This window comes from Humulus lupulus, chromosome 2 (assembly GCF_963169125.1).
Source record: "Humulus lupulus chromosome 2, drHumLupu1.1, whole genome shotgun sequence".
NCBI lineage: Eukaryota > Viridiplantae > Streptophyta > Magnoliopsida > Rosales > Cannabaceae > Humulus > Humulus lupulus.
In genome coordinates, this window is record NC_084794.1 from 155602446 (window position 1) to 155746624 (window position 144179).

A 144179-nucleotide genomic window follows, 5' to 3' on the forward strand; every position below is an offset into this window, starting at 1 on the left:
ATTATCAATAAAAGAATAGAAATCATTTTTTGACTTGGTCAATCACTTTGCTCACATGTTTTATTTTCATGATTATTTGTTTAATATAAAATTCTATTAAATCCCGAGCATATAGCTAATCTTATTTATAGTGAGGTAATCACAGTGGAATATAAATATGATTATATGTTCAAAATAAGTTAGTCTTATGATTAGTCAGTGCACCAGATTTATGCCGACTTGTCAATCTACGATATGATCTACTTACACATTACAATGTTATGTTCTTTCTAGAATATTAGCAAAGTAGAAAAGATCGGATGTATTTGTTACATCGGACAGGACCGATATTGACAGTTGATAAGATAAGTAAAAATACCGTTATTATCTATTCTAGTCATATCATATAGTTGACCATAGGTCAATTCAATCTCAATTCTAAGTAATTAGTATTCTAACTGATTGTATTATTTGAGTTCTTTGACTTGTTCGTTACCAGCTTACCCTACGGACTAGCCCATACTTACATCTTGAGAGTGTTAATCATAGATATGAACGTCTATAGCTTCTGATGAAGAAGTAAAACGATGGTTTCCTTTTTTTTTGGTTCAAGGTGTTAAATGATAGAGATCTCATTTTAGTAATTAAATTAGTTTACTGAAATATCATTTACAAGGAACTAAGTGTTTTAAGGATAAAATACAATGAGGGGTAAAACGGTATTTTAGTCTTATCTCATTGTAGACCGTCTATAGAGGATTGAGTGACAATTCTGGTTGTAACATAATTAATAGTGTATCTATATTTGTTATAGAGCGTTCTATGAATTCAAGAGTGAAATTCCGAGTGTATAGTGGAGTAACGAGGAATTAATAAGTTAGTAAATTTATTTGTTAGATTTATGATAGCTTATTGGAGCTTGATTTCATAGGCCCATGGTCCCCATTGTACCTTGGATAAAATCATCTAGATAGTCTCAATTAATTGATTTAATCATCAATTAGAATTATCAAAGTTGGCTAGGTCAATTTTGGATAGTTTCACAGAGTTGTGTAATTTTGAGAAGAAAAGAGACATTATGGCAGATTTATTAATTAAGATAAATTGGTATCTAAATTAATAAATAAGTTTAAATCAATGCTCACATTATAAATAATTTATTTGATAAATGATCTAAATAATTATTTAATTAATTAAATCAATAGAAAATAATACAGGCCTTGATTTTAAGTCCAATAGGCTTATAATCAAATGGGAAATTTCACGGGCCTAAAACTCATGATAATTTCGACCTAGGGCTTCAAAATGACTATTATTTTATTGATTTTTTAATTAAATTAAATGGCCTAATTGAGTCTATAAAAGGAGTGCTTAGAGAAAAGTCACAAGTTCAGATTTCTGAGACGACAGATAAGTTTAATCACTAGTTTTCTGATAGTTTTAGATTCTCACTAAACACAAGTCCTTTTCTAAGCCTCTTTGCTATTTTCTCTTCTCTCTATATCTATCTCATGTGTTGAGAATTACCCACACTAGTCTAGGTGGTTCTAAGGATACATTGGAAGATTGTGAAGAAAATAAAAGATCGATTCAGTTTCTTGATAATACTCTGCGACAGAGAGGATACAAGAGTTAGAGAAACTGAAGGAAGGACTCTTTCATTCCGCTGCGTATACTGTAAGTATTATATTCTTTGTTTCTCTTTGAATTAAATTTTAGGAACATGTTTTAGGAAGGAAGGACTCTTTCATTCCGCTACATATACTGTAAGTATTCTATTCTTTGTTTCTCTTTGAATTCAATTTTAGGAACATGTTTTAGGCTATCTCATATTAATTTGTTTAATATTAGATATACATGAAAATAAATAAAGATCCTGTATAAGCTAATCCAAAAACTGGCCTCAGAGCCTTTGGTAATCTTTATTTTCATGAATGAACATGTTTAAAATTAGATTATTTGATATCTTTGAATAATTGGATGCTTTTCATGTTTTTATGAAGAATATTGATTTTATGTGAATTTTAGCAATTTTTAGGTTATTTTGTTTTGTTTTCTATGCTATTAATTTTTATATATGCTTTATTTTGTGTAAAACATGTTAAAAATTAATAAAAAAATGGTTTTGGTTTGAAAAATTGCTCAAAAAATAAAATTCAAAATTTTTTGCCTAGCTGCCATGCGAGTGCGCGGGCGCCCGCGCGCGCTGTCACGGGTCGGCTATTTGGGTACTCCAACTAGACGGAACGTGCGGTACTTGCAGACTCTTCAAGCTAGCAAGTCAGCCTACAACACACACCTACAGGCAAACAAACTCAGTGGTTAGCCACATACACATCTCGGACATGCAACAGGCAATAACGAAGTATGAGCAAGCACAAAGCAAGTCATTCCTAGGAACGTCCACACAACACAAAGCACACAACAAGGCAAGTGGCACGCAATGGCCCAACGAAGATAACAAACAAGTAACACATAGGCAACAAGGAAGCACATAGGGGCAAGTATGGATAAATATTGTTTTATTAATATATAGCCTTGATAGAGCAATGGAGTACACAAATTTGGCCCCTATCTGCTGATGGCCATGGTGCTTCCCTAAGTCACCAGGTCACCTCCCCCTAAGGAGCCTTCTAGGCAAATAAAGTCTTCCCAGGAACATATATGATTTTTGTCTGGGAGACATATGCAAAATTAGAAAACTGCCACTACCCTATCCCATGAGGTTGCTTGGTGCAAGACTTTACTAATGATCAAGCACCAAGGCATGCTCACTTACAAAATGGCCCAGTGTGGGTGTGCCAAAGGGGCAGCACGCCACACTCTCCCCCACTCAATCATTCGGCATCCTCGACGAATTAGCTTATAGATCTTTAATCTTCTACGTGAGCTTCTTCAAGTCTTCCGCCCTCTCCCAGCTGATCTCGTCATCTGGGAGCCCCTTCCATTTTACCATATACTCTTTATGCTTTTTACGGTCAGTGGTGACCGTTATTTCCGCTAGGATTTCTTTAGGTTGACGCTTGCTCCTTGGCTGAACGATGACTCCTCCTCTGGTTGACTGGTTGCGCTCTGGATTTGCTGGATCTTCATGATACGGCTTCAAGTTGCTGACCTGGGGGACCGGGTGTATCTTCATCCAAGCTGGTAGGTCGATTTTGTAGGAAGTTACGCCAACTTTTGAGATGATTGAGACTGGACCCTCATACTTGCGAACGAGTCTGATGTCTTTGTCCACTCAGAATCTCAACTGTTTGGGCCACAACTTGATTAACACTAAGTCACCTGCTTTGAACTCCAGTGGTCTGTGCTTCTGATCTGCCCACTTCTTCATTCTTCTTGATGCTTTTTCTAAATAAGCTCGGGCAATCTCTGTCGTTTTCTTCCAGTCTTTTGTGAAGTGAAAGGCTCGTGGGTTCCGACCGCGATATTCGTCCACTGTGTGGTGCAACAGTGGTTGCTGTCCGTTAACAACTTCAAAAGGGCTCTTATTCGATGAAGAACTCTTTTGAGAGTTGAAGCAAAATTGAGCTACATCGAGTAGTTGCGGCCAATTCTTCTGATTGGCATTGACAAAGTGGCGCAAGTACTCCTCCAACATCCCGTTGAATCTTTCTGTCTGCCCATCTATCTGCGGATGGTAGCTCGAGGAAATGTTCAGTTGTGACCCCAAGAGATTGAATAGTTCGGACCAAAAGGTCCCACTGAATCTTCCATCTCGGTCACTAACAATGTTCTGGGGCACTCCCCAATATTTGAAAATATGCTTGAAAAATTATCTGGCTGTCTCTTCTGCCGAACAGTACTTCGACACTGGGATGAATGTTGTGTACTTCGAGAATCTGTCCACGACCACCAAGATCGCACTTAGATCCCCTGTCTTTGGTAGACTGGTGATAAAGTCAAGCGACACACTCTCCCATGGTCGGCTTGGGACTCGCAAGGGCTCCAACAACCCAGGTGTCTTGTTCCTATCGACCTTGTCTTGCTGGCAGACGAGATAGGTCTTGGTGTACTCCACTACATCATCTCACATTTGTGGCCAGTAGTATCCCTGCTTTAAGAGGGCATGGGTTCTCTGCCACCCTGGATGACCGCCTCACAAGGTGTCATGACATTCGCTTAGTAATGTCCTTCGCAAATCTCCAGCTTTCAGAACATACAAGCGACCCCCTTTAGCCCACAGAAGATCATCCTCCACCCAAAACTGGCGAGTCTTGCCTTATTTTACAATCTTCAGGATGGTCCTGACAACCGGGTCTTTCTCCAGGTTTTCAATTATGTGCTCCTTGAGTGGAGTGTTCACCACGCTAGCCAACAAACTAGCCAAGATCTTTAGAGTCACCAATTCATCTTTGCGACTCAAGGTGTCAGCTTCCTGATTCAAGCGTCCTGCCCTGTGCTCAAAACAGAAGTCGAATTCTGCCATGAACTCCTGCCATTGAGCCTGCTTAGGGGTCAGCTTCGGCTGAGTAAGGAAATGACTAATTGCTGCATTATTCGTTTTCACCACGAACTTTGACCCCAGCAAGTAATGCCTCCACACTCGCAAGAAATGGATAACTGCGAGGAGTTCCTTCTCCTGGGCAGTATACCGCCTCTCAGCTTCAGACAGCTTGCAGCTCTCATATGTGACCAGGTGGTCTTCTTGTGCTAATACCCCTCCCAAGGCATAATCTGAGGCATCAGTCTGTACTTTGAAGGGCTTGCTAATAGTTGGCAAGGGAAGAACATGATCCTTCATCATGGCTTCCTTCAAACTCCTGAATGCTTCAACACACTTGTCAGTCCACGCCCAAATCACACCCTTTTTCAGAAGCTCGGTCAAGGGTGTCGCCCTTCTTGAGTAGCCATCCACAAATCGTCTATAGTAGTTGGCTAGGCCCAATAAGGAGCGAAGTTGTTTTACATTTGTGGGGGCTTTCCATTCTTGGATTTCCCTCACCTTCTCCAGATCAATACAAATTCGGCCATGTTCCAAACGTGGCCTAGGAAGTTGATGCTCTCCTGTGCAAACGAGCATTTCTCGCGCTTCACATATAGCTGGTTCTCTCTCAACTTCTGAAACACTTGATCCAAGTGTTCTTGATGCTCTTCAATCGTGGCGCTATAAACCACGATATCATCCAAGTACACCACCACGAACTTATCTAGATATTCATGGAATACTTGGTTCATTAGTGTACAGAAAGTAGCAGGTGCATTTGTCAACCCAAACGACATTACTCGAAACTCAAATACTTTTGTATCGAGTAACACACGTTGTCTTTGGTTCATCCCCATCTGCAATCCTCACCTGATAGTAGTCTGATCTCAAGTCCAACTTTGTGAAGTATTTGGCTCCACTTAGATGGTCGAACAAATCAGCGATCAGAGGGATGGGGTAGGTGTTGCGAACTGTCACCTTATTGAGAGCCCTATAGTCGATGAATAGTCTCAAGCTCCCATCGTGCTTCTTCTAGAATAGCACCGGTGCGCCAAATGGCGCCTTCGACGATCTGATGAAGCCTGCCTCCAATAACTCTTTTAGTTGTCTCCTCAACTCTTCTAGCTCAGGGGGTGCCATTCTATAAGGCTCTTTAGTTGGAGGTTTTGCTCCCAGCACCAGCTCTATCTGGTGATCAATCCCCCTCTTTGGTGGCAAGGCTTTGGGGAGTTTATCTGGCATCACGTCCCCATACATCTTTAAGACCCTTGTAATTTCTAGTGGAACAATTTCTTCCACTACTTCTTCGAACACGGTGGGTACAGCTACATAAGTGGGCTCCTGCTTCTTCACACCCTTCTTGAACTGTAAAGCTGATAGAAGCTTCACACCAGGGGGTGGTTTCACCTTTGCCGGAACCATTGAAGGAGTCTCTCCCATTATGAGTAAGCTTCCAGTGGCAGGAATTGGAATGGCACTTTTCTCGGTTAGAAAGTCCATTCCCAAAACTACATCGAAGTCGTCCATATGGACGACCACCGAGTCAGTCTGCCCCTTCCACTTGTCGATTCTCACTTTTACCCCTTTAGCCACGCCAGTTGTGGCCAAGGCCTTGGAGTTGACCGCTTTCATACGACCTACATCTTTCTCCAGCTTCAGTCCTAGTCGCTTTGCTTCAAGTTCAGAGATGAAGTTGTGGGTGGCGCTAGTATCAATCATCACGCTTTTGGCAGGCTTTCCATTGATAGTGGCATCCACGAACATTATCCCCTTCCCCAGGGTCTTCTTCCCTTTCTCACCATGTTTCTTGAGAGCATTCAACAGGCGGACAGCGCCGATGTGCGCGTACTCTTTGTCTTCCTCTTCTCCTTCGCTCTGTTGTTCTTGGCCAATGAGGGCATTCAACTTGCCCATGTAAGGGCAAACTGCTGACTTATGTGGGCCTTTGCATAGCCAACAAGCTAGCGGCTTCCTCCCTGCAGCAGCATCTGTCCCACTGAAAGAATTGGACTCAGCCGTTTAGAGGAGCAGCCCTTTTCGGCAAGCTTCTCTCTGGAGAGTAATCTGTTAAGCGTTCAGTAGCAGCTTGAGCGGTGGAAAGATCAGACACACGTTGTCTTTGAAGTTCTTGTTTAGCCCACTGTTTCAATCCCTCGAGGAAGTAGAAGAGCCTGTCTACTTCGGACATGTCCTTTATGTCGAGCATTAGTCCTGAAAATTTCTTCACATATTCCCGGACTGTCCTGACTTGTTTGAGTTCTCTCAACTGGCGTCTAGCTATGTAAGTGACATTCTCTGGCAGAAATTGCGTCTTTAATTCTCTCTTCAGGTCTCTCCAAGATGTGATGGTGCACCTGCCTTTCTCTATGTCATCATATTTGGTCCTCCACCACACCTTGGCATCCCCAAAAAAATACATGGTAGCCATGGCGACCTTTCCGTCTTTCGAATCGGCCCGCACGACTCTAAAATAATGTTCCATGTCGAAGAGGAAATTCTCCAAATCCTTTGCGTCTCTGGCCCCGTTATAGGGCCTCGGCTCGGGTACTTTAGCTCGGCCATACTCCATACCTATCGAGCCTATTACAGGGGCATTCCCAACCGCTCGCATGGTCAGGTTTACCATGGCAGTTAGCTCAGCTATTATTCTAGATAGGAGAACATCATTTTCCTTTTCCAGCGCAGCTATGCGATTGTTTACATCAGACGATCCCGAATTATAACTTGCAGAGGAAAGATCCCTGACCCTTTCGTCCAGGCCATCTAGTTCCCCCAACCGCTTCTCAAGAGCTTCGATCCTCTGAGTGTTGCTCACCATAGTGTGTTTTGCCAAGCTCTTTCTAACTTGGTTTTGATACCAACTGTCACGGGCCAGCTATTTGGGTACTCCAACTAGACGGAACGTGTGGCACTTACAGACTCTTCAAGCTAGCAAGTCAGCCTACAACACACACCTACAGGCAAACAAACTCAGTGGTTAGCCACATACACATCTCGGACATGCAACGGGAAATAACGAAGTATGAGCAAGCACAAGGCAAGTCATTCCTAGGAACGTCCACACAACACAAAGCACACAACAAGGCAAGTGGCACGCAATGGCCCAACGAAGATAACAAACAAGTAACACATAGGCAACAAGGAAGCACACAGGGGCAAGTATGGATAAATATTGTTTTATTAATATATAGCCTTGATAGGGCAAGGGAGTACACAACTTTGGCCCCTATCTGCTGATGGCCATGGTGCTTCCCTATGTCACCAGGTTACCTCCCCCTAAGGAGCCTTATAGGGAAATAAAGTCTTCCTAGGAACATATATGATTTTTTTCTGGGAGACATGCAATATTACAAAACTGCCACTACCCTATCCCATGAGGTTGCTTGGTGCAAGACTTGACTAATGATCAAGCACCAATGCATGCTCACTTACAAAATGGCCCCATGTGGGTGTGCCAAAGGGGCAGCACGCCACACGCACCACCACGCGCACGCGCACTCGCGCGCATGCATGCGATGAATAGTAACTGGTGAACAGTACCGCGAGTACTATTCATCCAAAATATTTTTTTAAATTAAAGAAAATTAAAATTGTTGAAATTTATTATTTATAATCAAAACCAAAAATATCTTTTTTTTTATCATTTAAAATTGTTTTTTTTAAATAAGATATTTTTGTTAGTTGGGATTTAAATAATTAGATATTTTCTACAAAGATTCAAATTCAAATTAAAAATAGACTAACAACTTAGTTTTAAATCTTTTAATATATTAAAATATTAGAATTATGATATCAGATATTTAAGATATTTTTATTTAAATTATTGATTTTTTTATTAAATCTTTATTTGAAAATTATTTGATATTTAAATTATTTGAAATTTGAATACTATTAGTTAGATATTTTTATGGATGTTTGAATTTGTTTAACTATTTTGAGATCTTTTAGGATTGTTATAACTATTTATATTTTATTTTATTTTTTAATTGTTAAAATATTAGCTAATAGTTACAACAACACAAGATATTTTGGAAAATAGTTAAGATATTGATTTTAAATTTTAAAATTGGTTAAATTTTGAAAAATATCATTTTTTCCAGCCAATTAATAAATTTTTTTTTTATAAATGGGATTTCAATTAACTTTGGTTAATTGTTGATAAATCCTATTTAAATTAAATTAACATTTTTTTTTCAAATTAGCCTAAACCATGTTGATTGTTGATAAATGAAATTTAAATTAACTATTGTTAATTGTTGATAAATTTCATTTAAGTTGATTTATTTTTTTGTAAAAATTTAATTAATTTGAATTTTTTGATAAATTCTAGATATTTAATTATGGTATTTTTGCAAATGAAATAAATTGTGGTATTTTTGCATAAATTCATAGAATTGCTCATATAGTAACATGATTAGGCCCATCCAATTATAATATGTCTGTTTGCACTATATGTGGTATTTTTGCAATTGGGCTTAGATGCATATAGTGGCCCATATGTTTGCTAGATATATGGTATTTTGCCAAATAAAATATTCATAAAATGATAGGTTTTATTTGGGCCCATTAGAAAATGTAAAGTTTAAATTCCTCTCTTGTGGGTGATTCCACTTATGAAGGCCCATTTGCTTTGCATGATTATAGTGGACCTAATCAATTAATAACAATTAATAAAACGAATGTTTAAATTCCTATCTTTTGGACGTTGCATGGAAGATAGGGGGCCTTTGTAGTGGGAACGACATACTGGACCCAGCCCTCATCCATACAAACCCAATTGTTAAGGCTCATTTACCTGAGTTGGACTTAATTGTATAGGTTCATTATATTAGTTAAACCTAAATATTGATTAGCAACAAATTAATTTAATTTGTTTCAATGTGATACTATAGAATTAATAGGAAATTATATGACTTTGGTTTTAAAAAATTTAATTTGTTTGTTTTTTTTGGAAAACCATAGTCATTAATTTTCTAAAAATAAATAATAAAAATACTATTTTTTATTTTATAATGAGCTTATTTTAAGGATTTTATTCGATCTCCACCGTTGGTTTAACATAGTCAATAGCTTAATGGGGCCTCGAGGCGCTTTGATTCGTCCCCCTACGGAAGGTGTTTATTAGTTATTTTGACAAGGTTAGATCTCGAAAGATAGATAATTATAGGTCAAATTATACTAGACTCATCCCTACGGTGACTACTAGGACTAAATCTATGATTATTGAAATCGTGGGTCTAGCTCATAAAATAAGATATTTTGATTTCTTATTTTGATCGAATAGTAGGTTGTTAATAGTGGTGTCCATTATTAAATGAGTTTGCAAATCTATTTAACTAGTGGTATTTTTTACTCTCGCCAACCGGGACAAGGATATCATAGATTAGTTAAAAACCTGAAGAAATAGAGATATGATTGTTTTTGGTATTTTTTTTCTCATATCTTACATATTTTTGGTATATGTTGTGCCATTTCTTGAAATTTGTGTGAATAGAAGTTTTATTGAGCAAATATGATTGATTTATATTTTATTGATAATTTTTAGTTTTAAGTTAAGTAGTGTCTGTGTATACTCCTATCCTTTCTCAACTTTCGATGGAGAAACTCACTAGAAAAAACTTCATTAATTGGAAGCAGAATATCAACATGAAGTTGATTGGTGACAACTTCGAGATCGTCATGATTGAGGAATCCCCAGAACGAGCATCGTCTCCGCACATTTTTGATAGCACCGTAAATGTTTGGATAACACCGTCTCCACACGTACGTGATGGCACCGTGAATTCTCAGATGGCACCGTGACTGCACGTTCGTGATCAACTCAACTATGGTGTGACGCAGCTCATGAGTGAGCTTCAGACTTTTGAGCCTATCATGGGTGGACCTAGTAAAGGAGGAGAAAATAAGACTCTGATGTTGCTGTTGATCTAGCTAAGGCTGACGCTAACCCAGCTTCGTCTTCGAAAGCTGGAAAACAGAGGAAAGGTGGACAAATAAACAACCCCAAGCCTGCAAAGGCCGCAAAGACGAGTGCACAGCCAAGTGCACAGACGCCTAAGGGGAAGAACAAGAAAAACAAGAAAGGTAAAGATAAATGCTTTCACTGCAAAGAGAATGGGCATTGGAAATGAGATTTCCCTATGTTTCTTGCAGCGAAAAACAAGGGTAATGATTATAGTTCATTTATCTTGGAAACATGTGTGTTTAGAGAATGATAAATCTGTTTGGATTATTTATTCTAGACCTACTAACCATGTTTATAATTCTTTACAACTTCTTGAATCGTGAGAGGAAGTGGACAAAGGCGGCTTAAAGCTTAGAGTTGGGAATGGAGCGTTCATTGTGCTCCAAGCTAGAGGAATAACTCGTCTGAAGTTCGGAAATAAATACTTAATTTTAAAAGATGCATTTTTTATTCTGAAATTTAGTAGAAATTTAATTTTAGTTTCCATGTTTCAATTAGAACGATTTGTTATGACTTTCACAAGTTTAAAATATCTATTTCCTTCAATGGATCACAATTGTGTATTGCATGTTTGGAAAACGGTCTTTATATTTTGCGACCTAACAAACCCCTCGCTCTTAATAATGATTTTTCAACGTAGCTAAACCTAGGACCAATAAACGTCAAAAGACCGAAAACAATAATATGACGTATTTATGGCACTTGAGACTTGGTCACATTGGCTATGATAGGATTCAAAGACTTACAAATGACAGACCGTTGAGGGAACTCACCTTAGGTGAATTACCTGTTTGTGAATCTTGTCTAGAAGGCAAACTCACCAAGCGTCCATACTCTACAAAGGGTGATAGGACCTGGGAGTTAGAGACAGCGATGCGGGGTCAGTATCCCGAGCTATTCAGGTAAATTTTGAGGACGAAATTCTTAGTAGGAGGGGATAGTTGTAAAGACCCAAAATCACTAATATGGCTTAAGGGTCTTGATTAGTGCTTTGGGAAGGCATAATTGGTTTATGTGTGAGTTTATTGATTTAAATGCATGCTTGTATGATTATATGAATGTAAATGTGGTTAAATGTTATATATGTGAGAACCAGATTATTATGTGGGTAGATTTCCAGAGTGCGACTTGAGGCGATCCTAGGGAGCTAGATAGCGGGAAAAGTCACAACGGGGCTTAATATTTGACTTTGGATAAGTCAGGGGTATTTTAGGCGTTGGGTAGTTATTTAGACTATCGGGTTATGGAAATAAATATATGGAGATATATTTGAGGATAGAAAGCTTAGGTGGGAATATTGGGGAAATTTACCGTTTTGCCTTCGGGGACGTCTCCGGTACCCCGAGCCTCGGGATTGACTTAACTGGCTAGGATTAGATTAAGTTAATGAAAAACAGAGGAATAAAACATAAACCGATCCATGCTCTCTCTCCAAGAAACTACAAAAAACCTAAGGGAATCAGCTGGGAAAACTCTGTGTTTGAGCTGAATTCATAAAGGCTTAGCTTAGTTCAGAGTAAGGGTCACTCAATCAAGATGAAAATAAGAGTTGAATTGTGTTTTTGGGTGTTAGAACTCTAAAATTTTGGCTGAATATTAAGGTGTTTATGATTTTGGATGTTTAAGGGAAGAATTAAAGATAAGTGCTTGGGTTCTTAGCTCAGAGGTTGTCAAGGAAGTGGTTTAGCAAAAGAGGTAAGCTTCAATTCGTAATTTAGAGGTTTAAATTTGAGTATATCATGACTGGTTTTGGTGTTTTGAGTGGCTAGGTTTCAGAAATTGAAATGGAGTTTTAGTAGGTTTTTAAGCTGGATTTCTATTGGATTATGTTGTTAGAGTCATGATAAAAGTTTTATGATTAATGGGTTTTGAGTTAGGGAGCTTTGGGATGGTTTTGGATGGGGTTAGGATGCTAGAAATGGTGGTTTCTCTGGGCACGAAGGGGAGGGCCGCAGCTTTGTTCTAGAGTGTTGCGGCCCTACGAAGCAATAGAGCTAGGGAGGCTCAGCCAAGGGAGAGCGCCGCGGTGCGTGTCTACTTGCTGGGGGCCTTGGGCTCTGTTTTAGGTGCGGGTCGCGGCTAGGTTTCAAAGGCCGCAGCCCTTAGGTGCATTCTTGATCATTTGGGGATTTTACGTGTTGGAATGTAGCCTAGGGTGCTTGGGATCGATGTCACCACCGTGCTTGGTGGAATCTGATGTCCCGAGAGCTAGTATTGTACCCGAAAACCTTTATTTGAGTACTAATGGAATCCAATAACTTGGTTGTGACTAGGTGTTAAAGCTAGAGCTCGAGAAATGGATGGTGCTCGAGGAACGTCGCTCATAATCAGTGAACGTAGAAATTAAAGGTAAGAAAACTACACCCGGTTGTGTACCTGTAATGGGACTAAGGGTTCCCTAATATGAATACTTGAGAGGATGGTATTATGCCATGTAAACAGTGAACCAACGACCTAAGAGTGCCAAGGGTTACACTAGCGCACAGGGCGCGACTTGGCCACTGGTAGCTGAGGACAGCTTATTATGCACTGAGCTCTGTTTAAGCGGGCCGGAGTCAGTGGGGTAAACAGGGGGTGCGACCTAAGTTGTTGGCCCTGACTATTATGTGACCTAATTGTTATTTGTGATTAGTTGCGTCTTTGGTTCTAAATAAGTGTTGAGTGATTAATGTGGTGTATTAAGTGTTTGGTCATGCTTAAAGAATTGATTATCTGTTATTGTTGTTTGTGTTGCATATTATGATTTCTTGTTGGGCCTTGGCTCATGGGTGCTACATGGTGCAGGTAAAGGCAAGGGCAAAATTGACCAGCCCTGACTTGGAGAGCTCTGTGTGCCAAATGTACATGACCAGCTGCTCAGCCGCCACGGTTGGGGAGAAGACAGGAACATGAGAACCAGAAATGTCTATTTTGCCTTAGTATGGTTGATGGTCGTCTGTATTTTGGAGATTCTGTAAACCAACTTTTAAACACTGCTTCATTTTGGTATCCTATGTATAAAACTATTAAATTATATAAAGTGTAACTCTTGAGACCAAAACCTTTTTAACCCTAGCACTTTTATGGTTAGTGACACGTTTTTAACTAAATGACTTGATTAGCAAGTCCTACAACTTATAAGTACATAGTGTAGCAGTCTTGGCTATCCAGGGCATTACAACTTGGTATCTGAGCATCCTAGGTTTAAGGGTTCCTGAAGACTGGTTGGACATGTACATTCGCTGCTAGAGACAAGCTCAATTCAGGGTTTGGTATCGCATGTAGATGCTTATATGCTTGAAATGAGTTATGAATGTTGTTGTTTATTGGAATATTAGGAAGCATGAGATACTGATAGGGCGTGGACCTTGACTGCTGTATGAAAATATTAAGGCATGCTTATCAGCATCGTAGTGCATGTAAATGAATATTTGAATGATTAACTGTATATTGTGTATTGGTGAATGCTGGTGATGTGGTAATGTTGGGGCATGCTTATCAGCAGCCGATGCATGTGGATGAATGCCTATATTTTGAATGTTCGTTATTGGTTTTGCTCCTTTGATGGGTTTTCGAGAAGTTTATACCCTGTCATCATGGTCTGACTGTCGAGTCGTTGATTGCAGATTGACTTGGATAGCCATGCATCCAAGATAATCTACGCGACTAGCAGGCACTAGGTCCGGGACCGGGGGTGATGACCAGGGTCCAGTTCCTCCGCCAGTCCCTGAGAACTGGCAACAACTCATGGCTGATATGCAGGCTCGATTACAGAGCCAGGATGAACAAATTCGTTTACTGTGACAGTAGACTCCATCAGGGAGTGTTGTTCCTATTGTACCACCTATAGTGGTACCAGTTGTTTAGTCTGGGGAAGTTGGGAATAGGTGGGAGTTGTTGTATGAACAGTTCAGGAAGCAGCAACCCCCAATCTTTGAAGGTGGACTAGACCCACTGAAAGCTGAGCAGTGTCTGACTATGATTACGACTATTCTAGATTTCATGAGAGTAGAGGGGCATGATAGAGTGGCTATGCCACTTATATGTTGAGAGAGGATGCCCGCATCTAGTGGGAAGTGGCATCGCAGGCTAGGGATGTGACTACTTTCAGTTGGGAAGGCTTCAGAGACTTGTTCAGCCAGAAATACTATAATGTTGCCGTCAGGGCAGCAAAAGTTAATGAGTTTGTGGGTTTCGTGCAGGGAAATATGGCTGTTACTGAGTATGCCCTAAAATTTGACAGGCTTGCGAAGTTTGCACCAGATTTTGTGCCTACTGATGCTGCTAGGCAAGATAGATTCATCACGGGACTTAATTCCATGATAGCCCAGGATGTCAGGATTACAACGGTACCTAGAGGGACAACATATGCCCAGGCCGTTGAGAAGGCTCTTATCGCTGAGGAAGTGGAGAACAAGATTTGGAGGGAATGTGCGGTAAGGCGCGAGGGCCGCATAGTGGTGCCTCATTATTCAGGGACAGGTAGGGGCGGAGGCCCTAGTGACTTTAAGAGAAAGACTCCTAACACTTCGACCGTTGCTGTTCTTGATAGGAGGGGTCGGGGTGGTCAGAGTGGCCGTCAGGGTGGCGGGGAGGCATGGCGGACCTATGCAGAGTGCACGAGGTGTCATATGGGCGAATGTCGAGCCAAAGCATGTTTTGTGTGCGGAGCAGTGGGGCATCTCAGGAAAGACTGCCCAACAGTGAAGAAAGGTGAAGCAGGGAAATTGGATAGCTTGACTCCAGCTCGAGTATTCACTTTGACGCAGGCAGAGGCCGAGGCTAGTCCCTCGGTAATGACAGGTTAGCTTTCTAGCGCTGGCTCTCCTTTTACTGTATTGATTGATTCTGGCGCTACACATTCCTTTGTTTCTAGTAAAGTGATTGATAGATTGTGTAGACCTAGTGAATATCAGACTGCGGGGTTTGGGACTTTATTGCCTACAGGGGAACTGGTAATTTCTAGGAGATGGATTACGGCACTGCCAGTGATGGTTGATAGCAGGGAACTTTCAGTGGATTTGATTGAGTTAGACATGGAGGATTTTGACATGATTCTGGGGATGGACTGGTTGGTTAGATATGAGGCTACTATTGACTGTAGAAAGAAGATGGTGACTTTTGAGCCTGAGGGCGAAGATCCTTTTGTTTTTGTGGGTGTGGTATGTGGACCCCGCGTACCCATGATTTTAGCGTTGAAAGCCAGAGACTTGTTGCAGGAAGGATGCATAGGTTTTCTGGCCACTGTAGTGGATACCACTAGGGTTCTGCCGGCAGGGCCGGGAGAGACCAGATTGGTGTGTGATTTTTTGGACGTATTTCCTGAGGATCGACCAGGGTTGTCACTGCGTAGGGAGATCTAGTTTGAGATTGAGTTAGCACTGGGGACAGAGCCAGTATCAAGGACACCATACAGAATGGCATCAGTTGAGTTGAAGGAACTAAAGCTACAGTTGCAGGAGCTTCTGGATCTGGGTTTCATCAAACCTAGTTACTCCCCATGGGGCTCTCCAGTATTATTTGTTAAGAAGAAGGACGAGACATTGATGATGTGTATAGACTACCAAGAATTGAACAAGTTGACCATAAAGAATAAGTACCCTTTACCAAGGATTGATGACTTGTTCGATCAGCTGCAGGGAAAGACGGTGTTCTCAAAGATTGATCTACGATCTGGTTATCACCAGCTGAGGGTCGAAGATGAGGATATACCAAAGACGACCTTCCGGACGCAGTATGGGCACTATGAGTTCTTGGTCATGTCTTTTGGTTGGACCAATGCCCTGGCAGTTTTATGGATTTGATGAATAGGGTGTTCAAGGACTTCTTAAATCAGTTCGTCATTCTCTTCATCAATGACATTCTAGTGTACTCCAGTTCAGAGGCAGAGCATGAGCAACATCTTCAACAGGTTTTACAGAGGTTAAGGGAGTACCAGTTGTATGCTAAGTTTAAGAATTGTGAGTTTTGGTTGCCTGAGGTGACTTTCCTTTGGCATATAGTTAGTGTAGAAGGGATTAAGGTGGATCCGTCCAAGGTGGAAAGAGTAAGAGATTGGCCGAGGCCAAGGAACGCCTTGGAGGTGCGGAGTTTCCTTGGGTTGGTAGGTTATTATAGGCGATTTATGGAGGGATTCTCAAAGATTGCTTCACCTATGACAGAGTTGACAAGAAAGAATCAGAAGTTTGCTTGGTCAGAGAGGTGTGGGAACTGTTTTCAAGAGTTGAAGTGACGGCTTATTTCTGCACCTGTGCTGAGTCTTCCTTCAGAGGAAGGAAAATTTGTAGTTTATTGTGATGCATCGAGGATGGGTTTAGGCTGTGTGCTGATGCAGAATGAGAAAGTTATAGCCTATGCATCGCGGCAGCTGAAGGAATATGAACAATGGTATCCTACTCATGATTTGGAACTGGCGGCACTGCTATTCGCACTGAAGGTTTGGCGGCATTATCTGTATGGGGAGAAGTGCGAGATCTACATTGACCACAAGAGTTTGAAATATTTCTTCACTCAGAAGGATTTGAATACGAGACAAAGGCGTTGGTTGAAGTTGGTTAAGGATTATGACTGCAATATCCTTTACCACCCGGGGAAAGCCAACGTGGTGGCGGATGCATTGAGCCGGAGGGGTCTAGGACAGTTGTATAGTTCCACCCAGATCTTAAGGGAGTTACCAGATGAAATGACCAGAGCAAGGATATAATTGGTGGTGGGCCAGTTAGCTAATATTACCTTGCAGTCGACCCTGCTAGAGAGGATTAAGGAGGGACAACTGGTGGATGCGCAGTTGCAGGAAGTTAGGCAGCATGTTTTAGCGGGGACAGCTAAGGATTATTCCGTCTATGATATTGGTATGCTTTGATACCAGGGGAGGATTTGTGTTCTAGCAGATGAGGGGATTAGACGAGAGATACTGGATGAGTCTCAAACTACGCCATACTCGCTTCATCCAGGTATCACGAAGATGTATCAGGATCTACGAGCATTTTACTGGTGGCCCAGGATGAAGAAGGATATGGTAGAGTATGTGTCTAGATGTTTGACATGTTAGCAGGTAAAGGTTGAGCATCAGCGACCAACGGGATTGCTTCAGCCTTTGGGTATCCCATAATGGAAGTGGGAGGACATCACGATGGATTTTGTGGGAGGACTGCCTAGGACGGTGGGACTTTGTGATTCGGTGTGGGTGATAGTAGACAGATACACCAAGTCAGCTCATTTTCTACTAGTAAAGTCGACTTATACAGTGGAATAGTATGTAGAGTTGTATGTGAGGGAGATAGTTCGTCTCCATGGGGTTCCAAAGTCTATTGTATCTGATCGAGACCTTATCTTTACCTCTAAGTTTTGGGGAGCTCTGCAGAGAGCTATGGGGACCTAGCTGAAGTTTAGCACAACTTTTCATCCTCAGACTGATGGACGGTCTGAGAGGACGATTCAGGTGTTATAGGACATGCTTAGGGCATGTGCGATTGATTTCGAGGGGTCTTGGAGTAAGTATCTACCATTGATTGAGTTCTCGTATAACAACAGTTATCAATCCACGATTGGGGTAGTGCCTTATGAAATGCTATATGGGAGAAAGTGTAGATCACCCATTCATTGGGATGAGATGGGTGAGAGCAGGTACTTAGGAGCAAATATGGTTCAGAAAGCTAATGAGGCTATTGAGAAGATTTGAGCAAGAATGCTTGCTTCGCAGAGTAGATAGAAAAGCTACGCTGATCCTAAGCGTAGGAATGTGGAGTTCCAGGTTGGGGACCACGTGTTTCTTCGAGTCTCACCATTGAGAGGGTTAAGAAGATTTGGAGTAAAGGGCAAGCTGAGCCCTCGGTTTGTTGGAACTTTCGAGATCCTAGAGAGGATTGGACGGGTGGCTTACAGGTTGGCCTTACCACTGTCGCTGTCAGGAGTTCATGATGTGTTCCATGTTTCCATGTTGCGGAAGTATGTTTCAGATACAACACATGTGCTGAAGTATGAGGACTTGGAGTTACAGACAGATTTGTCCTATGAAGAGTGACCACTTCAGATCTTGGATCAGAAGGACAAAGTTTTACGGAATAAGACAATTCCGTTAGTTAAAGTGTTGTGGAGAAATAGTAAGGCCGAGGAAGCGACCTAGGAGTTAGAGACAGCGATGCGAGATCAATATCCTGAGCTATTTAGGTAAATTTCGAGGACGAAATTCTCAGTAGGAAGGGATAGTTGTGACGACCCAAAATCTCTAATATGGCTTAAGAGCCTTAATTAGTGCGCCGGGAAGGCATAATTGGTTTATGTGTGAGTTTATTGATTTAAATGCATGCTTGTATGATTATATGAATGTAATTGTGGTTAAATGTTATATATGTTGGAACCACATTATTATGTGGGTAGATTTGCAGAGTGGGACTTGAGGCTATCCTAGGGACCTAGATAGCGGGAAAAGTCACAACTGGGCTTAATATTTGACTTTGGATAAGTTAGAGGTATTTTAGGTATCGGTAGTAATTTAGACTATTGGGTTATGGAAATAAATATATGAAGATATATTTGAGGATAGAAAGCTTAGGCAGGAATATTGGGGAAATTTACCGTTTTGCCTTCGGGGATGTCTCCGGTACCCCGAGCCTCAGGACTGACTTAACTGGCTAGCATTAGATTAAGTTAATGAAAAATAGAGGAATAAAACATAAACCGACCCATGCTCTCTCTCCTCTTCTCTTCTCTTTTCTCTTCTAAGAAACTACAGAAAACCTAAGGGAATCAGCTGGGAAAACTCTGTGTTTGAGCTGAATTCATGAAGGCTTAGCTTAGTTCAGAGTAAGGATCACTCAATCAAGATTAAGGTAAGAGTTGAATTGTGTTATTGGGTGTTAGAACTCTAAGTTTTTGGCTGAATATTAAGGTGAATATGATTTTGATGTTTAAGGGATGAATTGAAGATAAGTGCTTGAGTTTTTAGCTCAGAGGTTCTCAAGGAAGTGGTTCAGCAAAAGAGGTATGCTTCAATTCATAATTTAGAGGTTTAAATTTGAGTATTGCATGACTGGTTTTGGTGTTTTGAGTTGCTGGGTTTCAGAAATTGAAATGGAGTTTTAGTAGGCTTTTAAGTTGGATTTCTGTTGGATTATGTTGTTAGAGTCATGATAAAAGTTTTGTGATTAATGGGTTTTGAGTTAGGGAGCTTTGGGATGGTTTTGGATGGGGTTAGGATGCAAGAAATGGTGGTTTTTCTGGGCACGAAGGGGAGGGCCGCGGCTCTGTTCTAGAGCGCTGCAGCCCTACGAAGGAAGAGAGCCAGGGAGGCTCGGCCAAGGGAGAGCCCCGCGGCGCCCTTGGGCAGGGCCGCGGTGCGTATCTGCTTGCTGGGGGCCTTGGGCTCTGTTTTAGGTGCGGGCCGCGACTAGGTTTCAAGGGCCGCAACCCTTAGGTGCATTCTTGATCATTTGGGGATTTTAAGTGCGGGAATCTAGCCTAGGGTGCTCGGGATCGATGTCACCACCGTGCTTGGTGGAATTCGATGTCCCGGGAGCTAGTATTGTACCCGGAAACATTTATTTGAGTACTAATGGAATCTAATACCTTGGTTGTAACTAGGTGTTAAAGCTAGGGCTCGGGAACGGATCGTTCTCAAGGAACGTCGCTCATAATCAAGTAACGTAGAAATTAAAGGTAAGAAAACTGCACCCGGTTGTGTACCTGTAATGGGACTATGGGTTCCCTAATATGAATACTTGAGAGGATGGTATTATGCCATGTAAAAAGTGAACCAATGGCCTAAGAGTGCCAAGGGTTACACTAGTGCACAGGACGCGGCTTGGCCACTGGTAGCCGAGGACAGCTTATTATGCACTGAGCTCGGTATAAGCGGGCCAGAGTCAGTGGGGAAAACAGAGGGTGCGGCCTAAGTTGTCGGCCCTGACTATTATGTGACCTAATTGTTATTTGTGATTAGTTGTGTCTTTGGTTCTGAATAAGTGCTGAGTGATTAATGTGGTGTATTAAGTGTTTGGTCATTCTTAAAGAATTGACTATCTGTTATTGTTGTTTGTGTTACATATTATGATTTCTTGTTGGGCCTTGGCTCATGGGTGCTACATGGTGCAGGTAATGGCAAGGGCAAACTTGACCAGCTCTGACTTGGAGAGCTCTGTGTGCCAAATGTACATGACCAGCTGCTCAGCCACCACGGTTGGGGAGAAGACAGGAACATGAGAACTAGAAATGTCTATTTTTCCTTAGTATGGCTGATGGTCGTCTGTATTTTGGAGATTCTGAAAACCAACTTTTAAACACTGTTTCTTTTTGGGATCCCATGTATAAAACTGTTAAATTTAATAAAGTGTAACTCTTGAGACCAAAACCTTTTTAACCCTAGCACTTTTATGGTTAGTGACACGTTTTTAACTAAATGACTTGATCAGCAAGTCCTGCACCGTATAAGTACAAAGTGTTGCGGTCTTGGCTATCCAGGGCGTTACAGAAATGGTGTAGCGAAACGCTGAAACAGAACTTTATTGGAAATGGTTAGATGCATGCTTAGTTATTCAACTCTACCAACTTTGTTCTGGGGACATGCAATTGAAACCGCGAATGACATTCTCAATGTCGTGCCGTCAAAATCAATCCCCAAAACACCTTTAGAACGCTGGAATGGTCGTGAACCTAGTTTACGCCATTATAGAATCTGGGTTGTCCCGCCCACATCCTGAGGAAAAAGGAGGGAAAGTTAGAACCGCGAACTGAAGTTTGCATGTTTGTTGGCTATCCTAAAGGTACTCGGGGTGGAATTTTCTATAGTCATTCAGAAAAGAAAGTGTTTACTTCTACAAATGCTACTTTTATGGAAAATGACTATGTCCGGAACTTTAAACCTCACAGCAAAGTAGTTTTAGAGGAGATGTTTAAAGTATTGACTCCAACCAATGTTCCATCGTCATCAATGCAAGTTGATGATGAAATTCCCACTCTTCATGTCCAACCGACGCAAGTCAGTTTAAATGAAGAAAGTGCCACTGTTCCTGAGCAAACAGTCACGGAGCCTCGTCGTAGTGGGAGGTTTTCTAGGAACCCAGTTCGCTATGGTTTGGATGGTGAAACCAATATGGTTGTTGGTGACACTAGTGATGATGATCCGTGGTGTTTCAAACAAGCAATGGCTAGCCATGAAAAGGAACTATGGCTCGAAGCCATGAAACAAGAAATGGAGTACATGTACTCAAATTCCGTCTGGGATCTTGTGGAAGAACCTAGTGACTTTAGGGCCATTGGGTGCAAATGGTTCTACAAGAAGAAATGAGGTGTTGATGGAAATATCGAGACTTATAAAGCTCGATTGGTGGAAAAGGGTTATACCCAAAGAGAAGGCGTGGACTATGAGGAAACTTTTAGTCCGGTAGCCATGCTAAAATCCATTCGCATCCTCCTATCCATAGTAGTTGCTCTCGACTATGAGATTTGGAAAATGGACGTCAAGACAACTTTTCTTAATGGAAAGCTTGATGAAGTCATTTATATGGATCAGCTAGAAGGATTTAAAGTATTTGGACAAGTAGGAAAAGTTTGCAAGTTGAATAGGTCCATCTATGGACTTAAGCAAGCTTCTCGTTCCTGGAATCTTAGGTTTGATGAAATAATCAAAACCTATAGCTTTGAACAAAATATTGATGAGCCCTGTGTTTACCAACTGAAGGCAAATCAAATAGTTGTATTCCTGGTTCTTTATGTAGATGATATCTTACTCATTGGAAAAAATGCTAAGAAATTATCAGATGGGAAGAATTGGCTGAGCACTCAATTCCAGATGAAGGATTTGGGTGAAGAAAGTTATGTTCTAGGTATCCAGATCATCAGGGATAGAAAGAACAAACTCTTAGCTCTATCTCAAGCAGCTTACATAGATAAAGTTATTGAACGTTTCTCAATGAAAAATTCCAAGAAAGGACGTCTACTGTCCCGCCATGGAATTCATCTTTCAAAGAAGCAGTCTCCCCAGACTCCTGAAGAGGAAGATGCAATGAGAAAAGTTCCTTACGCATCTATAGTTGGAAGTCTGATGTATGCCATGTTGTGTACTAGACCAGATATCTGCTATGCAATGGGAGTAGTGAGCAGGTATCAGTCAAACCCAGGACTGGAACATTGGATAGCAGTTAAGCATATCCTGAAGTATTTAAGATGGACTAGGGATTATATATTAGTCTACAAGGGTGGTGTTCTGACCCTATAGGCTACACCGATTCAGATTTTCAAACTGATGTCGATGATAGGAAGTCTACTTCTAGAATGGTGTTTACTCTTGGGGGTGGAGCTGTGATTTGGAGAAGCGTAAAGCTGTCTGCAATCTCAGATTCCACCATGGAGGCTGAGTACATAGCAGCGTCAGAAGCAACTAAGGAAAAAGTCTGGCTAAAGAAGTTCTATTCAAATCTTGATGTTATTCTAGAAATGGATAAACTGCTTGTGTTGTTTTGTGACAATACAGGCGCGATGGCTAACTCGAAAGAACCTCGAAGTCACAAGAGGAGTAAGCATATAAAAAGGAAGTATCACATTATTCGAGAATATGTGGCTAGGGAAGACGTGAAGGTTATGAAGATTGCAACTGAAGACAATCTTGCAGATCTTTTTACAAAGACACTACCAGAAGCTACATTTGATAAGCATATCAAGGAGATGGGATTAGTAGAATTAAGGAATTAGTTTCAATTAGTGCAAGTGGGAGTTTGTTGGGGTTTTATGCCCTAATTAAAACCCAAATTCTTTGTAATCTCATTTTACTATCAATAAAAGAATAGAAATCATGTTTTGACTTGGTCAATCACTTTTCTCACATGTTTTATTTTCATGATTATTCGTTTAATATAAACTTCTATTTAATCCCAAGCATATAGCTAATCTTATTTATAGTGAGGTAATCACAGTGGAATATAAATATAATTATATGTTCAAAATAAGTTAGTCCTATGATTAGTCAGTGCACCGGATTTATGCTGACTTGCCAATCTACGATATGATCTACTTACACATTACAGTGTTATGTTCTTTCCAGAACGTAGAAGATCAGATGTATTTGTTACATCGGACATGACCGATATTGACAGTTGATAAGATTATTAAACATACAGTTATTATCTATTCTAGTCATATCATATAGTTGACCATAGGTCAATTCAATTTTATTCTGAGTGGTTAGTATTCTAACTGATTGTATTATTTGAGTTCTTTGACTTGTTTGTTACTAGCTTACCCTACGGAGTAGCCCATACATACATCTTGGGAACTCGGTAGTATAATTGAGTGGGAGTGTTAATCATAGATATGAACATCTATAGCTTCTGATGAAGAGGTGAAACGATGGTTTCCTTTTTGTTTGGTTCAAGGTGTTAAATGATAGAGATCTCATTTAGTAATTAAATTAGTTTACTGAAATATCATTTACAAGGAACTAAGTGTTTTAAGGATAAAATACAATGAGGGGGTAAAACAGTGTTTTAGTCCTATCTCATTGTAGACCATCTATAGAGGATTGAGTGACAATTATGGTTATAACAATGGATAATTAATAGTGTTGACGCGGGTCTTCGCCAACAGGTAATTAAGAGAAAAAGAGAAAGGGATTAGTGCTGAAAGTAGAACCGTCACAGATGAAATCTTAGAGAATGAACTAGGTGACTCAAGACACGTTTTTAAGTGGTTCAAAGGTTAAAATCCTTCTACTCCACTAGTCAATATCATTGATATATTCTGGATTTGTGGTTACAAATTGTATATCTCTTCTGAGACTATTTTTTCCAACCCTTATCAACTCCCAGGGTCTCCATATTTATAGGAGAAGGCACCTGGAAGTTGGTAAGGAGGTCATCCCGTGACCTTCTTATTTGTCATATCAACTTTGTGACAATCATGATTAATTCCTAAACCTGACACATGAGTATGGTCAAATCGATAGATAAGGAGATAATGGGTCGCACGGCCCAACCCAGCCGTAGGTGTCTGAATACGCACGTTCCTGCTGCGTGTCCGAGAAGTCAGGGAGATATCGGACACGTGATGTCAGATATAGGCACGTTTATCTTGCGTGTGTTGACTTTACAAAGGGTCAGAGATCTACGAGCAGCGGCTCGCACCATGAGCTGCTTCCCTGATCCAACCTTCGGCCTCAAGGATTCCTTCCCCCAGTCTTAGGCAGCCTTGGCGAGCTCTTGAGGATACCCCGAGCTAAGGGGGTACGACCTGGAAAACAGGATCTCCGACCTGGGGAAGTTTACGGACTAACCTTGATTAGTCCGAGGCTCGACCTGCTAATCAGCCCATGGGAAAACCAGGGCGTACAAATAGTGTATCTATATTTGTTATAGAGCGTTCTATGAATTCAACAGTGAAATTCCGAGTGTATAGTGGAGTCACGAGGAATTAAGAAGTTAGTAAATATATTTGTTAGATTTATGATAACTTATTGGAGCTTGATTTCATAGGCCCATGGTCCCCATTGTACCTTGGATAAAATCATTTAGATAGTCTCAATTAATTGATTTAATCATCAATTAGAATTATCAAAGTTGACTAGGTCAATTTTGGATAGTTTCACAGAGTTGTGTAATTTTGAGAAGAAAAGAGAAATTATAGCAGATTTAATAATTAAGATAAATTGGTATCTAAATTAATAAATAAGTTTAAATAAAGGTTCAAATTATAAATAATTAATTTGATAAAGGATTTAAATAATTATTTAATTAATTAAATCAATAGAAAATAATACAGGCCTTGATTTTAAGTCCAATGAGCTTATAATAAAATGGGAAATTTCACGGGCCTAAAACCCATAATAATTTTGACCCAGGGCTTCAAAATTACTATTATTTTATTTATTTTTTAATTAAATTAAATGGCCTAATTGAGTCTATAAAATGAGTGCTTAGAGAGAAGTCACAAGTTCAGATTTCTGAGACGACATATAAGTTTAATCACTAGTTTTTTGATAGTTTTAGATTCTCTCTAAACACAAGTCCTTTTCTAAGCCTCTTTGTTATTTTATCTTTTTCTCTCTATATCTATCTCATGTGTTAAGAATTTCCCACACTAGTCTAGGTGGTTCTAAGGATACATTGGAAGATTGTGAAGAAAATAGAAGATCAGTTCAGTTTCTTGATAATACTCTGCGACAGAGAGGATACAAGAGTTAGAGAAACTGAAGGAAGGACTCTTTCATTCCGCTGCGTATACTGTAAGTATCTCATATTAATTTTTTTAATATTAGATATACATGAAAATAAATAAAGATCCTATATATGCTAATCCAACAACTACCAACCTTGAAACAATCAATACCATGATAATCGTCATAATGATGAACAACCAAGAGGACATTTTGTTTCGCCAAGGACACCTAGGCCTCACAACATTCATGCTCGAGAAAATGTGCAGCCAGAAGTGCTGTTTGTCCCACTAAGGACACATAAGCAATCGAATTATCCTGCCAGACCACCTCCTGTTGCCCCTCGAGCAGATAGACAAACAGATCTCCAAGGAATTCATGATGATGTTCGATGCATGATTTTTCCTGCTACCCTAGTTGAAGCTTCCCAACAATGGTTTTTGTAAGATAGAACATGAAACCATTACTTCTTGGGATGCATTTGTGAGACTCTCTTACTCACAATTCTTTGCTGCGCAGACTTTGCGTGCTGAGCTCAATGACCTTGTTGATATCACACAAGGATCTGATGAGCCTTTCAAAGATTATGTGCATCAATTTATGTAAAAGCCTATTCCTTCCAAAATGGTTATCGATGATGGTAAGTTGATGGCCATTATGGTAGGAATAAAAGTTAAAGGGTCATTGTGGTTCGACCTGAGAAGGAAGACTGTCTACTTGATCAGAGAGTTTCTCGACCGAGCATATGAGTTTATTAAATTAGAGGAAGCCATTGGGAAAGTCGACCAGGCTAACCAAGTAGGAATCATCACTGCACAATAATTCCAATAGTGGAAATAATAGTGACAACAAACGAGCAAAGACCAATGATAAGCCTTGAGAGTAAGTGCCCTGTTCTACAACTTACTCTACACAATTAGAGTCACTGGTAGATGTGTTTCTAGCCAATAAATTCTATAGAAAATCAACTCCTATCTGAAAGGATAAGTAAAATGGACACCAATAAATTATGAAGATTCCATAATGATTATGCACATGACACTAATGAGTTTAATAAACTGAAGGACAAAATTGAATTTATAATTCGTGAAAATTACCCAGCAATGAGAAGATATCTTTGTTGACCACTTGACCAACAACCAGATGCTGTAGGAACAACTGATGCACCAACCCAACCATTATTACCTACCCCGGTAGCAGGGTGACTACACATGATCTACGGAGGACCACACTTAGTTGGTGATAGCATAAAGGCCTTAGAAAGATATGCCCGGACAGTACTTCACGTGTCTGGTGAAGATGTGTTGCCCGACGAGGAGCGTACTCCCAAAATGTCTCGGTATGAATGTAAGCCTATTACATTTACTGAGGAAGACACCAATCATGATAAGTTCCCACACAACGATACCTTTGTCATTGATGCACAAATTACTAATATTATTGTTAATGGTTGATAATGTCTATTTAGTCAATATAATTTTCAAGTCGACTCTTGAAAGAATGAAACTTTTTGTTCAAGATCTCGAACCCTACACTTAGAATTTTTATGGTTTTATTTGGGAAGGAATAGATCCAGCAGGAGTAATCAAGTTGGTAGTCATTGTTGGAATTGCACCAATAAACAACATTGTAATGGCTACTTTTGTTGTGGTCGATTTTCCGTCTGTGTTCAACTCATTGCTTGATAGGCCTATACTCATTGATTTATGGACAGTAACATCCATTTTCCATCTCACAATGAAGTTCCCAACTAATGATGGTATATGATGTGTCAAAGGAAATCAAAGAGAGGCCAAAGAATGTTACAATTCTTTCATCACTACTTCTGAAATAGGCCCAGTCACGACCATCATGATTTTTCTTTGTCTCGCAGTATATAGGCCAGCATTAACAATGGAAGTTAGTAACTTAGGGGAACACAGGCACGTCATAACGATCGAGGAGGAAACCTCCAAGTAGGGCATTGCCCAGAGCGAGGAAGTGGAGTATGACCAATCGAAGACCTCGAGGAAGTCCTGCTTGATGAAGAAGAACCAACCAAGACAATCAGGATTGGAAAAAACTTAGCAGAAGAAGTCAAGAGTGAACTCATAAGTTTTTTAAAACACAAGCAAGATGTGTTTGTTTAGTTGAAAAAAGATATGATAGGCATTAGTCCTACCGTGATTAGTCATACTTTGAATATTGACAAAGACAACTTCAAGATAGTCCAACAAAAAATGAGACTGCTCGACAAAGAAAGATTGAAGGCCTTCAAGGAGGAAGTTGAAACGTTAAAAGACAATGGGTTTATACGATAAGCTTTTTACCCTGAATGGGTTGCAAACCCGGACGTACCAAAGCCCAATGGCAAATGAAGAACCTTGGTTGCTTTAATAGATTTAAACAAAGTCTATCCAAAAGACTATTTTCCTTTGCCCAGGATCGACCAACTTGTTGATGCCACTGCAGGACACAAAATTCTAACTTTCATGGATGCCTACTCCTGGTATAATCAAATCAACATGTACCATCCCAATGAGGAACATATCAGCTTAAGAACAGACATATGCTTATACTATAACAATGTAATGCCTTCTGGATTTGAAAATAATGGTGTGATGTACCAACGATTAGTCAATATGATGTTTAAGAATCAAAATGGCAATAACATGGAAGTATATGGCGATGATATGCTGGTTGATAACTCTACAAAATAGAGTTATTTTACCATATTTTATATGCTAATTGTTGCTTAGTTCTTGAGTTTTTAATTGATTTGTTAAATTTTTAAGTAATTTTGAATTTATTGTGTTTATTTTGATTTTATATATTTTTGTGTGTTTTTATAGTTATTTTGTTGTAAAATTTTGTAGTTAATTATTTAAGTTATTGTGTTTAGGGAAGTAAAAGATGTGTGTTTTATTAAAACTAAATGTTAAATTAAATTAAGTTGTAATTAATATTTTCAAATAATTAATATGGTTTATTTTATAATAGAAAATATTTTATCATGACTTAATTTATATTATTTTGTGTAGGTAATATGTTGTATTTTTGTGCTTGAAAAAGTAAGGAAAATGTGACATTTTCAAGGAAAAGAAAGGAAAAAAATGGGAAATCTATAAAGTAAAGGCCCACAGTCCTTCAGCAGCCCAAAGCCTCCAGCCCAACGCTGCTCCCCGGCCATCGAAGTCTTCCCTGTTGCTCAGCCGTGCACCACCTGCCCAGCCTTCACTCAGCCCACGCCTGGGCCTTCTCCTCTCCATTCGGCCCACTACTTCAGCCGAACCTCTCCCACCTGCCAGGCCCAAGCTCCCCTAGCCCACCAAGGCTCTGCTGCCCAGCTGCCTGAACACCTGGCCCAGCCACCCAACAACTGCCTTTTCCCCATTTTTTGAGCCCAACAAATACATTTTGTCTACTTGTCTCCTTTGCCAAAAATACCAACTTCTTACCCAATTTTTCTACACATTTTACCCTAAAACATCATCATTACACCCTATAATTTGCCCATATTTGCCATATTATTATTAATTTAATCAATTTAATTAATTTAACTTGATTATTTTAATACACTTTTTTTTGGCTATAAATAAGGGATTTTAGTACATATTTTGGAGGAGGTTACCATACCACAAATTCTACACTTTCAAAACCTCTCAATTCTCTTCATCTTTTTCTTCTTTGTGGTCATTTTTTCTATGAGTTTTCAGAGGAAAAATTTGGGGGTTCATCCTCCAAATTTTCCTATTTATGTTTGTAATTTTTAGTTTGTATTTTCTATTCTAGTTATGAGTTTCTAATCTTTTTACGATTATTAAGGTGATGATGAAACAATATGTAACTAGATAGTATTTATTTTGTATGTTGATTTCCCATTTTGTACAACAAAGCTTATGGATTTTTCTTCTTCAAATATCTTCTTTCATCTTAAATATCATGTATTTTTTATTGTTAGCACATATTTACACTTTGTTCTTCATCAGTGGAAAAACATAATATTCTTTGTGTAAGATGTGTCATTAAATTGTACACATCCAATGCTTAGAACAAAAATATTATGTTTGGCCTTATAAATAATGTTCATTGATTTATTTGTTATTTCATTAGATTGATTTACACTAAATGCTTTGAAATTATAATTTTAAAAGTGAAGATAAATCCTATATTTTAATAAAACTTGTGCTTAAATAGAATATCTAATTTGAATAAGTGATGGTGTGATTAATTTCTACTATTACTAAAACTTGGAAATTAATGTACTTATAAATATTATTGAACTTATATTTTGTAGATTCTATTATCTTAATAATCTTTCTTTTACCATCTTGATTTCTACTTTTAATTTATGTTTATATATTGTCTTTAATTTCTTTATTATTGTCTTTTATTTTATTTTTATTGTTACAAATTTTCATCAATCTTTGGAGCTAGGTTAGAATTTATTAATTTTGGTTTAAAATAGTTTTCTTTTCAATTTTAGAAAACTCCTTGGGGTTCGACATCCTTGCTTACACGATCACTATTCTATATGAACTATTCGTGCGCTTGCGATTTATAAATATTTAAAACATACCCGTTTTGGGTCCATCACTGGTAAAACTTGAAGGCTTGGGGGGGGGGGGCATGTGCAAGACCTGGCAGAGTGTTTCAACATTTTGAAGCATTACAATATGAAGCTCAAACCTTTAAAATACTCGTTTGGTGTAGGCTCAGGGAAGTTTTTGGGGTTCATCATTAATTCACGAGGAATAGAAGCAAATTCAGAAAAAATAAAGGCTTTGATTAACATGAAATGGCCAACTAAAATCAAGGATGTGAAAATTCTCACTGGATGGATAACATACATTAGTAGATTTGTATCAAAATCAACAGACAATTGCGTTCTATTTTTCAACTTATTGAAAGGGACCAATAAGTTTGAGAGGATAGAGGAGTGTGAGAAAGCCTTTCAGACTCTCAAGGAGCCTCTTGTATGACCACCTATTTTGTCAAAACCAGTTGATGGCAAAACTCTTCTCATTTATCTAGCAATCACAGAACATGTTGTTAGTGCAATGCTTATACGAAAAGAAGAAAGACCTCAACATATGGTGTACTACATTAGCAAAAGGCTGGTAGGAGCACAAACAAAATATCCTTTAATAAAAAAGTTGAAATATTGCTTACTTCTCACAGCAAGGAAACTTAGACCATATTTTCAAGCTCATCCAATCAAGGTTCTAACCGACCAACCCCTTAGGCAGATCCTACAAAAAACCTGAGGCATCGGGTCGATTGCTTAAATGAGCAATAGAGCTTGGGCAATACAAAATGACCTACCAGCCACGAACAACAATAAAGAGCAAGAACAAACAAATTTCATTGATGAGTATATAGGTGTCCAAAATAATAATGAGCAAGTCATAGCACCGATAATAAACAAGAAGTAGCTATCATGGAAGTTATACGTGGATGGTTCCTTAAACAAAAAAAAAAAACTTTGAAGCAGTGCTAATGTTAACTACACTTGAAGGACATCGTATTCATTGTGCATTGAGTTGTGGATTTAATGACTCAAACAATGAAGCAGAGTAAGAATCCCTACTTGCATTATTAAGACTTGCTAGAGATGTTACAACCTTGTCAGTTGATATATACAACGATTCACAGTTAGTTGTATACCAAATCTTGGGAGAGTACCAAGCTCAAGGAATGAAAACGGCCGCATACTTGAGCAAAGCTAAAGACTTGCTTGCACAGTTCAAATAATACACTATACAATAGGTACCATGCAACCAAAAATTGAATGTTAATGATTTGGCTAAGCTCGCAAGTGCTAAGGATGCAGACACTTTGAATGTGATACCAGTTGAAAACCTTGCCCAACCCAGCATCCACAAAAAAGATACAATATTGTTGTTAGACAATTCTCCATCTTGGATGACACCTATTGCCACTTACCTAGAGCATGGTACTTTACCTCTAAACAGAAATGAAACACAAAAAGTATTGTGGTAATCTAACTCCCTAGATAGCCAAGACCGTTACACTGTGTACTTTAAATAGTGCTAGACTCGCTAATAAAGTCATTTGGTCATAAACGTGTAACTAAAGGTAATGAATAGATTAGGGTTCAAATTTTTTGTCAAAAGAAGTAATCATTTCATTAAAAAGTTTAAGCTTACATACGAGATCCCATAATAAACATTAAAAAGTCATTTGCAATTCAAAAGAATACAACAGGTCGACCTAAGCGACAAAATTAGGGTTCGACCATAGTTCCTCAGTGAATCCTCGGCTGTGGTGGTCGAGCAAGCTGCTTATGTACATGACGCCACCGAAGCTGTCCAATTCATGGCTGGTCCAAATTTTGTTTTCCTTTACCTGCACCACATAGCACCCGTGAGCCAAGGCTAAGCAAGAAAACTTAGACATGCTCATAAGTGATAGGATAGATTTTTAATACTTTTTAGTCATAGTTTTTTTAGTTTTATTATTATTATTTTATATTTTTAGTTCTTTTTATGTGTGGTTGTTGTATTTTTTTAGGTTGTCATTTGCTAAATGGATATTTGAGAAATATTTCAAAATTTATTTAAAATATTATCTTCAATCAAGAGAAAAAAGAATAGAAGATATTTATTTGAATTGATTAGAGAAGCTAAAAGAGAATTCAAACTTAAATTGTTGGAAAAAATCTAAGATATTTTGAATTTGAGACAGTTTCAGTATTTTGACCATATCTCCTTACTCACATATTCAATATACATGTTCTTGGTGGAAATGGAAAACTTATTGGAAGACCTATGAAATCTTGTTTCACAAAAAAAATCAAATTCGGACGTTTACTTAGTGATATTTGATCTACAAGATTATGCATGATAGAGTTACGGGATTTGAAATTCAAATGAAGATATTTTGGAGAATTATGACCTAACAAATGGAAACATATAGAAAATTCTTTTCACAACCTTATCACTATAAAAATAATGTTTTAGATTATTTTTGATCTCTCTCTCTTCTTGACCTCTCTCTATTTCCTCTCTTTCTTCTCTTACTTTTTTTTCTATTATTTTCCATGAACTAATTTTCTTCTCCAGGGTTTTAGTGTAGTCTTTTGATACTCTATAATTATTCAATGCAAGTTTTATGATTTATTCTTCATACTTGTGATCTATTCAATTTGTGTTTAATGCTTGTGAATGCTTGATCACCATTTGCATGATTTATATGATTTTAATTCAAAATATGAAAGGTGAGAGTTAAATATGCTATAGTTGTTTAGACACAAATTTCAATATTGGACGAGAGTACCTGTATGGTTTGTGTAGTTCTTAAGCTTCTATGTCTAATGCATGCTGTATGTTGAAACTTATCACAGAATTGTAGAAAGTTTGCATATAGGTTGAGATTTATATATCCTAATAAGAATATAGATCGCTTTAGTAAACCTGCTATCACAAGGAGAGAAAGAATAATAAAAATTGTACTGATGTTATAATAGAGTGGATAAATGATGAAATTAAATACCCTAGGTTTTTCATCTATTGAGTTATTTGTTTCTTTTAATTTTTAATTGTTAATTAAGTTATTTTGTTCTTTTTCTTTTTATTCTTGATATCCAATTTTTAGTAACCAAATAGAACTAAGAAATTAATTCATTGGTAATTAATATTCAATCCTCGTGGTAACGATACTCTATTTATCACTTTATTATTGGTTTACGATTGCGTGCACTTGCGTAGTACATAATTCTCACAACAAGTTTTGGGCACCGTTGCTGGGGATTGTATTATTAATATCAATATAGTTGATTTTTATTCTAACTTGGTTTTTTTTTATTATTTAACTTATGTTTCTTTACTTTGTTTGATTTGCGAGGTAAAATAAATGTTCCATCAAGATTACATCGTGGGGTTTTCCCAACAACACATGGAGCCATTTTACTTCGATTGGAGGAGATTTAATGAATTGGTGGAGAGATGTCATCACAATTTCTCAAGGGTGTGTCTTACACTTTTCTTTTACAATGGATTAGATGATGCAACAAGATGTTGGGTAAAACATGGAGCAGAGGTAACTGGTGAACCTTTATTAAGAAGATTTCATGATGATATAATGGGGTTGTTGAATGATATGACTGATTTTGATTACCATTGGCATTGGGACCCTTTACTGCAAGGTTGGTGTAACGACCCAAAATCACTAATATGGCTTAAGGGCCTTGATTAGTGTGCCGAGAGGGCATAATTGGTTTATGTGTGAATTTATTAATTTAAATGTGTGATTATATGATAAGCATGCTTGTATTATTATATGAATGTAAATGTGATTATATGCTATATTTGTGAGAACCACATTATTATGTGGGTAAATCTGCAATGTGTGACTCGAGGCGATCCTAGGGAGCTAGTTAGCGGGAAGTCACAACGGGGCTTAATATTTGACTTGGGGCAAGTCAAGGGGTATTTCGGGTATTAGGTGATTATCTAGGTTATCGGGTTATAGAAATAAAAATATGGAGATATATTTGAGGTTATGAAGTCTAGGCGGGAATATTGGGGAATTTTACCATTTTGCCCTCAGGGACATTTTCGATACCCCGAGCCCTAGGATTAACTTAATTACCTAAGGTTAGACTAAGTAAAAACCTCAGAATTTGGTGGAAATAGAGGAACCGATTCTCCTATCTCTCTCTCCTTCTTTCTTCTTCTCTTTCAAGGGAACCACTAGAATATAAGAAACTCAACTGGAAATTCTGTGTTTTGAGCTGAATTTGTGAGGGATTAGCTTAGTTCTAACTAAGGGACTGTCAACCAGGACCAAGGTAAGAACTGAGTTTCATTTTTGAGCACTAGAATTCTGAGTATTGGCTGAGTATTAAAAGTGTTTATGGTTAAATGTTTAAGGACTGAATTGAAGCTGAGAAGCTTGGGTTCTTGCTCAGAAATTGTTAAGGAAGTGGTTCATCAAAGAAGGTAAGCTTCAATTCGTAGTTTAGAGTTTAAATTTTGAGTTTGCATGACTGGTTTGGGAGTTCTTGAGCTATTGGGTTTCAGAAATCAAAATGGGATTCTAATGAGTTTTTAAGCTAGGTTTTTGTTGGATTATCATGCTAGAATCATGTTAGGAGTCTTGTGATCAATGGGTTTTGGAATTAAGGTGTTTTGGGGTGGTTTTCAGCAAGGTTAGGATGCTAGAAATGGTGGTTTTTCTAGGCACGAAGGGTTGGGTCGTGGCTCTGTTCTAGAGTGTCGCGGCCCTGCGAAGCAAAGAAGAGCCAAGGAGGCTCTGCAGTGGGGAAGTGTCGCGGCGCCACAGGGCAGGGCCGCGGCGTGTGTTTGTGGTCAGAGAGGCCTAGCCTCTGTTTCCGGGGCGGGCCGCGACATGGGTTCCAAGGGCCGCAGCCCTTAAGGGTATTTTTGATCTTTTGGAGGTTTTAAGTGCGGGAACCTAACCTAGGGTTCTCGGGATCGATTCCACCACCGTGTTTGGTGGAATTCGATGTCCTGGAAGCTAGAACTTCATCCGGAAATATTAACGCAATTATTAACGGTACTCCCTATCTTGGTTGTGACTAGGTATTAAGTTGGGCTCGGGAAGCAGATCATGCTCGAGGGTCGTAGCTCGTAATCAGTAAACTTGGAAATTAAAGGTAAGAAAAATGTACTCGGTTGTGGATTTATAATGGGACAAAGGGTTCCCTATCTTGTATGCCTTGTAAAGGATGGTATTATGCCATGTAAACAGTAAACCAACGGCCTAAGAGTGCCAAAGTTTGCATTAGTGCCTAGGGCGCGGCTCGACCACTGGTAACTGAGGAAAGCTTGTTATGCACTGAGCTATGTTTAAGCGGGCAGAAGTCAGTGGGGTAAACAGAGGGTACGACCTAAGGTGTTGAACCTGATTATTATGTGATTTGTTTGATATTAATGATTCGTGGATTGTTATGGTGTATAATTGGATGATAGCTAGTTGACCCTTTGGTTGAATCTTCATGCTTTGTGATTATTGTGGTATGTTAAATGTATGGACATGCTTAAAGGGTTATCCAAATGTTATTATTGCTTGTTATATGTTTTCTTACTGGGCCTTGGCTCACGGGTGCTACGTGGTGCAGGTAAGGGCAAGGGCAAACTTGATCAGCCCTGACTTGGAGAGCTTTGAGAGCAGAATGTACATGATCAGCTGCTCAGCCGCCACGGTTGAAGGGAGACAGGGACAAGAAAACCATAAACTTCTGTTTTGCCTTTAGAAAGGCTGGTGGTTGTCTATACACTGGAAATTTTGTAAATAGACTTTTAAACGCTATTTCTTTTGGGATTCCCATATGTAAATATTTAATTATATGGTAAGTATCTTTTGAGACCAAAACCTTTTAACCCTAGCACTTTAATGACTTTAGAATTTCACGCTTTTAACTGTTTGACTTGATTAGAAAGTCCTACACCTTTACAAATACACAGTGTAGCAGTCTTGGCTGTCCAGGGCATTACAGTTGGAGTCACCAATATCCTCCATTATTCCAAGATCCTAATATTACACCCCAACCATTCAAGCATGAAGAGCATAAACCATAAATTGAATAAGTAACGGCTCAATTAAAGAACAATTTAAATTTAATGGTTCAAAATATGGAGTGGTTTAAGAACAATTACTCAAACAATCTAGGTTGTGAAAGTTATTCAAATACTATAAAAGCACCAATGGTTGAGCCATTGGAAGAGATTGAGTGTAAATTTTGATGAACAAGAGACCTTCGAAGTTATATTCACTCAAAATTTGCTAAATTGGATACTTGCTTGGTAGATAATGATTATGGCGTAGTGAATGAAGTAAATTCCATTCATGATCATGAAGTTGTTGAAGATCAAATGACAAACATGTTTATGGATAGTCGAGTGGAGAGTGAAAAACAACCAGAAGGGTTATATGAGGAATTCACAAATGAAGATTAGAAAAATTTGACTTTGGAGGATGAGAAAGCACATGCAATCATTGATTTGAGTTCACCAATGCTTCAATCATATACACTGCCAGTGGATCAATATTTTAAATTGATGTCATCTTCACTATTCTACATCCTTTATGAGCTACCAATGTTTTCTCCCCAAGCTCATCACTCAAGGTCTTGTGTTGTTGATGTGACGAGCAGATTAGATTCATATCTTGCCAAGCTTGAGGGCATTTGCGATGACAACCTTAAAGTTGTCTTGTATGACGCTTATTATGGGCGTCGACCACTCATTGATGTGTTTCGACGTATAAAACACTGAGGAGGACATAGATGAGAGTTAATACAATGGAGCAATGCATTGGATTACAGGGAAGTTTTCTTTTCCTTTTCTTTTATTTATACATCGGGGACAATGTTTAGATTAAGTTTGGGGAGAGGGATTTTATTTTTATTTCTTTGCTCATTGTATATATCTTAGTTTGTTTAAGTTTTGTTAGTTTTGTATTTATTTTATGTTTTGAATAGTTTTTTTTTAGGGTGTTAGTGTAAACCAAGTTGACAATGATTAGCCAATGATAATATGTTGAATGATATGCTGTATAAATTGAATGGGAATGAAGGTATAAAAATCTTTGTGATTGGTTGAATAGTTATTTCCATTTTTATGTTGTCTACTTAAATATTTGAGAGCTTAATCATGATTTTTAATAAATTTTATGTGATTTAATATTATTTATGCTTTCTGAATTTTTAAAATAAAAATAAGATTAAAATATTGTTATCGTAGAGCCTGTTTGCTTGCTATTTGAGACGAAATCCTAAATTATGCATGCTTAGGAAGATGATTTATGCAAGTCCTATTGATTCTTATGCATATCGTGATTTATATTAGTATAGAATAGCAAGTAAGTGAGCTTATGGAATTATTTGGTTTGAATGGATTGATTGAAAATAATTTTATTAGCATAATTAATTTCAAATATGTTTTATTTAATGATCATGACTTGGTAATCCAAAATGTTAGTAGACTAAAGTGTGTTGATGGAGTGTTTTGATTGATATTCTGGATTGCATAAATTGTTTTTGAGGTAATATTGAGTATTCATGTTTGTTTTGTGAAAGATTACACTTGTTTTTGTCTTTGTTGTACATTGGTGCGTTGAATTATGAGCAAAATGTAAGAAGAAGAGGAAATGGTGAAAAAAGGAGCTTTCAGTGGTCACTTGAATCAAAATGGTGCTATGGACGAGTTAAAATAAGTTTTTGATGAAGGAATGATCTTGAAAGGCTTAAATTTGAAAAAAAACGGAATTAGAGTCGCGGCATGGGCCTAAGCGTCGCGACCCTAGTCAAGTCAGAAGCTCAAGGTTGCTGAAGGGAATTAGAGTCGCGATTTGCTTTTATAAGTCACGGTGCTAGTGGAAGTCAAAGGAGAACCTAGGAGGGCATCAAGACATGGGCCGCAACTTGGGTTTAGAGAGTTGCGGTGCCTGAAGATCTGAATCAAACTTTGAATCACTTTAAAAATGACACAGGCCGTGACCTAGAAAAGGCCAAGTCGCGACCCGCCTATGAAAAAGAGGAATTCGTGTTTTTTTCTTAGTATAAATTCATACCTTATGTTTAATTAGGGCTAGTTCAGATTTTAATTACTAGTTTAGAGATTAATTTTGATTCTGAGATTAGTTTTTCTGCACTTTCATACTTTTTGTTCTTATTCAAGTCTTTGAATTTTATGTTTATGAATAATTATTTTGTTGTTTTAGTCATATCTGATATGAACTAAACACTTCTATCTAGGGTTTAACGTAGTCACTTGGATTTCCATTTAATCTTATTATGATGTTTTATTGATTCTTCTTCTTTATTCTAATCTATATAATGTTTGCTTAATGCTATTAAATACCTGCTCAATAAAGTTTGATTCAAAATTCTAAAGATGAGAATTGAATATGCTATCGTTATATAGACATAGGTTACATATTAGACGAAAGTACCTATATGACTTGTGTAATAATTAGGTCTCTATGCTTTATGCCTGCTATATGTTTAAGTTTATCACAAACATGTAGAAAACCTGCATATAGGTTTAGATCTTATATCTTGAAAAAGAATAGGAATCGATTCATGTTAACCTGCTATTAGAATAGGAAGAAAGAAATTTAGAACTGATTAATAAAACTAATAGAATGAAAGGTTGATGAAGTTAACACCCTAGGATTTTAATTATTGAATCAAATTTTTTTTTTTTTGCAAAGTTTATTTTAATTTTAAGTCTTAGTTCAGAAATCACTCTATTTTCGACAGCCAAATAGAAATTTAAAAGCATTTATTGGTAATTAGTTGATAGTCCTTGTGAGAACGATACTTTATTTACTATCTATATTACTTGAATCGATTACATATACTTGCGTATCATATTTTACGAGCAATAAGCAATTAATAACATATTACAAAATCATAATTAGCACGCCTAGCAGTAATAACCCTACCCATGCATGCACTCAATCCAGATAAGTGACTATAGAGTCACACTGGGGCTCGTTGCCCTAGATAAGTGATTGTAGAGTCACCCTAGGGCTCGTTGCCCTAGATAAGTGACTGTAGAGTCACCCTGGGGCCCATTTCCCTAAATAAGTGACTGTAGAATCACCCTGGGGCTCTTTGCCCTATTCTTTGTATAACTAGCCTTAGGACTGGCCAAGCGTACCTGGCACTTTATTTTCCTAGTGACCATGGGATCGGTCAATCGTATACCATGCACCTGGATAGACCTGACCATACCGTCCTGCGCTCAGCGTGATATTGCCACCCTTGACTTATAAGTCAAGCCTTTCGGCCTACGCTCAGCGTGCTATTGCTGCCCTTGACTCATAATTCAAGTCTTTCAATCAGATAATATGGACAAGCATAAATCATTTACCACAGATATGATCCATACAATAATTGTTTTTTAATAAAACATTTCAATCACAGACTAGGTGTTATTTTCTTACCTCTGGTACAAGCATTGGATAAATAGAAATGACCTTTGAGCACGATCTCCTTCCGAGCCCTAGCGGTACCCTAGTCACAACCATAATAGAGGATATCCATCAATATCGAGTAAATAAAGGCTTCCGAACCGAATCCTAGCCTCTGAGACCTCGAATTCTACTAAGCCGAGTAGTAGAATCCTTCCCGAGCCCTAGGTTTGAGTCCCCGCAACTCGAAACCTCACTTGGCTATTCTTCCCCATTAGCATTGCGACGCGCCTCAAGTGAGCCCACAAGGCGCCGCGGGGCAGTTTAGACGAACAGCGCCGCGGTGCAATCCCACGAAACCAGATTTCAAAAATTTTCCTCCGAGCCAAATCCCTCAAAATTCATAGCAAATAAAAATTAAACCCATAATTGAGTTCTAAACTCATAACAACACCTCATTAAAACTCACCCAAACTCTCATTAAAACTCAAAACCCAAATCTTGGGCTTCAAAGCTCAAGAACACCTTAAGAACAAAATAAATCCATAGAAATAAGAAGAGAATTCTTAACTCACCTATGTAATTCGACCCCTAGGCGGCTATGAACTCAATTCTCAACTTCAAGCCTCCAATTTCCAAGCTAATTCTCCTAAAAAATGAAAAGAACTTAACTTCAGCCAATAGAGATAGAGCGAAAATGAGAGAGAGAAAATGGGAGGATCTAGTGTAACTCATTTCTATTGAAGGCTTCTAGGTGATTAAGATAACCCAGGGCTAGGGAAAAGACCAAAATACCCCTTGCCCAAACCTTAGCTCTTTAATGCCCCCAAGGGCAAAATGGTCTTTTGCCACCATTTCCCACTAATCTTCACCTAACACCATATTCCCAAATTAATCCCTATATCCCAAAATAATAACTAAATAAATACCCATTACCCGATAAACCCTAGTAATGTACTAAATTACCAAAATACCCCTAGGCTTACCACGAGCTGGGTATTTAATCCCATAGTGACTTTTCCGTTAACTTGCTTATTAGGCTAGTCTCATGTCGAGTAGCCAAAATATATTCTCATAATAATGTGTTATAAATCATAAAACACATATATTGACAAATATATATTCAACGAGTCAAAATTACGAAAGTACCATTCTAATAAGAAATGGGCCCACATGCATGCTTAATAGTCCTGAACATGATATAATAGTCGTATCATAATACAACTCACATAATGCACATAATCATGCATATAATCATAAAAATGCAAATAATATCCATTAATGCCCTCTCGACACACTAGTCAAGACACTAAGCCCGATTAACAAATTTGGGAAATTACAGTTATACCCTCCTTAGAGGAATTTCATCCTCGAAATTTTACCTGAATATCTCGGAATATTGATCCAGCATATTTGACTCCAATTCCTAGGCCACTCTCTTGACCTTGATGTTCCTCATACGATAGATCTTCCTGCAGCTCTAGATCTTCGTAACTTAATACAAGAGCCTCATTTGATACATACTTCCGAAGCATCGAAATATCAAACACATTGTGCACTCCTGACAATGTCGAAGGTAAGGACAACCAATAGGCCACCTGACCAATCCTCTCCAGGATTTCAAAAGGTCCTACAAATCTAGAGCTCAACTTGCTCTTCTTCCCATACCTCTTCTCCTCGTTCAATGGTGAAAATCTAAGGAAGACATAGTCTCCCACTTGTAACTCCACGTTCTTGCACTTCGGATCTGAATAACTTTTATGTATACATTGTGATGCGAGCATCCAAGCTCTAATATTTTCGATAGCCTCATTGGTCCTCTGAACTACTTCAGGATCAAAGTATTTCCTTTCACCCATCTCATCCCAGTGAATGGGAGATATACACTTCCTACCATACAACATCTCATAAGGGGCCACTCCAATAGTCGACTGATAGTTGTTATTGTAGGAAAACTCTATCAAAGGCAAATACTTACTCCAGGGCCCTTCAAAGTCCAAAATGCATGTCGGAAGCATATCTTCTAGTATCTGAATTGCCCTCTTAGACTGACCATCTGTCTGAGGATGATAAGTTGTACTAAATTTCAACTGTGTACCCATAGCTCTCGGCAAACTTCCCCAAAACATGGAAGTAAATGTGGGGTCCCGATGTGACACAATCGATTTTGGAGCCCTGTGAAGATGCTCTATCTCTCTCACATAGAGATTTGCATATTGGTCAACTGTATAAGTTTTCCTCACCGGTAGAAAGTGAGTTGATTTGGTGTATCTATCCATGACAACCGACATTGAATCATGCTGACCCACTGTCCTATGCAACCTAACCACAAAATCCATAGTGATGTCCTCCCATTTTCCCTCTGGGATATCCAAAGGCTGTAATAGCCTTGCCGGTCTCTGATGCTCAACCTTAACCTGCTGACACATCAGACACTTGGCCACATATTTGGTTACATCCCTCTTCCTCCCAGGCCACCAATATAAAGTTTTCAGATCTTGATACATCTTTGTGGTTCCTGGATGCAAAGAGTAAGGGGTAGTATGAGATTCAACCAGACTCTCCCATTTGATAACAACATCCATCGGAACAAAAATCCAACCCTTGTACCTTAGTAGGCCCATCTCTGACACTATGTAGTCCCTAGCCACTCTAGCTAAGACATCCCCTCTAATCTTCATCAACTATGGTTCATTCAATTGACTTTCCTTTAAACTTTCTAAAAGAGTAGAATATAGTGTGATGTTGGATAATTGGCCCACCATTAATTCTATTCATGATCTGCTCATATCCTCAACCAATTCCCTTGAATTCTGCTTTGCACTAAGCAACTGCCCCGGACCTTTCCAGCTTAAAGCATCTGCCATCACGCTGGCTTTCCCTGTATGATACAGGATTTCACAGTCATAACCATTCACCAACTCTAACCAATGTCTCTATCTCATTTTCAAGTCTTTCTATTTGAAGAAATAATTCAAGATTTGTGATCAGTGTATATCTCGTACTTCTCCCCATAAAGATAGTGTCACCAAACCTTCATTTCAAAAACCATTGCTGTTAACTCTAGATCATGAGTGAGGTATCTCTATTCTTATTCTTTTAACTGACGGGATGCATAAGCAATGACCTTCCCAGCCTTCATAAGAACACAACCCAAACCATGTCTCGAGGCATCACAGTAAACCACAAACTTCTCTTGATCTATTGGAAGACTCAAAACTAGAGCGGTAGTCAAACACTGCTTCAGTTCCTGGAAGTTCTTGTCACACTTATCTGACCATACAAACTTCTTGTTCTTGCGTGTCAACTCTGTTAGTGGTGAAGCAATCCTGGAGACCCTTGGACACCCTGTTCATCAGATCAATAAAATTTGTGGTAACAAAAATTCACATTTCTTGAACTTCGCATACAGTCTGTGTTCCCTCAGCCTCTGTAAAACCAACGTGAGATGTTGCTCATGTTTTGCCTCTGATTGAGAATATACTAGAATATCTTCAATGAAGTCGATCATAAACTGATCTAGATGATCCTTGAACACCCTGTTCATCAGATCTATAAAAGCTGCTAGGGCATTAGTCAAACCAAATGACATAACCAGGAACTCATAATGCCCATATCTGGTGTGAAAAGATGTCTTTGTTATATCTTCCTCCTTGATCCTCAGCTAGTGATAACCAGATTGAAGATCTATTTTTGAGAATACCGTTTTACCCTGCAACTGATCAAACAGGTCATCTATCCTTAGCAGAGGATTCTTGTTCTTAATGGTTAACTTGTTCAGTTCCATGTAATCAATACACATCCTTAGAGAACCATCTTTCTTCTTTTCAAATAAGACTGGCGCACACCTGGAGTGAAACTGGGTCTATTAAAACCGAAGTCTAACAACTTTTGTAACTGTACCTTCTGTTCTTTCAACTCTGTTAGGGCCATTCAGTATGGTGCAATAGACACTGGTTATGTCTGTGGTACCAGTTCAATAACAAACTCTGTCTCTCTGTGTGGTGGAAACCTTGGAAAATCCTCTAAAATCTCATCCAGAAACTCATAGACTAGTCTAGTCTCTTCTAGTCCCACTGACACGACCTGGGTGGTATCCACCACAGTAGCTCGGAATCCTATGCAACCACCTCGCAATAGGCGTCTATCTCCCAATGTTGATATCATAGGTACACAGGGTCCATGTACAATACAACCAAATACAAAGGAATCCTCACCCTCTCGCTCAAATATTACCATCTTGTTCTTGCAGTCTATGGTTGCCCCATATTTAACTAACCAGTCCATACCCAGAATCATGTCAAAATTGTTCATAACCAACTCAATCAAGTCCACTGAAAACTCTCTGCCATCCATTGTCACTGGAAATGATTTGACCCATCTCCTGGAAACTACTAACTCCCCAGTAGGTAAAAAAGTTCCAAACCCCACAATATATTAATCACATGGTCTACACATTATATCAATTATCCTACTAGAAACCAAGGAATGTGTACCACCAGAATCAATCAAAACAGTATAAGAGGTTCTAGAACTAGAATGCTGACCTGTCACTACTGAGGGTTTAACCTCAGCCTTTGCCTGTGTCAACACAACCACTTGAACTGGAGTCATGCTGTCTGTTTCCCTTGGTTCCTCTTTCTTCGCTCTTGGGCAGTCTTTCTTCAAGTTTCCTACTATCCCGCACTAAAAGCATGCCTTTGCCCGACCCTCTCCCACATGGCCCCTTTTACATGTAGTGCACTCAGGGTAATCTCTCCAGACCTCATTGCCACCCTTGTGGCCAATCTGTATACCATGTGGCCTCCTGTCAGGGCCTGAAGCTGAAAAAATTTCTAGAGCCTTCTTTTTTTGGTCACTAGGGCCTTCGCCTATACCAGAACCTATAAATGGATGTCCGATCCTCCTAGTATCTCTCTTGGCCGTGTTATTGCGCCATATTTTATTCTCTGCAGCCTCTACAGTAAGGGCTTACTCTACCACTTGTGCATATGTCAACATCTCAGGGATAGTGGTAATTCGAGCGTCATGGGCTATCATTGGCTATAACCTCTGAAGGAACCTTTCGGGCACCAAGTCCGCGACAAACTTGGCTAGTCTATCAAACTTCAATGCATACTCAGTTGCTGACATATTTCCCTGCAGCAGTTTATTAAACTCCTCTGCCTTTGCAGTCCAAACTTCATCATTCTAGTACTTCTCATGAAACAAGGTCTTGAACTCTTCCCAATCCATGGTTTTCACATTCCTGACCTGGGATACTACTTCCCACCAAATTCAGGCATCCTCCTGAAACATATGTGTGGCACATGACACTCTCTCATTACCAACTATTCTTATAAAGTCCAGAATAGCATTCATCATACTCATCCATAGTTTGGCCGTAACCAGATCTGCACTACCCTAAAAAATTGGATGGTACTGCTTTTTAAACCTTTCATAAAGGGGTTCCCATCCTCTGGTGGTTGTACTACTACTGCTACCGATGCAGGTGGCATCACTGGTGGAACGTTCCATGCTAAAACTTGTTGTTGTCTTAATAGGCGGATCTCTTCTTCGTGCTTTTGTAATCTAGCTTGCATATCAACAGGCACTTGCAGCCAGTTCTTTGAACCTGATTATCATTTAGGGCCTGTATTTCTTGGCCGACTAATGGATCTGACTGTCTTGGAAGCATACTTCAAAGTTTATCTACAGTTATCAACCCAACTTATCAGGTAGTGATAACAATACCTCTTGCCGCCCCATGATCCAAAACGGATCACATAAGTATTCATATGCAATCACAATGCTAATAAGCTTTTCAATAGCTTTCACACTCAACATTCATGCTAATAAGCATGTCGTTTCATATTCATGCTCAAGCATGGTGCTAATAAGCATTTCCTAACATTTATGAGTAGATAACTGTTGATAAGCATTTTTCGGCATTTATAAGCAAATAGCGATGCTAATAAGCATTTTCTAAGATACATATGCATATAACAGTGCAAATAAGCGTTTCCTTAGCATTAACAAGCAATGATAATTGGTATATGATACTGACAGGTATTAACATTTATTAAAATGGGTCCATATATTCCACTGCGTACCTTTGATTTGATCATTTAATACCAACAATTGGCATTAGAGAAGTCTAAATATATACATTAAATATTGTGTAGGTTTCTTGCATTTGTTATATGTATGTTGATATGTATATTGAATGGATGGATATGTTCTTTGATTGTACGATTGAATGATGGATCGTTAATTATATGGTGCTATTGGGTTAGGAATTTTATTGTTTTTTAGATCTTGTGTAAGCCATAAAGAGCATAGAATTTTTTGTAATTTTATTTCTCGAAATTTTAATTGAAAAATATATACACAAAGAAAAACAAGAGGACCTGAGCCATGCACAAAAAAGGCACACGACCCAAGCCTTCTGCAGCCGCACACACCAGCCCTGTGGCTGGCTCACCCGCGCGCACACCCAGGCCCCGAGCCTCCACCTATTGCCGCATGTGCCAGACGCACCCCAGCCCCACGGCTCCCATCGTGCAGCCCCGTGGCTCCCTGCGTGCAGCCCCATGGCTCTCAGCGTGCAGCCCAACGCCCATGCGCGCGCGCACCCGCCTGCCTCCCCATGCGCCAGGCGCTTGGCCGAGCTCTTGCATGCCAGCTGCCACCCACCCAAGCCCTTGGCTCATTGTTCCGCCGGCCCTAGGGCACCAATCTTGGTGCCCAAAATACTAATTCCTAAGTTGTTATATAATATCTTTTATTTAATTAATTTTTAAATTATTTGAAATTAAAAGTTTAATTATCTTATTTTATTTTATTAGAAAATAAAATATCTTTTAGTTGGTTAAGATATTTTAATATCCTAAGTTTAAATAATTATTTGAATTTTATTCATTAATTATTTAAATTCAACTAAATTAAAAAGATGACAAAAATTGTTATTTAATTAAAAGTTAGTTTTAATTAAATAAATTAATTAGAAAATTTGTTTCTAATTAATAAGTTGGGAAAAACAAAGCTCCTAAAGATTAGAATGAAAGCCTAAAGGAGAGGAGAAGCATTCTTGGAAAGTCTTGAAAGCTACATAGACTTAGATTGAAATTTTATTTCTAATTTTAAAGTGTTGTAAATCTTAGAAATTTAGTGCTCGGTTCATCATTTATTGATTATTTATTGTATTTATTTAAATAAATTTTCATTGATGTTTGATTAATAACATGATCATGCAGTAATCGATCACATGCCATTCATGAAACCCCACACAGTTTCTCATTAATCATGCATTTTTTAGAAACATGATTATCTAGGATTGTCCTATTTTTTTTATATGAATTGTTTTTGATGAAATCAATTTCATGTAAACTACTAAGTATTAAATTAGTTAAAACTTGGTAACTCACACTATAATAAAGGCAATAGTATTTTATAGGCCTTTAAGATAACCAACTTTATGTAAAAAAACATTTTAATAAAGTGAGATTAATGTAATGGGTAATAATTTAGATCACATTAATTATAGAAACAAGCTCTTTTATAATTATGTTTTTTTGTAATTAATTAAATTCATAGGGTTATTAATAAACTAGTTATTAATTTGGAATTAATTTATTAGTTTAATAAAACACATTTAATTTAAAATAGTAAGTGAGAGAAGGTGAACTTCTCAATGTGACCTATGGTCTCCATTATTAGTGCAACACCATGAGATATGAATAGGGCCTCGAGGCGGCTTTGTTTCCGTCCCCCTAAGGAAGGTTTCTAGACATATCAATACCAAGGTTGTCTTCTGACGAAGATAGGAGGAAGTGATGTATTTTAGGCTTGATCGACCCTAAGAGCTTTTGCAGTGGATAATGACATCTTAACCAAACTAGCGGTACTTTATATTTAAAAGAGAAAATAAAGGTTTATTTAAAGTTTTAAATTATAAAGATAAGATTGTCTTATAAGCTATTTGAATTTAACTTGACTGACCCTAAGGCGACATTTTATTTGTTGGGTAGTTTTATCGTGGAAAAGTAAATGTTAATTTATGTGTTTCAGTTGTTGCATTTATGCATCATGTTTACTTTATGAAACTTTGATATTTTTTCAAATGATAATATTATTGTTTTTTATTTTATTTTAGTAATTTCGAACGGTGGAAATCCAATAACCGCTTTACTATCACTTGAAAATATTAATGGAGATAATTTTATAAGATGGAAATCAAATCTAAATCTTATGTTAGTCTGTGAGAACCACAAATTCGTCTTGACTGAGGAATGTCCTAAAGAGCCCGCTGCCACAGCCCTAAAGAATGTTCAGGACAAGTATGATGCCTGGATTCAATCCAATAATAAGGCAAAGTGTTACATGCTTGTGAGCATGAATGATGTTTTGAGAACGAAGCATGAAACCATGGAAACACATTTGAGATAATGGATTCTCTGTAGGTCATGTTTGGGCAACAATCTAATCAAAGTAGACATGAGGCTACTAGAACCTACATGACTACTAAGATGAAGAAAGGTGTTTCTGTACATGAACATGTTTTACACATGATTAATGTGATACATGAAGCAGAAATACATGGGGCCATAATTGATGAGCGTACATAAGTAAGCATCATACTGGAATCGCTCACTCCTGCCTTTTCTGCATTCACCACCAACTATATTATGAGTAAGTTGGGATTCAACATGACCCAGCTATTGAATGAACTGCAGGCATTTGATTCTCTTAACAAATCCATTACAAAAGAGACTGAAGCAAATGTGGTAGAAGAGAAATCTTCAAACTCTGAGTAGATATCCCAGAAGGGAAAGAAGAACAATAATAAGGACAAAGGAAAGGGAAAAAAAGTCCAATAAAGGCAAGAAGGCACCATAAGCCAAGGAGAACAAAATTGACAATAACTCCAAGAAGAAAGAACGAAAAGGAAAATGTTTCAGCTGTGGAGTTGAAGGTCACTGGAAGAGAAACTGTACAAAGTATCTCTTTGAGATGAAAAAGAAAGGTAAATGTGGTTTTCTTGTACTTGAAGCTTGTGAAGTGGAAGATGATATGTTATCCTGGGTTTTATATTCAGGAGCCACTAACCATGTTTGTTCTTCCATGTAGATACTTGAGTCATTAAGGGAGCTGGCAGATGGCGAGGTGACCATGCGAGTTGGAAGTGCAGTGCTAGTTTCGGGAAGAGCAAGGGGAACAGTCCATTTAAATTTTGGGAACAATTATTTAGTTTTGAACAATGTTTATTTTATTTCTGGATTTTCTAGAAACTTAGTTTCTTTATCTATATTGCATGAATTTTTTTTTTGATATTTCTTTTAGTAATAATGCGATTGTTATGTCAAAAAATGGTTTCAAAATATTTCAAGCAAAACATAATAATGGACTGTATATGCTCAAACCAAATGAACGAACGCTTAATAATTCATAATCATTTAAAGTAGCAAAACTGCAAGGTAACAAAGACAAAAAGTTTCAAATGAGGTTGACACAGATCTTTGGCATCTTCGACTTGGTCATAAAGGATAAACCGGTTAACAAAAGATGGACCTTTGCGAGAACTGAGAATTGGAACTCTTCCGGTTTGTGAATCTTGTATAGAACGAAAAATGACCAAGCGTCCTTTCTCAGCGAAAGGAAATAGAGCCAAAGAATCTTTGGAGCTTGTACACAGTGATGTCTGTGGTCCAATCAATGTACAAGCAAGAGGTGGGAATGAGTATTTCACCACTTTCATTGATGATTACTCAAGATATGGTCATACTTACCTAATGCTTTAGAAATCTGAAACCTTTGGTAAGTTTCAAGAATTCAAAGCTGAGGCTGAGAAGCAGTTAGGTAAGACTCTAAGGACACTTCGATCTGATCGAGATGGAGAATATTTGGATTTAGATTTCAAAGATTTCTTGCTGGAGCATGGTATTCTATCCCAACTCACAGCACCAGGAATGCCACATCAAAGTGGTGTTTCTAAAAGAAGAAACAAGACCTTGTTGGACATGGTCAGATCTATGTTAAGCTACACTTCACTTCGTTTCTCAGTCTGGGGATATGCACTTCAAACGGCGACATACATTTGGAATTTAGTCCCATCTAAGACTATTATGTTGGCTTTTATAGATCAAATTAGAGATTATATGTAGCGAAACAACTATCAAAATTGTTAATTTAACCCCCCATGATTTCTAGATCTACTTCTTCACATGCATATATATATTGAATCAAAGATATGAGCAGAAAATTACCTCAAGTCCTTCCTCGCTGCTATCTTTTTGTATGGCAAAAATTCTTGAGATCTCACACCAAGATCTTCCAAAATGTTCTCAGCACACAAAGAACGAGTGTGGGCTCCCTATACAAAATAATAGGCAAAATCTATTTATCAGATGTTCTCAACACATGAGATTTGATAAAGTTTGGACCTAACTTTGTGAATAATAGTGACCTATGCTTGTATCACTGTTCTCTTTCTCTCAGAGATATTTCACGATATATTTTCTATCCCTGAAAAGTATCGTTCTAAAAAACTGATATCCTATATTTAATATATCCAATATATTAAAAATAAAATATTAGTTATTTTAAACAATTTGAAAATAACTAATCAGTTATCAGATTTTGATTAAATAATAATATTTTAATCATTTTACAATATCTCATTATTTATTTAATATTTAAATAACTAAAATTGTGGAACCAAGAAACTACCAAGAGCTTCTTATGCGTGTAGCACAGTGACTGAGCACTGTGCTACATGTGTACCACATGCCAAGGAAGGTTGTGATTTTTCCCAATTTTTTTCTTATTATTTAAATACCAAAAATCCCAAAAATAAATTATTTCAAAATTAATTATATTTTTGTTAAATAAAATAATTAATTAATTCTCAATTAATTAATTACACACAATTCTACAATAATTATGTTTAGTGCATAGAAAAATATTTACTTATCAAATAAGTCCTTTTGCCCATTTTTGTATTTACCTTTGTCAATGCTTGTTTGAGCCATTTCAGGGACCATGGACCTATAACATTAAGCTCCAATAAATTGTAACTAAATAATTAAACTCTTTAATTATAATAGTTAATTTATTAATTCTGATATTTCTCCACTATAAATTCAGAATTGCACTCTTTATGTTATAGATATATTTTTACAGAAATCTTATTCTAAGCTGTCCATTGATATAACCATCTTACAATAGTTCAACCCTCTAATTAATTAGTTCATAAATTAGAATGGAACAATTACCATTTTACATTTCTAATTTACTTCTTATTCCTTAAGTACCATTAATTCACTAGTGAATAATTAATCCATAATCTAATTATAGATTTGAGATCAAAATCATTCAGTTCCAGAATTAACCCTTAAGGGAACTAATATACGATCCGTTAGGAAAGATTAGATTTTGTATTGTTGATACATGTTCCCAGCCATCCATGATATTAAATATCCAAAAAAAAAGTCATTAGCCTCATTCTATGAAGAAACCTTAATGAATGAATCAAAAGATTTAATAAACATGAACAGGAGTTCATGAACATTCAGGATTTAGGTTGATCTATAAATGATCATCAGTTATGATATGAATTACAAGTCTTTATTATTAAATGGTTTTTGGATAAATACTTTTATTCATATCGGTCCATGTCATATATAATCATATTATACAAAGCACCTTTACCAAGATGTCTTACCACATCAATAATCTGAATCTAGATTATTTGTATCAACATGATACTCAACAAACCATACTTACAACCCCAATTAAAGAATTCCATAACTTCAATTTTTTGTTGTTGACTATTTTTATTCATTCATGTGATCTTAATTCTCCCGTACTAATACAAGATCACATCCTCAATAATGAATATGAAAATTTTCTGATATTTACAAAATTATTCAAACAATAATTTAATAATCTAAATATAACAATAATAAACTCTTGTATTTATTTCTGCATCGAAATAATAAATGTCTTTTATATGCTTTTAGGATATACTCCTAATATATTAGCTATAATGTCTTTTATATGCTTTTATATCCTCAATAATGAATATGGAATTTTTCTGATATTTACAAAATTATTCAAACAATAATTTAATAACCTAAATATAACAATAATAAACCATTGTATTTATTTCTTCATCGAAATAATAAATTTCTTTTATATGCTTTTAGGATATACTCCTAATATATTAGCAAAATGCCACTGGAACTGTGGAATGGAAACAAACCTAGTTTGCACCATTTCCACATTTGGGGCTGTCCTGCTCATGTTCTTAGACCTAAATCAGGGAAACTTGAATCAAGGTCGGAAGTGTGCATTTTTGTTGGCTACGCTCCTAAAACAAGAGGTGGTTATTTCTATAGTCCCAAGATTAAAAGGTATTTGTTTCCACAAATGCGACCTTCCTTGAACATGACTATATGAATAACTATAAACCTCGAAGCAAGGTAGTATTGAAGGAACTCACAGCTGATAAGATTCCATCACAATCATCTTTATCATTAAATGATAAATGACAAACTAAGGAAACCATGAGTCCTGGAAAAGAAACCTTGGTGCAACGTCGTAGTGGGAGGATTGTGAGACAACCTTTTCGCTACGAACATGAGGCACATCTGCTTGTTTTTGACACAGACAAGGACGATCCACTAACCTTTAAAATGACAATGGATGATCCTGAAAAGAAAAAATGGCAAGAAGCCATGAACCAAGAAATGGAGTCAATGTATTCCAATACTGTCTGGGAACTTGTGGATCCACCACTACAAGAAAAAATACTTTCAATAAGACCGAAAAAGTATTATCAAATATATACCATAATACTTTTTGATGTGTTAAGGAAAGCGGTGTTATAGTAGGTCGGAGCACTTTGATACCATAACACTTTTCCATAGTTATAGACATATGTTATGGTATAGCCTACGATAACACTTTTGTTGTGTTATTTCAATTGTTAGATAAGTATTTCATTATGCTATTTATAAGTAGATTATATAACCCTTTTTTGTACTTATAAAGTAGTGTTATGATACACTTTATAATAACACACTTTCTGCGTTATAGAAAATAGTTTGCATAACATAATTTTATTCTTATAAACCAGTGTTATTGTAAAAGATACATTAACACATTTTTTGTATTATTCTAATATTTGGATAAGCTTGAATTATTATTATATAAACCTGTACATTATAATTATATTTTATTTCTTTAATTCAAACCCGCTTCATTTGATATACTTAAGACACCCTTAACATTGTACAAATATATTTTTGAGTACCAATTATATGGTTCATAACACATATAAGCAAATAATTGTGTCAAAATACATTCAAGATTATCTAAAAAATAATACAAAAGTCTTAAAATATTCAACACTGCCTAATTAACATAATCAAAACATTCTCAGAATAGTAACCAAAATAGTCTTAAACAGTTGCATATTTAAAAGTAAAGGTAGAAATTCATGATCTTCCAAATGTCAACGCACCAATTTCCCTCAGCTAGAAACTTTACTTTTCTTCCATCCTAAGATAAGATAGCTTTTGCAAAATCCTTTTGTATATTGAGTTCAATTTTGGGGAACAACTCAAGAGGGGAAAATGATGCGTAGAAGTGGACATCATATGTGCACCACATGATATATTCCACACCTTCGATACAAAAACCTACCAACATCTTCGTCATAATCGTTGCATGAATATTCTTTACTATTGCTTTCCAAACCAAAATTAGCAGTAGTACTATAACAACTAGTAGTTGCTGCATGCTTATTAACTGCTCTGCAGTCTGCTGCTTCAACGTTTGTTAACTGTTGTTGCTTATTTCTTATGTTAGATGACAAAGAAGAATCTGTACAAGATCAGAAAGTGATAGTTAATGCTACTTGTTAACAGAATAATAAAAACATGTGATAATATAGCATTAAAACAAATAAGAAACCAAAATACTAAAAGTACGAAGTCAGGATTGCATGAGAATACCAATCCAAACTGTTCCACCGGCAACCGAGAAGTAGAGCTCATTAAATAATGTAAACTTATACCTGCAGCCATCAAATGGAATTTTACACATTGATTTTGATAGAAAACAATTTAGAAAAAAAACATCATTGGAGGAAAGATGAGAACAGAGACCCAGAACTCTAGTACAAGCCCCGGATCACTAGATCAGTGAAATAACTTGCTCTAGTGTATAATCAACTTAAAAATAGAAACTGAATTGGTTTTGACTCAGTTGATCCAATAAAATAAAGGGAAGAAATGGCTTATATGGAGTTTAAACATAAAAATGTATGACAATACAAGACTCTAATAGAATGATGTATCTGAACCCCATAAGTTTGCAAGAGCTTAATGCAAAGGACTTCTGAAATTGTAAATCCTGGAAGGACGCATATATATGTGTTGCTTAGTTCTACTTGCAAATAAACAAAAATGTAGTACATGCCTTATAAAAGTGCTCCCATCAAACACGATATGAAAATGGCAACTTAATGCTGAAATCGATGGGCCCTTCAAACTAATTTAATAAAATGCAGTAGAAAATATCAGGGGCCTACAAATTTTTATATATTGGTAAGAATACAAGGATCAACCTCGTCAAGCAAGATTTTCCAGTTTCGATTACGACATAAATGTCTCAGTGCACTTGGAATTGTGAAACACGTACAAATGTAAAAGAGAAACATTGAACTTTTAAGGTTTCTTTAGTAATGTTGCTCTACGCTAATAAGCTAGCTAATTGTTTTCAAGAAAGTTATAATAGGATAATAATAAATCACTATTTACCATTCTGGAAGCCTGTCGTCATTAAGAATGAGACTTTGCCATTTCTCAATATCTTCTTCCCATCACTTATAATCTGTTCAAATTTTAAGATAAAGCCAGCTTAGAATTTAGTTTAAGGAAACTTAAGCACGTAGCTACTGTAAAACCTTTCTTTCTTTTTTTTCCAATTTTTTTAGGATATAATTTATCAGGAAAATCATTCAGTAGTATCAGATGCATTAACAGAGATACATACTTGTTAGGGAATCATGCGCCAACTCTTTAGCTGCTAGTTCAGAGGTACCATAGAACTTTTTGTACCTCCTTCAGAAGATAACAGACACAAAGTCACGTGTAAAAGATAGTTCATGCAACTTTTCATTCTAAATAATGATCCAGTAAAACAATATGCCCATATTTTATTATGCAGTTATACTTTTGTAATTATCATTCGATCATTTGCAAAAGGCAGAAAAATATGACTAAGTACTATACAACTAACAAGCAGTGTGCATCTTTTCTGCATACCTGTCACAAAACAAAACTATGTGATTGAAATGTGAAATACAATAGATTTACCTATGATATGAACTTCCTCTTGAAAACTTAATTTTTAGAGATGACCATGCTAAAGAAAATGCAACAGTACATTTCCCATGAGGCTCCACCCATGCAGAAGCTGAAACTGCGGCACAGAGTGTCCCTCCAGGTGTTTAAGGCATGCATGGCCCGGAATTAAAATTCTCCTCAGGAAATTGTCCTTCCTATAGCAGAAATGCATGAGTTAAACTTAACCCAGCATAGTTGATGATCAAGAACTTTAAAATGGAAGAAATGCAAAATAATGAAAATCGAACTAGGTAGAGTTACATTCAATTAACGTTGATTAGATGACAAATTAGAAATTAGTAGGTGATTCCAACTATGACACAACCTAAGCTAATGCAAATCTAGGAAGGTCTTTCAAAAACCAAGGAAAGTTGCTTTAAGTTTTAAAGAAAATTTAATATTTTATCCATTTTCTATGCTCCAAAGACATTGTAACTCCCCAAAAGCTGCCGATTCCTCCCTTTATGCTTCACTCTATCTTAGGAATTAACTGGAGGGATTCATATTTTCTCTAGATAGAAACCTCAGCCTAAATGAAAGGCTGATTTTGTATGAGAATCAAATAGATTTCCTATTTAATCCTCATTCAAATCAAAGAAAATAATAATTAAATACAGTTAAGCCTTTTTTTTTTTTTTTTTGTGATTTGAAAAACTCTTTTAAAGAATATTATCCAAAAAATAACTAAAACAAGGATTTTACATTTCTTTTTCTACTGTCTAAAGATAAAAGTGAAACCTATTTCAAATGGGCCCTATATAGAAACATATAACTACCTTAACCAGTAAGTCCACATTTCTTTTGCAGTAGTATGACTTCCTTCAGATAATCCAAAACATGGCAAAACTGTCACATTTGCATTTTGAGTTTCGCATGCAGCTATTGCAAAAGTTACAGGAGGGTTCCCTTTTGCAGTCCTGCACCAAATATATAATATGTAGAAAATTATAAATCCAGTCACAGTTTCTCAACTTCAAATATCGAGAGCAATGAAGCATTAAAGAACTTGAAACAAAATCCCAAGAAGAATAATTATTGTTTTAGAATAACCAAACAGACAGATACAAAGGTCACAACATTAATCAATTATGTATGGGTGATGCCTATACTCCCAATAAACATAAATGTAACATCTAGCAGTAAACAACACGAGTCTAACCAAGGAAAACAGAAATCAGAAGTACTTGGCAAAAAAGACATGAATGGCCAAGTAAAGTCATAACTCAACCTTTTTCTAGAGATTTTCTAGTCAGAAGCTATCTCCTTTAACATTTATTTTTTTAAAAAAAAAAAAAAAAACCTCAGAGCCATAGATAGTTTTCCAAACCAAGAAATAGTCTTAGGAATGGCACAATAATCAAATTTAGAGCACCATAACACCAGCTGCGGAAATTATTGTTAACTGGACATTTTTTGCCTTTGAAAAAGAGAGTAATGAAAAAATATTATTTTGTCAGTTAGGGACAAGTGAAGACAGCCATCTAATAGCAACACTGAAATAACAAAAGAACCATATATTGCTCTCAGAACTGCAATATGAGTTTTTCTCAATACACCAGAGCATACATTTAGTTCAAATATTGTTAGATATTAAATGTTTCATGATAGCCATATATGTGATAATCAGGAAAACCCCACTCTGAACTTTGTCACAGTTGTCTCAAACAAAATAAAGAAAAATTTATATAAGTTTCATGCAAGCCAATACCTGAAATCAAGCCTTTCAATATCTAGGAGTAATTATACAAAATTATGTTAGGAAAAGAGATGCTTACCACCCATGTAAAAAGAAGGCTGACTTTTGCCCTTTCCTTTCCTGTGTTCACCAACTGAAAATAGACAAAGTCTACTGAGTAACATTATAACAACAATATCAAATTTGTAAATTTATGACTAGAATGTCATATTGTAGATCATGCTGAAATATTCACATACTTATTTAAGTTACACTTATATAGAATTGAAAAATTAATAACAAAATATATTCACACAGGAGAAAAATACAAGGAATGATATTCAGCATATAATCACACCGAACAACATACATGATTAGGGGAATTAATTTCAATAATAAAGAAGGGCATGAAGAAGCATCGTCTTTTTAAAAACTGTAATCAAAGGACTCATTTAACAATATACCCATGTAGTAACCTGATACTCGCTTCTCTACTCATGCTTGACATAAACAACTCAGCAGAAATTTTAAGAAACTTACCGATTGTTCAATATGGCAAAATAGTTTTCTGAAAGCCTTTATGTCATTTAACTGTGTTTAAGAATATGTTGATTGAACATACTGTATAAACAAAAACAAAAGTAGGAAGACTGATATCTTTAGAGTTGTTCAACTTATTCTTCAATATGAAATTAACTAGCAAATGAGGTGACTAACTAGGCATGGAAGTTATAAAACTTAGTTGGATCTATCCATAGCTTTTGATGGGCACTAACATAAATTTTGTTTTCCATTTAGGAATTTTTTTCTTAATGAAAATAAACCAAACTTGCATAATGGCTATGGTGTAGTCTTTGGTGGCTTTTGGGGTCGATTTATTAGCTATGGTTTTCTTTTTGGTTGGTGGTGGGGTTGATTGAGTGGTGGGTTTTCGCTTTTGATCTCTTGTTTTTGTGGCTGCCATAATGGTGTAAAATGATAGCCAAGAATGGCTATGGAACTTCACAAATAAAATATTATCAAGCAATAAGGCAATCTAGCAATATATGAATGTGCATATCAACTACCAAAGCTTCCCAATAACAACAAGGCACAATTAAATATCCAAAATGACCAGCAGTTAAGCATCACAAACAACTCAAGAACACAATCCAAAGCCACATATTCAACTCAAGCAATATTTTTCATCGATAGCTCAAGAGAAATGACTTTCCAAAAAGCAACATGCCACCCTCACATATCAAACCAAACAACAATAGAACCTTGTGTAATTTCCCCAAAATCACAATGCTACACTCAAAGATCAAGACAGGAGCAATATTTCCACAATACATAATAGAATTAACCAAAGATGGAAACTCAAGAGGAACAATTCACAAACACAACTGAACCAGTCCAAGGTACATAAAAATATTACCGAGAAAGATCTACAAAGGAGTAGCTCGGTAGTGGTGGAACGACATTGGGGCTCGGGCTGTGGTGTTGCTTAACTAGGAGCTCATGAAGCTGGGGTCAGGGTCGATTTTTTTTCTGGGTGCGATGGAGCTTTCAATGCAGGAGTTTTCTTGGAGACACACGTGGCCTCGCATTAAGGGGAGGCGCACCTGGGCTTGTGGAATCTAGGCCTTCGCTTGGTGCACACTCGGGGTTCTACAACGGAACGGGAGTAGAATCGAGCCTGGTGGTGGCCCGCGAATGGAAGTCGCATTGGGTCGAAGGCACGCAGAGGTGGGCTCGCACCTGGGGACACTTGGTTCAGGGGTTGGGTTCACGGGTGCCTGAGATTTGGAACTTGGCTCGAAAAAAATTGGTTGTGAGGATGGTGGTTAGGTGGTCGGAGCTGAGGATGATGGTGGTTACGGGAGTCGGCTAGGGCGAAGGGAAGAGAAAGAGACGAAAAGGAGAATGGGAAAAAAGGTATCACGGTAGGCTGGTTCTTTTTTTATATTTTATTTCTATTACTTTACCACTTTTTACATAGTATACATTATAATACATTTTCAAAAGACTTATAATTATGTGTTGTGGAAAGTAGTTTTTGGTGTAGTGCACCTGAAGATGTCATGCCCATAGGGTGTAAGTGGATATACAAGAAGAAAAGAGGTGTAGATGGGAAAGTAGAGACGTTCAAAGCGAGGCTTATAGACAAAGGTTACACTCAGAGAGAAGTTGTTGATTATGAAGAAACATTTTCTCCTGTGGCCTTGCTCAAATCCATTTGTATCATCTTATCCATAGTGGCTGCCAATGATTATGAGATATGGAAAATGGACGTCAAGATAGCATTTCTGAATGGCTATCTTGATTAAAGTATCTATATGGTACAATCAAAAGGGTTCATAAATAAAGGGGAAGATCAAAAGGTGTGCAAGTTGTTGAAATCCATTTATGGATTAAAGCAAGTATCTAGATCTTGGAATTTCACTTTTGATGAAAAAATTAAAACATATCGCTTCAAACAAAATGTTGACGAAGCATGTGTGTATTAATATATCAAAGGAAAAGTGGTGGTTTTCTTAGTTCTTTACGTTGATGACATTTTTCTCATTGGGAACAATGTGGAGACATTGTCTAACATAAATAAATGGTTAGATGAAAAGTTCCAAATGAAAGATTTGGGCGAGGCAAGCTACGTTAATCCAAATCCTAACGGATAGAAAGAACAAGCTCTTGGCACTTTCTTAAGCTAATTATATAGATAATGTGCTTGAAATATTATCTATGGATAATTCCGTGAAAGGACAATTACTGACCAGACATGGAATTGCTCTCTCCAAGGAACAATGTCCCAAGACACCTCAGGAGGAAGAGGATATGAGAAAGTATTCCTATACTTCAGCAGTTGGGAGTCTGATGTATACTATGTTGTGTACTAGGCCCGACATATGTTATATAGTTGGGATTGAAAGTCATTATCAATCAAATCCTGGTTTGGAATAATGGATTGTTGTAAAGCACATTCTCAAGTATTTTAGGAGAATAAGAGACTATATGCTGGTATATTCAGGGGGTGAGCTAAACACTATTGGATACACTGATTCTGATTTCCAATCAGACAAAGACAGTTGAAAATCGACATTTGGGTCAGTGTTCACTCTTGGTGGAGGAGCTGTAGTCTGGAGAAGAATAAACCAATCTAGTATAGCTGATTCAACCATGGAAGTCGAATACGTAGCTGCTTGTGAGGCAACTAAGGAAGCGGTTTGGTTGAGAAAGTTCTACATTGATTTAGAAGTTATTCCAGATATGAATAAGCCACAAAGCTTGTACTGTGATAACAATGGAGTAGTAGCTAATTCCAAAGAACCTAGAAGCCACAATAGAGGGAAACATATAGAAAGGAAATACCATTCGATAACAATGATTGTACACTGAGGTGATGTGACTATTATGAAGATAGCGTCGGAACAAAACCTGGCTGACCCATTAACCAAAACACCTATTGCAAAGTCATTCATGGGTCACGTGCGCAATATTGGATTAAGAGAATGCCTCACTTGCTTTGAGGGCAAGTGGGAGATTGTTAGGATTAATGCCCTAAAAGCATGTAAATACATTTTATTGGTTTTAAATATTAGTACACTTTTATTATATTTGAATATTATAGTTATTGTTTGAATTAATTATATAATAATATAAAGAAAATTCCCTATTCATTCATGACAATATGATCTTGTATTAGTACGAGAGAATTAAGATCATATATAATGAATAAAATAGTCAATAACATATTAAAATAAGGAATCTTTAATGAATGGTTAGTAGTATGGTTTGCTAAGCGTACGATATACAAGTAATCTAGATTCATATTACTGATGTGGATAAACAACTTAGTAAATGTGTTGTATATAATAGACATTATATATGACAGGACCAATGAGAATTAGTTATCTTTATAAACTTGCCATTTGACGTTAAGATTTAATTCTTTTCATAATAGTTGATCATTTGTAGATCAGTCTAAATCCTAAGTACTCATGAACTTCTGTTTATGTTTATTGGATCTTTTGATTCACTCGTTAAGGTCTCTTAAAATAATGAGGCTAATGAATTTTTTTTGGAGATTCATTATCATGGATGGCTGGGAACATGAATTACAATATTGGATTCCATGCTGTCCTTACGGATCGAATATTGGTTCCCTTAAAGGTTGATTCTGTAACTGAATAGTTATTGAGCTCAAATCGATAATTAGATTATAGATTAATTATTCGCTAGTGAATTGATGGTACTTAAGGATAAAGATGTAATTAGAAGGGTAAAACAATAATTTTGACTAGCTCTAATTAACGAACCAATAATGGAGGACAAAACTACATATATTGATTATTTCAATGGACTACTAGAGAAAACTCTATAAATACAATTCTATAAATACTTAGAGTGTAATTCCATATTTATAGTGGAGTAATCATGGAATTAATAAATAAGATTTTTAGATTAAATAGTTTAATTAATAATCTGGTTTATTGGAAATTCGTATTATAAGTCCATGGTCCCCAGATCACCTATGTCCTACACTGTCAAGGGTAAGGATGTCAAAAGAAAGGTTTGTTAAGAGAAATGACTAAATTGCAAAGGAATCTATTTTTCAGGGCAAGGAAATAATTATGGGTAATTGATTAATTGTGAATTAATTAATTATTTAACTATATAATTTTTATTTTGAAAAACTATAGATTAACATTAAAATTAATCTTGTTTGGATTAATATAAAGAGAGAAAATAATAAATATCTTATTTATAATATGATATTTATTTATATAATTCAAAACTAATATTTTAAGATAAAGTTAATTTTGAATTAACTAATATTTATGTTGGAATAAATATCTTGTCTTCAAAGTTGATTAAATAAACAAATGAGAAAATTAGGGCAACCCTAATAGGACTCGGCGACATACACTGTACATTACAATGTGTGGCGCCTAGCATCAGGGATTTTATCCCTGGGATTTGAATTTTGAATTTCAAATAAATTTGTTTAATCGGTAATTTAATTATTCTTTTTAAATATGATTTAAATAGATAATTAAATGAAAATATCTAATAAGTTTAATTTGAATTATATTTTAATTGAATAAAGATTATTTAACTGGATTAAATATCTTTATAAATCTGATATACATGATATTCAGAAAATGATGGATAATCAGACTCTCTCTCTAAAGCGATAGTTTTCTCTAAACTTGAAAAATATTCTAAACTTTCTCTTTGTCAAAACTCTTTAAATCTCATGTGTTGAGTACATCTAGGGAGTCACATAAATCAACATTTTTAATCCTACCTGCTCACACACGCCCTTGTGTGTTTGAGGATTGGTCTGGAAGATGAGGGTGTGAGATCCCATAACACTGGATATGAAGATCAATTATTTATACAAAAAGACTCAAGGATACTTGATAGGCTACAAGAGGTAATCCCTCATCTATTTCTATGTGATTTAATATTTATATATGTATATAATCCTGGCTGGTATTAATATTTATTAAAATGGGTCCATATATTCTGCTGTGTACCTTTGATTTGATCATTTAATACCATCATCTTCTGCCTCAAAAGTAACCCTTCTCGAGCTCATGGTGGTGATGGGTTTTATTATCTTTTGAGCTACCCAGAGGAGAGAAGTCTGTTCAAGGACATCCCCACCCATCCTCCCAAATTCAAGACCATATTATTATGGACTAACGATCTCTGTCCATCTAGATTTTACTCATTTCAATGAATTCGTAAGTATTTTATCACTATTCACTTTGATCCCCCTTTTATTTTTAATTTTTACCTCATAATGTTCATTTCAATCAATTATTCAGCCAACTATCACCGCCTGCAACCTACCAAAAACATGAAAGACCATTGGGAAGAGGTTTTAAAGCTCTCGTATGGCCAGTGGTCCCTCAATTATCTCTTTCACAAGGACAAGCACCTACGATAAGGCATCCTTGGCGAAGTCGAGTCTACAGACAATGTCGGGATTTGTAAATTTTTGAGGTGGGAAGGCGTCCCATTACAATCGGCCAAGCTCCCTTCAAGTGGGAAACACTCAAGCTCACACTCATGCGACCCTGTTCTCCACTAAGTCGAACCATTGTGCTCGGGAACTGAAGCATAAGACGAGGCCTTGACGAGCTCATCTGATGGAGGTAAATTCATGCTAGACTTATACAAGTGATCTCCCACCATTATTAGATATGAGCCCAATGTTGTAGTTCTGTTTAAGGATCCCAAGAATAATGTTGTGGTCTGGTCGGGGGTAGATCTTAAGGTGAATAGGTTTGATAGTTTGTTGGGGATATACCAAACAATGTATAGTTTAAATGAAGTTTGGGATGGGATAGTAGTCAAATACGGGACTAACAATTATAGGGACCTATCGAGGATATCCTCTACTTTTAGGGACGGAAACTCCTTAGCCACGTCAGAAGATAGGGGGATTTCCTAGTCCCCGAGCTCAAGCTCAAAGGAGTCCTCCAGTTAGGTTCCTTTTACTTAGTTGTTTCAATGTTGGACTTATATATATAGTTTCATTTTTCCAAACATAATCAATCTTTTTTCCTTTTTCAGGCAATATGGACTCAGATCTTGATAACATCCTTGGGATGCCCCCAAGGTCCGAGGCAGCAAGCGACACCCCGTAACTTTGAGGAAGGACGCTCCTCCCTCTAAGGCCGCATAGGTTACCAAGGACCATCTTTTGCCGACCTCAAAGGCTGCCCCAGTGAACCAAATATAAGGACTCCACCTCTTCCTCCTCCACCCCCAGTAAAGTCCTTACGGGGGATAAAGGTAAAAAAATTATGGAACACAAGGCATCAACGACAGTGGGTGCCCTGACTCCAACTGTGGTTCGCTAGTTTTGTTCCATGCCACACATGCTGGAGTACCCTTTGGCAAATGAGGTTGGAGACTTGGGAGCTGACCTATGGTCCAAATTAATTTTGTGGATTGACTAGTCCTACAGCAACCTCGACACCAATGTGTGGAGGTTTCTGAAGGGAGACAACACAATGGCTCTCTACAACCAGTCTCTGTAGCTCACAGTATAATTTTTATTTTTGTATGATCTAATTGTTATTGTTTTGTCCCTCAGGCCCTCCTTAGATTTATGCGCCACTACTCCCTCCTGTCCTCGAAGGTCGCGACTGATGAGAAATTGGTCAACGACACCCATCAAGCTTGAATCCAGGATGAGGACAACCTGAAAGAGGCCAAGGGAGCCTAGTCCAAGGTAAAAAATTCACTTAAAGACCCCAGGGAGGCCCATGCAAGGAACGAGGACGCCGTCACAGCCACTCAGGTTAGGCTCGTCTCCCTTCTCATCCCTGAAGGCAGAGCTTGACACTAAGACGGCCAACTAAGATGGCCAAGGCTAAGATCGAGTGCCTTAAAGAGGAGAAGAGCGCCGCCTATGAAATCCTTTAGGATTAGAAGAAACGTATGCTCAAGGAGTTCATTGCCAAGAAAGAATGGGCCACCGAATGAGCTATGTACCGAATGTGGTCGCTTAATCCCGAAATTGACACATCATTCTTGATGGAGAAGTAGGAGGAATTTCTGACCAAGTGGAAAGCTCGGTTGGCCAAAGAAGCAGTGAGCATGGGCACCACTGTTGAAGTGGATAGCGGGGATGAGAAGGGAGAAGAGGTTGAGTATGCTCCTGGCAGCCAAAAATAACTTCTGTTTTACAAGGGCTGTGCCCCTTATATTTTTTTGGACAATTGTAATTATTTATTTTGATGACATTGGGGCTGAGACAATTTATAGGTCCAGTTTTATCTACTTATCTTATCTTGTGAATGTTTATATAACTTAGTATTAGTTTTATGCTTTCAATTTTTTATCTCAAAAATCTTTTTTCACATTTTCTACTTGTAGCTTTTTCCCTTAATATTATGCATCATATTTTTGTATTGAAATATTTTGAACTTATTACTAAGGGCTTGCTTTTATACTTGTTTACTCACACAAGTACATGCTCGAGCTTAAGTTCGATCTTTCATATAATCATACATAGTTCATTCGATTGCTCATTTTTGACTTAGTTATATTTAGGGTCGAATACTACTTATACCATGTATTTTTTCTTTTAAAAATATTTTTGGCGTGTAGTCTCGTTAGTCTATTTATTTCCCGTTATATTCAGGGTCAAATACTACTTATACCATGTAATCTTGCTTTTAAATATACTTTTGGCGTGTAGTCTCATTAGTCTAGTTATTTCTTGCTTAGTGATAGTAACTTTTCCTCATCCTCGATTATGGTTTCAATATTGTGAGGTCGAAACTATTTTGAAAAAAAATTCATCTCTTTCTCGACTTATGAATTTCGTGGGTTTATCTAGAATTCAAACTTTTAATTTTGTCGATTAGTGTTTGCTGGTTTGTTCCAGACTTGTTTATGTCGTGTTTGGTTGATAATCTATCCAATGTAATATTATATTTATTGATGTTATATTTTCGACCCTATGGTATGATTGTATACAACTTATGCCCACTTAATCTCCTATGATAGTAAAATCATAGGTTATTGAATTTTGGGAGCTTGCAAAACATATAACAATAAATATACAACTGGAATGAAGAAAACATGCTTTATTAATGAAAAGCAAAATTAAATATAAGCTTGGTTACAACTAAATAAATATTATTCATGTATTACTGGTAATAAGGTCGTAGATGTTCACCATTCCAAGCTCATGGACCCAATTCTGCATTCAGCCTCACTAGTTTGTACACACCAGGTTGAGCAATGGATTCAATTTGGTAAGGTCCCTCCAAATTAGGCCCAATCACACCTGCTGAAGGGTCTTGTGTGGAAAAAAATACACGCCTAAGCACTAAATCTCCTAATTTGAAGTGTCTGTCTCGAACCCTCTTATTGTAGTATCTTGCAGTCCTTAGTTGGTAAGAAGAATCTTTAAGTTGGGCTTCTTCTCATTTTTCTTCAATTAGATCTAGGATTTCCTCAAGCTAAGATTGGTTTGAGGTCTGGCTGCATGCTTCCTATCTGAATGTTGGAATTTCAACCTCAATGGGCAACATTGCTTCACAACCGTAGGCAAGGGAGAATGGTGTATGTCCAGTTGTTGTTCTGTAACCCATAGGACTTGCGGTAATTCTTCTGGCAATTTTTCTTTAGCTTATTAGAGCCTTTTCTTAATGGAGCTCATTAGAGTCTTGTTTACGGCTTCGACCTGGCCATTTTCTCATGGATGAGCTACTGAGGAAAAACTTTTGATTATCCCATTCTTTTTGCAAAAATGTGTAAACAGCTCGCTATCGAATTGAGTTCCATTATCTGATAGTATTTTCCTTGGTACCCCATTTCTTTGAATTATAATTTTTACCACAAATTCCAAGACTTCTTCGAGGTGATTGTGGCTAGTGGTTCAGCCTCAATCCATTTAGTGAAGTAATCAACAACAACTATGGCGTATCTAACTCCCCCTTTTCTTGTTGGTAGTGACCCTATGAGTTCGGCCACGGGGAGCTCAGTTGGTGGAACATCCGAGACTGAAGCGAATCAGTGACATTTGTCGCAACATTTGACATACTCGAATGATTATGCTTTTATTGTAGGCTAGAAGTATCATTGCATAATTACCTTCTTTGATAGACTATTCCCCTCGATGTGATCTCCACAAAATCCTTCATGGATTTTTTCTAGAATTTTTCTAGCCTCGGGTGGAGTTACACACCTTAATAACGACATGTAATATCCTCTTCTGTACAACCTCCCTTCCAAGATGGTGTATCTTGGTCTATTGGACAACAATTTTCGGGCCTCATTCCAGTCTGCTGGAAGGCTTTCAGTTTTGAGGTATTCAATTATGGATGTCATCCATGTAGGTTGTGAGCCTATCACATCGACATAACCTTCTTCATGCTCGACTATGCTTGGATGTTGTCGAAATTCAACTGGTACTACATTAAGTGTATCAACTTCCTTGGTTATTGCAAGTCGAGCTAGAGCATCTGCATTTGAATTATGCTCTCGTGGAACTTGTTTAATCACATAGAATTCAAATTGTCCGACTGCTGCTTTGACTTTTTCCAAGTATGCTGCCATCCTTGTTGGCTTTTGCCTTTAACTCGGAAGCTATTTGAAGTCCTACTAAAAGTGCCCCATATTCACTATCGTTATTTGATGCTTCGAAGGAAAACCTTAAGGCTGAGTGAAACATGTTTTTTGATGGGGTAATTAGGATAATTCCTACTCCCGACCAAATCTCCTTTGAAGAACCATCAACGTAAAGTCTCCACAGCTCGCAGGCTGTGGTTATGACTTCCTCATATGAGATTTTAGTACATTCAACTACGAAATATGCCAAGGCCTGTCCTTTTATTGTCGTTCTCGAGTGATACGTGATCTCAAAATGCCTAAGTTTGACCGCCCATTTCAATAGTCTCCTGGACGATTTGGGTTTCGACAATATTTGTCTCAATGGTTGATCAATTATCACATGTACTGGATGAGCCTGGAAGTAGGGTCAGAGTTTTTGGGATGCATGCATCAAGCACAGTGGTAGCTTTTCCATCAATGGATATCTTGACTCTGCCCCAAGTAACCTTTTGTTGACATAATAAACAAGTGTATGTATTTTCTTATCCTCCAGAACAAGTATCGCACTAATTGCATGTTCGGTTGTAGCGAGGTACAAGAACAATATTTCCAATGCAAAAAGTTTGGACAAGAAAGGTGGTTCAGTGAGATGCCTTTTGAGGGCTTGAAAAGCTAACTTGTACTCGTCTGACAATTCAAACTTTTTGCCCCTCTCAAAAGGTTAAAGAATGATATGTATCTGTCTATAGATTTCGATATGAGCCTACTTAAAGCTTCCATTCATCTAGTTAAACTCTGGACATCTTTATGCTTTCAATGTGAAGGCATGTCGATTAAAGCTTTTATCTTATCTGGGTTTGCCTCTATGCCTCAAGCGTTTACTAGAAATCCAAGAAATTTTCCCGAAGAAACTCCAAACGAACACTTTTGCGGGTTGAGTCTCATGTTGTACTTTCAGAGTATGGTAAAACACACTGCGAGATCTTTGATATTGTTACAATTGTGGTTGGAATTTAATAGCATATCATCCACATACACTTCCATGTTGTTCCCTATTTTCTTGGAAAACAATCTATTTACTAGTCTCTGGTATGTGGCTCCGACATTCTTGAGTCCAAAGGCATCAAATTGTAATAGTATAGACCTTTATTAGTCATGAGGCTTGTATGTTAATGATCCGGTGCATCCATGGCTATCTGGTTTATCCAGAATATGCATCCATGAACAACATGATGCCGTGACCCAAGGTAGCTTCCACGAGTTGATCGATTCAAGGTAGGGGAAACAGTCCTTTGGACACGGCTTGTTGAGGCCTAAATAGTCAATGCATGTTCGCCACGTGCCATTTTGCTTCGGGACTAAAACGAGGTTGGCTATCCAATCTAGATCAAAAGTGTCTCGAATAAACCGATTTGATTTTAGCCTTTTGACCTCCTCTCTCCAGGCCTTCTTCCTTTTGTCATCGAGGAGCCTCATTTTCTGCTGCTTTGGGGGAAAGTTTTTGTCTATGTTTAACGCATGGCTTATAATGTTTGGGCAAATCCCAACCTTATCTTAGTGCGACCATGCAAATACATCTTGGTTTTCCCTCAGGAAGTGGATTAATTGCTATCTTGCATCCTTTGGAAGGTCCTTCCCGATCTTTATCACCCTGGTGGTGTCCCCTATCATCGATCTAAATGTCTTCGAGCTATTCAATTGGCCCAAGTCTGGCCCTGGCCTGATATATCCTCGTATGCTACTTCGCTTATTTCTTCAATAACAACCAGGCCTGTGCACTTGTTTGGCTCTTACCACTCATCGAGATGTCATAGGGCACCCAGTTGGTCTCCTTTCAATGTCTCAATGCCACTCGGTGTTGGGAAGTTTATGGATAGGTGCCTAACAGATGTAACTTCCCCTAGCCCAATCAGAGCTGGTCTTCCGAGTAGTGCATTGTAGTTTGAAGGGGCGTCAACCACGATGAACTCCATTAACTTGGTTATCGAGACTAGGTAGTCTCCCGTGGTTACTGGGAGCTCCATAGATCTCGTAGTAGCGATTCCCTCCCATGAAAATCCATATAGCGTTGTTGCACAGACTTTTACGTCTCGAGTGGAAAGTCCCATTTTTTCCAGGGTAGCCTTATAGAGGATGTTGACTAAGCTCCCGTTATCGATCAGGATTCGTTGCACCCTCTTATTGGCGAGTTGAAAGTATATGACCAAAGGGTTATTATGAGGTAATTGGACGTGCGAGGCGTCTTCTTTAGTGAAGGTAATTTGTTGGGAATCAACCCTCTGTTATTTCGTAACTCTATGTTCAGGTTCATAGGGGGATCCATCCTGCATTTTGAGCTTATTGACATAACTCTTTTGGGAATTCCTACCCGGCCCTGCGATATACAGCCCCCTCGCGATGGTTATTACATCTTCTCCATCAATTGGGGGAGGTTAATTATCCTGCCTCGCCTGTGGGCCCACAGATTGCTGGGCATGCTGTATTGGAGCTACCTTCTATCCAAGCGAAGCCTGGGTCAGTTTCGACTTCGCACCTACAACCCGAAGTAGCCTCTTGAGATCAAACTTTTGATCTCATCCTTTAAATATCTACATTCATCAGTGGTATGACCTATATCCCTATGAAATATCCAGAACTTGTTTGCATCCTTTTTGGATTTTTGGTTTCACATCAGATCAGGTCGCCTGAGAGGGAACAGATTTTCATATGCGATAATATATGCTTTCACGAGTATCTGTGAGCTAGGTATAAACCGTATAAATGGTGAAGTACTTTTCTCCTTTCTTTTTCTTTCTTGCATCCACCTCTGAGTTATTCCCTTCATTCTTCTTCCTTTTAGAAGGGTTATCTCTCAAGGGTCGTGATGTGGAGGGTATAGCTGAGGTGGTGGCTGAGTTAACGTTTGTCATTGTAGTTATTACAAGCGGAGTAGTTAGCTTGAGTGTTGACCTCGCCTATTCTACATCGACAAATCTCTAAGCCTGAGTGTTGAACTCAGCTGTCAACCTCACTGGTTTCCTCTGCATGTCGTCCCAAAGGGGACTCCTTGGTAATACTCTAGCTCGTACTGCCATGAGATGACAACTATCTTCGACATTGCGAACTCATGCAACTTCTACGTTGAACCTTGCCAGGTAACTTTTTAGTGACTCACCTTGTTGTTGCTTGAAAATGGTCAATGCGGATGCCTCAAGTTTGATGCTCTTCACAGCTTAGAACTACTTCTTGAATTCCTAGGAAATTTATTCCCATGATGAGATCGAATGTCTTCAGATTTTTTCAAACCAATTCTTCGCTTGCCATGTGAGTGTGGTCGGGAAGAGCATACACATGAGCTCGTACCCAACGTTACTAGTTTGCATTACCGTATTGAACGTACTCATGTGGCTGCATGGGTCGGTAGTCCCATTGTAGGGTGCCACATGGGGTATTTTAAGGGTCTGAGTAAATGGGGGCAAACGGTTCGAGCTCCTCGTTAGAATCGTAGGCCTTGTTTTTATTTTCCCCCTCTTCAATGAGTCTAAATGCCTCTTCCAACTGGTTGATCCTCAGAGGGGATGCGTGCACTACTGGCATCTAGTTATTATTCACAAGAACTCTAGCTCCTTGTTGCAATATAGGGTTATATTGAGTCCCATATAATGGTTGTAGAGGCTCTCTCCCAGTATTTAAGTGTGTCTGGAGGTCCAAGTTTGGTTGATCAGATTTCCCCTGGTAATGATTTAGATGATCTCAAAGGTTAGTATAACAATTATGATAATTCTTGTAATTTCTAGGTTCAGTGTTATACACACACTCACCTACCTTCTATAATCCTGGCGTCCGCCAAGGAAACTGACATTTCTTTCTGGAGGTTGCTGTGTGTGCCTCGATTATTACGGGGTGGGTTTTCCACGTGCACCCTTACTCCGGTCATTCGTAATTTTGACATATGACTTTGAGATGGCTGTGGTTGTCTGTGTTCTGGATGCGCCTCTCGTGGGGCCTCATGCTCAGCCCCGTGCTTGGTTCAAGCCCGATGGCTCCTCTCTCGGCTCCCACTTCAAGAACTTTGAGAAGTCCTTTGCGGTGCCTGATCTCTTCTTGGTTCCCACTAAGTATTGGCTTGGGTGCATTCTATGCTGGAGAGGGATATCTTATTGGAGAGGGAGGATGCCTAATTGTTGAGGGATGTGACCTCCCGTCATTTGGTCTGGAAGGCTTAGGGTTGACCCGGATAGGCTCCGGGTTATTCCTGGCAGGTTCTTGGGTATCACTCCATGCTATCGAGGGAGCTTGGTTGTTCCTAGTTCCTACAGGAAGACTTCCTATGGGATTGTTCCTAACAAGGTTCCGAGTAGATTCTCCAGGCCGATTATTTATGGTGTTTTCCCTAGGTCTCAGTTGAGCCTGTTGGGCCCTTTATTTGGCCATCCTGGCAGCCGTACTCCCTCGAGGTCATTCCCTAACCCTCCGAGGTGCTACCTTAACTTCAGTAGCTTTCCTTGCCCACTCCTCATTTAGCCTAGTAGTCTCGGCTATTTGTTCACATAGTTGATAATTTTCTAGCTCCACTATTGACATGTATATTTCAAGATTATAGTACAAATCCTCATCGACCCTAGGATTCTGATTAGGCCATCTTCTGGAAGATAATGAGGCACTCCCATGATCAGGACTCTGGCCCATAATAGGTTGTTTACCAGGCCTTCACAGAGGATCCTCAGTTTGTGGGGTATGCCCCTCGGGGATTTGAGGTAATGATCGCCCACTGGTTCTAGGGATGTTCAAGGCAGCCATTGTTGTTGCGCATGAGGTTTTACACTAAACAGTAGGAAAGCTTGTTTAATGTTCTCAATGAAAACACCAAATTGCTGACGCCATTTTTCTTCAACTTAATTATGTAGAGCAATAAATAATTAACTAGAAAGAAAAGAAGAAACAAGAGATTTTTAACGTTGTTCAACAATTATAATTTTCCTACGTCAATGAGTCACTGTTATTATAAATAAAGCTTCAAACGAGAGAAATTTGTGTAACATCCCGTGTTTTGAACAAACGCTAGTAGCCGATTGGAGCCGGTGAAGAATTATGTGGAATATTATTTTGATAAATTATATTATATGAATTTGTGATGATTCGTTAATTTTTATTGTTGCTGTGATGATCCGGAAAAGGATCTAGCTTTATGCAAAGAAAGATTGGTCTAGACCATGGAGTAAACCCAATGGGAGAAAAATCTCGGATTAAATAAAATAGGAAATACTATGGCATAAAAATACTAATTGTGTCTGGCAACTGAAACTTTATAGTTGAGCCAATAAATTTAAGAAAAATTGATTGAGGATTGAATTCCAGTCAGCTGGGCTTAAGGATGATAATTTCCTGCTTGGGCCTCTAAGGGCATTTTGGTCAATTTGATAAAATTACCAAAATTATGTGATATGTCACAAATTTTATTTTTGGGTAATATTTAATTTAATTAATTAATGTTAGATATATTTAAAAGCTATAGGGTAAAATTATTATGGAATTTTAGGGAATTTTAGACAAGTAAAATTACCAAAGGGCTCTTGAGTGTCTAAAGAGAGAGGTAAAAATGCGCAAGGGCATAAAGGTCTTTTCCAAGAGGTGGGCGACAAGGCTATTGTAACACCCCAAGTTGTTAATAAGGTTTAAGACCTTGATTAGAGTGGCTGGAGGACAATAAGTGAATTAACATGATAATATATGAATTTGAATGAGTATGTGATTAGAATGCATGTTTAGGTGGTATAAATATGCATGTGGACCCCGTTTGTATGTTAGGGGTAAATTGGTAATTTTAGCCCATTGAGGGCATAAATGTGATAATTGTATTATGTGATTTGTACCATGAGAGTGTGGTGATATTAATGTGATGGACATGCCGAGATGGTCCTAGAGAGCTAGTTAGCTTAAAAGTCACAATGGGATTTTATACATGGCTCGGGAGGAGCCTAGGGGTACTTTGGGAATTTCGTAAGTTGATTTGAGAATTAGTGGATAATGGTTATTGATGATTGAGTAACTTGAGTAACCATTAGTAACTGTTGAGAGTAACAAGTTTAGATGGGAAAATGGTAGACAAAAGTAAAAGGACAAAAGTGCCCTTGAGGTTTAGTTAGGAAGGAATTCTTGTGGAAGGGTAAAGTGGTCATTAGGCAAGGGATAGATAAGGTTCAGCTGAGGGAAAAAGGATGCACGTTCTACACTTAGTTAGAAATTGGTTTATGCTGAAATTGAAGGAAAAGATAGAGGAAAAGAGGAGAAGAAGAGGAAAACTGAATTCTTGAAACCTAGGAGAGAATTAAGGGAGTTCGAGGCAACCAAATTGGAATTTGAGCAAGGATTGATCAAAGATAAGAATTTGAGCTCTGTTTTTGTTGAAATTAAGCTTTAATTTACAGAGGTTAAGTGTGGGAACCTAAAGGAAATATGGCTGGTTTTACTTGGAAATTCAGTTAGGGTAATCAAAAGGAAAGGGGCTTGAAGCTGGAATTGAGAAGAGTTCAAGCTGAGTTTTGATTGAGGTATGAATCCATAGCATGTTTAAATTTCGTACCTAGTGTGGTTTAAGATTTTAGAAGCATGGGTTGTAGTTTTCAAGCTCTGGTTTAGGACTTAGAAGCCATGGTTTGAACTTCTGAAATTTGAAACTCAAGAATGGATTTTGAGTGTGATTGGGTAATTGAGTTTGTTTTTGATGTTTATAGGTTGTTAAAGGGTTCATTTGGGGTTTTAAATTGATTTTGGGGCTTAGGTACTTGTTTGGGTTGAATTGGAGTTGTTTTGGCTTGGGAAAAATGCAGGGGGAAACATAGAAATCTGGGTTCGCGTAGGGGCGCCGCGGCCCTGTTCTTTGGTGCCGCGGCGCAGGCTTGCATCAGGACCAGGGAAAAGCTTCTGGGCGCCACAGACCTTGATGGGAGTGTTGCGGCCCTAGGCTATTTTTGACAGTCAAATATTGCATTTTTAGGGCTTTTTCCCAGGTGCTTGGGGGATGGTTCCAATACATTATTTTAGGGAACTAGAGGTCCCGAGAGTATGGGATTGGTCCCGGGAAGTGGTTTTGGGATTGGTTAGTATTAAAAGTGTTTTATATGTGTTGTGACTAGGATTTTGGAGAGGCTCGTGATAGAGGACCGTGCTTGTGACATTGGTGCATCGGAAAGCTCGGAATACAGGTAAGAAAACTGTAGCACCCGCAGAGCAGGGCATGGGCCCATAGTGATGTTGCAGGGCGTAGCCGTAAGTTGTGTTGTAGTTAGGATGTAGTCTTGATTGAGTTATTATATGTTTTTATGTTGTTTAGGTATGCTATATGTGGTTATAGTAGAATGAACTACAGAGGAGCCGGGAACGGCGAAGGGCCGAGAACGGTGAAGGCTGAGAACGGCAGTGAGGCCGGGAACAACACTTAGCACATGGAGTGCTAATAGTTAGGGTGAGACCCCAATGGATACATGGGATATCCTTACGGTGTGGACCGAAAACCCAGGCTTTGGTAATGCTTCTGGGACGGCATGGCTGTATATGTGTTAAAGTCTTATGGACTGTCTGTTTAATCTGTGGATTGCCTAACATGTTGATTATATGATATGCATATGTTATATGCTGTATGAGTTTTCTTGCTGGGCTTCGGCTCATGGGTGCTCTGTGTACAGGTAAAGGCAAGGGGAAAGTCAACCGGCCATGAGTACGGAGAATGAGGGGGCGGTGCGTACATGTTTGGCCTGCCCGACTACTTTGGTTGGGGGCATTTTGAGAAATGGTTGTATTAAACTATGTTTTTGATAATTAGTCATCTTTTAACCTATTTTGAATTGTAAATATTTTACAAACCATATTTTGGGATCCCAAATGTTAAACTCTTGGAACTTTTAATGAGATAGAGTATTTTTTAAAGATTACAGCCTTAACTTTCTGTTTAATCGCACTTTTGTTCTAAAATCCTCGTTTAGCAAGTTGATTGCACATTTTAAACACACTTAGTAACAACTCTAAGGTAGTAGGGCATTACAGCTATGCCTAGGGCTCTCAAGAGCCAAGGACACCTGCCCTAGGGGAAGAGTAAGAGCCTTACACCATTCACAAGTTAAACCATAATCATTGTTCTCTTACAATTTCAATCATTTTCTCACAAAGTGTTTTCTTTCATGAAAACACTCTCTCTTCCATTCCCCCTCCCAAACCCGAAACCCTAAAGACCTCTACCCCTTCATTGCTACAATCTTTCTCTCCATAAGATAAGTAACCTCATACCCCATTGAAGAAGGGAGAAGCTCAAGAGAACAATTCTGTAGAGTAAGTTTCGAAACCTCCTTCATTTTTTCTTCTCTTTTCCTCTTTAAACCTGAAAACCTAAGGGTTTACTATGCATGCATGTGATCTAATATCCATGCATGGAATTTATCTTGTGTTCTAGGGTTCATGAGAAGCTTGTATTAGTTGGATCTCTAGAATTTCGCACTTTGGTGATCAAGTAAAATCAAGGTAAGAGATCTTGGTAGTTTGCATATTTTGTATCTCTTCTAAGTCTTTCTACCTTAACTCTCTCTCTTAAAAATCTGCATTTGAGACTTTGGGGCTCGGTTTGAGAGTGTAGAGCACAAGGGGGAGTTTGATAAGCTAAGGAAAACATATCTCCATGCTAGAACTATCAAAACGTAGAAATTTATGGTTATTATAGAGTTTTGTGATTTATGTTGGTAGATCTGGTTGTATAGGTTATTTCAATGGTTTTTAGAGATTATTTTATGCTTAAGATTGAGATTGTCTGATTTGATGATTTTCATGCATGCATGTGGCTAGGGTTATGCTAGAAATGCTTATTGTTGTTAAGTTGTGTAAAAATGCATGCTGCCAAAATTTCTTGGTCTGGCATCCAACGAATCATATCGCACTCTACTACTTCTTTTTATGAAACTAATTGGTACAGTTGCATATTTAGTTGTGAGTACTTGATTATAGGCTTTGGGAAATCATAAAAATAAAATTTTAAACCCAAGTTATGCAGCTTTTGGCATTTTGATGCAAGTCTGGAAAATTTTGGGTAGCATACACTGACCAGATTGTTTTAACTTTTGAATAGATTTTCCTATTCTAAAACTATGAAATTTTGTAGGGTGTTAATTTAAACATTTATAAAGGTCACTGTAAAATTTTAGAGTCAAAGATTGCCATAAATTCTGGAAACATAACTTCTGGGCAGCATGCACTACCTAGATTGATTTAAACATTTTGATGGGTTCTGTTTCTCAAAAAAATATGCAATTTTTAAGGAAGATAACTTAGACAAGTATAAATATATCTGTAAAATTTTAGAAATATCTGGGCTACGATGCAAGAGAAATAAATTTCCAAAGTACCTTAAAATCTAGAAAAAAACTTCTGGGCAGCAGACACTGCCCAGATTGCTTTAAATATTTGAATGGGTTTTTCCATCCCAAAAATAATGAAATTTTCAGGAAAATTGTTTAAGTTGTGGATCAAGAGCCCTGTAAAATTTTACAGAAATATGTGTCATGATTTAAGAGAAAAAAGTTTTCTAATATGCGCTAAAAACTGAAGAGTAGCAATTTCGAACCTTAACGAAAAGTGATTTTTGGGAGGTTAGTTCTTTTAACCTAAAACAAGTTTTGATGTGAGGATTTCACCAAGTTCCCGTCCTTATGACACAGAATATGTGAATGATAGTTTAATGGTTTTTTTTAAAAAAACTCAACTTAGGGCAAAAAGTTTAAAGATCAGAGTTTACCACATTAAATTAAAATAGTAGGAGTAAAGTTTTGGAAATGAAAAGAAATAATTATTTGCCAAAAAAACTAAGGATTTGGAGATTTAACCAATCCAAAATTACCTTGAGTTAATTTTAAAGTTGATCTTTACCATTTTATAAGTTAAGGGTCCAATTTCCCTTCTTTTAAAAAATAACATAAAATGAAATCCTAGGTAATGGAAAAAAAATGGTAAAAATAGGAAGTTGAGTTTTGTAGAACGTTTAAGAGAAAGGAGTAAAATTGTCAGATATTATTTATAAAAGGTCAAAAAGGTTATATTTTGGCAAATGATAGAAAACGGTAAACATTCGTAAGATAGAAAAAAGTTGGTATTTTTCTAAAGATAAGAGTTGTTTAAAACTCCTTTTTCTAAAAAACCAAAATACCAGTATCCGATAAGAGAGTTCTTTAGTTAAAGAATTTTAAAATACACAGCACAGAGAGCATGTTGTGGTAAGGCCAATTTTCTTATGGTACCGTAAAGACTGAAATGAAATTCGGCCTTATACACTGTAAGGTGTATAAGAGGCTATAGTATAGTCTGTAGGAGAACTTTATTGCATGTAGCTATCACAGAATAGTAACTATAAGAGTATGTCATAGTTTAATCCAAGTACATTATATTAATTATAGTAACTGCGAAGGGGAAAATGAATAGCGGTGTTAAAGGTCAAGTTGGGGACTAAAGACGCCAAGTAAGTTAGACTTTCTCTTTCTTGGCTACAACATGAATATACTAGTGTGTGCTTGTAGTAGTTGTTTACACTAGTTTTGTTTGGGCCATTAAGACAAGGGTATGCTTAATACCTACTCTTGAAACGCTTTTTCATTCTGCCGCTAAATGGTAAGTAGGTCCGGGTTGGAGCCAAGACAATGGTAATATAGTCTGGGTTGGAGCGAGGACATGGTAAAAATATAGTTGGGGTTGGAGCCAAGACATAAATGCTGGAACCGGGTTGAGGCTCATATTCCTTACTATTAATATATTGATTACTTATGATATGTGTTATATATCTTGAATGTTCTGAGAATTTTTTGAGTGCAAGCTATTTTGATATGTGTGAACTTGGTTGTTAGAAACAACGAGAGTATTTATTTAAGATATGGTTATATATCTTGAATGTTCTGGGAATTTTTTGAGTGCAAGCTATTGAGATATGTGTGAACTTGGTTGTTAGAAACATTCAAAGTATTTTTTTTTCTTTCAGATATGATTATATATCTTGAATTTGTTGGATTTTCTTTATGCAGGTGGTTTCGATATGTATGAAAATTGGTTGTTGGGTGCAACCAATGTGCTTGATTTTCTTTTAGGGCTGTTATTGAGAATTGTATGACAGGATTGGAAATTATCCAATACCCTATTGATCGGTAGTGAAATCTACCTTAGGTTGACCCGCTACTGGGTTTTAGCATACTTGTGTGTAAGGCTATTCTTACTAAGCATTTTCACTTACCTAGTTGTTCATGTTGTAGGTAAGTGCAAAAACAAAGTGGAGAAGTGAGAGCAAGAGTCTGCTTGCGGATATGTACATGTGGCCTGACCTGGGGAGAATTTTGGATGGAACACCATTTTGAAATGAAAAAGCTGGGAGATTGTTATTTCTTTTATGACAATTGTTTAGATATAACATTGTGGAAGTGTACTTGTAATTCCATTTGCTAAACTAAAAGTGTGCGCACACTACCTTTTTAGAAGTTTTTTTTATATGGATTTTCGGTACAATGATTTAAAGTATAAGTTTATATTTCTGCATGTTTTTGGTCTTGTATGCTTAGAGGGTCGTTACAATCTGGCAGAGTTTTTCGCAATACAAAATTGTGCATATGCACTAATGACTAAACCCATGCTATTTATAGACCTGGTTGCAAGAATATCTTCCCCCCCATTTAGGAAAGTTACAATCAAATATTTAAATTCAAATAAATATCCGAATAATAATAACAGCACAACTTAAATGCGTTATTTACATGACGATCCCATTAAAATAGGGATTGAACACACGATTTTAACTAATCCCAAAGAAATAAGGATTTGCTAACTGATTTTCCGTGTGGTAAACGTGTCCTCGAGGTTGAACATTGCTTCAACTTGCTTTCGAGATCACTCATAGCCTCGAGCTCTTCATCCCAGTCATCGCCTCCTACTCACTCACTAAGTCTGTGAAGCCCATCTCTCGAAGAAGGTTAATGTCTTCAAGCCAATAACTCATGCTCGAACGCTGATAGCAGATCTAGAACCATTTGACAATTTGTGCAATTGTACTGCTAGCACTTATTAATCCCAAGCTTATTCTTCAAGAGCCTACACATCTATTCTCAAAATTTGGGCGTAACACTACTGAGTAAGGGTTAACTGTAGGGATTTTTAGTGAGGTTCATTTGACGGCAACAAGATAGTATAAAGGTGGCAAAGATGTTGTAAGAACTTCACCTATGTGTACTTAGAAGTGGTGCCACCTCTCATAGGAGTTGAAGTTTCTGCCCCGGAAAGTCATGAAGAGATGAGCACATGGCCATATGAGTGCTAAGCAAGAAAGTGAGAAAACAAAAGATCTAGTGGAGGTGTGTGAGGTATTACCATTATTATCATAAAGAATACTCTGTTCAAGCTTTTAAGCTACCAATGATTTCGATAAGACTTTGTGGTATTTTCACTAAGGTAAAGTTCAAGTAATAAGACACTTTACTTTATGCAGAAAAACTATTTAAGCTAGAGGTTGACACTTGTATTTAACCAAGTGGAGGAATGTTGTGAATGGTTAAATACAAAGAATAAGTGTTGTTATACAAGCTACGTATAAAATACTTAGTTAATTTCACATACTGCAGATGTAAAATTTGGGTCCAAAGTGATACATGGAGATATCTAATGATACCCAAAAATTTTGGTACTATTTGGAACAATTTAGGCCCATTGGAGGGGTCAAAATTTAAAGGAGGCGTTGGATCGCCTAGATGCAAAGGGGCTCAAAAGCCCCAGGACGCGATGCATCGCCTACAGGCAGGTGACCCGTCGCCTGACGTGTCCTTACAAACACGTGTTTTAAGATCAAAATGACGAGTTCTTTAGACCTAATGACGGTGATACACTATAAAAGGCCCTCACAGATTTTTGAAAGACTTGATCAGTCTCTCTCTCTCTCTCCAGCTTTCAAGAATCTTAAGTTTTCTTCAAGAAACTCATAAAGAAAGTGCTTGAATTTGTGAGTTTATGGCTTGTTGAATCCCAATTCCTATTTCCTCTTAGAAAAATCCTCAAGCATAAACGGTGCGCTAGAATATAGAGAATTAGGACAGTGATACAACAAGGGTTTTCAAGCATCATCAAGGTTGAAGAATTGTGTTCCAACACTAGGGTTTGCATCATCTTTCTCAATATTTTTTTTTGTCTCGGTAAGCATAATTTTGCGTAGATTCTACATATTATGGTGGTGTAATCTCACTCTACCTGAAAGTGACTTCTTCAAGGTTTCCATCTGATTTTGGCCCCAAGGAAGCTTAGGCCGTATTTCCAGTCCCATGCCATACACGTCTTAACTGATCAACCTTTAAGGTTGGTCTTGCAAAAGCATGAAGCATCAGGATGTTTGTTAAAGAGGGCCATTGAGCATAATCAGTTCAAAATTTTATATAAACCACGAACAACCATAAGGGGTCAGGCTCTCGCTGATTTCGTGGTCAAGTGTACAAGTTTCCAAGATGAGCCTTTGAGAGAAACAGTACAAGAATTGTGGAAGCTCTTTGTCGATAGATCATTAAACGAGCACGTTTATGAAGCTGGAGTAATCTTGATCACACTCGAAGGCCATCATTTTCATACAACTCTCAGTTTCAGGTTTGATGCATCAAATAACGAGGCTGAGTATGAAACTTTCCTGGCTGGTATTAGGGTCGCCAAAAAGCTAAAAACAAAGGCTATCTAGTGCTTTAGTGATTCTCAACTCGTGGGGAATCATGTGTTAGGCAAATACCATGCTCGTGGAATCAAGATGGCAGCTGATTTTGCTAAAGTAAAAAGCGAACTGTCAGAATTTGAGTTTTATTCCATTGAAAATGTTCCAGGTCAACAAAATACAAATGCAGTCGCTCTTGCCCAACTTGCTAGCACCAAAGAGGCGGACACATTGAATGTATACCCAGTTGAATTTCTAGACAAGCCTAGTCTATAGGAATAGTAAAGAGAAATCGAGATGATCCAGGAAGGCCCGACCTGGATGATCTCAATCGTAGACCTCCCACTGAAAAACTACAAGAGGATTGCAAGGACGCATGAAAATTGTTGTACCAAGTCCCATGTTATGTTATGTTCGAGGGATTTCTTTACAGAAGAGGTCATTCAATGCATCTCCTTAGATGTGTTCTGATCGAAGAAGCCCAAGCTATCCTCAAAAAAGTTCATGAAGGATTCTTTGGGGACGATGCCGCGGGGCAAAACTTGGCCTTGAAGGTGTAGAGGCAGAGTTATTTTTTACCTACACTAAAGAAGGACTCGATGTCGTATGTTCAAAAATTTGACAAATGCCAATTCTTTTCCACAATTTCTTGAGTCATGCCTATGGAATTGACTAGGATCTCCTCGGTCTGGTTGTTTTCCATCTGGGGGATAGATTTAATTGGTTCATTGCCAACTAGAAAAGGAGGAGTTCTCTATGTAGTGGTCACGATCAACTAATTTACAAAGTTGGCCGAGGCCAAACCATTGGCGAACATAACCTAAAAGAGATTGCTAGACTTCATAATAAAAAGTATAATATGTCGTTTTCGACTCCTGAGGAAGATTGTGTCAAAAGACAGAACTCAATTCGATAGCCATGTGCTCACGAACTTTTGTGAGAAGTACGTCGTAATCAAGAGTTTCTCTTTAGTAGCACATCCTTAAGCTAATGGATAGGTGGAGTGTAACATCCTGGATAGCCAAGACCGCTACACTGTGTACTTTTAAAGGTGCAGGACTTACTAATCAAGTGAACTAGTTAAAAACGTGTTACTGAAACTACTAATGAGCTGGGGTTAAAAGGTTTTGGTCTCAAAAGATACATTTCATATAATTAAACATTTTATACTAGGGATCCCAAAAGAAACAGTGTTTAAAAAGTTAGTTTACAAACTTTCCAGAGTACAAACAACCACTAGCCACTCTAAGGGCAAAATACACATATATGGTTCTCCTGTTCCTGTCTCCACCTCAACCGTGGCGGCTGAGCAGCTAATCATGTACATTCTACTCTCAGAGCTCTCCGAATGAGGGCTGATCAAGTTTGCCCTTGCCTTTACCTGCACCATGAAGCACCTGTGAGCCAAGGCCCAGCAAGAAAACATCATATTATATAACAAACAATGATAACAATTGACTAGCCCATTAAGCATGATCATACACTTAACATATCACATTAGTCACATAGCATGCAGATACAACCAAGATTCAGCCAATCAACACTCAGCTATTCAGCATGACAAATCCACCAATCAATAATAACAATGAAATCACATAATAATCGGGGTCGACACCTTAGGTCGCACCCTCTCTTTACGCCACTAACTCCGACCCGCTTAAACCAGCTCGATGCATAATCAGCTGTCCTTAGGTACCAGTTGCTGAGCCACGCTCTGGTGCTAATGTAAACTTTGACACTCTTAGGCCACTCATTTACTATTTACATGGCATAATACCATCCTCTATAAAGCATACCAATCAGGGAACCCTTAGTCCCATTATGAATTCACAATCGGGTGCATGTTTCTTTCCTTTAATTTTCAAACGCTCTGATTACGAGGAATGCCACTTGAGCACGATCCATCTCTTGTGCCCTAGCTTTTACCTAGTCACAACAAAGATAAGGGATTCTATTAATATTCGAATGAAGGTTTCCAGGTAAAGTTCTAGCTTCTGGGACATCGAATTCCACCAAGCACAGTGGTGGAATCGATCTCGAGCACCCTAGGTTAGGTTCCCGCGCTTAAAACCTCAAAATAGCCAAAAATGCCATTAAGGGCTGCGGCACTAAAAACCTACGCCGCGGCCCGCCCCCTAAAACATAGGTTAGGCCTCTCTGACCACAGACATGCGCTGCGACCCTACCTTGTGGTGCCGCGACACTTCCCTACTATAGAGCCTCCCTGGCTCTTCTTTGCTCCACACGGCCGCTACACTCTAGAACAGAGCAGAGTCATGTAGCCCACTGTCCTGGGTAGACCTCCCACAAAATCCATGGTAATGTCCTCCCACTTCCACTCTGGGACACCCAAAGGCTGAAGCAATCCCGCTGGTCGCTGATGCTCAACCTTCACTTGCTGACATGTCAAACATCTGGCCACATACTCCATCGCATCCTTCTTCATCCCGGGCCACCAATATAATGTTCTAGATCCGGATTGTAACGACCCAAATTTACTAATGAGGCTTAAGGGCCTTGATTAGTGTGCCGGGAGGGCATAATCGGAATATATTTGATTTAATGATTTAAAGCATGTTATATGACTATTTGAATATTTGAGATGCATGACTATGTGTATTAGTATGCATGTAGGCCATGAATAGGTTAGAAGGGCATAATCGTAATTTTGGCCCGTTGCGGGCATAATTGTGTATATATGTGATAATAGTTGAGACCACATTATTATGTGGATATATCTGTGATCTGTGATTCGAGACGGCCCTAGTGAGCATATTAGTGAAAAAGTCACGGCGGGGATTTATACCTGGCTCGGGGCGAGCCTGGGGGTATAAATGGGAATATAGAGAATATATTGGGGTTAATTTTGATAATGAGGAATATAATTGGTGATTAATTAGGTATTGGGAAGTAAGCGGGAAATATTAGAGACACTCGAGGAAATTAGCGAGAATTGGGTAAAATGACCAAAATGCCCCTAAGAGGATTAAAGGATTTAGGATTAAAAGGGAGGGCATTATGGTCATTTGGCTTGCAAGAGATAAGTATGCTGAGGCTTTATACTTAGTGGAAATGGTATTATAATATAGAAGTCCGAGGAAAGAAAGAAAAGAAGGAAAAGAAAGAAAAAGAAAGGGAAGAAAACAGAGTTGTTTTCTCTAAAGGTCGGTTGGCGATCTCCTTCACCATTTCCTTGTGTTTTCTTGGAGAAAAACTCAGAGGGGAGCAAGGTTGGTCTGAGCAACAAGAATTCTGAGCTAAGCTTGAAGGGTTGGCAAGGGATTAGCAGGAACACGCTAATACCTAAGGTAAGACTTTGGAGTTTTTAGTTTCTGGTTTGGCTTGTTTATGGTATGGGGTCTAAGGTGAGCAGATGGGAACTTTAGGGGAATTCAAGCCAAGGAATTGAGGAAGAACAAGCTAAGGAGGGCTAGAGGCTAACTTGAAATTGAATTTCCATCAAAGGTATAAAATTCTAAGCTTTAAACTTTGAAGTTTTGATTGTGTTTTGCTGAGTTCTGAAGTCCAGGAGTAGCTATGGTGAATTTTGGGATTAGGGGTGCATGTGGTTAGATTTTGTATGGTTATGATGCTTGGGTTGAGTTAGACATGTTAGTGAGCTTGATTTTGAGTTTGGTGAAAGTTTGGGGAAGTTTTGGTTAAGTTTGGCTCGGGGGAAATCGCAGGAAGAAATTGAGCAGTTTGGCAGTCTGTGACTAGTGCTACAACGCTAGCCTTTGGGCGCTGTAGCGCTAGGCCAAGTTTACTGAGGGCATTTTGGTTCTGTTTGTAGCGCTGTAGCGCCCTCCAATGACCGCTGTAGTGCTACCCTGTGTTCAGAAAGGGATTTTAGGGTTAGTTTCAAGGGCTTTTGACCAAGTGTTCGAGGTTCGATTCCACCACCTTGTTTGGTGGAACTAGGACTTCTCGAGGGCTCGGGATAGGTTCCGAGGTTCGGTTATGGACTTGAGGGTTGGTTATGACTTTGGTCTATGATTGTGGCTAGGTTCGCGCTAGGGCTCAGTAAGGATCGTGCTTGAGGATCACAGTGAACAAGGCTAGCAAATCCAAAGGTAAGAAAATTGTACCCGGTTATATGTTTGTGATGGGACTAAGAGCTCCCGATATCTGTATAATGTCAATGATGGTATTATGCCATGGGACATGTGATAGTGGCCTAAGGGTGCTGTACATAATATTTGCGCATAGGGCGCGGCTTGGCCACTGGTAGCCAAGGATAGCTTTATATTCATTGAGCTCAGTTTAAGCGGGCCAGAGTCAGTCGGATAACGGAGGGTGCGGCCTGAGGGCGCTAGCCCTAGTTATCATTTGTGATTTGGTGCACGATATGAGTTGATATGTTTAGTATGCTGAATACTTGGTTATTCTGAATATTTATATGGTTGAGAACATGTTTATGAAATATTGGATTGCCTGTTGATTGCTTATGCTCTGTTATTATGTTTTCTTTCTAGGCCTTGGCTCACGGGTGCTACGTGGTGCAGGTATAGGCAAAGGCAAGTTAGACCAGTCCTGAGATGGAGAGCTACGAGGCTGAATGTACATAGCCAGCTGTTCGGTCGCCTTGGCCGAGGAGTGGATCTAGACAGGGATCGCTGAACTGTCTATTTTTTCTTAGTGTGGCTAATATTGTATTTAAATCGTGAATCTTTTATAAATGGTTTTAATTCTATTGTTTTTGGGATCCAGTGTAAATAGGAAATGATATTTAAAAAGAAATGCGACTTTTAAGACCAAAATCTTTTAACCCTAGTTCCATTATAGTTTTAGTAACACGTTTTTAATTAAATGACTTGATTAGTAAGTCTAGCACCTTTATAATCACACAGTGTAATGGTCTTGGCTATCCAGGGCGCGACACTGATACAACTTCGTGGTACACGGATGAAGCGAGTATGGCATAGTGTGAGACTCATCCAGTATCTCTCCTCTGATCCCTTCATTTGCCGGAACACAAATCCGCCCCTGATATCGAAGCATACCAGCCTCAGAAACAGAATAATCCTTTGCTATCCCCGCTAAGACATTTTGTCGAACTTCTTGTAGCTGTCCATTTACCAATTAACCTTCCTTGATCCGCTCTAGCAGGGTCGACTGCAAAGTAATATTGGCCAACCTGCCCACCACCAACTCTATCTTTTCCCTGGCCATCTCATCTGCTAACTCTCTGGAGATCTGAACTGAATTAAATAACTGCCTCGAGACCCTCCGGCTCAATGCATCTGCCACAACATTGGCTTTCCCTGGGTGGTAAAGAAAATCACAATCATAATCCTTAACCAACTCCAACCAACGCCTCTGTCTCATGTTCAGATCTTTTTGGGTGAAGAAATACTTCAAACTATTATGATCAGTGTATATCTCGCACTTCTCCCCATACAGATAATGTCGCCACACCTTCAATGCGAATACTACTGCTGCTAGTTCCAGATCATGGGTAGGATGTCGCAGCTCATACTCCTTTAGTTGCCACGATGCATAAGTTATAACTTTTTCATTCTGCATCAGCACGCAACCTAGACCCATCCTTGACGCATCACAGTATACCACAAACTTTCCTTCTTCTGAAGGAAGACTCAGTACAGGTGCAGTAACAAGTTGTTGCTTCAATGCCTGGAAATTGTGCTCGCACTTCTCTGACCAAACAAACTTCTAATTCTTCCGTGTCAACTCTATCATTGGTGAAGCAATCTTTGAGAATCTTTCTTCAAATCACCTGTAGTAACCTGCTAACCCAAGGAAACTCCGCACCTCTGAGGCGTTCCTTGGCCTCGGCCAATCTCTCACCGCTTCCACCTTGGATGGATCCACCTTAATCCCTTCTGCGCCAACTATATGCCAAAGAAAAGTCACCTCTACCAACCAAAACTCACACTTCTTAAACTTAGCATATAACGGATGCTCCCTTAACCTCTGTAAGACCTGTTGAAGATGTCGCTCTTGCTCTGCATTTGAATGGGAGTACACTAAGATGTCGTCGATAAAAAAAATGAAGAACTGATCCAAGAAGTCCTTGAATACCGTGTTCATTAGATCCATGAAAGCTTCTAGAGCGTTGGTCAAACCAAAAGACATTACCAAGAACTCATAGTGCCCATACCGTGTTCGAAAGGCTGTCTTCGGTATGTCCTCGTCCTTGATCCTCAGCTAGTGATAACCAGATCGAAGATCAATCTTTAAGAACACCGTCTTTCCCTACAACTAATCGAACAAGTCATCGATCCTTTGGAGAGGGTACTTATTCTTTATGGTCAACTTATTCAATTCCCTGTAGTCTATGCACATCCTCAGAGTCCCGTCCGTCTTCTTAACAAACAAAACTGGAGCACCCCATGGAGAGTAACTAGGCCTGATGAATCCCAAATCCAGAAGTTCCTGTAGCTGTATCTTCAACTCTGCTGGTGCCATCCTATATGGTGCCCTTGATATTGGTTCTGTCCCCAGTGCTAACTCGATAACAAACTGAATCTCCCTGCGTGGTGGCAAGCCTGGTAGCTCCTCAAGAAATACATCCAAAATCTCACAAACCACCCTGGTCTCTCTCGACCCCAATGGAAAAACCTTGGTAGTGTCCACCACACTAGCCAGAAAACCATACATCCACCCTTTAACAAGTCTCTGGCTCTCAAAGCTGAAATTATGGGTACGCGGGGTCCACATACCGCACCCACGAAGACATAAGGATCCTCACCCTCAGGCTCAAAAGTCACCATCTTCTTCCTACAATCAATAGTAGCCCCATGCCTAACCAACCAATCCATCCCTAAGATCATGTCAAAATCCTCCATATCTGGCTCAGTCAAGTCAACTGAAAGCTCCCTACTATCAACCATCACTGGCAGTGCTCTAATCCACCTCCTAGAAACTACCAGTTTCCCAGTAGACAATAAAGTCCCAAACCCCGCAGTCCGATACTCCCTAGGTCTACACAATCTATTAATCACTTTACTAGAAACAAAGGAATGTGTAGCACCAGAGTCAATCAATACAGTAAAAGGAGAGCCACCGCTAGAAAGCTGACTTGTCACTACTGAGGGACTAGCCTCGGCCTCTGCCTGTGTCAAGGTGAACACTTGAGCTGGAGTTAAGCTCTCCACCTTTCCTGCTTCCCCTTTCATCACTGTTGGACAATCCTTCTTGAGGTGCCCCCCCATTCCACACACATAGCAAGCCTTGGCTCGACATTCGCCCTGATGGCATCTTCTACACCTCGGGCACTCTAGGTAACTCCTCCATGGGTCATTGCCACCCTGATGGCCGCCCTGACCACCTCGACCCCTCCTATCAGGACTAGCAGCAGTTGAAGTGTCAAGAGTCTTTCTCTTGAAATCACTGGGGCCTCTGCCCCTACCTGACCCAGAATAAGGAGGCACCGCTCTGCGACCCTTGCGCCTCTCTGCATTTTCCTTCCAGATCTTATTCTCCGCTTCCTCAACAGTAAGAGCCTTCTCAATGGCCTAGGCATAAGTTGTTCCTCTAGGTACCATTGTGATCCTAACATCCTGGGCTATCATAGCATTAAGCCCCCTAATGAATCTGTCTTTCTTGGCTACATCTGTAGGCACAAGATCTGGTGAAAATTTCGCAAGTCTATCAAATTTAAAGCATACTCAGTAACGATCATGTTGCCCTGTACCAAGCACACAAACTCATTAACCTTTGTCGCTCGGATGGCAACATTGTAGTATTTCTAACTGAACATATCTTTAAATCCTTCCCAACTCAAAGCAGTGACGTCCCTGGTCTGTGATGCCACTTCCAACCAGATGCGGGCATCCTCTCTACACATATATGTGGCACAGGCCACTCTATCCTCATAAAGTCCAAGATAGTAGTAATCATAGTCATCCATTGTTCGCCCTTCAGTGGATCAGGCCCTCCCTCAAAAGTTGGGGGATGCTGCTTCCGGAACCACTCATAACCGGTGACTGAATAATCGGTGCCACTACAGGTGGCACAATAGGGGCAACACTCCTTAATGGAGCCTGTGGTCGCAGAATACGAATCTGCTCATCCTGGCTCTGTAGCCGTGCTTGCATATCTGCCATGAGTTGCTGCCAGTTATCAGGGACTGGCGGAGAAATCTGGCCCTGATCATCACCCCCGGTCCTAGTCCTAGTGCCAGCTAGTCGCATAGATTTTCTTGGATGCATTGCTATCCAAGTCAATCTGCAATCAATGACTCGGCAGTCAGACCATGATGACAGGGTAAAAGCTTCTCCAAAATCCACCAAAGGAACATACCAATCACAAACAATCAGGATATAGGCATTTATCCACATGCACCGACATTGCTAATAAGCATGCCCCAACATCGCCACACAACATTTAAGATATAGACATCCATTCATACACGATATGCAGCTAATCGTTCAGATATTCATTCACATGCACAGCAATGCCAATAAGCAGGCCTCAATATAATCACACAGTAGTCAAGGGCCAGGCCCGATCAGTATCTCATGCTTCCTATGAATCCAATAGATAACAACAATCATAACTCATTCCAAGCATAGAAGCATATAAGCATATATACACATTACCAACCCATGAATTGAGCTTGTCTCTAGCAGTGAATGTATATGTCCAGCCGGTCTTCAGAAACCCTTAAACCTAGGACGCTCTGATACCAAGTTGTAACGTCCTGGATAGCCAAGACCGCTACACTGTGTACTTATAAAGGTTCAGGACTTGCTAATCAAGTCAACTAGTTAAAAACGTGTTACTGAAACTACTAATGAGCTAGGTTAAAAGGTTTTGGTCTCAAAAGATACATTTCATATAATTAAACATTTTATACCAGGGATCCCAAAAGAAACAACTTTTAAAAAGTTAGTTTATAAAATTTCCAGAGTACAAACAACCACTAGCCACTCTAAGGGAAAAACAGACATATACGATTCTCCTGTTCCTGTCTCCCCCTCAACCGTGGCGGCTGAGCAGCTAATCATGTACATTCTACTCTCAAAGCTCTCCGAATGAGGGCTGATCAAGTTTGCCCTTGCCTTTACCTGCACCACGAAGCACCCGTGAGCCAAGGCTCAGCAAGAAAACATCACATTATATAACAAACAATGATAACAATTGAATAACCCATTAAGCATGATCATACACTTAACATATCACATTAATCACATAGCATGTAGATACAACCAAGATTCAGCCAATCAACACTCAACTATTCAACATGAAAAATCCACCAATCAATAATAACAATTAAATCACATGATAATCGGGGTCGACACCTTAGGTAACACACTCTGTTTACCCCACTGATTTTAGCCCACTTAAACTGAGCTCAGTGCATAATAAGCTGTCCTCAGCAACCAGTGGCCGAGCCGCGCCTGTACGCTAATGTAAACTTCGGCACTCTTAGGCTGCTCGTTTACTATTTAAATGGCATAATACCATCCTCTATAAAGCATACGAAGTAGGGATCCCTTAGTCGCATTATGAATTCACAACCGGGTGCAGTTTTCTTACCTTTAATTTCCAAACGCTCCGATTACAAGGAATGCCCCTTGAGCACGATCTGTCTCCCAGGCCCTTGCTTTTACCTAGTCACAACCAAGACAATGGATTCCATTAATATTCGAATAAATGTTTCTGGGTAAAGTTCTAGCTTTCGAGACATCGAATTCCACCAAGCACGGTGGTGGAATCGATCCCGAGAACCCTAGGTTAGGTTTCCGTGCTTAAAACCTCCAAATAGCCAAAAATGCCCTTAAGGGCCGCGGCTCCAAAAACCTGCGCTGCGGCCATGCCCTGTGGCGCCGCGGCACTTCCCTGCCGCAGAACCTCCCTAGCTCTTCTTTGCTCCGCAAGGCCGCAACACTCTAGAACAAAGCCGCGGCCCAACCCCTTATGCCTAGAAAATCCACCATTTTTAACATCCCAACCTTGCTCAAAACCACCCGAAACCATACTAATTCCAAAACCCATTGATCACAAAACTTCTAACATGATTCCAGCAACACAATTCAACAAAAACATAGCTTAGAAACTCATCAAAATTCCATTTCGATTTCTGAAACCCAAAAGCTCAAGAACCCAAAAAGCAGCCATGAAAACACCAGAATTCAAACATTAGATCATAAATTCAAGCTTCCCTTTATTGCAGAACCACTTCTCTAGGAAAATTCTGAGCTAACTCCCAAGCTTTCTACCTTAATTCAACTTTAAAATTAAGAACCTAAGAACTCTTAGAATTCAGCCCCAAAATCTAATAATCAACTGATCCAAATGTAATTCAATGCTTACCTTAGTTTCTAGTTTGATTCCCTAGCTTCCACTAAGTTAATCCTCCAAATCCTTAGCTCAAACCTCTGAATTCCCAGCGAAATCCCCTTAGTTTTCAGTGATTTTCCTTGAGAGAGAAGAGGAAAGAAGGAAAGAAAGAGGAAAGGGTCGGTTCTTAATGTTTCCACTGTTTTCTAAGTTTTATCTATCTACCCTTAAGCAATTAAATCAATCCCGAGGCTCAGGGTACCAGAAACGTCCCCGAGGATAAAATTGTAAAATTCCTCAATATTCCCGGCTAAGCTTCCTAACCTCAAATATATCTCTGATTATTTATTTCCATAACCCGATAACCTAAATAACCATCCAACACCTGAAATGTTGGATTAGCTTATACAGAATCTTTATTTATTTTCATGTATATCTAATATTAAACAAATTAATACGAGATAGCCTAAAACATGTTTCTAAAATTGAATTCAAAGAGAAACAAAGAATAGAATACTTACAGTATACGTAGTGGAATTAAGAGTCCTTCCTTCAGTTTCTCTAACTCTTGTATCCTCTCTGTCGCAGAGTATTATCAAGAAACTGAACCGATCTTCTATTTTCTTCACAATCTTCCAATGTATCCTTAGAACCACCTAGACTAGTGTGAGCAATTCTCAACACATGAGACAGATATAGAGAGAAGAAGAGAAAATAACAAAGAGGCCTAGAAAAGGACTTGTGTTTAGAGAGAATCTAAAACTATCAGAAAATGTGACTTGTGAAAAGCACTCCTTTTATAGACTCAATTAGGCCATTTAATTTAATTAAAAAATCAATAAAATAATAGCCATTTTTAATCCCTAAGTCGAAATTATCATGGGCTATAGACCCGTGAAATTTCCCATTTGATTATAAGCCCATTGAACTTAAAATCAAGGCCTGTATTATTTTCTATTGATTTAATTAATTAAATAATTATTTAAATCCTTTATCAAATTAATTATTTATAATTTGAACCTTGATTTAAATTTATTTATTAATTTAGATACCAATTTATCTTAATTAATAAATCTGCCATAATTTCTCTTTTCTTCTCAAAATTACACAACTCTGTGAAACTATCCAAAATTGACCTGGTCAACTTTGATAATTCTAATTGATGATTAAATCAATTAATTGAGACTATCTAGATGATTTTATCCAAGGTACAATGGGGACCACGGGCCTATGAAATCAAGCTCCAATAAGTTATCATAAATCTAACAATTAAATTTACTAACTTAATAATTCCTCGTGACTCCACTATTGACTTGGAATTGCACTCTTAAATTCATAGAACGCTCTATACCAAATATAGATATGCTATTAATTATCCATTGTTACAACCATAATTGTCACTCAATCCTCTATAGACGGTCTACAATGAGATAGGACTAAAATACCGTTTTACCCCTCATTGTATTTTATCCTTAAAACACTTAGTTCCTTGTAAATGATATTTCAGTAAACTAATAATAATTACTGAAATGAGATCTCTATCATTTAACACCTTGAACCAAACTAAAAGGAAACCATCATTTCACTTCTTCATCAGAAGCTATAGATGTTCATATCTATGATTAACACTCCCACTCAATTATACTACCGAGTTCCCAAGATGTAAGTATGGGCCAGTCCGTAGGGTAAGCTAGTAACAAACAAGTCAAAGAACTCAAATAATACAATCAGTTAGAATACTAAGCACTCAGAATTGAGATTGAATTGACCTATGGCCAACTATATGATATGACTAGAATAGATAATAACGGTATGTTTACTTATCTTATCTACTGTCAATATCTGTCCAGTCCGTAACAAATACATCCGATCTTATCTACTTTGCTAATATTCTAGAAACAACATAACACTGTAATGTGTAAGTAGATCATAATGTAGATTGGCAAGTCAGTGTAAATCCTATGCACTGACTAATCTTAGGACTAACTTATTTTTGAACATATAATCATATTTATATTCCACTGCGATTACGTCACTATAAATAAGATTAGCTATATGCTCGGGATTTAATAGAAGTTTATATTAAACAAATAATCATGAAAATAAAACATGCGAGCAAAGTGATTAACCAAGTCAAGAAATGATTTCTATTCTTTTATTGATAATAAAATGAGATTACAAAGAATTTGGGTTTTAATTAGGGCATAAAACGCCAACATGAAATACCCCTTGACTTGCCCCAAGTCCAGTATTAAGCCCCGTTGTGACTTTCCCGCTAACTAGCTCCCTAGGATCACCTCAAATCGCATGATGCAGTTTTACCCACATAATAATGTGGTTCTCCCAAATATAACATATAATCGCATATTCATTCATATAACCATACACACATACTTATCATATAATCATGCATTAAATTAATAAATTCACACATAAACCAATTATGCCCTCTCGGCACACTAATCTAGGCCCTTAAGCCATATTAGTGATTTTGGGTCGTTACATGGAGGCAGTGAACAAAACTTTCAAGACCAATTTGAAAAAGTGATTGGACAATGCTAAAGGGTTATGACCTGAACAACTTCCACAAGTACTTTGGGCTTATAGAACCTCACATTGCACCTCTACTGGGGATGCTCTCTTCTCACTAACCTATGGAAGTGAAGCTATGCTCCTAGTCAAGACCTTGTTGACATCACATAGGCAAAGAACCTTTGACCAGGAGGGGAATCACTACCTGCTAAATGCATCCCTAGATCTAATTGAAGAATGATGAGAGGAATAACAGATACAACTCGCCCATTATCAACAAAGGGTAACACGATACTTCAATTCAAAGGTCAAAGAACGAAGGCTCAAACTAGGAGAATTGGTTCTCGAATGGTGTTTCTAGCCAACAAGGACCCTAAATATGGTGTTTTAGGATCGAACTAGAAGGACCATATCAGATCGTGAAAATTTGGCTAGAAGGAACTTTCAAACTAGCTTGGCTAAATGGAGAGGAAATTCCACGAACTTGGAATGCTTTGCATTTAAAGAAATACTATCAGTAATAGGGCTTATTTGTTTAGTTAAATTTATGTTATCATTTTTGTAAGGATTAATGATAAAGGACATATCATTTAATTTATCATCGAATTGATAAAAGGATGTTGTGTAGCTTAAACACAGTACCATAATTTTTCACTAAATCTTGTTTAGTACGAGTTCATAGTGTAAAAACGATCTAAAATATTTATAAATTATGATTGCTTGGGGGGCATATAACCCTTAGTACAATCTTTGAAACATTCTTCAAATTTAAGAAAAAAATGTATAACTTAGAATTTGGAAATTTGGAAATCACACGACATGTTAAAGATAAAGTTTTCAAAGTAATTCCAAATATAAAGTAAGTTAAGAAAATTCAAAGCAACAGAAAAAATCATGAAACTAAACCAGGTACAAATAATCTTAGAACTAAACAAGGTCCAAAAACTAAATAGTAACAAGTACATGCGAACAGGCAATAAAAACTCTGGAGACAACCAAGTCCACGACGTGAAATTAACTGGTCAGCCATCATGCATATTCCTCGATCTTAACACAATCCCTATAACTATGCAAGTGTATAAAAACATAGAAAGTTTAATAGCACAAAAATAAATGAAGAGAAGGGAAAAAGCGTAAAGATTGTAGTTATGTAAATATAAAATGAGGATAAATAACCTCGAAGAAAGCCCTAAGGAAAATTGTCTCGACCTATATGACCTAATAGCAATAGATAAAAAATATCACCAAGAAAAAGAAAAACATATAAAGCATAAATGGACGAGGCCTTCAACTCTGAGCTTCGGCAACTTGCTCATGAGAAGAAATCTTGTCCTCCCCTACATTTCCTCTAGCCCCTGAGGTTGTGTCCACTATCTTGGTCGGTTCTTTCACTAGTTGATCCTAGAATTTGGCTAGGTATCGCCCCCACAGCTTGGTGTCCAAGAAGAAGAAGTCACCTTCCTAGTTACAGCCCCAAACCTTGTAATTTTTTTTTTCCAGGGACTCTGCCAGCTCTGCATCAACTCCCTTAACCTTCAGCTGGAGCTCCTTAAATTTTGAATTAGCTTTCTTAACCTTCAGATGGAGCTCCTCGACTTGTGCATACTTTCTTGACCATAAACTGGAGCTCCTCGACTTTCCCTTGAAGCTAGTCGCGGTTTTGGATCACTTCCATGGCCTATGCTTGCTCCATTTCCTTAGAGGTTTCATCCTCGATACTCTTGCACCCATCTGTGACTTCGTCGAGCTCCTTCATGGATTGCTATGCTCCAACAAGGGTGGAACAGATCTGTTCTCCAAAGTGGATCTGGGCAAAACATGACTGCATTGAAATATAAATGAAGGGTTAGACTGCAGAAAATATAGGATAAATTTTGAGAAAAAAGCAATGAAACTCACGGTCAGACACATCCTTAGGCTACAGTTTAGAACAGATGGAGCGGCCTCTCCCTCAATCATTTTCATCTCCTTAGCGGAGAGCTGATTGAGATGTTCGACCACTTGACTAGTAAGGCTATGAAATGGAGCTCGAAGATGGTTGGGAAATTTACCCACCTTGATATGAGGAGCTGGGATGGAAACCAAAGGAGCTTCCTGGATAACCTAGGCAACTGTAGAATCGGACACCCGAGGAGCTAGGGGAGGAGTATCCTCGATTGTTACCATTGAAGCTTGTGGTTGGGAGGAGGTGGTCTCCTTGTCTTGGGCTTGAGTCCCTGTTGAAGCTCCAGGCCCAGAGGTGGCCTTCTTTGATACATGTTGCCTCTTAACGGCGGGACCAGAACTAGTCTTAAAGGTACTTTTGAGGTCCATGTCGTCCTCTGAAAAATGATCAAAGAAGGGTTTGACAAATTCTAACTAGGTAAAAAACAAGAAGTAAAAGTACAAGAATCCTACCCTCCGAACTAGAGGAGGAAACGACAATGATTAGCTCTGGGTTGGGGACTAGGCTAGCTACAGTTGGGACCTCTAACTCTTGGATTATTGGGGGTGGGAAATACTAAAAAAAAATTACACGGGAACCCTTTCAGGCTCGATCTCTTCATCTGGGCTAGGCTTGTATTCAACTTGCCTAAAGCCTTGGTAAAAGGTGCTACAGTCTAAGGTATATCCAGGTTGGATGTTTTTTCCATATTGCTGAAAAAATGGTGGACATAAATGGACGGTGTCATCGAACACTACTGTATATTTAGGGTAGGTAAGATCATGGCGAAGGATAAAGAGGTCAGCACATTATTGCACCACGACGTCAATGTTTGGATCCTTAGGGTGCCTAGACATGATCTTCCTCGGATCATGTCAGGCAAATACAAAAATAGCAACAACTCACTATATATCATTATAATTTTTTCCTTGGACAGAGGTGCTGGCTGCTGCCCTAGACTCCACTCGACCTGAGTTATTATCTAGATCATCCCGGGAAAGGTTTCTACGCACCAAGGGCGTAACCTCTTCGTCTTTCATTTCCTCAACCTCCTTTATGGTACCTAGGGGACTCTTCCTAGGAGGACCTTGAGGTTCTATTGCCAAATATTGGCCCCTCATTATCAGACCACATGCCAACATGTTGTCATCTATTATCACTACTCTGTATTCCTTTTCAGCGGCTTAACCAGGGGCAAGGATCTGGTATTGGTTCAAACAGACCTGGGAAGCTGCGGACCTCTTATAAATGGTTGCACAAGTAAGTAAAATGGTCAAAATAAGTAAATATTAAAACAATAACTTTACTAACGTCAAGGAAAAAACACTTACAAGGTTGGTTGAAATAACAGAAGTCACACATCTGAAATATGTTCTACATAAAGAACTGGTCCTTATAGTCATTTGGATGGTTGGGGAGGTCGATGATGCTAGCCTTTTTTTTTTTTTTTTAGAATCTAGTGAGGTAGTAGAAACCATCACAACCTGTTGTGGTGTCTGGATTGTCTTTAAGGAAAAAGAAATATAATATATCTTCAAGAATGGGGTCCTTCCACTTGTTCTTATGAAATAAATACATAAGCCTCGCAAGGAGGCGATAAGTGTTGGGGGGAAGCTGGAACGTAGTTAGCTTCACAAATTTTAGAAAGTATGTGATACACGAACTCAGTGGGAGGAATGTGCCTGCTTTCAGGTGCATGTCTCTCCATGCCCTGAAGTCGTCCTCTAGGGGAGTGCAACTTTGCTCACCCTCCAGTGCAGGTCGCGCATAAATCTTGGAATCTGTCTCGATATCGTGGCCCCTAATTATTTTGTTCACCGGGGGCATCGAAATTATACGAGAGACTGTCCTCTCGACCTCATAAAATTTGTTGGCATTTACCTTGACCGCCCTTTCCTCCACTTGTTCATAGTGGGGGATGGGGGTTTCAGCGACCTGTTTATCCTTGGAAGAGAAACCTACAATAGCTTTGCCTTTCTTGTTGCTCATTTTTAATGTTTTAGTTTGCCTTGTTACAAAATGAATGTAAGAGGAGACTTAGGGATGTAACCTACATTCAAGATCATGGGAGAACGTGATCTAAAGATCAAAAGCTTCTTTGCTCGAACTAAAGCTTCTACAAGATGAAAAATTATCTAAAGTCCATATACATGTATCCACACGTGCCCCTAATTCATGCGTCCTAATCTCGGGAAGTACTGCCACCTTGGAAGTCGCGTGTCAGAACAGTGGTTTTGAATGGCAGTTTTAATACAAAACCACCCCAAAACTGTGTCGCTTAAGCTACCCAGCTTCAAACCTGAAACCCCTAAAATTTTTGCCTAAATTTCTACCCATTCAACCTCAAAACCCAAAAATTTGCCTATTTTGTGCCTTACATTCTGTTGATTTTGGTCCTATAAGATTGTTGATGCGGTTCTTCGCCAACACGTAATTAAGAAAATGAAGAGAAAGGGATTAGTGCTAAGTGTGAACCGAAACAGATATTATTGCTCCTTTTGAGTGGTTCAAAGGTTAAAATCCTTCTACTCCACTAGTCAGTATTATTGCTCTATACTGGATATTTGATTACAGGGCATTTTTTACAACAGAGAATCCAACCCTTATTAAGTCCCAGGGTCTCCATATTTATAGGAGAAGGCACCTGGGAGTTGGTAAGAAGGTTATCCCGTGACCCTCTTATCTATCACATCAAGTCTGTGACATTCATGATTAATTCCTAAACCTAACACATTAGTATGGTCAAATCGATAGGTAAGGAGATAATGGGCCGCACGGCCCAACCCAGTCGTGGGTGTCTGAATACGCACGTTCCTGCTGCGTGTCCGAGAAGTCAGGGGCATATCAGACACGTGATGTCTGATATATGCACGTTTACCTTGCGTGTGTTGACTTTACAAAGGGTCATAGCCTTCATACCCAGTTCTTACCGTGAGCTGGATACTTATCTCTACCATAGGCCTTCAGAATCCGGGGTCAAGTCTTGTGCAATCTTGGCGAACCCTTGAGTTTCCTTGAGCTAAGTAGGTACGACCTAATGACAGGAGCTTCGGTCTGCGGGACGTCCACGAGATAACTATGATTAGGCCGCAGCTCGGCTCGCTAATCAGCCCGTGGGAAAAACAGGGCGTACATTTACCCCCTAATCCCCTGCTCATGGTATGCCACGTCGGGTAAGACTGCAATAGGGGCTTTTAGGCTTCCCCATGAACTCTTCATATTCCACGTCTTACGCAGGCGCCTGATACGTGGAACATCGTGGTTGGTGATGGTACGCCTTACAAGAACCGCATTAAATGGCCTAGCCTATGCTCAGCCGTCGTTCCGTATTTCGAGTGGAGGGTCTCGGATCCCTCATCAGGGCCATCCAACGGCCCTCTACACGTGACCCTTCACGTATATAAAAAGGGGTGGCCACCCTACGCACGGGCCACCCTTTCATTTGAAATTTTTCTGAATCTCTTCTTCTTCTCTCTTCATCTCAGATGAAAAAAAACCCTCTTCTCTATGACTGCTATACTCAGCGTTCAAAAGGCTCAGACGTCAAAATTCTACAAAGCTTTGGAAGCCGGTACTCCGATGAAGCTTTCACCCAGGAAATACCTTCATCCGCCTCCCAGTCAAACACTATAAGTTCCCTGACCATGTGTGTTTTGGAAATATATTTCACTGTAGCTTAGGTAAATATTTTACTGTAGCCGCATGCATGGTTTTACTGGGTTTTTCCGATATGAAGGGTGAAAGCCCCTTTTTAGGCTAGGGTATCTTTGCTATAGGAAATCGTTTAAGAGTATGGTTTACAGGATGCTTTTTCTGGGAAAAATTTCTGCGTAGGAGTTTTGGAACTTTTGGGTGCAAAACCAGGTAGCTTAGGGAACACGCTTCACAGGCAGTTTTGCATTTTTTGTCTACTGAAACTTTCCCCCAAGGCAAATTCTATCCTGACCCTCCTGACCCACGAATTCTGAGTAATCGGGGATCTATTGGGAGCACAGGCGCGTGTTCATCGAACCGCGTGTGTAATGCCCCGGATTCCCTATTATGGTTAATGGCTGTATTAGTAGGCCGGGAGGGCCATAACTGTTTAATTATGCCATTAAATGTGTTTAAGCATGTTTATGAGAACTATATTATAATATGATGTTAAATGCATGCATGTGAGTTCACATGTGTTTACAGGGGTATTATGGTAATTTGGCCCGTTGAGGGTATAATTGAATACTTGTTTGTATGTAATGATATATTGTGAGACCACATTATAATGTGGATTGGTTCGAGTATTCCGACATGAGACGATCGTTAAACGTGATTATCGGTTTGGTCATAACAGGTTTGAGCTCGGGGCTCGGGGTGAGTCTCGGGGTGATATTAAAGGTTATCGCGTTACCGGGGATTTTAGGGTAACGGGTTATGAAATATTGGTGTTTGAGGATATTGAGATTAGCGGGAATTGGGAAGCATTAATTATGATTAACGGGTTAAGCTAGAAGTACCAATTTTACCCCTAGAGTAGTTTGAAAGGCTTTAGATGACACAAGGGCATTTTGGTCTTTTTAGGGGTGGATATATATGAACTTAAGTGGCTGAGGACTGTAGAATAAAATAGAGTAAACAGGGGTTAGTTTCTTTTCTCTTCCCGTACAAATTCCTCCATTTCCTTCTTTGGTGTTTTGGAGCTCTAGTTGTGGATTCAAGCTAAAGGAACTTAGGGCTGGGTTGGAGACTTGGTTCTGCTTGTGTGGGAAGTTCAAAAACAGGTTCTAAGGTAAGCTTTAACCATTGAATTCAAGTTAAGCTCTGTTTTTGTTTTAGCTTTTGAATCATGAGTTTTGATGTGGAAAGTGTGAATCAAAGGACGTTTTTGGTGTTAGTTGATTGGGTTTTGGCGAGGAGGTGTATGGGTAAGGTTTAGGGGTTGAATTGGATGTTTGGAAGAGGTTTAGAGAGGGTTAGAAGGTCTGGTTTGTGAAGGGAAATGCAGGGTTGAAAATCTGGTTCGTGTGTGGCCGTTCTAGCTTTTCTGGGCTGGGTGCCGCGGCACAGCTTTTGTGTGTCGCGGCCCATGCGCATCTGGAAGGTGGGGGGGCCTCTTTTTTTGGGGCGTGCCGCGGCACAGCTTTTGGGGGCCGCGGCCCATAAGGCCAAAATTTTCTTAAAGTGGTTTTTAGCTTAGGGATTCAAACCATAGGCCTCGGGGTTGGACCTAGTACCCGGTTGGGTAGTATTTGAGGTCTCGGGGGCTGGGATTTGGTTTGGGAACCCTCAGTTATCATTTTTATTGATAAATCTTATATTTTGGTTATGACCAGGTGACCGTCGAGGAATTTAAAGGTTGATCGTTCTCAGGGGTCGTTCGTATAATTATTCTCACTCGAACCAGAGGTAAGAAAATGGTGTTTGAGTACAGTTGCACCCTGTATAGGTATCTGACATGCGTGGTTTGATACTTGAGGCATGTTGGTTGATATATGTGGACATGGATTGCATATTAAATGCTGTTGAACGTTGTTTACCTGTTTGAGACACTGACTAGTTAGGGACCGACTCTAAAGTCGAGAATCATGCATTGAATGGCTCTATAGCATTAATGCCAGACCGACCCTAGGGTCGAGGAACTTATAAGCGCTTGCCTGGCTTACAACCAGATGAATATAGCCAAGGTATATGACCCCGGTGACTGTTTGTCACATGGCTAAAGGACGTTGTCCATAGTTTCGACTCCAGAGTCATGAGGAAGGTTATGTTGGTGACAAATCACCATGCACATGTCCTAAACAAACTTATAAATGAATCACTATTCAGTTAAGCCCTGGTGACCCTATCGTCACATGGCTAGAGGGAACGATGCTCATTATTGTGACTTTTGGCTATTGTCACCTATTTGTTGGACAGATAGTCCTGAATGGTTATTATGATCGTTGTTGATATTATATCATGCTTTATTATGTTTTCTTGCTGGGCCTCGGCTCATGGGTGCTACGTGGTGCAGGTAAAGGGAAGGAAAAGCTTGGCCAACCCTGAGTGGAGAGCTTGGGCGATGTGATGTACATACAGGGCCGCTTGACCGCCACGGTCAAGGAGTTCTCAGAGGGACTAGGGGTTTACCCTACTTTTGCCGCTTAGGCCGGCGGGGATTGTACATTTGGAACTGTAGCAACTCTTTTCTAACTTGAACTACTTGTAAACATTTTAAAAAGGCTCATGAGAAATTTATTTACTTAATGAAAAGTGTCCTTTCCTTTTTACTGGTTTTACACCTTAACCTGTTAATGACACCTAGATCACGTTTTTAACCAAAGGACTCGGGTAGCGGGTCAAATTTCTGGTTCACCAATCACCGTAACTGTTCTGGGGTAGCCAGGGCGTTACAGCGTGGTCCCACTCTCCACGGGCTGGGCTTACCTTTGCTCGTGCAAATAAAATTTGATTTTTCCTCACGCTTGGGTCGCCTTTTCTGAAATGTTTTCTTTTGTTCGTTAGGCGACCAGATGGCACCGAAAAGGAATGCCCCCAAGAAGACCGTCAGCAGCTCGGCCTCACAGTAGGACAAAGGAAAGGAAGTGATACCAGACTCCCCAATCCCCAACTTTGGGCCGGCGGTGGAGCAGGAGGTCGAGGTCGCCCCCAACGCCTTCTCTGAGGCAGAGAGGATCATCTCAAAGGTCACCGACCAGACGAAGATCAACAAAATCTTTCTCTCCCACAACATCGCCCTGGGGAGAGCATCCGTAGTGGCCCGACCTGTCGTAGAGGGCGAGCGGAGCTGTGTGCCTCTCGACGAGTCGTTCGCGGCGAACATTTTAAGGCAGGGGCCTTCCTCCCGCTGGATCAGTATTTTGTTGATTTCTTTAATTACGTGGGGTTGGCCCCATTTCATCTCCCCCCCAACTCCTATCGCTTGCTGGCGGGGTTGAAATACTTGTTTCAGAAGCATGAGTGGGAGGTCCCCACTCCTGCAGACATCTTATACTTTTTTTGCCTCAAGGCCAGCCCGGACCAGCGGGGGCGAGGCGACGGGTTTTACTACTTAACCTGATTTCCCAATACGACTGCGGTCATCGAGCTGCCCAGCCACCCCAATGACTTCACGAACCAGTTCTTCATCTCGACGGGGTTCAGAAACTGCGAGCTCCACTACTTCAATCGCCCTTGTAAGTGTTTGTTTTTTTTCTTTATCCTTAGCTCGGAAGTTAAGTGTCGCTTTTGCTCCTTCCATATCCTTTTCTGGCTTAGACCAATCATGCAGCCATCTTCGCGAGGACAGAGAAATCTGTGACCCTCGGGGCCCAATATGAGACACTGGCGGGCTTGCCCCCCAGTGAGAAAGATTACCGTGCGCTCGTAACGGACGAGACGATGGTGGCTTGCAAGCTGATTTTCCCAAATCAGAGTTTGAACCTCAGGAGGCCCCGGGGGCTTCCCCCAGCTCGCGAAACCAGACCCATCATCGTGGAGGAGGTTGCTGAAGACGAGGATGAGGAGGACGAGGGGGACGAAGTTCCCCTCGTGAGGAATAGGAAGCGGACCTTGGAGATCGTCCCGGGGACGGGCGAGGAGAGGATCCAATCCGGAGCAGCTGCGGGTCCTTCTGGCCAAGGTAAGCCTTACATGTTTAGGAGTCTAGATATGGCCATAGCAGACCCCCGGCTGGCTAGGTTCAATCCTAGGCAGCTCGTCCATCGTCACCGAAGCGATCCGGACCTGAACACCACCCTGCTCCACTGTGTTGACTGGCTTGTGCTGGACTATCAAGATAGCTGGACTAGGGGTACCGTAGTAGTAGATAATACCCTAGCCTTTAGGTCGATCCTATTTGAGGAGTATGGGACCAACCTTCTTACATTGCCCTCACTCCGGAGGGGCGTCGCGGCTCTGGGGATTAGGCAATATGTAGAGAAATCTAGCCCTGAGTCAGACCCGGACCCAGAACTTGCGCCAGCTCGGGAAGTAATCGAATTAGATTCTTCTTCTAGCCCGGGGGGTAGGATTCCCTTAGTACATATACTTGAATTTTTCTTTATCCCTTCGCTTTTGTTTTTGCATGATCGTTAATTCTCGTACTAACCATGTTTTTGCCTTGGCAGAAGATATGTCTCAGCTTGAGGAGAGCTTGCGAGGTGCGGTTTTCGGAGGGAACGCCGCCGCGAGGCCAAGAGCGAAGAGGCTCCGAACGTCCAAGAACGCCGCTGGGACACCCACCAAGTCCCCTGCGAAGGAGAAGGATCAAGCCTCAGCTGCATAGGTCGCAGAAGCGGTCCTTCCTGCCGAAGGGGGAAGCAATATGCCCCCACCGGCTCCGCGAGCTCCACTCGCTGCCCGGGATGTGGGAACGGAGGTCAGGACATCGGCCATCGTACCTTCCGATGTACGCATCCCAGTCAATCCCCAGGACCTAGAGAAGATCCCCGAGGCCTTTCGGGGAATGGTGTATGAGTCGGCGAACTACGCCATCAGCCACATATACAAGTTCACCGAGAAGGAGCTCCGGGCCATCGAGACAATGAGCCCGGTGGGCGTGCTGGAGTCTTCACTAGGCATGGCCATGACGGTAAGCTAACCTTAACCTTTTTGTGGTTTTTGACATTGTTATATTTTGCCCTGTTTTTATTTTTATTCTAAGGCAATCGTCTTTCCGTCTTCGCAGAGCGTTGTCGCCCTTCACCGGAGAATCATCAGGACCAAAACTCAGCTCGGGGACATGAGGGACGAGCATCAGACTACCCTGCAGGCGGCCAAGGATGCCCTGGCAGCCTCGCAGGTCGAGCTGGAGAAAACTCGGTTGAAAGTCCAAGAGCTCGAGACCTCCCTTGCCACCTCGAGGACGGACCTAGACACCGCGAAGACTGAGGTCCAAGCTGCCCAGGCGGCCTTAGAGGCCGAGCGGACAACTTCGGAAAAGTCCATGGAAGATCTGTTCTACCACTGCTGGGCCTAAAATCCAGATGCGGACTTCTCCTTCATGTCAGCGAGCCTCTGGGAGCACTTGCTGGTGAAGTTCCAAGCTCGCCTTGATAAAGAGGCTCCCTCGGAGACCGGGGATGGTTCTGGCACAACTGAGCGAGGTGAGATGGTGACCTCCAAGGGCCCACCTGGCGAAGCTTAGGGCGTTTCTTTTCTTGTGCCCCCCAATATTTTTTAAATAAATTTTATGTAACCTTTGCATGAGGTGCCTTTACCTCGAGACAATTTGCTTTAACGCTTTTAATTGATCATCTCTTTTTTGTCTTTACGCACTTCGGCTACAATTTCTTGAAAAACTTAGTTTATGCTGATCTTTTTCCATATCTCGAGCTCTTTAGGGAGAACAACGATCCATAGACTTAAACCAACTTCTAAGTTTTATGACCCGGTTAGGACCAGGAACTTAATTTGAAAACTTAGTTCGCGTTAACTTTTATCCATATCTCGAGCTCTTTAAGAAGAACAGCGATCAATAGATTTAAATCAACTTCTAAGTTTTATGACCCGGTTAAGACCAGGAACTTAATTTGAAAACTTAGTTCGCGTTAACTTTTATCCATATCTCGAGCTCTTTAAGAAGAACAACGATCAATAGATTTAAATCAACTTCTAAGTTTTATGACCCGGTTAAGATCAGGAACTTAATTTAAAAACTTAGTTCGCGTTAACTTTTATCCATATCTCGAGCTCTTTAAGAAGAACATCGATCAATAGATTTAAATCAACTTCTAAGTTTTATGACCTGGTTAAGACCAGGAACTTAATTTGAAAACTTAGTTCGTGTTAACTTTTATCCATATCTCGAGCTCTTTAAGAAGAACATCAATCAATAGATTTAAATCAACTTCTAAGTTTTATGACCTGGTTAAGACCAGGAACTTAATTTGAAAACTTAGTTCGCGTTAACTTTTATCCATATCTTGAGCTCTTTAAGAAGAGCAGCGATCAATAGATTTAAATCAACTTCTAAGTTTTATGACCCGGTTAAGACCAGGATAGGACTTAGTTAGCATTAATCCTTATCAATATCTCGTGTTTTTAAGAAAAACAACGGTCAATCGATATGAATCAACTTCTAAGTCATTAAGGAGACCTGGTTATATCCAGGTACCATATGCCCCCCAAGTAACTGGGAAAGGGTCATTCGTGGTTACTTTAGATTACACTTGCAAACATACATAAAAGTTGATTCTCATTAATACATAAAAAGTGGCCTTCCAATCCTTACAAGTGAATTACTGATAATATTTCTTTAAGTGGATGGTGTTCCAAGTGCGCGGGACCGCCCCTCCATTAAGCCGGGCTAACTTATAAGTTCCCTCCTTAATGATTTCGATGACCTGGTATGGTCCTTCCCAGTTTGGTCCCAAAACTCCATCTTTGGGATCTTTCCCGACCAGGAAAACTCTCCTTAGGACCAGGTCGCCAACGCTGAAGGCGGTCTTTTTTACCTTGGCGTTGAAGTAGCGAGTGATTTTCTGCTGATAATGGGCGAGCTAGAGTTGCGAATCCTCTCGCCTTTCATCAACTAGATCGAGGGAATTGCACAGGAGCTCATGGTTTTGATCATGGTTGTAAGACTGGACTCTTTGCGAAAGCACCTTAATTTCCACGGGGAGGACTGCCTCACTCCCAAAGGTTAGGGAAAGGGAGTATGACCCGTAGGAGTCTGATGTGAGGTCCGGTATGCCCATAGGACCTGGGGGAGCTGTTCTGGCCAGACCCCCTTTGCTTTGTCTAATCTCTTCTTGAGGCTCGCCTTTAGGGTCTTGTTGACAGCTTCGACCTGGCCATTCGCCTGAGGATAGGCCATGGAGGACAAACTTTTCACAATTCTGTGCCTCTCGCAAAACTCGGTGAACAGGTCGCTGTCGAATTGGGTGCTGTTGTCGGAAACGATCTTCTTGGGTAGGCCAAATCAACAGATGATGCTTTTAACCATGAAGTCCAGCACCTTTTTGGATGTTATCGTTGCCAAAGGTTCTGCCTTAGCCCACTTAGTGAAGTAGTCGATGGCTACCACAGCGTAATGGACCCCGCCTTTTCCAGTGGGGAGGGCGCCAACCAAGTCTATCCCCCAAATGGAAAACGGCCATGGGGACGAGATCATCTTCAGCTCGACTGGAGGAGCTCGGGCAACTGCGGCAAATCGCTGGCACCTGTCGCACTTCTTCACGTATGAGATCGAGTCCTTGGATAGAGTTGGCCAGTAGTAGCCCTGCCTCAGGACTTTTAAGGCCAAGCTTTGCCCCCCAATGTGGTCTCCGCAAAATCCTTCATGCACTTCCTGCAGGTTGGACTTTGCTTCGCCTGGAAGAACACACTGGAGGAGAGGTAGGGAGTGCCCACATCGGTACAACACCCCATCGATTATCGTGTACCTAGGAGCTTGGTACATGACTCACCGTGCATCGTTACGCCCTTTAGGTAGCTTGCCTTCGGCAAGATACTCAAGAATGGGGGTCATCCAGGTCGGCCTGGCATCGATCATCTCGACCTCCGTCCTGACATCTTCTACGCTTGGTTTCTCCAGGAATTCAACTGGTACTAGCCCCAAGGTCTCCGTTTCCCCAGAGGTGGGGAGCTTGGCAAGAGCGTTTGCGTTAGCGTTCTGCTCCCGAGGTATCTGTTCGATCGAGCCTCGCTCAAACGCGGATAGCTCAACTTTTACCTTTTCTGGATAGGCAGCCATCTTGGGTCCCCGTGCTTGATATTCGCCCAGAACCTGGTTGACCACGAGTTGGGAGTCACTGAAGCACTGGACGGAGCTCGCCTTTAACTCCTGAGATATCCTCAGTCCCGCCAGCAAAGCTTCGTACTCAGCCTCGTTGTTGGAGGCTTTGAATCTGAAACTTAGCGCCGAGTGAAATCTATGTCCCTCAGGGGATATCAGAATGATTCCAGCTCCGGAGCCGTTCTCGTTGGATGAAACATCCACAAAGATTCTCCACGAAGCCAAGGGCGAGATGTTTTGGGGTGAGTTCTCTATGGGATCCTCTTGGAATCCCGTGCATTCTGCCATAAAATCGGCCAGGGCCTGACTTTTAATAGCAGTTCGCGGAGTGTACAGAATTTCGAACTGACTAAGCTCGACGGCCCACTTTAACAAACGTCTCGATGCTTCAGGTTTTTGCAAAACCTGCCTTAAAGGTTGATCAATCATGACGTGAATCGAGTGGGACTGGAAGTCGGCCTAAGCTTTCGCGAAGCCGTGATAAGGCAGAATGCCAATTTCTCCATCAGCGGATATCGGGACTCAGCCCCGAGAAGTCTCTTGCTGATGTAGTAGACTGGTTTCTGAACTTGGTCGTCCTCTCGTACCAGTACGGCACTAGCTACGTCCTCAGTGACAGCCAGGTAGAGAAAAAAGAGGCTCTCCTGCCTTTGGTTTGGATAGCACGGGCGGCTCAGCCAGATGTGCTTTCAGGTCGAGGAATGTGCTTTCGCACTCTACTGACCATTCGAACTTCTTGTTACCTCACAGCAGGTTGTAGAAGGGCAAACACTTATCGGTGGACTTGGAAATGAACTGGTTGAGGGCCGCCACCCTTCCTGTCAGGCCTTGGACATCTTTTCGCGACCTGGGAGAAGGAAGTTCGAGCACGGATCTGATCTTGTCGGGGTTTGCCTCGATTCCTTGGGTATTGACTATGAACCCCAAGAATTTCCCTGACGCGACACCAAAAGTGCATTTCTGTGGATTTAGCCTCATGCCATATTTCCGTAGTATCTTAAAACATTCTTCCAAGTCGGAAACATGGTTATCGGCAATCTTTGACTTGACTAGCATGTCATCAACGTACACTTTCATATTTTTTCCGATCTGGTCTGCGATCATTCTATTTACTAGCCTTTGATAGGTAGCTCCGACGTTCTTCAGACCGAACGACATGACCATGTAACAATAGACGTTAGTTGGGGTCATGAAGCTGGAGTTTGGAGACTGTCCGAGACCCTTCACCTAGGGTGATCACTAACTCGGTCGTCCCAATCGCTGCTGATCCTTCTCCCGAAAAACCATACAACATCATGGAGGTTGCCTTCAGCTCGGTGACAGTCAAACCCATCTTCTCTAAGGTAGATCAGAATAAAAGGTTCAGAACTCCCATTGTCTATCAGTACCCTCCTCACCCTCCGATTGGCGAGCTGGACTGCTACGACCAGAGGATCATTGTGAGGGAACTGGACATGGCCCGCATCTTCCTCCGTGAAAATGATTGGTTGCCTTTCCAATCGCTGTTGCTTTGACTGATGCTGTTCTGGAATGAAATCCACTCTGTTATGAGCCTTTAGTTCATTCACGTATCTCTTCTGGGTGCCTCTGCTCGTGCTGGCCATGTGCGGACCTCCAGAGATGGTGGATATCTCCCCCCCTACAACAGGGGGAGGGATATCCTGATCTAAACGAGACCTGGGCTGACTGGCCGGGACATCCGGAGCAGGTCGGTTTGCTAGAACCCTGTTCCGTGCGTATTGAGCCAAGGGGCCAGCTCGGATGAGAGTCTCGATCTCGTCTTTTAGGTGTCTGCAATCGTCGGTATTGTGGCCGACGTCGTTATGAAAACGACAAAACTTAGAAGTGTCTCTCTTCCCCTTGTGGTGCTTTAATGGCTCCGGCCTCTTCCAAGGGACTCGAGTAGAGTTGGCTAGGAAGATATTCTCCCTAGACTGGGTTAGCTCGGTATAATTCGGGAAGACGGGCTTAAACTTGTCTATGGATTTGTTCTTCTTTTGGTCGTGCAGACTGTTTTCTCCATTTCCCTTTCTTTTGCCTCCACCGGGCTGGTTGTTCTATGTGGCGTTTTGGGTCACTGCCACGACCTCCGGCCTCACTCTAGCGGGCTGTTCGGGGTCCTGGCTAGTTCCCGCAGCTTCGGCTTCGCCTTCCTCCAAGTTTATCCATTCTTGGGCTCTGTTAAGGAATTCGTTAACCGAGTTGACTCCCTTCCTTTGTATATCCTTCCAGAGATCTCCTCCGACGAGGATTCCAGTTCTCATGGCCATGAGCTTGGAGCTATCATCCGCGTCTCTGGCTCGAGCAGTAACATTCACGAATCTGCTCAGATAGGCCTTCAGAGTCTCACCGGGCTGCTGCCTCACATTAGCCAGGGATTCGGCCTGAACACGGGCGGCCTGAGAGGCTCGGAATGCCCTTTTGAAATCTGCTGAGAAAGTCTTCCAGGAGCTGATTGACTGTCTTTTACTTTGCTTGAACCACTGCCTGGCAGGTCCAGTCAGTGTGGAGGGGAAGATTAAACATCTCAGCTTGGGGCCAATGTTGTGGGCCATCATCAGGGTGTTGAACATCCCTAGATGGTTCGATGGGTCTCTGTCCCCATTGAACTTTGACAAGTGGGGCATACGGAGACCAGATGGGTACGCCGTTGCTACTATGCTGGGGGAGAAGAGTTCCATCTCGTCCCCCGAATCGTATTCGTCTTTTTCTTTTTCTGATAGGAGCTTCCTCATCAGCTCCTCCATCTGGGTCAAGCGTTCGAGGGTTTGGTCTTGATGTCCTTGGTTATTCCAGGGCTGTTCAACAGCTCCAGATCCATTGTACATATTTGGTGGGTTATTGCCCCTCCTATCTTGAGATAGGTTATTTGGGACATTCCCCCCGTTACGTACTTCGGACAGAGCCCCCCTTGAGCGAGCATGGCCATCTCCTCCTGCTTGTTCCCCTCTATGAGAGTTGAGGCGATCTCGCAGGTCGCCTCCGTGGGTGGTTTGATGACTTTGCGCCGAACTCAGACGCTGGCGCAGGTCTCCCCCAGAGAGATCACTCCAGCGACTGCCGGTCCAATGGCTCCTGCTAGATAGGCTTGTAGTCCGCCTATGGTGCTGAGGATCTGGGCTTTCCCTCGGTGCCCTGCTACGCCGGGAAGGTCCTACCAATGGTGGATTTCTCCTACTAATCCCATAGGCTGGGATGTCTCGGACGGGCCGAGGAGGAGACAGATATCTGATTGGAGAAGGAGGATGCCTGACTGGAGAGGCTATCCTAGTTCCGTCAGGACGGATCAAGTTTAGTGGGGGCCTTTCGGCCCTGCCAACCTGCTGGTCCCGCTCCTGGCGATCTGGACGAGGCGGAGGATGGTTGTTGGGAACGGGCTGATGTCGTGAGCCCGCTCCGGATCTCCTTCGAGAATTTCCTCGAGCTCTTCTGGGCATCCAAGAGGGTGGTTGGGAGCTAGGAGTCGACGTCCTAACCGAACGGTTGTATTGCTGTTGTTCGGCTCTAGGCATTCCTCCGAAGTCTGCCTCTCGATGGTGTGATGAAGGGATGGAGTTGGGCGTCAGAAGTCTGTCTGAGCGGCTACGCCTGGATCGATTATCCCGGCAAGACTTAGAAGCCTCACCTTGCCTCTCTCCGACGTTAGCGTCAGTTGTGAGAGGGGGTAGTCGGGCCAGCATATCCTTAATCTGCTGATTAGATGTTGCTAACTGGCTCCTCAGCTGAGCGTTCTCCATCTCCACTGCAGTATAGTAACAGGGGTTCGGATTAGGCGGTCGAGGCGCCGAACTACCAGTATCATCTTGGCCCGCCGGCTGCTTTCCTGGCCGCTGCTGGACTTTAGGAACTTGTTCACCAGGGATGGCAGTATGATGAGCCTCCTGCCCACCATGTTGCTCTGTTTCGTTACTGTGCCTGGATCGAGTTGTCACCATAGTTGGATGTTTGCGACAGCACTCAATCGGACTTGCTCTCAATGAAAGCACGAAACTGTTGACGCGGTTCTTCGCCAAATTGGTAATTAAGAAAATGAAGAGAAAGGGATTAGTGCTAACTGTGAACCAAAACAGATATAAGATCTCAGAAAAGGAAAGAGGTGACACAAGACACGTTTTTGAGTGGTTCAAAGGTTAAAATCCTTCTACTCCACTAGTCAGTATTATTGCTCTATACTGGATATTTGATTACAGGGCCTTTTTTACAACAGAGAATCTAACCCTTATTAAGTCCCAGGGTCTCCATATTTATAGGAGAAGGCACCTAGGAGTTGGTAAGAAGGTCATCCCATGACCCTCTTATCTATCACATCAACTTTGTGACATTCATGATTAATTCCTAAACCTGACACATTAGTATGGTCAAATCGATAGGTAAGGAGATAATGGGCTGCACGGCCCAACCCAGTCGTGGGTGTCTGAATACGCATGCTCCTGCTGCGTGTCTGAGAAGTCAGGGGCATATCAGACTCGTGATGTCTGATATATGCACGTTTACCTTGCGTGTGTTGACTTTACAAAGGGTCACAACCTTCATACCCAGTTCGTACTGGGAGCTGGATACTTAACTCGACCATAGGCCTTTAGAATCCGGGGTCAAGTCTTGTGCAATCTTGGCGAACCCTTGAGTTTCCTCGAGCTAAGTAGGTACGACCTAATGACAGGAGCTCCGGTCTGCGGGACGTCCACGAGATAACTATGATTAGGCCGCAGCTCGGCTCGCTAATCAGCCCGTGGGAAAAACAGGGCATACAAAAATGGCTTATCTACTTTGGTGTACCAAAACTTAAACCAAACCACATACATAACTGAAATAAAAAGGAAAGAATTGGAAAACTTCATAAACATGTACATAAACGAGTAGAAGAATTTTAAGGCAGAGAAAAAAACACGTACTTACAAGTTGGTTCTTGATTGAAGTTTGGAGGGGTGAGGAAAGTCTAGATTGAAAATGAATTTATAGGAAGAAATCACCAAAGGGCATCGAGAATTCGAGGCTTTCAAGAAAGAGAGAAAAAGGGTGTTTGAATGCAAAGGTGGTGAAAAATTAGGTTATGCACTCCTATATATAAGTAAATTTTGGGGAAGAATCAGAGCCACACGATCTAAGTAGTTCGAGATCTAAGGGCTAAGATTAAATGAACCAAACGGCAACAAAAGGTTGACAAGACAACTATCAGAGTACTCGAAACCTGAACATATGCCTATAACAAACAAACATGTGACCTACACTCGATTTGGTAGGTGGGCACATTTTCCCACAACAAAAGTAGAAAAGCCCATACTTGGCGTGTAAGGATTGACGTCATACACGAGCAACGATTTGGGGGGGAAATGTTGTACCCTAAAAATACGAGCTAAATCATCTTGTTTGAGGTACATCTATCAAGCAATAGATGAAGGTTACAAGACTGTGAAGACATTTCATTAACTCCAAATTAAATTGCTCGAGATTACATCATCGAGTTAGGCTATCATGAGATCCTCCAGATCACCCCAAATGTCTATGATAGTGATCGAATAATATAGCGTTCATATAACCCTTGTCAGTCTTCGAACATTACTCGGGTTAGATCGCCTGAGCGTATAACCTCCAATTTGGGGAATACATTTAGCTCGCGACAGTCCTATGAAGCGCATAAAGGGGAATCCCCAGAGACTTGGAGATTCTTTATGTGCAATTAATATGTGTAATTGTCATATAATAAATGCATGATATCACGGAAATTAGCATATTTAAGATATTTATGTATTTTGGAAAGTTACCCATTCTTGTAAGTTACCAAATTTTGTACGGTTACATAAAATATTTCATCAACCCCTATAAATATGGGGGGAATGGATAGTAAAAGGGACTGCATTTTGTATGCAAAAACTCTGCAGAAATTGTCTTAAATAATTTCTCTAAGAGTTCATAAAAAGAATAATATAGACTTGTGGACTAGGTGGATTTTAACCACCGAACCACATAATAACTCCTTGTGTTATTATTTTACGGTTTATAAAAGCCTAATCATCTTTTTTCTGATTTCTTAATCCACTGTTGGTGAAAAACCGCGTCAACAGGATAGTACTAGCATGAAAGTGCTTAGACGGGTTAGTGATTGACCAAGCGAAGATTGGGGTTTTTTTTAAGATGATTCAAAATTTGATTATATAATTTTAGTCCTTTCTCACTTAGATATTGTTGATTTGTAGCGTTTTTATGTGTTTCTAACTTTATTTTACGAGTCTTTGATTTTTAGGCCACACTGCTTTTTATAAGAGTTTATTGACAAATTTTGTGTAATTTGTTGCTAGATATTGACGGGAGAGAAGAAGACTCAAGAAAAAGAATTTTAGAAAGAGTTTGAATTATTTTAAACGCCCCTAAACCCTAGGTTCGAGACTGGAGTTGAAGAAATTAAAGAAAAATGTAGACGCAGAAAAATGCTTTATGGTCGCGGCAAAGAACACTCCAGGTCACAGTGACACAGGTAGTGACTCATGGCCGTAGCAAGGAACATCACTGGATGCATCTTAAGCCCGTATATTTTCATTTTGAATGTTTTGGTCGCGACTGTGCACATTAGTGGTCGCAGCCTGCGACCTTTTTCAACTTTAAATTTTAATTATTAAATGTAATTTCAAGTCTTGGAGAATAACTTTTAATTACAAATCTTGGAGATCATAACTACAGAAGAGAAGAGAAGACATCATTCTTTTCTACATTCAATCTAGTTTTTCTTCATTTCTCTAGAACTTCTTTGTTTTCAATTTATGATTATGTTTATGATCATGTTTGTGACTATGGAGTAGTTCTCTTTTAGGTTAAGGGCTATTTCAAAACTTGAGACATGAAATCTTGAATGCAATGATGATTTTTATTCCTTCTATTTCTTTATAATAAATTCTTTCTATTCTTCTAAATGAATGATATGAATCTTGTGATATCTTGTTAGGTGGCCAACTAATTAGGGTGTTGCATTGTTCTATTATCATCTTAGAATTGTTATTCACCTAATAATCTAGGGTTCTATGTAGAGTGATAAATTGCAATTAAGTATTGTGACGAGTATTTTAATTATGATGAAGAATAGAACCCAGGTTAAATGAGTTGCATGCTTAATGTATTTGTTTCCTAGATTAACTTGTTTCCACTAAATGTAATGTTTTTGTTGAGTTAAATGGATCGTCTAACGTCCCAAAAATGCTAATAAGGTTTAGTGCCTTGATTAGCATGTCAGGAGGGCATAATTGGATATATGTGTGATTAATAGATTAAATGCGCGAAAATATGGCATGCATGATATTTATGACAATATGAATGCATTTATATGCACGCTTATGGATATTATATATGCATGTAGGCCCGCAACTGTTTGCAAGGCACACTGGTAATTTTGGTCTATTAAGGGAATAAATGCGATTATATGTGTCAAATAGTTGTCACCACATTATTATGTGGATATATTTGTAGTATACGGCTCAAGGAAATCCTAGTGAGCGGATTAGCAGAATAGTCAAATTGGGGTTTAATACCCGGCTTGGGGTGAGCCTAAGGGTATTTTGGGAAATTAAACATATATTTGGGATTTATAAAGCTACGAGTAAGTATTTGGTTATTAGTGGGGCATGTCGGGATTAAATTGGAATTTGTAGGAAGACTCGAGGAATTAGCGTGAAAAGGGGCAAATGATCGCTTTGCCCTTAAGGAAAACAAAGAGGCTGAGTTGTCTTGAGGGGTATTTTAGTCTTTTGGTTAAAAGGTATACTCAGCTGAGGTTCTAGGAAACAATCAAAACCACTAGACATTTCTCAAATTCTCAGCTCTCTCTCTCCCTCTCACTCACGCTCTCTCTCTCCCTCTCTTGTGCCTAAGGGAGATTTGATGCTTTAGAGGGGAAACCTTAAGGAATTATGCTTGACGGCTAGGGAATTAATGCTAGGACTTTGAGGTGCAGCTCAGAGTCATGATCAACATCATCAAGTCAAGGTTTAAATTTCAATTGTTGGGTGGAATTCTGGTGTTAAGATAGGTGTTCTTAAGCCTTTAGGTCTCAAAGAGGTTTTGATGAATTATGGGTTTTGACAAGGACTTAGGTTAGTATTTTAGGAGGTTGGGGTGATCTGAGTTGGCTATTGCGATATAGTGGTCAAATTCTAGTTCTGGTGTATGTTAGGATAGATTTTTGATGAATTAAGCTTGGGAAAAATGTAGAGAAACCCAGGGATTTCTGGGTTCACAGGGGCGCGTCGCGACCTAGCTCATGGGCGTTGCGGCTCACGTGCTCCAGAAGGCCCTGGGGGGCTTGCTGACTTGTGGGCGCGCCGCTGCCCTAGAGGGCAAGTCGCAGCCCGCCTCCCCCTGGGACAAGAGGCTGGTGCCTCTGACTTGGGGCGCGCTGCGACCCTTAGGGCCAAGACGCGGCTCGCCTAGGGAGCCATAGCCAAGATTTTGTTTTTGGGCTCAGGGAGGCTCGGGGACTTAAACCTAAGCGCTTGGGATGAATTTTACTATTTGGTTTAGTAGAATTCAAGGTCCTGGAGGCTAGTATTTGATTTCAAAGTATTTAGTTAGATTAGATTTTGATAGTTATCCATTGTCGCTTGTTAATAGGGTTATTGTTAAGGCTCGTGATTGAGGATCACTTTACATCCTTCGCTTGGGACTCTAGGTAAGAAAATTGCACCCAAGTTGTGAATGGAACTTAGATTCCCTTTAAATGAACATAAGTGTTCTATAACCTTTCTATATCTTGCATGTGATGTGAAAGTATGGCCTAAGGGAGTCGGTGCTGATGTTAAGGATACTGAACGTAGCTCGGCCTAAGCGAGCCGAGATTAGCTAAATAAAAAGAGGGCTCGGCCTAAGGGCACTAACACCTAAATATTTGTATTAAAGATTGAATTATATTTTTGGAAGTACATGTTTACTTTTGCCTAATTTATGGCTTGTTTTTTGTCGTTGGTTGAACTAGTTGATTTAAAGTTTACTATGCACTTTAGGTTGATTAAGGTTTTCTTGCTGAGCCTTGGCTCACAGATGCTACGTGGTGTAGGTAAAGGCAAGGAAAATCTAGATCATCCATGAGATGGAGAGCTTTGAGGGCAGAGTGTACATCGACAGCTGCTCGACAGCCATGGCTGAGGGAATCATGGGGACTAGAGCTCAAATTTGTATTTTGCCATTTCGACTGGCTATTATTATATTAACTTTAGAGGGTTGTATCCACTATGTAAACCTTATTTTTGGGATCCTATGTATCAAAATCTTATTTTAATAAAAAAAAATTACCATTTTATAATCAAAATCTTTTAACCCTAACCTAACAGTTGACCTTAGAAACACATTTATGTTCAACCAACATGGTTAGCAAGTCTTCCACTATTTCAAACACACAATGTAATGGTCTTGGCTATCCAGGGCGTTACAACTTGGTATGAGAGCTGTCTAGGTTTAAGGGTTCCTAAAGACTGGCTGGGCATGTACACTCGCCGCTAAAGACAAGTTTGACTCTGGGTTTGGTAACCATATATGTGATTACGTGTTTGAATGTTTAAATGAAATATAAATGCTTTATCTGCACGTTCATTAGGGAGTATGAGATATAGTGATAGGGTCTGGCCCTTGACTGCTATGTGAATATGATAAGGCATGCTTATTAGCATTGCTACTGTATGTGAATAATTGTTAAAATAAATGTTTGCACTATGATTGTGTATTGTTTGTTGAGTTTCGACATTGGACCATGGGATGAATATAAACCAATTATATTTGCCTGATCAATCGAGTCATTGATTGTTGATAAACTTGGATAATTATGCGTCTAAGGGGATCAATTCAACTAGCCTGCACTGAGGGCGAGGCTAAAGATGATGAGCAGGTCCAGAACCCTCTACTAGTCCCTAAGAACTGGCAGCAGTTGCTTACAGATACGCAAGCTAGACTTTAGAGACAGGAGGAAGACTTTAGAGACAGGCCAGAACCTTCTTAGGTAATAGGCTCTACCAAAGAGTGTTGGATATAACTAGCCACCTATTGTGGCACCAGCTCTACAGCTGCCTGAGATTGGGAACATGTGGGAGATACTTTATGAAAGATTTAGGAGAAAACATCCTCTAATCTTTGAGGGAGGACCAGATTCACTTAAGGCTGAACAATGGATGAGTATGATCACCTCCATCTTGGATTTTATGAGGCTGGAAGGTAATGACAGGGGGGCCTGTGCCTCCTACATGCTTAGAGAGGATGCCCGCATTTGGTGGGATGTGGCATGCAAGACTCGAGACGTTTCTACTCTAAGTTGGAATGAGTTCAAAAATTTGTTCAAATTGAAATATTATAACGTTGCCATCAAGGCGGCAAAGGTGATTGAGTTCATTGGGCTAGTATAGGGTAAAATGATAGGTACTGACTAAGCTCTGAAATTTGACAGGTTAGTGAAGTTTGCACCAGATCTAGTGTCTACAGATGCAGCTAGACAAGATAGGTTTGTTCAAGGGCTTAATGCTATGATAGCCTGAGATGTGAGGATCACATTAGTACCTGGGGAGATGACTTATGCTCAGGCCATTGAGAAGACCCTCATTGCTTAGGAGGTAGAGAACAAGATCTGGAGAGAGAACACTACGAGATGGGAAGTTCGCATAGCAGTGCCTCCATTTATAGGGTATGGTAGGGGTGGAGGCCCCAATGATCAAAAGATGAAGACCCCTGACACCTCGACCACTGCTGTTTCTAATGGGAGGGGCCAGCGTTCCCAGTGTCACCGCTAAGGAGGCAGTGAGTCATGGAGGAGCTACTCGGAGTGTGCTAGATGCAGGAAGCACCATCTGTGCGAATGTTGGGCAAAGGCCTATTACTTGTGCGGGTTGGTTGGACACCTCAAGAAAGATTGTCGATGTTGAAGAAAGAGGAACCAGGGAAGGCGGACAACTTGACTCCAGCTCGAGTGTTCACCTTAACACGGGCAAAGGCTGAGGCTAGTCCCTCAGTAGTCATAGGTTAACTTTCTAGTGCTAGCTCTTCATATACTCTATTGAGTGACTCTAGCTCTACACATTCATTTGTTTCTAGTAAAGTTATTAATAGATATTGTAGACCTAGTGATTATTATACTGCTGGGTTTGGGACTATACTGCGTATAAGGGAGTTGGTAGTTTCTAGAAGATGGATTAGAGCACTGCTAGTGATGGTGGATAGTAGGGAACTATCAGTAGATTTAGTTGAGTTGGGCATGCATGATTTTGATATGATTTTGGGGATGGATTGGCTAGTCAGATATGGGGCCACTATAGATTTCAAGAAGAAGATGGTAAGTTTTGAGCCTGAGGGTGAGGACCCCCTTGTTTTTGTGGGTACTTTGTACGAACCCCATGTTCCTATGATATCCGCATTGAGGGCTAGGGTCCTATTACAAGGAGGTTGTATAGGTTTTCTAGCTAGTGGGGTGGATACCACTAGTGTTACGCCGGTGGTGCCACGGGAGACTGGACTGGTATGCGAGTTTTGGATTTGTTTCATGAGGACATACTAAGATTGCTATCGCACAGTGAAATTCAGATTGTCATTGAGTTAGTGCTTGGTACTGAGCCAGTGATGATGGCACCATATAGCATGGCTCCGACAGAGCTAAAAGAGTTTAAGATACAGTTGCATGAGCTACTAGATTTGGGATTTATTAGACCTAGCTTCTCGCCATGGTGTGCTCTGGTTTTATTCGTGATGAAGAGGATGGAACAATGAGAATGTGTATTGCTGACCATGATTTTGCCCAACTACGAGTAGACACAAAACCGACAATAAACCTTGAATAGAAAATAAATGACACAAGTAATTTTATAGTGGTTCATCCCCAATTTGTTGGTAATAGCCTAATCCACTTGGAGTTGTAATACATGTATCCTACACTTAAGATCAGATGATCCTGAGTCAACTGAGTTTCTCAAGTGCAAGAAGAAAAGTACAGTGTTTCTCTCTCTAAACTCTCAGAAAATGCTCCTAGAATGCCCCAAGTGATGGTCCCAAAGACTCAAAACTAGAGAGTTTTTCCAGTCTCCAAAAATCTGATCCCTCCAAATGATGCCACGAGCCATTTCCATTTACTTATAGGCTCATGGATTGTACATGAGAAATATCCCATTTTGTCAGGGTTGTAGGTTGTTTTAACCAACTTTAATTAATAAAATAATAAACAAATCCAAATTACAACAATATAGCTATTACTTCGGGATGTCTGAGAGATTCACGCGGTAGTTACGAGCAATTCAGGTTGAAGTTGTTACTGAGGCCTTATTGAAGAGTCACTGGACGGTTAACTCCTGATATTCTGATCCTTCCAGTCGACCAAATCCATTCCCCAATGTAGTTGGTCGGATATATTACGTTGCTGGTCGGAAAAAACTTCTCTAGATGTAACCAGGGCCAAAACACATTATTGGTCGGATACCACTATTCTCTGACGTGACTGGTCGAGCACAACACCTTACTAAAGTGACTGGCTGGACAAAAGAACTTCCTGGTCGGGTTGAATTCCTCACTGGTCGGCCAAAAGCCTTACCTGGTCATCAAATCACTTCCTGACCAGGTAAATTTATTTCCTAACCAGTGAAATCACAACTCCGGAGGTCAACTTCCAATCTTTGCACTTCTTTGGTCAACACATTTATTGACTATTAATGCATTGCCACTTGTCCCCTCCAATTGCCACATCATCGAACAAAATTTTGGGGATAACATTTGCCCTCCAAATTTATATATGGGTTTCTCATATTATAAAATTTTCTTCTAACTCCTTGCAAGGATTCGTAGTAAATTTAATAATTATTGTGTCTTTAAATTCCAAAAATGATCTTTGGCACTCTCCATCCTTTTTCAAATAAAGGTACAATTATATTTTTCAGTCCACTATAAGGGTAGTTACTAATTTCCCAGAAAGTAGGATAATGGGAAAATGGGATACACGAAAATGAGTAGTTGAGGACTCCGTCCTTTCTTATAAATAACATGATTCTTGCCCCACTCTCTTATACCAAAACAAGCACCATAAAAAAAGAAAACTCCTCCTTGTTGTGGCCAACCTCTTCATCAAGGCTTCATGTCTCTCCAAGCAATTTCAAAGGAAACTTTCAAGAAACCCAAAGATCTTCCACCCAATTGAGTAAGTTTTCTCTTCTTGATCTTTACTTTCAAGCATTTTAAGCTTTAAAATTCTGCACAAAAACTTGTTAGAACATGTACATGCTGAAACCCCCTTTTGGAATACATTCTTGGAATTTTTGTGATGAATCTTTTTAAAATGGAGATTTCGTGGCTGATTTTGTGTAGTTTAGGCTTTGGGTTAGTCAATTATTCCTCCAATTTCATGAAATTTTAAAGAAAAAATGATTTCCCATTCAACATTGTATTTTCCGGTTCATGGGTTTAAGATGAGTATTTGATATTTTCTTGAGACTTGTTGAACCCTTGAAATTCCACTTTTTGATTTTGTTTGCACACCCCAAGATTAGGAAAATATGTTTATGCTTCACGTTATGCTCCATACCTTCACGTTATGCTCCATAACTTCCAGGCCCTAGGAAAACAAAATATCTTCTCAGCAACACTCCTCAGCCGCTCGGACACACACCTAACTGCTCGGGCACCCGCCTAGCCGCTCGAACATACACCCATCTGCTCGGAAATATGCCTAATCGATCGGACACACCATAGATCCTTGGAACTCAAACATCTTCTCAGCAACACTCCTTAGCCGTTCAGACATGAACCCAGCTACTCGGACACCCATCTAGCCGATCAGACTCACCATAGCTGCTCGGACACACCCTAGTTGCTCGGGCCCTTTACAGATGCTCGGGTTCGGAAAATGCTTTTAAGCCCTTGGGCTTGTGCAAAAACTTTAAGGTTCATGCATTTAGACATCGAAATTTTTTTATTATTATTATTGCTCTCATACATTTTTATCTAAGCAGTAAAATAATTTTATTGCTTAGAGAAAATATTTTACTAGGAAGTAAATATTTTTTCTTTGCATTCATTTTTTCGTGTTTGTTTGGTTCACTCACCTCCCCGTATTTTTTTGTAAATGAATCATTTCGACTACAGGGGAGGTGACAACCATACAAACTCCAATTCCTCATCTCCAAAATCAAGTGACACTCCTCAATGCAACAATTCTTCATCCAAATCTTCTAGCAACCGTACTTCCGATGATTGCGTTCGTCGTCTCAAGAGAATCCTTCCTTGGTTGTCTCTATACTCCCTTCACGAAGAGCTGTTTCTCAAAAATCAGTGTCAACATCCACCGATGAGGGTAAAAAAATCCAATCGACTCTCTCAAGAACAAGATCCTCAAGTAGCTCGAAGAGCGACACAAAAGATAGAGGACCATGATCCATTAGCTAAAGAACATTTGGTAAAAGAAGCTCAAACTAAAGCTTCTTCAAGGCCTCCTCGCCTGGTCTGGAAAGCTGGTAAACCCAGGAAAAAGGCTACCCAGACTTTGACAACTGGGATTCTACAATCAGCTACACTTAAGCTGAGGAAAGAAGAAGATCGTGTGCCTTTCTGGTTTGTAGCTAAACCTTCTAAGATAAACCCGAAAATGTTTGATAAGCATATTCAGAATTTGGGTCTGAAAGGAGTGAATGTGATATGTCTGCAACCTCACCAGAGAGCTAATAATCTTGGTGGAGCTTATTGCTTCTGGTCTAGATACCATGTTTATGCAGGAGCTACTATCCCTCTGCATTCTTTCTTTCGGTCAGTAGCAGATTACTTAAATGTTTCTCCCTTCTAGATTGCTCCAAATGGAATTCAAGCACTGTCTGCTCTATATATTCTCTATCACTTCCAGGGCTAGAATCCACCTACTCCTCATGAAGTGCATTATCTTTTTGATTTCAGGGCCAACCCTAGCCACAAGAATACATGTTTTTTCTACCTCTTCCATAGGCAAAAAGGGATCAAATACCTCCATGGTATCGCTCATAAATCGAATCCTAGAAAATATTACACTAAATACTTTCTTACTTTAGATATTAGGGCCAACAACTTGGCTTTTACGCATGCATGCCCTTTCCACCAACCTTTACCGACCAGAGAAATGTATTCCCGAGCAGAAGAACTTGCTAACATGCCCACAAAAGAGAAAGATGTCAAGGAGTTGGTCAACTTGGAAAATCTTCAATTGGTGGGGTTGTTACCAAACAATCAAAACATCATAGATGGCAATACTACTGAAGAAGCAAACACAACCAACAAGTCACGCCGACTAGTTCTCTCCTGAACCATCTCCCCAATCACGTCGACCAGGTGATCTTATTATTAGGGAATGTCTTCCTCAAGATCCTAGACATGCCTTTCCTACAAGGCTTGGGAAAGGAAAAAACATTGAACTCCTTAGAGAAAACATCTCATCGTCTAAAGATGAAAACGACATTCTCGATGAAATTCTGAACTCAGGTTTTTCTTCTAATAGTAATCATAGTTTGTGTGAAAACTGTAAAGTCATGTGGCAATAGTAAAACTTTTATATACTTATATTTATCTCTCATTTCCACTGACCAGTTTTGTGCTTCACATTTTTGCAAATCCATACATGGTTAAGCAATTCAACACTTCCTCTGCCCAAAAGAGGAAACCTGGTGAAGGTAGTAGGTCAAACCCTCTGAGTAAGGTTGCAAAGACTGTACTGACCAGCCAGGGGAGATTGTCCGACCAGCCTATAGCTATCCCATGATTGACTCCTCCATCTATTCCTCCTTCTGCTAGCTTAACAACTACCCAACCGGCTGACTTAAGTGAGCCCCTTCGCATTGCTGGTGAATATGGAAAGGAGTTATTAGACCAAACTCTTCATCATGCAACAATAACTCAATCCTTTGAGACAGTGTTGAAGTTATCATGCAAAGAGGCCTCGCTCAAATAATGAGTGTAAGCATCTTATCATCAAGAGTTCACACTTTTCTATTATTTGTTCTTATTCTAAATAGTTTTCTATTATCTATTTCAGGGACTTATCACTATCAATCACACTCAACACCGAGCAGTAGACTATGAGGAATTGATTAAAGTCTTGAATGATCAATTGGTGGAATCTCAAGCAAAGATTGAAAACCTGACCAAGTCCGAGAAAGATCTTCAAGACAAAACTGAGCAGATAGAGAAAACAATTGTTGACCAGTATAGAACCTTGAAGGAGTTGACTGATGAGATAAACAAGCACATCCAAACCATCAAGACATTGACCGACCAGCGGGAGAAAAATATTCAAGATATTGAAGAGTAGAAATAGGACAAGGAAGCTGATCCGGCTCATGATGAAGAAATTTGCTTCAACTTCTTCCACCAGATTTGGGAGTTAAACAAACCTCTTAACCTTGACTTTCTTTCTAAAGAAGCAAAGGTTGTGGAGCTTGCTAAATGTGAAGCCAAGGCTGTTGAGTAGGCAGCTCTCCTAACTGGCACTATGCCTGCCTCTCCTGTTCTATCCTTCAGACTAGAGGAGGACCTTGATGCTGAGGGCGGTGTTGACCAACCAGGAAATATTCTTCCCGACTAGTGAGCATTTTGGGCCGACAGCGAGCATGCTCAACTTGACTAATGAAAAATTTGTTCCAGCTAGTAGTTTATTTCTTTTTCTCATACTTTTGTGAAGACAATTACTGCTCAGTAGCTATTATATTTTGCTCGTACGGCCGAGCTGCTTGACACTTTACTTTACTTTTCTTAAAACATTCCAAGTATTTTGTGAATAGTAAAGTCTCCTTGAACTATGCCATGAACTTTTCACATGAGTACTTAGTTTTCTAACTTAGAAATTACAGACATTTTATAAGTCCCTACTAAGTATACTTTCTCACACTCTTGTTTCTCTAACATTTTATGAGCATAAAGTTTAATTTCACACGAATACCTGCTTCTAACTTCAAAATTTGAAAAAGCTCCCAAGTTAGTTAAGCTTTGTGGGACACGTTAGTTTAATGGCCTTTTTTTACTTCAAAAATTTACAAGTCAGCCTAAAAACAGATATATTAACTCATGCTCTTATTTCATGTGCTAAATTATATACTAATATACCCCAAGTGCCCCCCCAAGTGATCGAGGGTTGAAAGATCCTTGGTCACTTGCTACTTGACCGAATTTGCTCGAGTAGTTAATTATCATGAAACACATAGAATATATGGAAAATATTCAAGCAGTTGAACACTGCTTGATCGTACCAAGCAGTTGAGCACTGTCCGATTTTACCGACCAGTTGAACACTGTTCAAAATATTAACACACGTGCATATTTGTTGTAAGAATCGACCACGCTGTGCTTAGTCTCTTTTATGACAAAATGTGTCTAATAATGAGTCTCAAACAAACAAAAATTCTTTAAAAACAAATGACTGGTCAGAAAAGAACCAGATCATAGACATACTTAAATAACAAGTAAAACACTTGAATCTAAGCTACCACTCTGAAAGTGGTATTTATTGATAATATTTCCTCAGGTGCTCACCATTCTAGTAGTTTCTAATCAACTCATCGTTCAGTCTAGAAAGTTTGAAAGTGCCTGGTGGTAGGACTTGCTCAATCTGATACAGTCCTTCCCAATTTGGTCCTAGCACTCCAGCTCCTGAGTCTTTGATGAACACTCTTCTGAGAACCAAATTTCCAACATGGAACTTTTGATCTTTAACTATGGAATTGAAATAGTGGGCCACCCTTTGTTGATGAGCAGCAACTCTCATGCTTGCCTTTTCTCGCTTTTCATCAATAAAATTCAAAGATTCAACCAGTAATTGATTGTTCTCGTCCTGGTCATAAGTGCTTCTTCGATGGGACGAGGGGTAGATATCGACCGGTATCATGATTTCATAACCATATCCCAAGGAAAAAGAAGTATGACCAGTTGCTGTCCGAGTAGTGGTTCTGTACGACCAAAGAACTTCTGGTGATTCTTCCGCCCAACATCCTTTTGCTTGTTCGAGCTGCTTCTTCAGGGTGTTTTTTAACGTTTTGTTTACTGCTTCTACTTGCCCATTCTCTTGTGGGTGAGCCACCGAGGAGAAACTCTTTATAATTCCATGCCTAGCACAAAAATCAATAAATAGATCGCTATCAAACTGGGTACCATTATCAAACACTATCTTTTTTGGCAGGCCATAGCAACATATGATATTTTTCACTAAAAAATCTAACACTTTCTTTTAAGTGATCTTGGCTGATGGTTCAACTTCAGTCCACTTAGTGAAATAATCCACAGCAACTACTGCAAACTGCACTCCTCCTTTCCCTTTGGGTAGTCTCCCGATCAGATCAATTCCCCATAATGCAAAAGGCCAGGGACTTTGCATTTGTTTTAAAATATTTAGAGGTGCTCTGGGTATCGTAGAAAATCTCTGACACTTATCACATTTCTTTACATATTTCATAGAGTCCTCATTCATTGTAGGCTAGAAAAATCCTTGTTGAATAATCTTTTTAGAGAGACTTTGCCCCCCAACATGATCTCCGCAAAATCTCTCATGTACTTCGACTAATAGGTTTTTTGACTTGTCGGGCGTCACACACCTGAGTAGTGGCATAAAGTACCCTCTTCTATATACACCCCCTCCATCATGACATACTAAGCAGCCTGTCTCATTGTCCTCTTGGCATAATTTCGGTTATCTTGTAAAGTCCCTTGTTCGAGGTACGTGATGATGGGTGTCATCCAAGTGTCAGTTACAGTAACTGGCATTGCTTCCTGCTCGGTGATACTTGGGTTTGCTAAGTATTCAACTGGTACTATGTTCAGAGTGTCAGCATCCTTTACACTGGCTAATTTTGCCAAGGCCTCTGCGTTGGAGTTCTACTATCGTGGCACCAACTTGATTATGTACTCTTCAAACTATGCTAGCAAGTCCTTAGATTTATTTAAGTATGCCACCATACGCAAACCTCTCACCTGATATTCCCCTAAAATTTGGTAGACCACCAGCTGAGAATCCCTATTCACTTCAACTGACCAGGCATGTACATCTCTGGCTAATCGTACTCCTGCCAAAAGGGCTTCATATTCCGCCTCATTATTGGAGGCATTGAAACCAAACCTCAATGCGAAGTTAATTCGATGCTGCTCAGGTGTGATTAATATAAGTCCTGCTCCCACATGATGTTCATTTAAGGATCCATCCACATAAAGTTGCTAGGTAGGAAATGTTTTTCTCTGCCCAACTACGTTTTCTGTCTGGTCAGGAATTCTGGTGCATTTAGCAATGAAGTCCGCCATAGCTTTTCCTTTGATGGCTAACCGGGGTTGAAACTTGATCTCGAATTGTCCTATTTCAATAGCCCACTTAAGTAAACGACCAGAGGTTTTTGGTTTTTGTAAGACTTGGCATAAGGGCTAGTCGACAAGCACCTTTATGGGATGTGCTTGGAAGTATGGCCGTAATTTACGAGATGCAAGCACTAAATAGTAGGCTAACTTCTCGATCATTGGGTACCTTGACTCTGCTCTTAGCAACCGCTTACTCACGTATTAGACTGGATGTTGCACCTTATCTTCTTCTCGTATTTGAGCAGCACTGACGACATGCTCTGTGACTGTTAAATAAATGAAAAGGTCCTCTCCATCTTTGGGCTTTGATAAAACTAGAGGTTGAGCCAAATGTTTCTTTATGGCTTGGAGTGCCTGCTCGCATTCCTCAGTCCTAACAAACCTTTTGCTTCCTCTAAGTAAGTTAAAAAACAGGACACACTTGTCTGTTGATTTGGAAATAAACCTACTTAGAGCAGCAATCCGCCCAGTCAAACTCTCTACATCTTTAGTTCTGGTCAGAGACTTCATTCCCATGAGTGCCTTAATCTTCTCAGGATTAGCTTTGATGCCTCATGAGTTAACTATAAATCCGAGAAACTTTCAAGAACTTACTCCAAACGAGCATTTGAGGGGGTTTAGCTTCATGCGATACGTTCTATGTATTGCAACGCACTCCCCTAGATCTCGTACATGACCCCAGCTTTCTTTCACTTGACCAGCATGTCATCGACGTACACTTCCATGTTTTTCCCGATCAAGTCACGAAACATGCCATTCACTAAACACTGCTAGGTGGCACCTACGTTCTTCAAGACGAACGGCGTAACCTTATAACAATATAACCCTATGTCTCTCTAGAAGCTGGTATGCTCCTCGCCGGGATGGTGCATATTTATATGATTATACCCAGAGTAAGCGTCCATGAAGGACAAAGTTTCATGACAAGAAGTTGCGTCAACAAACTAGTCTATACTGGGCAGGGGAAAATAGTCCTTGGGACATGCTATATTCAAATTGGAGAAGTCCACGCAGGTCCTCCACTTCCCATTGGACTTGGGCACTAACACTGGGTTAGAAACCCAGGCGGGGTAGTAAGCTTCCTGTATGAACCCATTTTCCTTTAGTCGCTCAACTTCTTCTTTTAGAGCTTTTGCCCGTTCCTTGTCAAGCAACCTTCTCTTCTGATGTACTGCTCGGTAGTTTTCATCCACATTGAGCATGTGGCTAATCAAAGTTGGTGAGATACCCACCATATCATTGTGAGACCAAGCGAAGATGTCTTGATTCCTTCGCAAAAATTCTACCAGCTATGCTCTCACTTCCACATTTAAATTATTTCCAACTTTGACCACTCTGGTTAGTTCATTCTTATCTATCGGAATCTCCTCTAATTCTTCCATAGGTCCCACTTTATTATCCAAATCCCCAAAGTGAGGATCAATGTCCATTCCCTCACTTTGGGAAACATGGTCACATCATCAGCGGATGGGGTTTGCTGCTTAGAAATTCCAGGAGTCCTTTCAGGGTCGGTAACTTTGTAAACTCCTTCCTGGTCGGTTGAATCTACAAGACCTCCCTGGTCGGGCATTCCATAAATTTTTTCCTAGTCGGATGCTTTTGAGATGCCTACCTGGTCGGTCAGATTTTCATCACCTCCCTGGTAGATAAAGTTGACAACGTTGTTCTGGTTGACGTCCATCTCATCTAACACTTCTCTTTCTCCACACATAATCATGCTATTCTCACTGACTCCCCTTCGTGCCTTAACCACTGAAGCATTGTAACATTCCCTGACTTCTCTTTGGTTCCCTTTGACTCATCCTATGCCTGCACTGGTCGAGAATTTTATAGTAAGGTGCAATATAGACACTGCTTCATGTAGAGCCATGAGCAGTGGTCGACCAATCACCATGTTGTATGCCGATGAGCAGCCTATTATTAGAAATTCTGTCATGACTGTCTCGTGCCTCGGAGCGTCTCTTGCTGTGACCACTAACTTGATTGTTTTGGTCGGTGATAAACCTTCTTTAGTGAATCCAAAAATAACTTGAGAGCAGGGCTTCAAATCATTGGCAGATGACGTCATCTTTTCAAAAGATGACTTGTAGACAATATCCACCGAGCTTCCCGTATCAACTAGGCACCTCTTCACCTTCATGTTTACAATCTAGATGGTAATGATGAGCGGGTCATATTGAGGGTACCTGACGTGTCTAGCATCATCCTCTGTGAAAGTGAGAGATTTACTCTCATAGCGAGGATTTTTTATTGGTTGCTCCTCGACAGCCATGACATCTGATGTTGCCGCCAACTCATGTCTAAGTGTCCGAGCACATCTCTCTCTTGCCTTATTACTATCCTCAGCCAAGTGTGCACCTCCACATATAGTGTCTAAAGTGAAGTCCACAAGCTCGAGTTGCAAGGGTGGAGGTCACTGTCGTTTGAACCCAAGATTGTTGTTGCTTCCTTCTCCTTAGGGTTTCTTTTTTCTGTACTTTTTCAACTTTCCTGACTGGAGAAGAAATTCTATCTCGTCCTTGAGATGATTGTATTCATTCATATCGTGACCATAATCTCCATGGAAATGAAAAAAATTATTCATGTCTCTTTTACTCATCTCTTTCTTGATGGGTGGGGGTTTCTGGTAGGCAACCTCTTGTTGACTTAAGAGATATATTTTCGCCTGGGTGGCTCAGAGAGTGGTGTAATTAGTGAACCGAGGCTTATACTTGGTTGGCTTATCTCTTGGACCCGACTTGGCCTTCTTTTCTTCATGGTGGTCAGACCCATTATTTCCTCGTTTCTTTCCACCATTTTGACCATTTCCACTATTCTTAGGATAGTCAGCAGTTCCACTCGGATTGTTTATGCCATTTTCCTCTTTCTCAATTGCGTTATCTAATTTCATATACATGTCCGCTCAGTCAAGAAATTTTTGAAGTGTTGAAGTTGGATTTCTACGTATACTATCCCACAAAGGGCTCTGGCAAATGATTCCAAAGGATATGGCAACCATCTTTCCTTCATCACCGACTGCAGTTGCTTGATTGGCTTCCGTCATGAACCTCTGTATGTAATTTTTTAGAGATTCATCCTTTCCTTGTTTGATATCTGCCAAGTGGTTGGCGTAAACTGGTGGAGTCCGGGTAGCACTAAATTGTCTACAAAACTCCTTCTTGAATGTTTCCCAGGATGTAATGGAGTGTCGCTTAAACTTCCAATACCATTCCTGGGCAGTATTTGACAATGAAGTCGGGAAAACTCTACACCGATAATCATCCCTTACCTCGAGCAGTTCCATCTGGTCCTCAAATTTCCCAACATGTCTATGGGATCCGCGTTTTCTGTATATAACGGAAGCACCTGTGCTTTATATTTTGCAGGTGGCTGGTTTGCTCTGATCTGAGAACAAAATGGACTCCCACTTCTGTGGTTTACCACATCCATTCTGGAAGGTCGTTTTGATAAACCTTGCACTGCTGCTGTTAGTGCGTCAAGCTAGGCTTGGATGGCTGGTGCAACAGACGAGGCTCCAAGGGTTTGACCTCTTGGTCGGGCATTTCGATCTGGTGCACTGTCGTCAAGTATTTCTACTTGACTGGCAGGGCGGTTCAGGTCTTGCCCTTCGACTGGGACGATCCTCCTTTTGTTGTTGATAACGTCCCTTAGATCCTTCCGGGAAGCATGTCCTCCTAACCGATCAAACACTTAGCTCTTAGATTTTTAGAGGGCTTACTATGTTGGACTTGCTCTCTCCCACTAGGCTGCTCGTCGGGATGTAGTGGCGAATTTTTGGCACGGCCAAGCCAGTGTTTTCCTCCTTGTTGGTCGTTGCCCTCTTTCTCCTTTGACGATCGGTGTGATGACTATCAGCCTCATCATGACCATATCCATCTTTAAACTGTGAAGTTTTCTTATATCGAGGAGTCTCTGATTATTCCTGGGTGGAGTTTTCTTACCGCCTGACTAGTGACTCCTCAATCAAGAAGTTTTTGAGCGGTGATGCTTTGAGGGGGTTCTAGAATTCTCCCTTTTCCTCGAGGCAGTCCCAGAGCGAACCTCATCATCTCATCGACTAGTGGGATTACTTCAACTCCAGTCAGGTCCCCGAGAGTCCATCCTTCCAGAAAGGGACTCTTGACTAGCGTTGTCCTTTCGTGCTCCCTGGGCGCCTGCTCGTGTCGCGACTTGAGCATTGGCTGGGGTCAACTGATTAGCCCTTCTAGAGCAAGGGCCGCTTCGCGATGTCGCCAGTCGGCCTCCTCCTGCCATCATCTAATCTCTTCACTTCTAGCATCCATCTCTGATCTTTGCTGCTCTAATACAACCTTCTGCCTGGCCATTCCCTCAACGAAAGACTCCCGCCGAGCATTGAATTGCATCATCTCCTCTTGAAAAGCTCCCATGGCTTCCTGGAGTTTTTCAACTTCTGGAGTTGTCTCCTCGAGAAAGACTCTGGGCTCAGTGTCAGGGTTCTCAGGTGTTTGACCCTCTGATATAACAGGTTCCTTTGATGTACTAGGCTTTCTGGGCACCATATTGGCAGGATAGTAGTCTATTTCTTTTATTCAGGCTCTCAATTAAAGCACCAAAAAAGTTGACCACGAATTAGGCCAACTACGATTAGACGAAAAAACGACTGTAAAACTTGAATAGAAAATAAATAACACAAGTAATTTTATAGTGGTTTAACCCCAATTTGTTGGTAATTGTCTAATCCACATAGAGTTGTAATATATGTAGCCTACACTTAAGATCAGATGAACCTGAGTCAACTGAGTTTCTCAAGTGTAAGTAGAATAGTACAGTGTTTCTCTCTCTAAACTCTCAGAAAATGCTCCCAGAATGCCCCATTCGACGGTCCCAAAGTCTCCAAACTAGAGAGTTTTTCGAGTCTCCAAAAATACGATCCTTCCATATGATTCCATGAGCCATTTATTTATAGGCTCATGGAGTGTACATGAGAAATATCCCGTTTTGACGGGTCCTTGGTTATTTCAACCAACTTTAATTAATAAAATAATAAACAAATCCAAATTACAACAATATAGCTATTACTTCGGGATGTCTGAGATATTTGCATGGTAGTTACGAGCAATTCAGGTAGAAGTTGTTACTGAGGCCTTATTGAAGAGTCACTGGACGGTTAACTCCTGATATTCTGTTCCTTCCGGTCAATCAAATCAATTCCTCGATGTACCTGGTCAGATATATCACGTTGTTGGTTAGAAAAAACATCTCTTGAAGTAACCGTACAACCAAAACACATTATTGGTCGGATAGCACTATTCTCTGATGTGACTGGTCGGGCACAACACCTTATTGAAGTGTCTAGCTGGACAAAAAAACTTCCTGGTCTAGTAGAATTCCTCACTGGTCGACCAAAAGCCTTATCTAGTCAGCAAATCACTTTCTGACCAGTAATATCACAACTCCGTAGGTCAACTTCCAATCTATGCACTTCTTTGGTCAACACATTTATTGACTATTAATGTGTCACTTACTGACCATGCATTGCCTCTTGTCCCCTTCGATTACCATGTCATCAAATAAAATTTTGGGGATAACATGTATAAACTACAAGGAGTTGAACAAGTTAACTATCAAGAACAAGTACCCCCTACTGAGGATAGATAACCTGTTCTATTAGCTGCAGGGTAAGAAAGTATTCTGAATGATTGATCTTCGATCTGGTTATCACTAGTTGAGGATCATGGACGAGGATATTTCGAAGACGGCCTTCTGCACGAGATACGAGCATTATGAGTTTTTGGTCATGTCGTTTGGATTGACCAATCCCCCAGCAACATTTATGGAGTTGATGAACAGGGTGTTCAAGGATTTCTTAGATTAGTTTGTGATTGTCTTCATCGACGAAATCATGCTGTACTCCAGTTCAGAGGCAGAGTATGAGCAGCATCTCTGATGGGTATTGTTGAGATTGAGGGAGCATCGGTTGTAGCTAAGTTTAAGAAGTTTCAGTTCTGGTTATCGAAGGTAACATTCTTTGGGCATATTTTTAGTGGAGGCAGGAATATGGTAGATCTAGCCAAGGTTAAAGCAGTTAGGGATTGGCCGAGGGCAAGGAACGCCTCAGAGGTTAGGAGTTTCCTTCGACTAGTTGGATATTACAAATGGTTCGTGGAAGAATTTTTCAAAGATTGCCACATTGTTGACTAAGTTGACACGGAAGAATCTGAAGTTCACCTGGTCAGAAAAATGTAAGGGTAGCTTCTAGGAGTTGAATCGACGAATGATTACTGCTCCCGTGTTGAGTCTTCCTTCGAAGGGAGGGAAGTTTATGGTGTACTGTAACGCATCAAGACTGTGGTTCAGATGCATGTTGATGCAGAATGAGAAGGTTATTGCATATGCATCGCAGTAGCTAAAGGAATATAAGCAGTGGCGATGGTACCCTACCAATGATTTGGAACTAGCAACAGTGGTATTTGTACTAAAATTATGGCGACATTATTTGTATGGGGCGAAGTTCAAAATATACACCGATCATAAGAGTTTCAAGTATTTCATCACCCAGAATGACCTAAACATGAGACATAGACGTTTGCTAGAATTTGTGAAAGACTATGACTATGACATCCTCTACCACCCAAGAATAGCCAATGTAATGACAGATGCTTTGAGCCGAAGAGGCCTAAGACAGTTGTTAATTCGAAGCAAATATCGAAGGAATTAGCCGAGGAGATAACTAGAACGAGGATAGAGTTGGTTGTGGGCCAGTTGGCCAATATTACTTTACAGTCTACCCTTCTGGAGAGGATAAGAGAGGGTTAGATGGGTGATGCACAATTACAGAAGTTTAGAGGAAATGTACGAGCTGGAGTGGCTAAGGATTATTCAATTTCAGAGATGGGTTTATTGTGGTACAAGGATTGGATCTGTGTTCTGATTGATATGAGTATTATATGAGAGATTCTTGATGAATCCCATACTACACCATACTCACTCCATCCAGGCACCAAAAAGATGTACCAGGATCTACGGACTTTATATTGTTGGCCTGGAATGTAGAAGTACTTGACTGAATACGTAGCAAGGTGTTTAACCTGTGAGCAAGTAAAGACTGAACACCAGCGACTAGCGTGGTTGTAACAGCCTTTAGGTATTCCCAAGTGGAAGTGAGAGATATTACTATGGATTTTGCAGGAGGTTTACCCAGGACGGTGGGGCAACATAACTCGGTGTGGGTGATAGTAGACAAGTACACCAAGTCAACTCATTTTCTTCCAATGAGGACAATCTACACTATGGATCAGTACGCAGAGTTGTATGTGAGGGAGAATATACATCTCCATGGGGTTCCTAAATTTCTATAGTATCATACTAGGATCCCATATTTATCTTCAAGTTTTTGTTTGGTTTACAGAAGGCTATGGGAACTCAGTTGAAGTTCAGTACAACCCTTCATCCTCATAAATATGGGCATTCTGAGAGGACAATCCAGATATTGGAGAACATGCTTAGAGCATCTGTGTTAGAGTTTGAGGGGTCTTGGATTAAGTACCTCCCATTGATTGAGTTTTCGTACAACAACAGTTATCAATCAATGAATGGATTAGCTCCATACGAGATGTTATATGGAAGGAAGTGTAGATCACCCATTCATTGGGATGAGTTGGGGGAGAGGAAGTATTTGGGACCAGATATGTTTCAAAAGAATAACGAAGCTATTGAGAAGATCCGAGCTCGAATGCTCGCTTCACATAGCAGACAGAAAAGCTACGCTGATCCCAAGCGTAGGGACGTGGAGTTCCAGGTCGGGGACCATGAGTTTCTAGGAGTTTCAACATTGCGAGGAGTAAGGAGGTTTGGGAAAAAGGCCAAGTTGAGCCCTAGATTCGTAGGACCTTTTGAGATCCTAGAGAGGATCAGGAAGGTAGCCTACAGATTGGTTCTGCCACCGTCATTATCAGGAGCTCATGATGTATTCCACATCTCAATGCTTCGGAATTGGGATATAAGGATCTAGAACTACAGACCGATCTATCGTATGAGGAGTGACCAGTTCAAATCCTAGATAGGAAGGATAAGGTTTTGAGGAACAAGATGATCCCTCTAGTCAATGTCTTACGAAGGAATAACAAGGTTGAGGAATCAATCTGGGAGCTAGAGTCGGCTATGCGGGATTAGTATCCCGAGATGATCAAGTACATTTCGAGGACGAAATTCTCAGTAGGAAGGGATAGTTGTAACTTCCCAAAAATGCTAATAGGGTTTAGTGTCTTGATTAGCGTGTCGGGAGGGCATAATTGGATATATGTGTGATTAATTGATTAAATGCGTAACTATGTGGCATGCATGATTTATATGATAATATGAATAAATTATATGCACGCTTATGGATATTAGATATGCATGTAGGCTTACTACTATTTGCAAGGGCATATTGGTAGTTTTGGCGCATTAAGGGCATAAATGCAATTATATATGTTAAATGGTTGGGACTACATTTTTATGTGGATATATTTGCAGTATACGACTCGAGGTGATCCTAGTGAGCAAATTAGCAGAATAGTTACAACGGGGTTTAATACCCGGCTCGGGGTGAGCCTAGGGGTATTTTGGGAAATTTAATATGTATTTGGGATTTATCGAGTAATGAGTAAGTAATTGGTGATTTGTTGGGCATGTTAGGATTAATTGGGAGTTTGTAGGACAACTCAAGAAATTAGCGGAAAACGGGGCAAAGGACCATTTTTCCCTTAAGGGAAACAAAGCGACTGAGTTGTCTTGAGGGTTATTTTAGTCTTTTGGCTAAAAGGTATACTCAGAAGAATTTCTAGGAAACAATTAGATGCGCTAGACATTTCTCAAATTCTCAGCACTCTCTCTCCCTCTCTCTCACGCTCTCTCTCTTCCTCTTTTCTGCCGAAGGGTGCATTGAAGCTTTGGAGGAGAAAACTTAATGAATTAAGCTTGAGTGCTGGGAAATTAATAAGGCTAGGACTTTAAGGTGCAGCTCACAGTCATCATCAGCATCATCAACGTAAGGTTTAAAGTTCAATTGTTGGGTGGAATTCTGCTGTTAAGATAGGTTTTCTTAAGCCTTTAAGTCTCAAAGAGGTTTTGATGAATTATGGGTTTTGACAAGGAATTTCGTTAGAATTTTAGGAGGTTGTGGTGATCTGAGTATGCTATTATGATATAGTGGTCGAATTCTGGTTCTGGTGTATGTTAGGATAGATTTTTGATTTATTAAGCTAGGGAAAATTGTAGAGAAGCCCAAGGATTTCTGGGTTCATGGGGGCGTGTCGCAACCCAGTTCATGGGTGTTGCGGCCTACGTGCCCTACAAGGCCCTGGGGGGCTTGCTGACTTGTGGGCACGTCGCTGCTCTCGAGGGCAAGTCACTGCCCGCCTCCCCCTAGGACAAGAGGCTAGTGCCTCTGACTTGGGGCACGCTGCGACCCTTAGGGCCAGGTCGCGGCCTGCCTAGGCAACCATAGCCAAGATTTTGTTTTTAGGCTTATGGAGGCTTGGGGACTTAAACCTAAGCTCTCGGGACGAATTCTACTACCTAGTTTAGTAGAATTTGAGGTCTCGAAGACTAGTAATTGATTTCAAAGTATTTAATTATTTTAGATTTTGATAGTATCCATTTTTGCTTATGACTAGGTTACCGTTAAGGCTCGGGATTGAGGAACGTGCTCGGGACCACTTTACTTCCTTCACTCGGGACTTGAGGTAAGAAAATTGCACCCAAGTTGTGAATGGGACTGAGATTCCCTATAAATGAACATATGTGTTATGTAACCTATATATAAGTTGTGTGTGATGTGAAAGTACAACCTAATGGAGTCGGGGCTGATGTTAAGCGTACTGAACGCAGCTTGGCCTAAGTGAGCCTGGATCAGCTAAATAACAAGAGGGCTTGGCCTAAGGGCACTGACACAAAAATATTTGGATTAAAGATTGAATTATATGTTTGGAAGTACATGTTTACTGTTGCCTAATTTATGGCTTGTTTTTTGTTGTTGGTTGAACTAGTTAATCTAAAGTTTACTATGTACTTTCTGTTGTTATCTATACTCGTTGATTAAGGTTTTCTTGGTGAGCCTTGGCTCACGGGTGCTGCATGGTGCATGTAAAGACAAAGGAAAGCTGGATCAACCATGAGTTGGAGAGCTATGGCGGCGGAGTGTGCATCGATGACTGCTCGACCGCTATGGCCGAGGAAATCACAGGGACTAGAGCACAAACTTGTATTTCACCATTTAGACTGGCTACTGTTGTATTAACTTTTAAGGGTGATATCCGATGTGTAAACCTTATTTTTGGGATCCCATGCATCAAACTCTTATTTTAATAAAATAAATTGACATTTTTATGATCAAAATCTTTCAACCCTAACCTACCAGCTTACCTTAGAAACACATTTACGTTCAAGCGACTCAGTTAGTCAGTCTTGCACTATTTCAAACACACAATGTAACAGTCTTGGTTATTCAGGGTGTTACAGATCGCATGCTTAATGATTTTATTGATAGGTAAAAAGAATTAATTAATGTGCACTTAGCTTTAATTAATTATGATAGGCATACTGGGATAATTGACTGCTTAAGTGTTATCTGTGGGGTTAATAGTTTAATTGGGAATAGGGAATAATATTTGTCGTTGCTGATTGATTGATTGTTGAAGGTGAAGATATAATTCTTAAATTTTCTTTAAAATCGTAGCTATCAATTGTTCTTTGTTTGTTACTTTATTTTATGTTATTGAGTTTAGAAAAACAAAATCTCCTTTTTAGTTCTTGTTTCTATTTTGAATGATAAGTTGACTAATAGTCCTCATGGGTTTGACCTGTATTTACCATTATACTAAGTAATTGGTAATACTGTATTTGATATGGTATACGACACACATCAACACCATGGTTATGAAAAGAAGCCATTCCAAAGGAAAACAAAAGTTGAACGAATGGTTGATTGTCAAGGCGATAAGTGATCAAATTCAAGAGATAGTATGGCTTAGAAGCTTACAAACAACATTGAAGAAGTACTAATTATTAAGGATAGTACTGCAAGTGCCATGGGTGCAAATGAAATCAAAATCAAGTTTGGTATGACAGTAAGAGATGTCTCAAAGAATAGCTTCTATACGCATGTTAGTTTGAAAATAATCACATTGCTAGAATTAGATGTCATATTATTATTGTTATTATAAGAAGTACAAAGTTGTTCATCCCATCATATGAATAACTATTTCCTAGAAAAGTGCTCAATTTTTTCAATATGAGTTTACCGAATTCAAACTATATTTTGATATTGGATTTACCCAATAGACTTCCACTAATGATGTTTCTATTCATATCGGGAACATGGAAATAATTAGTTAGGGTCACTTTCATTCCCATTGTGAAACACAAATTAATGCAGTTCCTTCTCCGTACCTTGAATCTCTTTTCATTTCTTTTTTGGACTTCAAGTCCATCCTTTGCACTTTCAATGGATTAGAAAATATTCTTGGCATAGGTTGCATTGATAGTGGCACAAGTATCATACCCCATCATTGAACATTTCCTTGTGTTGCATTAATTTCACTTAAGGTTTCAATGTTCTCAACATCAATTGAATTGACATGTTTACCTTCTCTTAAGGTTGCATTAGTCTCTTCACTACATGCATGAACTATGTCTATTTCCTTTAGAGTTATTATGCATTTATCATTGAATGCATTATTCTCAATTAGGGTTACAATGTATTCCTCTTTGATTGCATTAAATTTAACTATGGTCACAAAGATTTCATCATCAATTAAAGTAACCCAATTAAATTCATTTAAGAGTGCAATGATCTTGATATCAATAGTCTTAGCCCTAATCTTATAATGGTTAATTTTATAATTACCATATTTCACATGATGATCAATAATTTTACTAACAAAACAAGTATAACAACAGTCCTTGAATTATTCATTAACATTCACCATTGTACTCAACATATAAATTGTTGACGGTGAGAACTCGTCAATTAAGTTGAGTTGGAAAAATTATCAAGTCAAGATCACTAATAGAAAAGCTGTAGAAACTTAAACAATCACTCAAGAACAATGATAGAACAATAATGGAGAATTCAGTCTTTCATTCACACTCAAGCCTTTGCTACAGTAAAATTTCCAACCCCCTCTCAGGTGGTGTTAGAGTTCATTTTATAGTAGGCTCTAATGGCCTTAGGTACATGGTGGTCCAAGAGACCAAGTGGTACATAAGTACTATGTCAGGGGAGTGGCTTCAGAGATTGTGGTCGTACATCCAGTACATGAGCAGATGTCAGGAGGATGTCTCCACTACTTTTCTATACCCATGTCTGATGAGTGGTGGCAGGCATAGTGGCGCAGATGATAGTGGTGTCGACTCTGACCTTTTGCCGTAGACGTACGGGCCATAACTCTTATCCCAGCTGTCCCACTGGTACTGGTGTCCGTACTCAGTGCTAGGTCGTACAAGTATGTCCTATTCGACTTGTACTGGAGCCTCTAAGCATAGGGGTCTCAAGGTGTAAGGAATGGAACCCTTGGTGCATGGCTCTACTCACGTGGCCACTAGGTGACGTAGCTCTCATTCCTTCGCGAGGCCCCCTTGGAAGGCTTATTGATGGCGTGGCTCTTTTGGCTGTTCAAGAGGCCGAGTGTGCTGCGAATGTGACCCCCATATGCACGTCCGCATCTTCGAGGCTGGGCTTGGGCAAGTACTCCACGGGTATCGACTCCAAGATATCACCATCCTTGGTAGACGCCAGCTTCGTGAACGCGTCAGCATGGGTATTCTTTTCTCTGGGGATTTGCTCTATATTATATGCCACCAACCGTCCCAGATAGCCCTTCACCCTCTCAAAGTAGACTGCCATCTTGGGTCCCCTCGCCTGGTATTCCCCCTTTACTTGGTACACTACTAATTGGGAGTCACTGAAGATACGTAGGCGTGTCACTCTCAGCTCCTGAGCTAAATGCAGGCCAGCCAGGAGCTCCTCGTACTCTGCCTCGTTATTGGAGGCCTCAAACCCAAACCAGATCGCGCAGTACATTCTGTGTCCCTCGGGCCCGGTCAACATGATGCCTGCTCCGGATCCTCCTTCATTAGACGCCCCGTCAATGTGCAAGCTCCATTCCTCTAAACCCCTTTGCTCTTCCTCCATAACAGGCTGCTCCCCTTCTTCATTCCTTCCTTCACTCGGCTGATGGGTGAGCTCTACTATAAAGTCCGCTAGCACCTGTCCATTGATGGAAGCTCTTGGGGTGTATACAATGTCAAATTGACTCAGCTTGATTGACCATTTCATCAGCCTCTCTGCGTCCACCAAACGCTTGCTAATATAATACACACGTTGTTGCTGCTTCTTCTCTCCTTTAACCAAGGCTGCACTGATGGCATGCTTAGACACTGCCAAGTACAGTTACAGCTTCTCACCCTTCTCAGGTTTTGCCAACAGGGGTGGCTTCCCCAAGTGCTCCTTTAGCTTAATAAATGCTTCCTCACATTTTTCATCCCAAGCGAACTTTTTGCTCCCTTTGAGGATGTCGAAGAAGGGGAGGCACTTATCGGTGGACCTTGAGATAAATCTATTAAGGGCCGCCACCCTTCCTGTTAGGCACTGCACTTCCTTCTTGTTCTTTGGCGGGCTCATCTCTATTAGTGCCTTTATCTTATCAAGGTTGGCCTCGATGCCTCTGGAATTGACCATGAAGCCCAAGAATTTTCTTGAGGATACACCGAAGGTGCACTTGACGCGATTCAACTTCATCCGGTATTTCCTAAGTGTGTCGAACATCTCACCAAGGTCCTTATTGAGCTCTGTTGCTTCTTTGGTCTTCACTAACATATCATCCACATACACCTCCATATTCCTCCCTATCTGGTTAGCGAACATTTTATTCACCAACCTCTGATAAGTGGCTCCCGCATTCTTCAGCCCGAAGGGCATCACCTTGTAACAGTAGAGCCCTTTGTCTGTAATGAATGACGTGTGATCTTCATCTTCTGGGTTCATTGGGATCTGGTTGTATCCTGAGTAGGCGTCCATGAAACTCAGTAACTCATGTCCTGTCGTCGCATCTACTAGCTGATCTATCCTTGGAAGTGGGAAGCGGTCCTTAGGACAAGCTTTATTCAGGTTCATGAAATCGACGCAAGTTCTCCACTTCCCATTTGGCTTAGGCACGAGTACTGGGTTCGACACCCACACAGGGTAGAAAGACTCACGGATGAACCCGTTGGCCTTCAGCTTGTCAACCTCCTCTTTTAATGCTGCGTATCATTTTGGGTCTAGCGCCCGCCTCTTTTTCCTGATGGGCCTTGCCTCTGGGGAGATATTCAGATGGTGGCACATCACACTGGGGTCTATACCCACCATATCCTCATGACTCCATGCAAACACGTCTAGATTATCTTTCAAAAATTTCATTAACTCCTCCTTCACGTCACCTTGCAGGCTTCTCCCTATCTTCAATTTCCTTAACGGTTCTTCCATCACCGTAACTTCCTCTATTGGTTATGCTCTTGACTCATCCACGACCCGGGGTCTAGCTCTTGTGGACCCCTCGTAGGCCTATGTAGCTCCTCATGTACCACCATGGCTATTGGCTCTCGCGGTTTCATAGGCGCACGGAGTGAGGTATTGTAGCACTCCCTTGCCTCTCTCTGTTCTCCCTTCATGCAAGCGACCCCTCCTGGAGTCGGGAACTTGAAAACCAAGTGATATATTGAAGTTATGGCTTTCAATTCTCTTAGGGATGGTCTCCCCAATACCGCATTGAAAGCTGATGCACAATCTACTACAACAAAGTTAGACATGACTGTAGTCTGCCGGGGTTGCTCCCCCATGGTAAGTGTCAATTCGATCATTCGCCGAGCCTCTCTTGCATATCTATCTCTCCCCTTCCGAGAGTCCCCCCCAAATCCTGGACCTCCAAAAATGGTTTGGACCTCCCCCTGTATTTCTGGGGCTCGCTCCTGTGCCTGGGGTGCCGTAGGTGCGTCCTGTGGCCTTTGCTTTTCTCTCCTGAAATAGCGGCCCAGGTGTCCCCGGCGGATGAGCTCCTCAATTTCTTCCTTCAAATGGATACACTCTGCCGTGGTGTGACCGATGTCCTTGTGGTACTGGCAGTATCTACTGGGGTCCCTTTTGGACCGATCCTTTCTCATTGGTGGGGGCTTTTTGAAGGGAACTCGATCTTCGTTGGTTAGGTAAATATGCTCCCTGGTATCCATGAGGTTCGTATAGTAAGTATCAGCCGCTTGCCTATGATCATTCCCTCGTTTGTTTTTCCTCTGATGGTCATCTCTTGGTCCATCGTACACTCATTTCTTTTTCGTTACATTCGACTCGTCGTTAGGTGGGGCTTCGCGTGGGGCTCCTCCTTTCCTGCCTTTAAGTTGGCGTGGCCATCCTCCACACGGATGTACTTCTGCGCTCTCTCGTAGAATTCATCTAGATCGGTGACTTCCCTCTTCAACATGTTGCCCCACAACTTGCTTCCTGGGAGCACTCCTGCTGTAATGGCCATTTTCAACTCTCGGCGAGTTAAGCTGCCCACTTACGCGGCCTCCATATTGAACCGGTGAATGTAGCTCTTCAGGCTCTCATTTTCCCCTTGCTTCATGTTGGCCAGGTTGATGCCAGGCATTGTGTAGTCCCGCACGACATGGTGGTGTTGGAGGAATTCATCAGAGAACTACTGCCAGGATCTGATTGACCCCGACCTTAACCTTTTGAACCATTTATAGGCGGGTCCCTTCAAAGTGACAGCGAAGCAGTGGCATCTGGCACCGCTTCCAATCCCTCTCAATTTCATCAGATCATTAAATGCATCCAGGTGGTACTTTGGATCTGTATTCCCTTCGTAGGGGGTCATATTGGGTTCCTTGAAGTTGGCAGGGAGCCGGATGGCTTGTATCTCCCTCACAAAGGGAGACTCGTGGTCGAAGTCCTCCTCAAAGGCCTGGTCGCCTGATGCGGTGACAATCTTGCTCTGCAAGCTCCTCATCTCCGTGTCTAGGTCCTGCCTCCTCTTGCTTAGAGTGTCCCTCAAAGCAGACGGGCTAAGATCCGCCTTTCCCTTGCCCTCTCGAGGTGCCATAGGGGGCATGGTCCCTTTGCCCGCCCTCCTTTTATTGAGCTCCTCCCGTAAGTCTGACGGTGTTCTTTTAGAGGTGACCTCGTCCTGATTGCGAAGGGCAGCGTTGGTCCTCGGCGCGGGTTTCTGGGCCTGCTTAGGCAGTTCAGGGTGCTCACGTTGCTTCGCTCGGGGGGTGTTACTGGTTGAGTGTCAGGTTCTTCCATCATCTACCGGTACAGTGGTCTCCACCCCATCCTTGCCCTTCTCCTTCCTCTTAGGCAAGGTCACGCTCGACTTTCCCTGCAACAGGCCGTTCAGGACCTCTAGCATGTTCTCCAAGGTGGTTTCCAATCTTTGGTTCTTACAGTGGAGCTCACGTATTTCCTCTTCATAGAACCGAGACTTCGAACTTGAGCTCAAGGAATGGACCCGGGGATGCTTATCATGCCTACGGGTTGAGGGACCCGGGTCCTGCCGGCCGGAGTTCGGTGCCTGAGGTGGTTTTGGAGGAGGGAACTCATTAGCATTTCCCGGTGGTGCTCTTGGAGGACTTTCTCCAGGTGGATCGGCCGGTGACGAGGCCACTCTATCACCTCCGTGAACCTCTGGGTCTTTCAGGGGCTCCACGTCTCTAGGTGGAGGAGCACCCTTCATGGAGGCCTTCAGTTGGACTCCGTTCAGGTGAACCTCTACCTCCTGTGGCTCCCTGAGTCGCTTTGAACGTCTTGGCATCTTCTTCTTGCCGGAAACAATGGTGGAACAGTAGCTTGAAACTAACATTCCCACAGACGGCGCCAAACTATTGACGGTGAGAACTCGTCAACTTAGTTGAGTTGGAAAAATTATCAAGTCAAGATCACTAATAGAAAAGTTGTAGAAACTTAAACAATCACTCAAGAACAATGATAGAACAATAATGGAGAATTCAGTCTTTCATTCACCTTCAAGCCTTTGCTACAGTAAAATTTCCAACCCCCTCTCAGGTGGTGTTAGAGTTCATTTTATAGTAGGCTCTAATGGCCTTAGGTACATGGTGGTCCAAGAGACCAAGTGGTACATAAGTACTATGTCAGGGGAGTGGCTTCAAAGGTTGTGGTCGTACATCCAGTACATGAGCAGATGTCAGGAGGATGTCTCCACTACTTGTCTATACCCATGTCTGATGAGTGGTGTCTGATGAGTGGTGGCAGGCATAGATGGCGAGGCCACTCCGTGGGCGTGGGCGAGGCTACCACGGGGCCTAGATGGCGAGGCCACTCTGTGGGCAAGGGCGAGGCCACCACGGGGCCTAGATGGCGAGGCCACTCCGTGGGCATGGGCGAGGCCACCACGGGGTCTAGATGGCGAGGCCACTCCGTGGGCATGGGCGAGGCCACCACGAGGCCTAGATGGCGAGGCCACTTCGTGGCCATGGGGGCCGAGGCTCGGCCGAGCGATGCCAAGGAGACGTGCACGCGAGGTGGCCGAGCGACACCAGGGGATGCGCGCGCGAGGAGGGCCTCGCACCTGGGGCACGACCGAGCGACGCCTGGGGGGTGCGCGCGCGAGGTGGACCTTGCACCTGGGGCATGGCCAAGCGAGGCCATGGTGACGCGGCTGGGACTTCGCGCATCGCGGGTTGATCTGAAGTTGCCGTCAAAGGATGATTGGCCTTCACGGGATCTTTTATGGGCGCGGAATATTGATCGTCCACATAAATAATAAACTCAAACTCACAAAATTATGGCAGCAAACATATTTTATTCAAATTCTTGAAATTACACGTTTAGAAATAAGAAATTTGATGATACCATTCACCTTAAGTAAGTAATCACATAGAGTAATTTCATCATTTGTTGATGAAGACTTTGAATCCATAATCAAATTAATGAAGTGCATATTCAAGTAGAATTTTCTTTGATATCTCATGCTTATGTGTTCAATACAAACCAAACCTTGAAGCAAGAATTTGAGCATTGTAGAAGATGAAAAAATTCCCCTCGTTATTGATTATGCAAAACACAAAAGATAAAGTAATTAGTGTGGGTGCTAAAAATTCCAATGAAGCATAGTCCGAGCTTCATATATAATTTGCAAATGCAATGTCACAAGACAATCTTGTGAGATCCCAGCTACATCGCAAAGCCGAGGCATAAGATAATTAACTAATTTAATTGATCTTTATTTGATTTAAATTAAAATTGATTAAGTATATCCTATTTAATTATTTAATTTATTTCATATTTTAAAAAGAATAATTAAACATATATAATTAAA